The sequence below is a fragment of the Triplophysa dalaica genome, chromosome 4 (assembly GCF_015846415.1).
Source record: "Triplophysa dalaica isolate WHDGS20190420 chromosome 4, ASM1584641v1, whole genome shotgun sequence".
NCBI classification, from domain to species: Eukaryota; Metazoa; Chordata; class Actinopteri; order Cypriniformes; family Nemacheilidae; genus Triplophysa; species Triplophysa dalaica.
Window position 1 is genome coordinate 24,719,254 of NC_079545.1, and position 144,179 is coordinate 24,863,432.

General features: G+C 37.4%; 2 protein-coding genes across 6 annotated transcripts; one reads left to right on the top strand and one right to left on the bottom strand.

Annotated features, from left to right (window-relative positions):
- Positions 1-5,862: 5,862 nt before the first annotated feature.
- On the bottom strand, positions 5,863-69,524 carry arid3c (AT rich interactive domain 3C (BRIGHT-like)). 4 transcript variants are annotated; one of them, XM_056745986.1, is made up of 9 exons: positions 69,271-69,524; positions 68,108-68,731; positions 62,405-62,491; positions 25,796-25,868; positions 14,988-15,171; positions 13,925-14,169; positions 12,312-12,593; positions 10,925-11,014; positions 5,863-9,189 (listed from the first exon to the last, which is right to left on the bottom strand). In XM_056745986.1, exons 1-9 carry the CDS (start codon positions 69,307-69,309, stop codon positions 9,014-9,016), a joined length of 1,800 nt encoding a protein of 599 aa, XP_056601964.1. In that variant the 5' UTR covers positions 69,310-69,524; the 3' UTR covers positions 5,863-9,013. The 4 variants fall into 4 exon arrangements, with proteins under 4 accessions (XP_056601964.1, XP_056601963.1, XP_056601966.1 ...); XM_056745985.1 differs by having other exon boundaries at positions 12,312-12,596; XM_056745988.1 differs by lacking the exon at positions 62,405-62,491.
- Positions 69,525-75,326: 5,802 nt separating this feature from the next.
- On the top strand, positions 75,327-98,655 carry npr3 (natriuretic peptide receptor 3). Of its 2 annotated transcripts, none has more exons than XM_056746172.1 (8): positions 75,327-76,279; positions 81,826-81,948; positions 82,403-82,578; positions 87,140-87,275; positions 89,760-89,854; positions 90,166-90,286; positions 92,243-92,330; positions 94,099-98,655. In XM_056746172.1, exons 1-8 carry the CDS (start codon positions 75,613-75,615, stop codon positions 94,208-94,210), a joined length of 1,518 nt encoding a protein of 505 aa, XP_056602150.1. In that variant the 5' UTR covers positions 75,327-75,612; the 3' UTR covers positions 94,211-98,655. The 2 variants fall into 2 exon arrangements, with proteins under 2 accessions (XP_056602150.1, XP_056602151.1); XM_056746173.1 differs by having other exon boundaries at positions 92,246-92,330.
- Positions 98,656-144,179: the final 45,524 nt, after the last annotated feature.

The following is a 144,179-nucleotide window of genomic DNA, read 5'->3' on the forward strand; positions in this document are numbered from 1 at the left end:
AAAAAAGATACTTAAGTTAAGTAACTTAACTTAAAGTAAATTTACTCCAATACTTTACTCCACTGCACAGAACTCCATTTGTAAGGCAAAACAGAAAAATAAGCAAAAGACTAACGTGAGCCATCTGTGTTTGTTAGAATGTCAGCTTGCTGGTGGCAGCATATTCATCATTGCGCCGCATCGCTTTGGCTTGGCTTTTGTGTGTTTTGGTGAATTTGCATTCTAAATGTTTCAAATTATCTTCACAATGGCAGGTGCAGCCCAGAGTTGGTAGGATTTAAACACCTCGTTTCCCAACAATCATATGGACAAAAGAGACGTTGCCAGGTATTCACGGTTTAATCATTGTTCATTTGGCACCCAGGAATATCTTGATATTCATTGGCTCATGATGTGAAGCGTAACAATTCTGATGACGTAAAATGGAAAGCAGAGTTATACATCCAAATGTCCACATTGCCAAGATCAACAGGGTTTTCCCTGCATGCTCAAAAAAATAAACGAATGCAAAACATTCACAGGAAAATATATCAAGGCTCTCCCTACGAACCTTCTTTTTGGTCCAATAAAAAGAAATGTTTATTTATTATTTATTCATCATTGTTGTTTATCAGTCTAACAAAAAATGTGTTCAAAGAGAAAATCAAAACAATTTAATAATATAAGTCCCGGATTTAAAGACAAGGCTTTTAGCTTAAGCCAGGATAGGCCTCAGATAAATTAGTATATTTAAGTCACTTAAAAAAAATAATGCATCAGAAAAAACATTACTAGTGTTCATCATGAAACAAAACAATAGCACTGACATATCTTAAGATATTTCATGGCATGTTCTTTTTATCTAAGACAGCTCAAACATTTAATTTTAGTCGGTGACTACCCTTAAGCCTTTTCTGTGAAACCGGGCCTAAATGTTTTATGTTATTTATTAAATAAGAACACAAAGCAGCAGAGATTTTTATTCAAGAGTAGATTTGGTCAAGTTTGTATATCTGTATAAATTCTACACCACAGACAAATAACTGTGGAGATCAATACATTATTTTGTATTGACTACAGATCCAGTTTCCATAGCTTTTATCACTATGGCAACTACAATTTCCTTTACCATGAAAATACTTCTGATAGCTTTTTTTAAGTGCCTGGCTGTACATAGGTTCCATTTTATAAGGGAGGTCATGGACTGTTACCCAGATCCCAATCCCTTCAAAATCCATTTGTCCTTGACTAAACTCTGCTTCATATAAAGAATGTATGTCCCTTACCCTTTAGATTCATTCATTCTCACCGTGTCAACCTACAACAGAACACCCCATCAATGTTTGTTTGTGCCTTTTGATAGTGCTGTTTTAAGTTAAGAAAGGCTTTAAGTCTTTTAAGTTCAAAATGAAATATGGTAGGGTTTGTGTTTCCTTGTATACTTATATTTTTAAGACAAGCTTACGTAAAATTTTTTGAAACTGAATTCATAAGTTTGATAAAATAATAAAATAAAATAAAATAGATAGATTAGAACAGAATAGTATAGTATAGAATAGAATACAGATGAAGTTAACATAGCCTATTTATTTAAAGAATCTCTGAGAGTTTCGAGATAGTAAATGAAAAGTTCTTCTCAGGTTGCCTTTGAAGTGACACTCCCTTTGAGGCTTTAGGTCTCCCAAATTTATTGCTGACTTCATCCTACCACACCCCTGAGCCATACCTGGCCACAGAGAAATGCCATTTGATCCAGGATCAAGAATAAAATACAATTAACAGCTTTGTTGAAAGGTTTCAACTTTAACGTCCAATAACATTCTTTTCCACAACACAGTTCCTCAATGAAATAGCCAAGTTGTGGTCTGATAGAAGGATGGTGCTTACTGCCATATGCTGTCGGTTGTTTATTTATTGAGGCCGTTTAATTGAGGAACATGAGGCCCTCACATAAACACATACAGCTGAATGAGAGGAAGCAATCAAAACAAGCTTGATCCTTCATGCTCCACTTGCTGAGAGACACTCCCAGTTGTATCAGGCCGTCGCATTTGAATGAACTAGACATCAAGTCTTTACATATCTTCATGGAACTTAGAAAACAAATCTTTCGAATGCAAAACAGACATTTACTTTACACCAACACTGACGTGACAGTCAGGTGCGAGCCTGAAGCTAATTGTTTTATTTATTTACTTTAATTTGTTCAGGAATTAATTAATTAAATAAATAAAACACTTCAATAGAAAATACAAATTGGTGGATGTTTTGTTTTATGAATTCGCCCTTCAAATTGTTCACAATTCCCAAAACCGCCTCTTAAAAATGCATACAGTACTGCATAATGTGTAATATGTTACACATATAAAGCCAAAATATCAGAGTACTCTTCGGCCAAAATGTCGCAATTTTCTATACTTTTGAATTTATTTGACATTTTCATATCACAAATGATCAGTTTCTGGTCATATTACATATCAGAGATGGGTGTAGGCTGTGTCTGCTAATTGGTATTGACAGCACAAAAGCTTTTCCTCTTACATCAGCTGAGCTAATCATCTCTGACAGCCATGAGGTGATTCTAGTGCTGAGTCCTACTGCCGAGGTGAAAGTTCACCACAGAATCAATGATCACCAGGACGACGGTGGATAGAAACAACATTAATTATCTTGTGAGAAAAAATAAATATGGCTTTATTTGATTTAGATGCTCTTTGTAAGGGAGACTTGATGCAGATAAATTAGTTCTGATAATAGGCTAAATATTGTTATTCCACTGTGATGCTCATGAGCGAGAAATCTCAATGTAATTAAACGTATTCATTGAGGTTGATCTCTTGAGCATGCAGGAGCAGAAGCTGCAGAGGGGAAATGAAATTAGACTACAGGTACTTGTAATATGCAATCGGATTAGATGTTCTCGGATGACCCAGGCAGGGGAAATCTAACCCCTTGGACACGTGACAATTTTAATGCCTAAAGGTAATACTGGTCTATATAAAAAACAGACATGAGGAAGGGTCTCGATAACAGCCTGTGTCTGATTCAGCGGTTCTTAAACCTTTCCAGGTGACGAACCACAGACCACAAAACTCATCCTTATCTTGTTGTATACCACTGAATTATTTGAGATTATTTAATAGAATTTGTATCTAAATAACCATGTTCTCTACCTACAGTACTTGACATAATGTTAACATTTACATTTAGGCATTTTTCAGATGCTTTTTGTTCTAAGTAACAGATCTGGGAATATGGAGTTGCTAGCCATGATCCAAAAAAAGTATGTTCTGTTCTTTTGGAAGAATGTTTAATTGTTATCAACAGTTCTGGGGCATTACTGAAAACTATATATTAGGAAAAAATCTACAATCGTGGATGCATTGCTGTCACTTTTCCACGTGAGAATGTCAGGACACGCCCTGGGACAAGATCCCCTGGGTGGCAAAACACCCAGCAAATTGGCTGAGGAGAATAGGAGAAACAAAGAAACCGGGACTAAAACACGCAATTGTTTGCTGAAATAACAGCTGGAGGTCGATGGTGTTCCTTACGTCTCTACGACTTACATAGGAGTCAGGTGTTCCTGGACACTGAAATGTTCACATGGTAGTAAAGACAGGTCCATAACCTGTATAGTAGTCAATGGTGCTAAAAACTAGTTTCCCACATTTTTTTATTTCTTGTTTTGTGTTCAACAGAACAAATACATTTGTAAAGGTTTGGAACAACTCGAGAGTAAGTAAATGTTGACTTAAAATATCACATTTAATGTTTGTAGTAAGAATACAGTTCAAATCCTTTACAAAAAATGGATATGTAATTAAAAAAAAGTAAAGTCAAGTAGTTTTTTAGGAGATGTCCAATTAAACATTTTTTATACTTGAAGTAATAAGACAGTGTTGTTTTACAAGTGAATTTAGATAGTCCCATTTCATAACCATTGATGTTGTAATTTTAGAGTTTTTTTCTCTGGGGTTCAGGAACAGGGGACATTTAATTGTTCAAGAAAGAGTATTGAAATGAAGTTTTCAGTAAACTAGAGCAATTTGCATTTTGGTGCAAACGCCAGAACAACTTACAAAAACAAGTAAAAGTCTTTGTCTACCTGTCCTCAACGTGGATTGATGGGCTTCCTGACTTTATAGTACCTCTATCGATTGTGAAGGTGCTTGTCAGTGATGCATAAAATTAACACTGTGTTATAGGGCATAGATTTCTGTCAGGGCCTGACAAGATAACCCATTATTGGACGACGCTGCTAATTTGTTTTTGTTTATTCCGAAGTGTAATGTAACACTGCTTGAGTCTCAATGATAACTCTATTCCCTGCAAATCCTGGGCAAGACCATTGACAGACACTAATCTTGGCCGTACTCCTAATTACACCAGGTTCTCGGGCCTTAATGAACCAATCTTTACTCCATTTTAACTGCCTAATGCTGCACACACCCCTGACATCATTAGTTTAATTGCCTGCGTTGGCAGTGCGCTATTTTGACCTTTGTCCTGATCAACTTTTTCTCCGTCTGTATTTCTCTGCCTCTCTTTTTCTCTCAACCTTTGTGATAGCATCAGCTCATTGCTGGTATACTCTTGTAATGCTGAGTACCTGCCTTTAAATTCTGGACCATCTGCTGTTTCCGCTCAGTCTCATTATGTTTTAATATGAACATAATGAGATTGAAATCCACGCCTTGTGTGTGTCTAGTTGTTTAATAAACTCTTGTCGGTCAATTTGCCTATTGAGTGGAGAGTCAACTTAATCCTTTGTCACTAAATACAGGCTGAACAACAATACGGTGACCTATCATAATGTTTCCACTCTGCAGTATTTTAATATTAATGATTGTTTTGTGTGGTTTGGCTCTAGATTAACGAGTGTGGATGTAATCACATTTATTTTAAGATCTTTTTTATTTGGAGAATAGTGCCACTGCTCTGAAAGCAATGAAACACGACAAAACTAAAACGTTTTGTCAAGAATCACATATAATTGGAGTAATACACTTTTAACAATCGTAGATGTTCAGTTAGTACGTCTTATTACTCCAATATATTTAACTGTTTATAATTCACTCAACCCCTCATGATAGAGTCCAGACATCAGAAAAATATCAGTCTAGCACAATTTAAAAAAAGAGAATAATTCATGAGTTTACAAAATCTGGATGTGAGAAAAAAATGGACACATTTTTGAAAGACAGAATACTTTATAGGATTATAAAATGCACAAACAGAAGCAATACCCAACAAATGGAGAAGGGATGGCTCTGATGTCACAGACCACAATTTTTTTTCTTTCATGTTCACATTCATGAGGTATATGAACTATTCTGAATGTGAATGTTCCATTTGTGACTGTTCACTTATAAATATGGTGAAAATCCTTGGTAGATTTTGTTAATCTTCAAGTTGACATTTGCATGGAATTGCCCAGCACACTCTTCTCAATTCCATCAGCTCCGGTCCATTTTAGCATTTTCTACCATGGTGTTCTAACCACAAACAGTGGAGTAAATCAAGAAAAATTGTCTCATTTTACAGAAATCTCTAAACTTAACAATTTGATGATAATTTGAAATGATTCTTTGTTATGTTAGTCCAAGGTGAATATACAGTGATATTCTTGATGCTTGATTTCATTTGATAACTGACTCATCTTTGTTAGTTATATGTGTGATTTAAACAGGAAATTTAATATTATTTGTATGATTCTCACAGGGGGAAGGGGGTTGGTTTAGGCAAGACGAATTCATACCTAATTCATGAATTGAGCATGAATTCAAAATTGATGGGGACAAAACAGATATAAGAAATACAGAATAATTGAAGATTCCGATGTTTGACCGCACCGGTCGTTCGAAAGAAAAACCCAAGTGCTCGTTGAAGTGGAAAGCAGTACTTTATTACTAATTATGCTACAAGTCAATGGCAAAACAAACAAACAAAACAAAATCTTTCACCTGTTTTTTTTTCCTTTTTAACCCCTGAGCACCACAATCCAGCTTTCCCATAATGCACTGGATTTATCCAAAAAGTGAATGAAAGGAAAAGAAGCATTATACACAGCGAATAATAGAATCTAAAATCTACCAGCATAGCATTGTTGACATAGCTAAACAAAGTAAATAACATGTTATTTTTTTAAGCACGAAAGTGAATATTTTTTTCTTAACCTTTATCAAAACGATAGTCTCTATGAACAACTTTCACACATTGTCATCTATTTTGACAGTAAGCCTGCAAGCACGGGTCTGTAGAAGCTTTGGTTATGGAATCATTTTGATTCGTGGTTTTGTTTTACAGTCAATAAGCACACCAGAGTTTGTCCAAGATCTGTTTTGCAGTGAAGTAACATGGACTGAAGAGAGAACAAACAACCACGTGAAGAGCAAAGTCTCTTCACGTGCTGATCAAGAGGTAAATTACATTGGACAACAGGAATCAGACAATTGTGCATTGATTGTGCCCTCTGTTATTCCACATAAATATAGACTATATATTTCTATATATTCATTCTTGCACCTATACAACAACAAAATGATGCTCAGGTTTACTTGTTTCAGTAAGCATTGCATTGTGCTGAACGTCTTGATATTACATTCGTAGATTTCCTTATTTGGACAGAAACAAACTTGGCCTTTTCTTTGAAAACAGTTTGATCCAATTGCTTAATATCAAGTTTTGCCACAGCAGGGAAGGAATAAAAACGTCTCTGCTGCTTGACATTAAAAGTTCGGGTTGACACGGTGACAACGCTAGGGCATATAATGATGAACCCCAAAATATGGTCAACCCAGACCTTTGGTATTTTTAAAAAAGTTCTATCACAAGAGCATGTTTCCACATTCACATTGCGTCTAAGAGAATGTACAAAAGAAGATACATATTTTTTCGTTAGTTTTGGTTTAGGCTATATATTTGGTGAAAACCACATTATGTTGTGAATAGAAATGATGAGTGAATCAAAGACTAGCATCAATAGAACATCCAAAGGCTGCGGACCGTGATGGTAGACGAAACAATTAACTTAAAATGCCAATAGCTGCAGCTTAACTTCGATACATTGCAGAAGATATATTGAGGCGTATTTCAGATCTGATTCATGATCTCATTTACAAAACCTCAAAAATAAATCAATGGGAGCAGTTGTATACATAAAATAGAATCCTTCTGGTATTACCTTTTCCACCAAGCATAACAAAATGCCACAGACAGAAACGAACGAGTGATGCAAATGATGTGTCTACAGCCCTGTGTGGTCCAGCCTCTGGTTTTGCAGCAGAAGTCATGCAAACATAAACGATTTTGGAGGAGAAAGGCTATTATCAAAAAACTGGCTGCTGTGATCGTGTGGTTGGCACAGTCTATAACAAATGAGGTAGATGTGTGTTCATTATATATTCCCTTCTTTGGTAAAACAATACAAAATAGAAAAAAATCCAGTGATCTGTTGAAAAACATCCATTTTCAAGTGGCTTCATCATAAAATGATAGAAATGAAATAAATGAGGTATTTCTTGTATTCATAATCTGTTTACAGGAATTCTGAGGTATCGCCTGTAAAGTCTTTTCCTTTCTTTTAAATAAAAGTGATTTTCACTAAACAGTCACTGAAAGCCCAAGAATCAACATGATAGATAGAGAATAAAAGCAATAATAAATACAACTTGAAATCGTCTACAGAAGTCTAAACAAATGACACAATAATATCCTCCCATTTTCCTCACAAGAGAAGTAAAGGAGATGCACAACAAGAGCGTGAGCGAAATGGAGAATGGAATAAAGTACGAGAGATCAGCTCTCGAATGCAAGTGCGCTGCTGTAACTTGTCAAAAACTGGATTCTATTCACAACAAAGATGGTTGGATCTGTCGGTTTACAGCATGTAATCTTCTCTCAAGATCCTCTTTTCTGGTTCAACTCTTTTAAACTCTTTTTTAAACCCCCGCCGACTTCTAAAATACCTGTATTAACCAGCTTGACCCGTTTTTCCTGTCTACTAAACCATTTAATAAACGTTTTAAAATCGTTGCTAAAAACATGAGCTCAGGCGGTGGGAAATCGTTGAACATTCTCGACAAGTGTTCCCCAAATAACTCCGTAATCAATGGAATATATTTGGTCGCGGCCTGGGGCCAAAATCAGACACGAGAGAACATAGCAGAAATAATCTGGCTGCTTTCTTCAACAGCGAGCTACATGGCTGGTTTGCATATCTGACTTAATTTTATGATATTCCCATATTTTATTTAAATTCTGTAGGTGATTTCTCTAATATGACCTGTTACAGCAGAAAATACCCCAAAGTCAAACAGTGGTAAAGTAAATCATTTTCTCATTTGATGCCCTTTGATAAATGGCATGTGCTTTGTTTAAATTCAGAAATATTGACATGAGATAATAGCCTCTCCATCGCATATTTCCGATATTTTGCGATGCCATCATAAGCGTGACGGTGCTAAAAAAGCATCAAAGTACATAATCAAATTAAACCATTAATAAGTTGCTCTTATTCTCTTTGGTTGTAGCTGACAGTAGCTCTTGCTGTTGGATTCAAGAATGCGAAAAGTAAAGTTGATCAACACCGACTCCTATACAAAAACTCCAGCATCTGTGTAGCAAAGTGAAGAATCACGTGTCAATGCATAAGGAACAATTTGTCCTCTGAAATGTCACACCGTTCCTTGTGTTCCTGCCATTGTCACACAGTTGATGTTTTAGTCGCTCCGCACTGAACAACACGTCCTCAGAACAACAAAATAAAAAGCTGCATTTGCTGCATATGTAAATGTAACACACTTCAAATGTGCGGCTATCAGCTGTTGGTGATCAGCTTACCGATAATGTCTTTTTTTATGTGTTTTAATGGTTCGTTTTTTTGGACACTCCTATCCTGATTGCAGATTAGAAAAACAGTAGAAAGTGTACACTGAAGAAGACAGAGGGAAAACTGGTCCGACAGGATGAGACCCTGCCTTATCTGAGGACGAGGGGAGTTGAGTGAGGAGTTGTGGGGCAGATGGAAGGCTCAAGGGGAGGCGGCTGGTCCGTGTGAGGAGGTGCTGGAGGAGGAGGAGGAGGAGGACGGCTGCATCTGGGTGTTGAGGCCCGGGCTGACACTCTTGCCCTGAGAACTGTGTTGGTGATGGATTCGCTGACTGCCAGGGATGAAACCAATGGCTGGTTTACGGGCAAACAGGACCCCTGGAGCAGAAAGGAGCAGAAGCATAATAAAAAACTTGCAATCTCTGGTTCTGCTTAAATCACTGCTACATATCAAAACTTTATTTTTTTTAAACATTTTAATGCAATTGCAGTCACTATGATGATAGGACTGTGAAATCCATTAATCAAATGAATCAATGATTGTTTGTGTTTATATAATATGTGTGTGTCATGTATAAATGCACACACATACATGTGTTTATATTATTATTTAAAATACGAATGTCAAACGATTAAACGTGATTAATCACATCCAGAATAAAAGCTTGTGTTTACATAATACTTGTCTGTGTACTGTGCAATTATATATAATTAAATAAGTTTTTATATTTAACATGTTTCTTAAATATATGCTTACAAATATAAATTAAATACACAGTACACAGACATATATTATGTAAAATATATATCGATTAATTGTTTGACAACATTATGTATAAATACATATAAATCAAGAAAATGTGTATTATTTCTAAGTTTTATGAATTAAACTCCAGTTGGGTTGTTTTGATTGAGTAATACAACAAAAAATACAGCAATCACAACCAATGAAACATGATAACATGATTTTTTTAAGTTATGTTTTTGCAAATGCAAATCTTCAAATAAATATGACACATTATTCATAAATATATACATGTACGTTTGTGCATTTATGAGTACATATAAATATGCACAACACACACACTCATATATTATATAAATATTCTGGTTAAATATTCGATTCATTCACGATTAATTGATTTGATTGCCCTAGCTGATAGATTTAGTCAAATAATCTTTGATTTACTTTTCACATTCATGGTGAAACTATGCTCTTCCACAATACTAACAAAAATATGAGCCACCCCCTCGCCAAACAGTCAATTCATTTTAGTTCCGATTTTTCATTTGTGCAATGCTGGAGACAGAACATCTGTACTTGTAGCAAATATACTAATTCAAATGATTAATATTTAAAAAAAACTGGGCGGTCAAAATTTTCATCAAACTTATTAAATGATTGATTCATGTAATGGCTGAATCAAAATGACTTTACATGTTTATATATATTTTTATATCTGTCCATGTTAAACTGTAGAATAAACTGTATATGTAAATGTGTCTTTGGCCACTGCGTGTCACATTGAAAGTGGGACATAACAACGATTTCACAATTGCATTCTGTTGCAATCCGTCTAGCAATTTAAGTTAAATGTGGTCAGACTGGGTGAACTGCCTGCGGTGGTACACACATCAGGCGTGAAGAAACAAATTCTTAGAATGATATTTTACACAAAAATGAATTGTACTAAATAAGTGTGATAAATGGACAAAAACGTCTCTACGTTGTGTGGCTGTACATTGTTACTGGAAACAGCCCTTCATTGAAAACAGATGCCCCTTCAATTTGATCTCATCCATTGAAACGTTCCCAGCAAGCATATGACCCATCTTCTAGTAATTACTGTCTCTCGTGCATCAGGCAAAGTATCTAGCTAAGGCGCGGGGCCTTTCTCTCGGGCACGAAAGACAATAAGCCGCATCGACCTCTCAGCGCCCGGGCCCAATTTTAAGATATTTAACTTTTTTAACTCTATTGGACTTGCCACTTCATTACGATGGATTTTATAGCAAAGACATCAAATTGCGTGGAGGACTAAGCGAGGGGGTGCTGCTATAACTTATTGAATTTCCTGCCTGCAATTACATCAGCAAACGGCGGTCTATTTACCTGTGTAGACAACCCCATTTATTTCTATTGACATGTTGATGCTGCTAATGCCGTTGGTAGACAGGTTCAATGCAGTCTCTTGTCTATCATCTGTCAAGAGAGGAGCCAGAGAGCGAGAGAGAGAAAAACTCAATATGAGCATTTATAAAAGGAACACAAGAAGCAAGAGAAGCGTGCCACCAACTATCGGTGATAACTCATGAGTGACAGGATAAGGAGGGGTTTATTAAAAGACTTTAAGGAGGGAGGGAGATGACTACTGTCAAAAACACCAGGCTTTCACTTGCGAGGTGTTTGTGCGTCTGTGTCAGAAACATTTCCATTTGTGTCGCTAAAGAACACTGTTAACATTACACACAAAGTTTTGCACAGGAATACGGTAACTTTAAATTTAAAATGAAAAGGGTTCAGCTCCCATAAGGACTGTTTTTAAACTTCTTTCAGTTTTACTCTGTAATTAAAGTGGATATGATGAGGTTACAGAAAATAACATTTTATATAATCTTTAAATTGCACAGTTACATAGAGCTGTGCCCAATATTATAGAATCGTGCAACATTGCCTATATAAAAGGCTTAACCTGTTATATGGGTGGTATAAGAAAAACAGTCATGCAGGACACAACAAAACACATTACTCATGACTAGACGGAACCTACAATCACATCTCAAACACTCTGTCATTACGGTGCACTGAAATCATTAACATTAAACTAACTCCTTGGCATGAATCATTTTTCTTCATTTTGGTTCACCATTCATTTACTGAGTTTTGGTGAGAATGTCTTCCTCCAGCCCTCACTGTATGAATCATGTTTCTCTTATAATAACACTGACACTTTGATAAGGCATTTATTATTTAAGGTCCAGTGTGTCATTTTTTGGAGGATCTATTACAGAATTGCAATATAATACACATAACTACATGTGTTCAGAGGTGTATAAAGACCTCACATAAAGAACCAATGTTTTTATTACTTTACAATGAGCTACTTCTATCTACATACACAGCGTTTCTCCTTGCATTAAATTCGCCATGTTATTTCTACAGTAGCCCAAAACAGACAAACTGCTGTGCAAAGCACGTTTCGTAAATGTTATCTCATTTGGCAAGGAAGCGAAAACGTGACAAAATCTTAGTCATGTTTTCAGCCACCATACTTCTTCGAAAGGGGGGAGTGAGCCATTGGTTGCAATTCGTAACCTCACCACTAGATGCCCTTAGATTTCACACACTGGACCTTTAATGAAGTACTTTTCCATTTCTATATGGAGCAAAAGTCTACAAAATCATGGTGAGAAAGTTTCTTCCTTGCAATAGCTTTCAATTTCATTGAAGTTACACAGTCTATTCAGAATAATGCTAACAAACTCTTCTGTGCGCTCACCTCTGTTGTTCAGTTTGATATTCATGGGTAGTTGGGATGCCATGGCGAAGATATTCTGCTGCAAAGCGTGCTGCATTATTCTCTGCTGCTCCTCTGCCATAAGCATCACCTTCTTTTCGGGTGGTTCTCCAGACTCCAGCTTCTCCCGCAGTTGCTCCAATGCAGCTGCCTGCACTGCTGCGGCTGCAGCCTGGGCCGCGGCGGCTTGGGCTGCACTGTGGTGGCCGACCAAAGACATAGGGATTCCCATCCTGTTAGTCAGGCAGTTGGAGAGCATAGAGTCTTCTGGAGAGCAAGAAAGCATCATGAGGTCTGTGTATGTGACTAAATGCTTTTGTTTTTCTTATTTACATTTTTTAATTTGAAAAGGTTTGAATAATATTTGAAATACTAGTTTAATGTAGTCTCTGTATGTGCTAAATCTGTTTGTAAAATGACAAGTAAGCCGACATAACTTGATTTTTATTTTTACATTTAATGTAACAGCTTTGTATTTTCATCTACAGATTCATATGGTGATGTTGCAACAACATCCTCATGTGGTAGCATGAGTACAAAACACAAGTCATGCAACATGCGACTTGTCTATTTAAAGCTGCATTGTAAACACAATAAATACTGTCAGATTTCAAAGGGTCTTTGATCCCGGCGTGACTTGTCTTTTTCCATGTGGGCACATTACTGAATCTGGAAACAGCCCGTATGCCTTTGTGTTCATTGCTTCTATTGCTTAGATGCGGATACTGGCAGAGTGGGCAGGAGGAAGTCCTGCAAGCTGTTTCCTGTCCGCACTAAAGATCATTCTGGCCACAGTGTGTAATACACGTGAGTAAGATGTGGCAATGTTACTGTGGAGGAGAGATAACTTCTGCTTTGGTAGGTTTCGATGTGCAACAAATTCAATTGACTGACAAAATATTAAAGGTATGTAAGTCTTCCTCTTTGTGTTTGTGTTTCATCTTGTCAGATTAAACACTCAGAGCCAGATGTTTTTCTCTCCGTTTTGGCCTTTCGTTCACACTGAGATGGCATTTTTGTCAACGAAAACAGAGCTTTTTGCAAACGCACTCGAAAGTGGATACATTTGAAAACGCCTCTAAATTTGATAGCATTAATGTCACTTCATGCATACTTTAGTTTAGAATATTCAATTACTCGCAGTTATTGTTTGGCAGCGGAGCGCAAGTTAAGTTTCACTTTTTGCTGCAATTTGTTTTTTGTTGTTGTGTTAAAGCCAAAGTGTCCATTAACCTGATCTGCGCGTCTGCGCATTTACAATAGCCAACTATTGTTTTAATAAGCATGGTGTCTGGTGCTCTTTTGCGGCCCGTCTTTGGAAGGAGGGAAGTACTGGACGCTGTACGGAAGGGGTTAATGAAGCGCGTTTGGCGCTAGATAAAGATATAAGAGGATACAGCGGCAAAAGATAATCTCTCGCAGGCCGGGTAGAACGAAAGAAAGGTCCGTATCCAATTGAGGTTCACTGCTATATGGACTACACTGTACATTAAACTCGGTTAGGGCATTACCATTAAATACAATTAAACTGAATGGAATATTTGTAAGCATTTGTTGAGGCATGTTCACTAATAGAGAGAAAAACATACACACACCTTTCTTTATTATTGGGGTCTGAGTCATGTGCCCACCATTGGGAATGGACATGCTGATGTGGGGCATTTGGAGTTTGGGCGAAGCCATCAATGTAGGGGTGCCAACGGGCGAGTAGTTGAAGAGGGTGGAGCCATAACTCTGTCTCCGCCCTTCACGTCTGTTGCTGTCAATAGCTGCCTGCAGCTCCTCGGGAGAGCTAAGTCCCCGCTTTTCACATTCATAAGGATAGAGGTACTTCATATACCTGAAGAGATAAACATTTTTGTAGTATGTACAATTCAGTATTTGACCTTGTAGTCTGTTCTCTTAAAAAGATGCTACAAAAAGGTCTTCACTTTTTGGTTCCCCAAAGAATGATTCAAACCATTTCTTTCTTTTTTACAATCTTAAGAACCATTTACCACTATAAAACACTTTTTGTGAAACAGTAAAATCCTTTGAATCTTTAAGGTAATTTATGGAACCATTCAGCCAAAATGGTTCTTCTATGGCATTGTGAAGCACTATTATTTTTAAGAGTGTAATATTTATCATTTAATATTAATATTGCAGATTTAATAATTAAAACAACAATTTATTAATAAAAACAACAACAATGTTTTAACATCGCAATGTAATAAATGCATGTTGTACATATTGTTGATTTCAAGAACGACACATTATAATTTTTTTGCTTTGTTCATAGCCGCATGAATATAATTGCACAAATCCTTTCAATAAAATTGAGCGACACTAGAGGGATTTCTTTGAGGATATTGTAATTGTGTGAAATGATATGCAGGTTGAAAACTGCTTTCTGACACAAAATTACCATTAATGTATTCATGGATGAAAGGTTGAAACATTTTGTTAAATTAATTTTCACATTGAATCAATAAGACAAATCATAAAAAAACGTTATTGTATCTTTCTGAATCTAAAACCCCCATCTTCCATCTAGTCGAACCCCGTCAAATATACTCTCCCCTCCATTTTAAAAGCAGATAATTGAATTGGCCGAGATAGTCAAGAATCAACTGGCAGTTATCAACAGGTTCTTCCGCTCTAGGTTATCACACTCACTGCGTTCGGAGGGTGAAAGCCGCACTGGTTATGGAGGTAGGAAGGTTCAGGCCTTTGGTAATCTCCCGCCATATTTTCTTATTGATGACTTCCACTAAGCCGCCTTTTTCTGTGACAAGCTTGTAGAGTGTGTAGAGATCCAACACCTGCTTGGCCATGATAGGAATCCGATTCACAGGAGTCCCTGCAGGAGCGGAGGGGAAAAAGCACAATATCCACAATCAATGCCATTAACTCAAGCTCATCGACGGGTCTCTCTAACGCTTATAAGGCCAATCACTCAGGCATAAGTAAAACGTCCGACAGCTTCCCACTTCACTTAGCAAAAATATCACTTTTTGCCTTCAATCAAAGTTTTTCACTGTCTGTTTCATCAGTACTGAATATTTTGCAGCGAGTTTGTGCTTATCCAAAGAGTAAAGTCTTGTAATAATATTCTTCCTTCATGTGTGTTCCCAGGAAATACTGTGACAAGTCACTTTATATTGTCATTTCACTACATTTAACATATTACTCATTACACATGTATCATATTTAGACATCCTATATAAATATTACACATACCTGGCTAGTTGTAAGTAGATATGTGACTATACATTAAAGTAATATGACTGTACTTACAAAACTGAGAAAAAACGAACAATGAAGATAAATCTCTGTTATACTCTTTTAAATGATTATATAAATACTAATAATATAAAACAATGTAATATTAACAGTTTGTTTTCATAATGTTGCTATGTCACACCATAGGACACATGTAAACATTTTTTTATCAACTACCCATATTTGATAAAAATAGTCATATGACTGTAGGTGTTCGATGTAATGTAATATGAAAATATAAAGCTCAAATGCATTTATTGACGAATGCATAAAAGCAACTGTATCTGATATAAAAAAATCTAATATCTACTCATACTTTAAAAATCTACATGATATCTAATCTGAGCCACAAAGCCCTGTGAAGCAATTCAATACAATAATTTGGACTGTAAAAAGTGCCTTAAAAGAAGTAGCAAAAGTCTCTCAGATACCATATGTCAAACCCCTCCATTTCCTTTTTTTGCCTGTTAACTCGGCAAAAGAAAAAGCCTCGGTGATAATTTGCGCTCACGATTTAATGTTAGGTTGTAATGTGTGAAGAGGATAAGCCCTTTGTGTGCATCTGCGGCCGCCTGACCTCCAGATAATTAACCTGTATTTTGCTGATAGAGTTCTATTGTGCCCAATGGATTTGCCATAATAGCAATCAATAAACCAAGAAATATAGAGCAAACAACAGCAAGCAGAGCCACAGACTGAAAAGAGCAAGAAGAGCAGAGCTATGGTCTATCAAGGCGAAAACACATCAATTAAGTCTTGTAATTACGGCTTCATTTTGCCTCTCTGGCATGTGAACTAAGAGACACTATTAAAACTAAAGATTTATCCGTCCTCCACTCTGAGACAATGCAGCCATTAGATCTTAAGTCGCAACGATGTCTAAAGCAATCGACTGATGTTTCCAACTTTTCCTTAAACTGAGCACACATCATATGTCACTGAAGTGTCTTCATCTGAAAAAATGGTGAAAGTGTTTTCAGAACTAAAAGAGAATGCCGTGTCCTTGGTTACGCAAAGGTTAGCTTAAGAATATTTTCCTACTTGATTTTACCGCTTTGTTAGTGCAACTTAATGTAATCAAATCAAATTGATTTAGTTTGATTTAGTCAAATGAAAAAAAGATGTTTTAACAGTGTATGATACATTCAGCAGATAAAAAAACAAAGACCAGTCGCGATCCGGCCATCTGAAAGGGATACCTTAAAGTATTTAAATAAATAGTCTTGCCAAAAGCCAACAAAACCTTTAGCCTAGCGTGTGTTTTTCTAAATGCAAAAGTACATGCAAATATGGTCCTCCTGGCACACTCCTTACACACAGACCCAATAACGCACAAATAATTATTTATTCCAGTGTACAAAAGGCCAAACCAGCCCGAGGCAATAAATAAAGCCTGACTCCAAAAGCCACCTCTGGACTGAATCTGAACCTGGATAAGAGTCTTTAAAACAAGATTTACGAGCACTCGATTTCCGAGGTGATGTATTCATCTCCTCTAGTTTGTTGAAAGAGATGCAGTGAATAAAGGCCGCCACCGGCTTTTGTCATCCCAAACAATTTGATCTGCTCGTGCATCATTATGACAATGAGGGATTGTGGACTGCAGAGGAACGCGTTTTGTCAAGCTCACATAGTTGCCCGCTGTTAATTGCTCACTGGCTAAAAAGGTTTAATTGAAAATGTACTGAAGGGAATAAGCTCGTGTCCGAGGCCAATCATCTATGTGGCTGCCTTCATCAGCACTCTGTGTTTCCATCATTCACTTCAGGCAGATAATGGAGGGACAGCGAGCCGCCCATTGCTCGCTCTTCCGAAGCATGAAATGAAGCGAACATTTGTAAAGACAAAGCTAGAAAAAACTTGATCCATGTGTATAAAGCTGTCAAATTGTGCTTTTTAGAAGACCAACAGGCTTGAGTAAGTCCACTGCTGTGATGTGTGTCATGGACACAGGTAAGCCAGCCAACCAATTTAAATTGTGAAATGTTTTAAAGCCGCAGTCCTTAACTTTGGCCTCTTTGTCACCATCTCAGTTGGAAAAATGTAGTCATTTTCTTTACGTCTAACCATACAGGGACTTAACAAGTTCTTTATATGGAAACTGTGGTATATAGCACCTCGGTCACCCCAAAGAACCTCTGAAGAACCAATGAAGCACCAAAATATGGTGCTATATAGCACTTAAAGTGGTTCCCCTATGATGACGAGCAACTAACCACTATTAGCGCTTTATAGCACATTTTTCTAGTGTATTATAAATCTTAATTGCTTAAAATCTGTGCATTCAGGTTTGGGCCGTAAAAGTGCCTGACTACAGAAGAGCTTTCATGGAGATTAGAGGCTATCTGAAACCATGGGAGAAACTATGAATCAAAAGACTCATTCATCGAGAAGTCGCTTTACTGGCCTTTCATTCTCCTCATTAGTATTTCAGGTAACTATATGAGCGTCAAATATTGATTCATCGTAAAGAAAGTGCTGATGCTGCCCCAGATTTGATCAATTTATTGTTGCCACCCTGCGGGAATCATGAATCAAAGTGGGAATTTATCAGTTTACAATGGGTAATAACATCGGCATTGTTCCCATCGCTTTAAGATTAGCAGTCGTAAATGAGCCCATCGCTCCGAGTCTCTTCAATGATGGACGTACGTATTCTTCAAGACCGATCAAAGCAGCTTGAAAGAAAGGATACAGCTTAGTGATTTACATCAGTTGTTTAAATCTCATTTCTCTACATTTAATGAGACAAGCATACTAGAGCCAGCGTCAAACAAAGAAGGTCATTGAACTGCCATAAAACAACAGTTTGTGTTTCGAAAACTTCCATGAAATCGAAAGATATTTTCATTCTGACAGAGGTATAATTTCCTCTCTCCAGTCAACGGTACAAGCTTCATTTACAGGTCTTAAACAGCTGGTCATAAATACTTCTCTCTATATAAAGCTCTAGGGGGGAGCAGTGAATATCATCTACATTCCTCCGTCAACTAAGCTTAAACACAGCGCTGTTTGTGTTGAGCTGTGAAATAGAGGTAGCCATTTTGATGTGAAAAAAGATATGGCCATCTCAATACACATGGGGGCCTACGACGAACCGTTTGTATTTGACAGGTTATGATTGATGATGGCAAGGTCCAGGGGACGCTGGCGAGGCCAATGACCTCTGGTCTCAGGCCAGGCCTACAGGGGACAACAGCCCTGGCACAAACAGCGGGGGAGAACCTTTCTTGTATTGACTTTTAATGTGTCCCGGACACGTGGCGAAGCTGAGACCAATGCAGCCAAAGTTTTCATTTTCTAACTATCGTCAAACTGTTATATGATCCTTTGACTAAGTACTGAAAAGTCCTTTTGGGGGAGAGATTTTCCTTGGATATTTTGTTTAATACAATCCATTGGGACTTTTCATTGCTGTACACTGTGAAAACATTTTTGTGGATTTACATCCCTGAATTTGTATCTTATTAGAGCTGTCAAACAATTAATCGCATCCGGAATTGAAGTTTGTGTTTACATAATATATATATATGTCTGTATACTGAGTATATTTATTTTGTATTTATAAACACAAAAACATATATATTTGTATGTATAGATGTATTTATTTATATTGAACAATAATTGAAATTATAAATAAACCTTTTTGCATTTTTATATTGTATGTTTTTCTTAAATATATGCATGTATGTGCATGTGTTTATAAATACAAAGTTAATATGCACAGTACACATATATTATGTTAAAACAATCTTTTATTCTGGATGCGATTAATCACGATTAATCGAGCCCTTATTTTTATAGCTTCATCATAATAGTATAGATTTTTTGTTGCTAAATATTATTTCTGTATCTGTTTTATTTGTATTTAAAATAGGGCCACATTATTAGTGTTATAAACAATTGCAAGTTCTAAACAAAAATCTGTGCAACAGGTTCACGTTAAATATTTTCAGGAAATCTACTCCCTCAGTTTTTCCAAGGTGATATTCATTGTGTCCTAACAATGATAATTACTGACATTAAAATATGATCTCTCGAGAATACGATAAGCTCAACCGACATGTCTTTGTACTTTATTCACATAAACTGATCAAACGAGAAATGATACGGGCGGAGGGTGTGAATCTTTATACACAGATGACACCGAAGTGCCCAACAGCAGTTGCTTAGGATAATGTTTTCCCATAGGGATGGAAAATCTTGACACTTTAATCTGAATGCTCTTTGAGTGGCCTGTAAGGGAGTGAAGAGTGGAAGTCTGTCTGTGCCCCAGGCAGTACAGAAGACAGACCCTAGCCCAATCCCAATGATAGGACACTGGATATGTGCCACTTTACACTGATATATGCCTCACGTTTACCATTAAGACCAGGAATATTCAGTGGAAAGAAAGGGCTGGTCAATTATGAGAGCTGTTTAACATCTTTTGAGATAACTAAAATGCAATTCCTATTTTTATATGATTTATTACATTAGATTGTATTATATTATTTTTATTGACAGATATAAATATTATTTAACATTATATAATACAAAGGTTTTTACTTGCATATTTTAACTTTTCTTCCCACAAGACAAACATTTGTTTCACTCCGACTCAAAATGTTTCTGTGACACGCAAAGAAATATTTTCATATATACCTGAAAGGTCATCATGGACTTCACCCTGCAGTTCCAAATATGTATTGTAATTGCATTCTGAGATTGACCGAGTTGAAGCTCAGATTGCAGTGAGGGCCAATACACGTCAAAGTTTTAAATACAACTTGGTATCATTGATCACTGACCTAGCGCACTGCTTAAATTTACCCGCACTAAAAGGGCAGGTGGATAGTTTGCATCTTGCTCATTTCAACTGTAATCAAAATAAGCCTGTTCACTCAACTAAGACGTTCAGTTAATATGTTAATTTAACAGAGGATTTTAGACAACATGAAGCCTAGGGAAAAATAGAAAGAAAGATCAAAAACAATCTGTTAGTTCCTTTTAAACTGTCAGAAAGCTGCAATTATTAAGTCGCATGTGGTAAAATATTCTCAGCGAGGAAAGCTTTTAATAAGTAGCTGTAACATGATATCATCTGTGTGTTTCCATCTCCGATTGCAACATGGCAATAGCTTAATTCAATCCAAATCTGTGTTGAAATGTCATTTATAATGTGTCATGTCTTTTGTAACCCAATCCTTGACAAGTTTCAAACAAGAAAAACCACTAACCGCATGGCAATGGACAGCATATATAAGTGAGGGCAGCATGATTCTAAATTTCACAACAGGTCTGCAGGTTTATGATCACCTTTCACTGTTTAAGCACACACAGACTGATATCCCTGAGTGCAGGAAATAGACCTGCGGCAACCGTACATTACAAAAACATGAAGTCGCATGTGAGAAATGTAACCAAGACACGTGTCACGGTGAAGACCTTGTGCCGTCACTCACTGTAGTTACATTTTTCTCACTATTAATGTTGCAACTCACAAAGACTTCCAGGTAAATAGACCTCTATAAGCCTCGTGCATTCAAGGGTGAGCTTCTTTAGCTTGGGATCCTAATGTTATTTGTTTTCATTTCTTCAGCACTATGTTGTCATGATGATGTTTTAAAATTCCGTCATTTATTTCCATCATGTCTATTTTTCTGTTGAAAATAAAATATATTTTGAGTCTGGCGACTAATGTTCTTCAAAATATCTTCTGTGTTTCACCGAAGAAAGAGTCATATATAGATTTTCACAAGAGGGTGAGTAAATGATTAATGAATTTTTAAGTGTGAACCATTCCTTAAATTGTATATCAAAAGCTTGTTAAACGTGATACAGACTTTTGGTTCTTCAGTTAATACAGATGTTTTGACATAAAACATTTTTGCTACTTTACGTAATTTTACAGTATAAAATGTTTCAAGGCTTGTTTAGCTCCATTAATAGATATATTCTTGCATATCCGTGCACTAATTTAAAACAATTTGTGCAAGTAATACAGACGGGGTCGTTTCTAGGACAAGTGGACATTTGGGGCTTAGACTATGTATGTCTGGACGTAGTCGCCACCTTTAAAATTATATTGTATGTTACAATTAAAAAATAAACATTTGAATATTACAACTGTGCAGACTCTGCTTGTATGAAGTAAATCGCTTCATGTTATCACACAAAAGTAGTTTTGCTGGTGTAACCCAATTTAATCGGGTGAAACCTATCAAGTCATAATAAATATCCATGACGTAAATAAAGCAAGTTAATTTAGATTACAAAAGAACTAAATGTGGTTAACGAAACATTTTTAACATGTAATGTGATCCACCAGTTTCGGCTGTCACTCGTGAATCACCAACCTGAGAGACAAACTTAATATGGTGGAAATGAAATGGGAGTTTCCATTCTATTCATGCCGCCCGTCACACAGTATGATAACGCAGCTATGAAAACCAGTTGGTTATCTGACACCATAGAGACTTTATTGACAATGCAACAGTCAAACAAGTACTACAGGTTACCTTCATAATGTGGTAAAAGATTGATTTATGACAGGCATATTCATTGAAATCTCGAAATACTTTGTTATAAAATAATGGTAGATTCTTTTGTACAATTGGTAGGCAATTTTATTCAAAACAACTTATGGTGCCTACAAACTAAACGTTTTATCAGCATGTGTATTGCTAAGAATCAAATACAATGATTTACTACAGGAACAAAGATTGATTTCATAATTAAAGTCTATATCACACAACAAGACAACTTAGATTGTCTTTTGTTGATTTATACATCAAGCATCGGACAGATCTGACATGGAACAACATATGTGAGTGGTGCAAATCACTCCCTCTCTAACTGACCAATCCCATTATAGAACGGGAATTAACAGCTGCATCAATATCTATTAAAAACATTTGAATTCATCAATGAGACTGAGGTGTGCACATTAAAAGATTCAACATTTATATACTTAAAAGTCGAACTAAATCACAACCAATGATATTAACTGACATTTGGACTTTCGATCACATCTGCTTCACTGATACCTTTGCAAGTGCGCTGGGACTTCTGATTTCCTGAGCTATCAAGTCAATAGAGATTTAGACATCCGGCAAAGGGATTTAATTATCTTTACTATCATGCCTGAGCTGACTGGAACATCTTCACTTCAGTTCATTCAGCCATTTTTATGCCATGGCATCACTAGACGGGTTGACTCTTCACTGGCTGTCCCGGACGGATTAGCCCATGTCGCAACAACAACAGTGTGAGCAGCGATAAAACCTGCCTTGCATTCTTGTCATCACAAATTTAGGCAGATGAAACAGACCTTAAGGACAAATCACCCCTCCATGACATCTGTTACCTCTCGAGGCAAATAAATCAGATCTCCTGTACCTTTAAACAACCAAAACAAAGGCAAGAAGATCTGTTGCAAACCTGTTTGACTAGTCAAAATGGCCACACTTGATGTATAAGCAAATTCATTAAAAATAATAATGGCACTATAATGGAAATAACGCAACGCAGGTAGGAATTCCAAGAATACAAAAACTAACTCAAACAACAAAAGAACCAATGTTTTTTTAATCAATTTAAAAAACGCTTACAACACTCAATGTTGTTGTAGTGACTTCAAATAAAGTACATGGTACTAAAGTATCTGAACTGCTGAAAAACATGTACTTTTCACAAACAGATCAACAAAAATCTCCTAAAAAACAAATGGATTTAAGTATATTACAGAATTAGATATGAAGAGTTTGGTTCCAAAATGAGATAAATCATATTTTTTATTATGTAATCATGTTTTTATTGTGTTTTATTGTGTTGATTAGCTGTATCTTTCGAGTTATGGCTTAAATCAAAACAAAACAAATGTTGTTTGATTGATATGAATTGGAATGCACAGTAAACAAAAACGAATTTTTGAAAAAGTAATTATTATTTGTAATTAATTATCATGAGAAATCTCATTTTGGAACCAAACTCTTCATATAACAGTGTATTGAAGTGCATGAAGAACTGATCGTTGAGCTGTGCAATGATGCGAGCTTTTCAGTAATATGGTGTAGTTTTGATATTACACATAGATTTGGTTGCCTAGTACCTTCAGCAAAATGTGCGAGGAATGACTTCAACAAAAGAGACAGCCACAAACTGTTAGCGAGGCACATCTGTCATTATCCATGGATTAGCAGAGGGATTTTTGTTCTACTCTTCTTTCTCTGGAAAATCCTCTGGACTTTTTGCTTGATTTTGAGATTAATGTGCATGACATGTTCATAATACAACGACTGAATAAATAATGCTCACGCTATAGTTGAGAGTGAGAAAGGGAAAGCTGGTTGAACATGCTGGTGTTCTATTTGTCATGTTAGTGTCAATCCCAAAAGCGCATATCCCTTGTTGTTAGACAAAACAGGTTACAACAAATGAATCTAGCATAAAAAGCAACTCGTTTTGAAGCGGTGACTGTCCCACTTCCATCAATGAAAAAGATTGTATACAATGTCTTAAATTGTATGTAATATATGCTGAATTGATTTTGAATGTAATGCATATTTAACTGTTTTTAACAACTTGTGCACACCTGATATATAGGCTAATTGTGACAAAAATATTAGTATATTGTGACATATTGCGTCTGAACCAATTTCCTTATTTTTGTGTGGAATGTTAACTAAGTTCATAAAGCTCAAGTTTCACACTCAAATATTGTAAAAATCAAACAAAACATTTTATACATTTTTGGAAAAATCTAAGTGATAAATAATGAATTGTACAATTCTTCGCTCATTATGGCAAATTCATTTTTTGTATTGATTTTTATAGATTTTGATTGTTGTATTTTGATGTTAGTATTCTTTAACTGGAAAATAACAAAATCATAATAAAGAGACGTCACAAAGTTGGCTAAAACTGCCAATATAATAAAAATCAATAGAGAATTAAATAGCATTTACTATTAACTTTACACTTTCAGGTTGATGATGATATTTTTTTGATCTTTAAACACGGTTCACTGATCAATTCAATCATGCATTACAGAAATTAAACCAAATGATCATAACCAAATTTCCCCTCACCAATACTGCAAAACTGAAACACATTCTAATTGTTAATGAAACAATTTTAAATGGCAAATAATAATTTGGGATGTAATCCAAAATTACAGTTCTAAACCCCCTATTTTAACAAACAGTAGCACGAAATAACAAAAGTAGTTGTAATCTGATCATGTCCTGTTGAATTCTTTTTTTCTGAAGGGTTCAAAGGCAGAAAACTTCCTCACATTATTCAAGGCCATTAAAGCTCTTCTATTTCCTCTATAAAATATCTGACGTTTTCCTGAAGCACCATGTGGGACCTGCCTTCTTAATAAAGCAGCAAATTCATTACGCTATGAATGACTAACATAATGCCAGGATGCTGCGTTCCCGACTGTGGCAAGGTCATTCCCTCAGGGGTGTTCTCACATAATCTGAGAGTAATTATAAAACAAACAGCAGAAGCCGTTGTTTCAGATAGCATCACACGCCACCATGGCAGCAAAACTTCAGAGAAATGGACGTTTGAGCAGGAAACCTGACAGGGCCGATCACAATAGTATCTACACATTCTCAGCCTTTACCAAAACAATAAAGCTTGCATTTGTTGTTATAAAGCAGATGTTGTGTTAGACATTTATGGTGTTTTGTTAGAGAACGCTTGTGGATATCATTTAAACGGACATGACTACAAATTAAATTATAAATTAGTTTATTGTTCAATTGAAAAACAACTGCGTTATAGTCAAGTTACAAAACTGATGTGCTCAATAATGTTAGCACGTTTGTTTATTATTTAACAGTAACACATCAAAGTAATTTAACCGATTTAAACTGCATTTCATGAGTTTTACTGAATGCAACTTCATTTTTTAAGTATTCAATTTCAGATTTGTGAAGCCATAAAAAATTAAGTTAGCTTTTAAATTAAACTTTTCAAGTTTCATTTATATGTGTTTTATAAGATGTAACACAAATTCCGATTTACAATTTGACCTGGAAGATTTATGACTAGAATGCTTCTAGCAAGTTCACACATTCCTATAATTACGCACATGAACATTTTTATGGTGGAAACCTAAACTTAAAGTGTAATGTGGGTGTGCGTATTTGACACCTGCAATCTGCGCACACACACATGCACGCACACACACACTCAACAACACTCACCTCTTTTCTGCATGAAACTGAAGAGGTCATCAAGAAACTCTTTTCTTTTCTCGTCATCGTCTAGTTCGTACAGCTGTAAAAAGGATAAAGAGGAGACTCGATTAATGATCTGAGAAGATGGCTCATTCAGACATTCCTAGGTTTTATCGCACATTGTTTATGCTGTACAGCAATACAGCTATTCATTAGAAAGTTGAAGCATCTATCGTTAAAAATATCATATCGAGGCTGGATGCTGATACATTCACATCAGAGTGAAGCCACATGTGTTTTAAGGGAGCTTTTTCCCTTATTGGCATATCCATTATGTTTCCCATCCTGTCTCTCCTGCTGAATGGACATGCTCAAAAGAGCCTTTTAAAAGCTGTCTCGTGAAGAAGAGGACTGCAGCATGATGGAAATATGTTCCTCAACCTTCACTTTCAATAAGTCTTAGGCCACGTTAACAGGCGAGCAGGTCGATACAGGAAGACAGAAGGATGACCTTTGGAAACAGCGGGGCACACGGAACAAGACCTCAGAGATAATAACCGATCATTTAGGAGCGTATTGGCTGTCACCAATATTAAAGGACCAATGCAATCAATGCCTCGGGAAAAAAAGGAACCGTGGGTTTAGTGCGATCGAGACAACGCACCGGCCTTTTAAGCGGCCATATGTGACATTTCAAAGGTGTCGAGCACAAATCAAAAACATGCAAGCAAACACAGAAAATCTGTAATCGGGGAGGAGTGCGGTACAGTCTGTAAAGGCAGCTGCTAAGGTTTTGTCTGAGTCTATATCTGTCAAACTTTATTTACAGAATTTTTTCAAGACAAGCTATTCATGTAAATCAGTGTAATGCTGTGAATGGCTAATGCTCGACGTAACCGCTAAAGCACAAGGCACAGAATGTGCAACAGGATAATGCTGCTTCTCTTGATGTGTAAAAAAAGATTTAAATTCATTTGTTGCGTAAGACGCACAACTTAAATGTTTAGCATATTTTCCAAAATTGCGACATGCAAAAAAGTCTAAGCATAAAAAAGCACATACTCCAACTATTTCATCTGTAGATAATCATTTTTAAACTGTGTAATATTAAAGAAATCTCTTTCATTTGGCTTTTATCTAACCAACACTCTCACAATTCTGTTGAAGTGCCAGGAAACATAACAGTAAATTAGAGATTGATTAAGACTGATGTAATTGTGACACAGTCGGTTTAGGGGTCAACGCTGAGCCGGAGTGACCAGTAAAGGGGTAATTAAGTCAAAAGCGTAATGTCGTCTACAACATTCCATAAAATATTAACAGATGGAAAATACATTAGAGCTGTGCTTCACCTCTGAGTGCTCCATTATGGTCATATAAGTTCTATTACCAACATTATGATTGCAGGAATGTTGAACCCTGAATGCATTTAGACTCACAAGACACACATGAATCTAAATTTTGGTAGATGGACTGTGACTGCGATCATTCAGAGTTTGGTTACTTATTATATGGCATAAATGGTTTTGTTAAATTGCATACTGTACAGTGGGATGCAAAAGTATGAGACATTACTGAAAATCTAGAATTCAAAATCTAATGAAAATGTTTCAAGATATCTAAAACAAATGTTTTATCTCTTTAATTAAGGTCCCTAATAGAGTAATTAACATATATCTTAATTAAGGTCACAAATAGACAAATCTGTAACATTGACCTTAACTCACATTCTGAACATAAATCATCAGGGTTTGCTCAAATACAATTTGTAATAAAATATGATTAACATATTTCATAATTATAAGAAAGCTTTTATGACAAAATAGAAAAGGGATAATAAATCAATTCATTTATGCAGATTTTTATATATCCTTTATTTTAGAGTAAGCGAATAAAACCATGTTTCAATAATAAACTATTTTTAATGTTTCTATATCTATGTCTACGTCATTCAGTGTTTCTTCAACATCTTGGACAGACTAAGGAAAGTTTTATCTTATGTTTTGTTGAATTGTTGAATTTTTATGAATTTAGGAAAGCGTCGAAAGTGGCAAGCGTGTTACGGTTATGTACATGACATGTATAATGTATATGGCATCCTTTTAGATAGAATGCATCTTTTGTTCAGACACTTTAATTTAGCAATTTTACATGTCTAATACATGTATTGGCAACTATAACACCAAAGACACAGAAAAACACGTATTCGCGCCATATGACCCCTTCTTGCTGAACTACATATTAACCGAACACATCTTTATTATTTGAAACTTCTAAACCTTCCAGTTTCAAATAACACCCGTAATTTAATGACACTTTGACTCAATTTTGAATGACTATAGGCTGAGCATGTACAGACAAAAAAGAGGGGAGGATGCCCACTTGGATAGCTGATATATTATTCTCAAAGCTTATTTAATTTGTATTTATTCGCAAATCATAACCTAATTGTCGAAACAAATTCAAACTAGTAAATACAAGGGGAGTATTTCTAAAAAAATCATTGAAGTTTGAGCATAATGAAAAAGTATCCCGGCAGGATTTCAGTAGAGGGAGCTCTTCACAATGGAATAAATGATCATGTACATACGACGGATGTGCTTCCTCTATATCAAAACGTTTGAAACAGTGCTTATAACAGATTCAAGCCTGGGTTGGACAACAAATCAGGGACAGGGAGTAGTAGAACAAACTTTTCTAGTGTTTATACAAACTGTTCATGAAGGGGGTAGGCGTGCTATCCACATTGTTTCACAATCTTTATATCAGGTAGGTGGGCCAGTGACAAAGTGACATTCTTTGTGATTGAAACACACACATCATTCATTTTTTTTGTTTGAAAAGCAATGAAGGCAGTGTATGTGTGTGTGTGGGTTGCTGGGTTATGACTTTGAACTTAGTTCATGTGAAGCTTTAGGCAGTCTAGTGCTTCACTGCTACATCTCGTACTGAAACCTTAAAACCTGGAGGTGCAGCAGAGGGACTGTTGACCTAAAAGTTTGGAAATGCTCTTACTTCTATACCTCCTAACCTCTGTGACCTTGCAAATAATACACACCCGGTGTTAAACTTGCTGGTGTGCTTATTCAACAGTCTGGCTAACACCACAGTTTAAAGATAAAATGTAGGTTAACATATACAATAGGGTAAAAAGTCTAAATCCAGTTGTGAAAGACATTTATTCATTACAAATAATTCTTTAATTACATTAATATTGTTATTTTATATTAGCAAAGGTAAGAACTATGACTCCCTGGAACTTATAAATTTGATATATTATATTATATATTATATTATGGTTACCTAAAATAGTGAAAAAGCTATAATATTATTATAATATGAATATTTGCCATTAAACATACAGTAACACAACAATCATCATGCGCATTTTCAAATTACATTACAACCAATTTTGAATGAGGAGTTTTGAATCCCACTGTATATTATGTAATGTATATACGTCCATAAAAAAGTATTGCCTATAATGACCTCAAAAATATGCATTATATAATGCAGACGGTTGTAATGTATGCTACATATATTTCACTGTTATCTTTGATACACATTGGACTTGTAACACAGCTATCGGTTTAGAGTTTGTTGTGAATGAACTGTCTGTTCCTAAATAAATGGGAGTAATGTTTTTTTCCACATAAATCTCAATGATGGTTACTATCATCACCCTGATAATAAGTACAAAAAGTTTGTAAAATAAATACATTTTAAGGTAACAATCACCATCTGTGCTAACAAACCACTAATTAACAAGCATCTATAATGGGGGGAAAAATCCCATGACAGCAGAATCGATGGGAAGAACCTTCCTTATTGTGCGTGACACTAATAGTGTGTGTGGACACGTGTGTATGAGTGTGTGTGTGTGCACTAAGTCCCAGAACTCTAGGGAAACTGCTGGGCTTAATGTGCCTGTGTGTCCGTGCGTGTGTGTGTAAAGAACAAGCTCAAAGGAACAAGAGTTAATTAGAGAACAGCAAGACTGGTCACACTGGCACTGGTCCAAACTGGCGGACTGCCAGTGCTGCTTCCATTCCCTTACACACACATTGACATCCACACATACGCTCATCCCCACAACAGTGCAGCGGGCTCAGCTGACATAATGAGATGTGTAAGCTAATATGAAGAGCTGATCTTTGTCTTTTCTTGATGGAGTTCCTCCTAATGGGATTTGCCCGGGTGCTTGAGCTGACGGACTGGATTAAGTGGCAGTGAGTTGAGCATGTGCTGCCAGAGCTAAGTGTTATTTTACAGGGGCAGAACTGTGCCCCTTTTACTCCCTTTGTGGGAGGTGTGAGAAAACCCCGCGATGAGTGTGGACATATGTCCAACCCCAATTGATAAGATGTAAGCATAGTAATGTGTCATTTTTCATATCTATGAAAGATTTTCATTATATATGAAATATTTAAAACATATGAATAAGATATTAATTTTTTTTGGAAAATTGTATAGAAGTACTTCATTTTTAATTTACAGCCCTATATATTGTACACGGTTGCATTGGAGGCCTAGGATATGATCATATTAAAACCGATACAAAATTGACCAAAACTGCAAAACAAATTAAAACGATCTGTCTAATGTTACATACTGGATTTACAAACAAAATGTTACCTTACAAAATACTATTTTTTGTTGTTGTTGTTATTTATTATTATTATTATTACACAACTTATTAACTTTAAAGGCAATTTAATGCATTCAATTGATTAACATTAAAAACAACAGCAGATGTAATCCATATAGGGGAAATTCTACACAGATCTCTGAGCTCTCTTATGTACATGAATCATGTTAAACATGACCACCAAAACACTTTCTGAGGCTTGGTTCCTTTATCTTTTAAAGGATCTTTTGATTTAGAGAGGCTGTCTGCTGTCCACGGTTATCTCCATAAAGCCTGCACAGAATTCTAGCATGTGTGGATCAAAGTCAGGAAAGCAGTCATGTGTCCTCACATTTATATCTGGGGATGCTATCGTCTATGAACATTTTGTCATCATTTACTCAACCAGGTGTGATGCCATACCTGTATAAATTACTTTGTTCTGAATAACACCAAGAAATATATTTGGAAGAATGTTAGTTATTTTCAGTTCTGATACATCATTGACTACAATGGTAGGAAAAATATAATGGTAGTCAAAAGTTATTTTCCTAAATTCTTCATAATATCTCATTTTGTGTTCAACAGAAACCAAGAAATTAGTGGTGGGCCGTTAACGGCGTTACAGTGAGACTATTATCGCGCGTTAAAAAAATTGTCGCCGTTAATCTATTCTCAAAGTTGGGTTGGGAGCTGGGTCTATACTACGCAAGCTATGATGACTTAACCTTGATATTTAAGCGCGGATGTATACCAGCTTAACTGCACTGTACGGGGCGAGAACGAGATTTTTCAACTCGCGTGATTCGCGTCATTCGCGGAAGCAGAAGCAGCCTCATCATCTCATGACCAGGGCTTCATTCGCGTCCTTAGCGCAGCCTCATCATCTCATAAGCAGGGCTTCATTCGCGCGATTCGCGCAGCAAGTAGGTCTATTGGCTCTTTTCATTAACATATAAATCACTCGCGCTTGACACGCCATTCGCGTTTGGTCTGAACACAACATAACGTTACTGTGAAATTACCGCATCAAACGTGACGTGCTAACATGGATGCAGCTATGAAGCCGCCTGGTTTGCTTCAGGGAATATTAAATTTTAAGAAGCTTCCCAATAGAAACATCGACAAGACTAAGGTTGTTTGCAACTTGTGCAATGCGGAATTGGTTTAAAAAAAACACTTTCTCTCAACAGGTAGCGGTCTAGCTTTAGTTGAAACCAGTAACTTTGTATTGAGATCTAATGTATTATGGCTCCTGTATGACATATCGCTTGTTGCTCCCTCACTCTTTGTAAGTCGATTTGGATAAAAGCGTCTGCTAAATGACTAAATGTAAATGTACTGTAGGAGCTCTTCCAGTCTCAAGTACCACCTAAATGGAAATCATCCCTTAGCTAATGCGGAATTAAACACAAGTTCATCTTATTGAACATAATTTAATTTTCATCACCAATTATCATAGTAGAACAGCTTTCTCAAGCAGTTTGTGATGCATTTTGGAAACAGTAGATGAGCCCCTGGTCTAATGCGCCACCTGGCTTGAGAAACCCGTTCTCAAAGACTTACTTTTAGTCATTATTTGGGTAGCACACATATTCTGAATGCCTGCGGCAGAATTCAAATGAGCCATTTTAATCTAGATTAATCTAGATTAATTTTGGAATTAATCTAGATTAATCTAGATTAAAAAAATTAATCTATGCCCACCACTACAAGAAATACAATATTTTTATTCCCACTATGGTTGTGGATATCCCAGAACAAAATTGCTAACATTCTACCAAATATCTTTCTGTGTGTTCATCTGAACAAAGAAATTTATACAGGTTTGAAACAATCTGTAAATGATGACAGAACTTTCGTTTGTGGGTGAACTATCCCATTAAGTGTCATTTCTAAATGTATAAATTGTTTAATATTCTTTATTTACCTTCATACTTTATATACTTTCATAAAACGATTTCACGTGTCTTGTTCCATATAAAGTCTTCTTGAAAATAAGTTTGGGTGGGAGAAAGAACAAATATAATGCATTGCTATTAAAATATAAATAATTTTCAATGCTTTATCTTTCAGACTGCTTAAAATATGTCTGTATTTACGCTAGAGAGCGATCATGAGATTTGGAAAAGTAACTGAACGAGGGCTTTCTCTAGTCTTCGCATCAGTTTCTTTACTCACATCTGGTTTTGATAATTTAGCTTCTAACTTTTCAGCTGCATTGAGGTTGAGGTTTGATGTGAATGAAATTCACTGAGCTGGAGCCACAGTTTGACCTCATTCATTTGAAGGCAGAGAAAGAGAAAAGGGAAAAGGGAGATTGTGGGTTGTTTGACAGAATTTAAAGCACTTTAATGGTAAAACCCTGTAGCGTAATTAAGGGATTAGATGGAAAATGCTTGGTGCTCACATTTCTCTTTTTTAGTAACAAGTGAAAAACACAGAAAATCTTCACAGTTACTGAAGCAGAACCCCATATATTATACATCATATGATCAGGAGAATTTCTTTATGCATGTTTTTCATGAATAATTCATTTTAGAAACACCCGTCATTCGTGGTCCCAGATTGCAGTGCGTATCCATATACATAAAAAACTAATATTTAGTTAAAATATGCAAAACAGGCTTTGAGATGAGGGTGAGAAAATGAAACATACTAAACCAGAAAAAAACAAGCTGTGTAACTTCTACATTCTTTTTTAAAAGAGTATCAAAACACAGACCTCCCAAAATTGAAACACAGCATTATGCAGCTCTCAGTGAGAGAAGCCCGAGGCCATTTGCTGAGGATTTAGAGCGATTCATGTCTATTTTCAAACCTGACCTTTCAGGGCATGTATAGAGAACGTTAAGGCCTGAATAGACAGGTGCTACTAGGTAAAGTTTGAAACCTTGACTAACTTTAAATGTTCTGTTTTAGTTGTTTTTACTGAAGCATAAATATATTTTTTGTACTAATAATGCTATATCAGAAGAACAAACACTTGCTTTGACCTGAACTTAGTCCTACGTGATTAAATCATCGTATACATACAGCATCATACGGGGCAATGGTCACCTTCCTTAAAACTATTAAGAGTAAATAGTGCTCTATATTACAAGGCCATAAACCCTATAGCTATGACAGGGGTGCAGCTGATAAATCTTTATTGTCAAATAAAATCACATAATGTATGTAAAATACACCCTCAATATACATTGCATAATCCTGATTACTGATGAACTATCTAAAGCAATAAAGATGCCCTTGAAATGGTGGCAATATCACAATATTTTCACGGGTATTTTTCAGGAGATGAATGTCAATCTTTGCCCGATACTATGTTTAATGGGATGTCTGAGTGGAATTTTGGTTCCGCCAGATGACAAAAAGACCACCTAAATTATCAAAAATGACCACCTAATGCATATTACACAAAAAAATTAACAGCACCTTTTGATCTGCAAAATTCTACTCTGATTGTGTATCTTTATGCCTTTTTTAAAAGTTAGGAGCCATTCACATAATTGTCAGGAAGTGCAGAACGCGAGGGTCTCAAGACAGGCTTTCGTGGAATTTTTTTTAATTGTCAAGCCAACTTGTTACTGTAAACAAAAGCTTAAAACGCTTGCCCTGGCTCTGGGAAAAATATGGAAATTAGAGCAGTGAAATAGAAAAAAACGTTTTTTAGTTCAGTCTGTTTAAAAGTTGCTTTTAATGTGAAAGTTAACCCAAAAATGAAAATTATGTCACAATTTACTCTGTATGACTTTCCTTCTTCTGCAGAACACAAAAGAAGATATTTTAAAGAAAGTTAGTAACCGAACAGCACTGGCCCCCATTCACTTCTACTGTATATACACAAAACCAATGCAAGTGAATGGGGGCTTGTTAAAGGTTTCCTCAGATGAGCACTTCCAACAAGTTCAAAAACACTCAATGGCTGTGTAAACAAAACCCTTCTTGCCTCGTCAAAAACAGCTCTGCTCACAGCAACCCATTTTGGTGCATGTCTCTTTAAATGATATTGAGTTACACCGAACCCTACCCCCTTCCGCCCGGCTTATCAACACAACACACGCATAGTACTGCCATGGCAATGGTTTAGCTAAATTATATTTCCTAAATTCCTCCGTGGTTAGATGTGTCTTAAAAGTCTCTATAGACTAAAAGTCTCGTCCCAACAAACAGCGCTCACGTTGTGCATGTACGTTTGCCTTAAATCCACGATTGCGCACCTGCAGATCTCAGCGGATTTAAACGCTTGTTGTTGATAAGTTATAACGTTACACACATTTTTCAGCCTAAACACAAATTATTTGAGACGTTCAAAATGAAACTAACCTGCAGTGTTCTCATCTGATTATTAGTAAAACAAACAGCTAAACTCCAAGTGTCCATCTGCACTTATATACAGTAAGTTTAACAGTGGTATTGAATGTTTTATTTAGCCCGTGACAGACGGTATCATATACCGTCATACTCCCTACGCTATCATATGCTAACGTTTTCCTCTTATATATATGGTATATTACGTCAATTCAGACTGTTGATAAATATTACTTACATCGGCAGTTTTGCCTCGTTGTTCTCGAACACTTTTGAGGAACAACTTTGAAGCTTATCCTGCTTGTACTGTCCCAGGTTGAAAAAGCACTCCGGCTCGAAGTGATTCGCGCAAACAAGCAGGTTTTTACTTATGGTTTCTAATGGATTTCCTCCATTATAGAATAAGGGGCGGTGACATTATAAGAAAAGCGGCTTTGAACAACACAACCGGAGCTACATCTAAACGGCTCTTTTCTTACATGCTTGCAGGGAAAGGCACACCAAAACAAACTAACTGGGTTCTTATATTCACGTTTTCAGGGTTGCTAGATACACCGGGGACCCGATTATAGCACTTAAACACAGAAAAGGTGGGGTTTTCATATGATGTCACCTTTAACAACATTCTTTAATATATTTTCTTTTGTGCTCTGCGGAAGGAAGAAAGTCATACAGGTTTGAAATGACAAGAGGGTGAATGATGACAGAATTTTTATTTTTGGGTGAACTATCACTTTAGGGTTCTCAGTGTATGTTAATACCAAGTAATGCACAAACAAAAATAAGTTTTCTCTATGAAATAAACAGTAAAGTCACAGTAGTCTGACAAACTATACACACATTTCTATGATGTTTACTGAACAGTTGGCATGTATTGCCAGACAATTATTTAAATAAATTGGCAGATTATTGTTGTGTAATCTGGAATTGTAGGAACTTGCCCCTAAACAGTATGTAAATACAAAACAAGTTCTGGTCACTTTACATGTTGGTAAAAAGCTCTTCCTGTGTAAGTGGTCGGGTCTTACGAGAGCTAGTAGCAGGACATGAGGAGCTGCATTTAGATGCTATTAAAGAATTAGTTCAACCAAAAGTGAAAATTCAGTCATTAATTAGACCCCCCCAAATTGTTCCAAAACTGTTTTTAACAGAATAAAAAAAAGATTATAAAAGATTGTAAGACAAATATTTTCCTACTATGGTAGTCAATGATGTCCCCGGAAATGTCTGTTGCTAACATTTTTCAAAATATCTTTGTGTTTACAAGAACAAAGAAATGTATACATGATGACAGAATTTTAATTTTTGGGTGGAGTACCCCTTTAAGCCTTTGACAGAGTAACTAGACCCCTCCTAAGTCTTGTAATTTGATGCAAATCCATACTATGACCCTACCTCAGTCTCATGCCACAATAAAAAGATGCACAAACACGCATTTATTCACTGAGGGACTCTTTCATACCAAACATAATTAGCAGTTTAACTGTATAAAAGTGCTTTCTGTTTGCGTGCATTTGTGTAAAAGGGGCGTATGAGTTATTCCTAGAAAGGTCAAAAGTTAGCAATGGCTCTCATGATTCTTATTCCAGCGTCGCCTTGAGTTGTTACACAATGACCCAGTCCTATTATTAAAGGCTTTCCCTTCATCGTCGCTTCTTCAAAGCCGCCTGCCCTCCAGCCTTACAATACAGATTCAATCATACAGTGAATCATTCGATCAAATCATATTATTATGTCTTTCACTCTTTTATCATGAATGATATACTGTCTGCTGTTTTCTGTCGTAATTAGCAAAAAACAGGCCTCATTCACGTCAATTCTCGCCTCTCCCTCACTATTAATCGCGACCCACACTAACGTATCGCGTGCTCTTATGAAACCAGGTTTTACAACATCAAATTCTACCTGTCTTCCATTATCTATATTAATGGGACATCTAATCTTGATAGATAAGCCAGCTTCCAGGCATTTAATCCAGCACTGATTTTATTCAATCTTTCCCTTTAGATGGGCTATAGAATGCCTTCTGTACACAATTCATGTGACAAATGTGATGGGTGTGGGTGTTTGATGGATGGCGTTCACTCCCTAAAGTTTTCTTTGCATGAACAAGAAAAGCTGATAATAGTAATGCTTTCAGATGAAATGGCTCATAAAACATCAGGACGTTAGATGAAGAACCAGAAATCACAGTTGTGACATGGTTGGGCAAATAATACAGCGACAAAGAATACTCTATGCACCGTTTGCCAAAAATAATATGAAGACATCTGTATGACTCATAACGCCTAGAATCAAATTCCAATACGAAACAAGTTCTGCAAGTGAAAACAATATAACCACAAATGGAATATCAGTTATATGACATCAAATAAAAGGGTGACATTCAGGTTAAAGGGCTTAGCATACTAAGTTCAAAATCGGAAAACAACCATCTGTGACCTGATTTTGAAAAAAAAAATTTGGTCCACACGACAATTTGTTTCACCAGTTCGCCGCAGCAAACCAAACAGAACTCTCCGGAAAAGTTTGTGTTGGCCGGTAAACACCCACGAGCCACCAACAGTCCATTGCCATTACTTACTAGTTGGGTGTGTTATGTAGCACCACCAGGTCTGTGGGAAATATCCCGTCATTTTATTTAGCTGAGGTGATATCAGATAAGGACTGACATCATGCCCAGAGGCTATTTGCATACGTCATGCAAACCCGGCTTGTACGAAAACACTATACCGTCTCTCAACGTTTTCGAGCTTCGTTTTACCCCAAAACGCAGAACGAAAGCGCATTTCTCTTGGACTATGCCGAGCCCTTTAAAGTGGTACCTCAAAAGCAGCTATTTATTTACACCGTCTTAAATAAGAACAGCTCAGTTACCAACTTCAAACTCTGTTCCACGAGTAAAGCAATAAAACTCATACTGACAATCGCATTTATAACACGTCATACCCATACAGAACAAATGTATAGTAACTTGGGAAAACTAAACGTAGCAGGCCAGGAACCAACAGATGCAAACTCATGAGAAAAGTATAAAATGGATTTGCGTTTAAATGCTAATCAATAATCTCATCATTACGCTGTAGCCATAAGCCACACAGCATAACATAAAGAGGCTGCTGACATACAGACTATACCATTGATATATTGATCCCTCCGTCAATCATTAATTTATGGAAAAATAGACTCACAGTCTTGAAAAATGAAACGATTTTGGTCTGAGATAAGGGCGAACAAACAATTGACGGGAATAGGACGGCCTCTGTTTTGACAATATCAACTAGAAGCTTCATGATCTTCAAGGTCTTTATGGGAAATAAGGGTGAGTCGTGGTTTGTGTGTGAGTGGAGGGGGAGCTTTGTGATCTCTAACGCAGGCATGACACTAGAGGAAGAGAAGCTACATCACTGGCCTTCACCTGTGGCAGAGCCAAGACGAGGGTCAGACGTGATTTATGCAACACATAGTAATGAGGATGCAAGGAGTTCTTCGGCAGTGTGCATCTGGTAGAAGTCAGAGAAATGGTATCACATAGACTATAAATGTAATCTCTTGTTTGAGATTTGTTATTTAATCACATTTTTTATTTAGGAAATATAAGGGCTGCCTGATAAAGGGTAGTATGATTTTCACAATTATTTTGCTATTTTTTTATAACTATTAATAATAGTGATTTATAATCATGATTATTCACTTTTCTATTTAATCTTATTTATTACACTTTACAGAAAATGAATACATGTTATCATCTTGCGCTGTTGAACTTCTGTGACACTGAATTTCGCGCTATCATCCGTAAACTCCGCCCCAAAAATGATGATGATGTTTTGTGGTAAAACAGACAGACATTGTTATCGCAGTTAAATGCAAATAATTACATTAGCCCTAAACAATGTGTTTTTCATAAATATTTTGGTGTCGTTACTATTATTGAAGTAATGTTTAAAAAAAACATGACAACTGGCGGTTGAGCCTCATGTTCATCCAAATTACAATCGATCAATGGTGATCGCCTGACACGAACGGACCACACCCATCTCTATATCCCGTGACACCATCAGAAAACAATGTAGAGAATGTCTGTCTGTAATTTTGCCACAGTGCACATTTAGACACTGATCTTACAACTGATAAGAACATTAAAGAACACTCAAAGAGCCTGAGAAATGTATCTACACAAACACATTACATTTGATTCTGGAGTTTCCGGTGCTGTAAACTCATATGAGCTTGAATCTCTGTGGCAGTTTCCCACACCATCCCGTCATTAAGCGTTTTTCGGCCCCTCATCATTTCTTTCGTCCAGCGACTGGGGCCCCTCCTCCATCCTGTTGTAATTGTGATGTTTACCCTCCAAGCCCAAGGCCACGTCTCTAATTATCCCCACATGAAAACTGGAATGTCCAGCACTGTCATTAAAAATAGAGCTAATGCCCAGAGCCCCGCTAGCAGCAAAAACAGGTGTGATCATAATAAGCAAACCCTTATACTTTTATTTACCTATATACTTTATTAACCAACGCTATCAAACTAACTGCATTCAAATGTACTCTTATACAATTATAACGTTATCAATTTCGTGATGCTGACATGGTAAATATTTAGCTTTGCTGTATGACAGATGAGACTTGGCGGTAGGTCAATCACACATGGCAAGCGTAGGGCTAAAGAAGCGAATGTTTGATCACTGCATATAATACAAATGCCAGAACAAGGCCACATCCACAGAACATTGCAAACGCAACATCAGCAACAACACTCAATGGACAAAACAATGAAGCCATTCGGTCCCGGTCGCATGGAAGCTGCTCCATATTTTAGTTCTGCTGATGCGCAGGGGTCAGGTCTAATTCACATGGGCCCCTCACAGCTAGATCTACCTTTCACTGTATGTCATGGGTTCAATCCTCTGTCACGTGCTTAGATGCACAGACTGTGGATATATCATCCATCTATAAGGCTTCGAGAACCTTTTTGAATTTGTAATGTTGATAGTGTATGTCAAGTGAATGACTAATATAGATTCAGACAGATTTTTGTGATTGAATAGCTAACAAACATACATGGTTTATGATAGGCTTCTAATTTAATTGTACTTCATAAAAGTCTACAAACTTTCATTCGTTATCAATTAAACTTTAAATTACATGTGAAATTTACACGTATTATATAAAAATACTTTAATGGGATAGTTTATCCAAAAGTTAAAATTCTGTCATGAATTACTCACTCGCTTGTGGTGCTAAACCTGAGAAATATATTTGGATGAATGTTTGTAACCAAACATTTCTTGGACCCCCATAGTAGGAAAAATGACAACGGTAGTTAAATACGGTAGTCATTTTTCTTACTCAAAGTAGTCAAAGAAAAGTTCAGAATTTTCATATCTTTGTCCGTATTAATCATAACAAATAAATGTATACAGATTTGGAACAACTGGAGGGTGAGCAAATAATGACAGAATTTTAATTCTTGGTAGAGCTATCCCTTTAACGTTTCATACGTGTTTACAAGACTCACCACTTAAAGAGCGTAAACTGCATTTTAAATGAAACCCTGTTCCGTTACTGTTCCCCCTGAATGACTAACCCAAGCAGGCAAAAAGAACACCATGACCAAATTAAAATGTTAATCAGTGTTCGAGAATCAACAATTAAGCATTTGATATTGTGATGCCATTTCACGCTGGCCGCCTGTAAAGAATGCAGCATGTGCTTAATGTTCTCAGCTAATTCTGCTTCACCCCCCCCTGAAATGCTTCCTGTCCTGAATGACTGTGTTGGGACAAAAGAAAAAAGTTAACGCTAAATGAAAAGCATGTGATGTCCGGACATGTGCGGAAAATGCATAGTTAGTGTTAATGGCTTTGCAAGAACACAGAAGATGTTTAAACACGCTTCGAAAAAAAGAGATCTTTCCGTATTGTACGAAATTTGAAAATCTTTCAACCTTTTGCATTAATGCAAAAACTCTTTCTGCTTTATAAATGGCTCTTAGTTGACACACCGATTCAAAGATGAATTTTAAATGTATTCTTAGTCTTTATACTTAATCTGAGGAGACAGACATACACAAAGATCATCTTCATAAGCAGGAACCAACACTTTGTCGCTGCGGTCTACACTTTTGATTACTCAGTCTCCTTATGTAGCGACTGAGAAGATTAAGTGAGAAACCGCTGTGATATGTTTTTCAACATTTATGTTGACAAGCATTCCAGTCATGTGAAACCATGATAACGGCAATTATAAATAACGGTTGCAAAATGAAGAAGTGGGTTAGGAAGTGTTATTGCAGCAATGGGTACATCATGGTGCTGTTGATAAGGGTGTAGAAGTTATGACCAAATTGGCATTTTTCTTCCGATAGGTGTTAACAGATTGACAATTTTTTTGATCTGTGTTTTCACATGAACGATAACATGGTGCATGATGGGTTTTCTTCATAAACACGACAGAAAGCCAATATTTTTGTCCTTAAGCAGCAGAGATAATTTGAGCGCCGATGCACAAATATTCAATTTGATGCACAATGTTTACAGTAATGTTAACTGTACGTTAGGGCTGCGCGATATTGAGGGAAAATACGATATTCAATATGCGATACGATATTTATTTTTCTAAAATCTTTTTAAATTGTATTAAAATATATTGAGAAAAATTATAGAACCAACATATGTTTCACATTATTTTAGGAAAAAGAAAGCATCACTACAACTTTGCGACACGGATTGTTGATTGATTTGCGTCTGAGTACTTGCACGCTAGCATTCGGACGCATGTATATCCCAACTAACGTCCGCTTGCTAGATAGATACTACTATCCCATGGACCTAAAACTTACAACCATGCATAACTTTTTGAAGAATTAAACAGATCATTTATTGCAAACCCATTGCGGTATGCACATTTGTGATATTTACGCATTTTCGATATATTGCACATCCCTACTGTACGTTACATAATTTATTATGCAATCATGTTTATTACATAATGTTGTGCATCTATGTATATAACATGTAATTTATTGCTAAATAAAACATTAGCTTTAAAAATATATGTCTTGGAATATGGAATGAAGCCTTACATGAAGCCTTACATGACTTCAAATATTTGTGCAAAATTTATGTTTTCTTTCTTCACTTTTCAATGTGATGTGAGTTCGAAATCGATACTTTATAAGTACTAAAATAAAGTAGTAGTACTAAGTCAACCGTGCAAGTCCGTACCATGTACCAGTCCAAGAGCCACCCATCCCCCAACAAAGAGATATAGCACATTATACATCTATATGATACGACAAACAGAGCAGACATAGCAGATTTCAGCTCTGAAACACTTCAACTGGGCCCCTTTCATATAATATAAATACTCCAGGGACAGAGCGCCAGTGAAAACAATGTTCAATGGCCTGCGAGGCCCTACTCCGGGCCCCTGCTTCAGAACTCTGATGAAATGCAGTTGCTTATATTTAATGACCAAAAAAAAACTCCACGCTATGTGTGAAAGGAATGTTGCATGGTGTCAAGCAGAATAACTAAAAAAGTGATTCACACAAATATGAACAGTTGCATTTCCAAAAAGACACTGTCCTCCACTTTACATGCTGCTTCTGTAATCAAAGTGCTTTGATGGCTCATAATCTTTCACATGTCTTTGTAGTGACTATTAGAAGTATTAGTTCAGTATTCTTGATGTGTTAACGTGAGACTCTTATCGTGCGATAAAAAAAATGTCACCGTTAATCTATTCACAAAGTTGGGTTGGGAGCTGGGTCTATACTACGCAAGCTATGATGAGTTTCACCTAGATATTTTAGCGCGGATGTATAACTGGCTGAATTGTTCCGGTGAGAACGAGATTTTTCAACTCGTTTCATTCGCGCAAATCGCATCATTCACGCCGCCTCATCATCTCATGACCAGGGCTTCATTCGCGCGATTCGCGCCGCAAGAAGGTCTATCGCGTCTTTGCATTGACTTAACATGTAAATCACTCACGCTTGACGCGCCATTAGCGTTTGGTTTGAACACAACATAACGTTACTGTAAAATTACCACATCAAACGTGACGTGCTAACATGGATGCAGCTTTGAAGGCGCCGGGTTGCTTCAGGGAAATTTTATTTTTAAGAAGCTTCCCAATGGAAACATGGACAAGACTAAGGTTGTTTGCACCTTGTGCAATGCGGAATTGGTTTAAAAAAAACTTTCTCTCAACAGGTAGCGGTCTAGCTTTAGCTGAAACCAGTAACTTTGTATTGGCACCTAATGTATTATGGCTCCTGTATGACATATCGCTTTTGCTCCCTCACTGCTTTGGATAAAAGCGTCTGCTAAATGACTAAATGTAAATGCACTGTAGGAGCTCTTCCAGTCTCAAGTACCACCATTAGCAAAGCATCCCTTAGCTAATGCAGAAGTAAACACAAGTAAATCTTATTGAACATCATTTATTTTCATCACCAATTATCATAGTAGAACAGCTTTCTCAAGCAGTTTGTGATGCATTTTGGAAAACAGGAGATGAGCCCCTGGTCTAATCCGCCACCTGGCTAGAGACACCCGTTCTCAAAGACTTACTTTTAGTCATTATTTGGGTAGCACACATACTCTGAATGCCTTCGGCAGAATTCAAATGAGCCATTTTAATCTAGATTAATTCCAAGATTAATCTAGATTAATCTAGATAAAAAAAATAATCTATGCCCACCACTAGATAAATACATTGTTGTCATAGTTGACAAGCACTTTTTTATACATTTTATTGGTAAGATATGTGCAACCCAGGGACAAATATAAAGGGCAATAATAAACTTCTAATAATGATTTGTGGCAACAACAAAAAAATTACAGACTATAGAGATACAAGGTTTCAGAATGACAGCAGTGGTATGTTCCATAAACCCTTGTATGTCCAAATTTCGAGAAAGAGGAAAAAACACTGTGCCTTTTCAATGATTAAATACAGTGATGTAAAAGGGTCAAGCACTTTTTTTTATACTTCTTATCGGTTAGATATGTGCAACCCAGTGACAAACATAAAGGGTAATAATAGACTAATAATAATCATTTATGGCAAAGAATAAAAATCACAGACTATCGAGATACGAGGTTTAAGAAGGACAACAGTGATATATTACATAGGCGAATATTATACATTGATAATGTCTGTATTCTGACAAAATGGTGATGTTTGGCCGTGAAGGTCAAAAGTGTATCCAACAAATAAAAGAACTATATCCTAATTTTGACCAAATCTCCCCCACATTTTGCACAAACCATGTTACCACGTCCATAAACTCTAACACCCTGGAAGTGACATAATTTGGAATCTTTTTACAGATGTGGGAAAACAATCTCATTTGCGTTTCTTTCAAATTTAGAAATCAATAATGTAAACAGTCATTCTATCATTGTCACAATAACTGATTATAATACATAATATAAATTACATCAGTTCCTGTGTTTTACCCCAGTCATGAAAATTGCCTTATTTTTTTGACTATTGTAATGACTATTATCTTTTATTATGCTGGATAGAACGCATACCTGAACATTTCCTCAACAGTAGGTCATTCAACATGACTTCAAACATAAATCTGTCACCTGATCAAATATGTAAGAGGTCAGGTTCTGTTCTACTAATACTATTGTATACTAATGAGAGCTCAAGCCATCAAATATCTTTCAATGCTGCTTAAACCCAATGACTCATGTTTAGGGGCATGTTTAGGAAAATCATAGCCTTCCACCAGCTGTACATGTGTTTGAGGCCAATAACATGACAGCACATTAAAAGCATTCATTCACTCACAGGCCTTCCCTTTATTCCTTTACATGTAATTGAATATATTAATTTAATTGTCTAAATATTGTGCTTATTGAGGAAATGATAAAAAATTTAGATTTCTGAGCCAAGCAGCTGTAGAGTTTCCATTTATACTTTAAATATCTACCCAATATAAAAGGCAACAACCCATTGTGAGCGAGTGAGGCAGTTGCATGCTTAGAGTCTGCTTTAAATTGTCTAATGTTTTAACTCTTCAATCCAGAGTCTGGTTTAATGTGTTGTGATAAAATATTCATTCATGTGCTTCATACAGACCATTAAACAAAAAACACTGCATATCTTTATCTGAAGTGCACAGTGACCTCTACTTTACCTAATAGCACCCATAATTTATACTCAAATATTAACCTAGCTGAGCATAATGAAGAAGACTTTCAGCTTGTTATGCGCTTATTAAATGGAAATGTATGCAGAGACAAGCAGAGAGGCTTTCATTTTGTACTAAAGGCTTGACACAAGAATTAGTTCTTCCTGCTTTGTGAATCAGGCCTTTGAATAACAAATGGAAGGTCATTTTTTTCTTATTACAATGACAAGCAAAAGTATCAGGGGCTGGCTAGTTTTAGACAGATTGAGATACATGCACCTTAAAATTTACAGAGATTACCAGTAGTAGTAATACTAATAATAATAATAAAAGATTTTATAATAAACTTCATTCATATAATTATTATTATCAACTTTGCTTAAACAGCATTTGTACAGTATTCAGAGCAAACAAGTAAAGCTCTACAGCGTATTGTGCATTTCACTGACAGATGTTTAAATTTCATAATGCTTGAATTAAGAAACGCATCATTATAAAACATCAGGATCAGTTTCATAGTACACGCTGTGCTCAGGAAAGGCTTACATCATTACCTGATAAGCTCTTTGACAGGAGCACCATTCTTAGAAAATAACAATGTGATGTCTAAATGACTGCAAATTAATAGCAATAGAGAACAACACTGTAGTTGTGCTACTAAACCCGTGTAATAAGCGGGATAATGTACAAGCAGCCGGCTGTTATCGCAATATGAAAGCCCCTTCAGTGTGAGTAATTTCTGCGATAACAACCAGCTGTCTGTACATTATCCCTTACTTTATTAATGTTGGTAGTTTCTCTTCATTACATATCTCTGTTTTTACGAATATTTTAAAGGGGTGATGCATTGGTGTTTCATGCATTCTGACTTATTCACAAAGTTAAACATGATGTCTTTTCATGCTTAACATTGTCACCTTGTCAAAAAACGAGTTGGAGGTATGACGTGGTATTTCTGTTCGGTTTCTGAAAGTTGTATTGGAACATATAAATAAACGGTGGATATAAAACTGGTTTTGGAGATTGTTTGAAACTGATTGATGGAGCGGTCCTAGATCTAAAAGATGCTGGACATGAACCGACATCTTTGAAACTGAGTCATATGTCTGCGTTTTGTTGGCAATGGGTGCGCGTGTGCTTTAATTCCACCTACCCCCTACCCAGTAATTTTTTTTTATTGTAAATGTGACCGCCCTTCAAATCTTTCATTGGCTGTAAATGTTTTATGAGTAACACTTTATTTTAAGATGTTACACATGTTATTTACAATAGTATTAACTATAAAGTATGCATAATTACATGCAACGAATCCTAAACCAGACCCTAACCCTGTAATAAGTACATTTAGTGATTATAATTACTCATTACTTAAATGTATAATTACACTGTAACAAACAGACACAATAAAGTGTAACCATAATCATCATTTGGAAAATGAAATATGGATCTATGAATGTGATCCAAATTTGATTGTTAAAATAGTTCTGATGTGGCCTAACCTATTCTCTTAAAGTTTTTGGTTAACCTTATACCGTGGTTATTTTTTGTGTGCATGGGTTCAACTCCAACATAATTTATTTGGTGAAGGAACTCAAATCACATTCATTACGACTGAGCGGGAATGTTTTGACTTTGTGGTTTATGATCATGGCTCTGTGCATCTAAACTATTTACCATTCATGTCTACACAGGAAAAAACGCTGGACATACGAAATCCTTATCAGCCGCGCAGATAATGTGTTCTATGACTGTGCAGTCAATATCCTTCTGTCAGCACTGGAATGCGAGCAACAGTAATTTACTTCAGTCTATAAGACTATACGTTAGCCATGTTAGCTTGCGCTACAGCGCACCACAAGTGCAAAGTTCCTCAGAGACGTTTACCAAAGCATCCCGCCTCTATGATAATAATAATACAAAACAGCTCTTATATCAGTTATTAAAGATCAACTCGCTCAACAGGCTTTTCACAATTTTCTCGCCTTTGTTTATCTGTTAGCAGATTTGAAGAGATTCTACTTTCTCAAATGAAGCGCAATGGCATCATGCACATGAATGGAGGCTACTGCAAACAGAGGATGTAAGCTGAGACTACAGGATGGCACCATGGCTAATTGAACGGCTGTAAAAAGCCAAAGCAACATTATCCAGCCCCAAGATTTGGTCAAATTTCCCATTCCTCCAAAAGCCACGCCCACACACAGACAAGTCAAATGCCGCCTGCTAGAACCATAAACATTGCCCCACATGCTTGATTGCTTCTCAGTGAATTCTTAACTTAGCAGTGATAATGGAGGTGTCTAGTCTGGATGTGTGGAGCGGGGGGTTGCGTTTGTGTGTGTTGGTGGGGGTTTTCTGAAAGGGAGAAGGAATCCGATGAAACCGTAGACTACCATTGGTTTTTATTTCACGGCTTTGATGTTTACAGCCAGTTTTTCGGATAAACCTAAACGTAATTCCCTTCGTTTGAGCGTCTCCCTTGTTTAATGAAGACTTATGATGCCGGCCGCAAAAATGGCACGCACTCTGACCTATGGCAGACCTTAGATTAAAAAACTACATCTGGATCTTGTAAAAGTGCCCCTGTGTGAATACGAACGATGACTGGACATTACGCTTGATAGTTATAAACGATTGAAAAAAAACAATTGATTCAAATGTTATGAGGCGCATTCTGAAGTTTTCAAAGATACCCGAACACCATCTGAACGCTTAGAAGGCTCCACTCAAAATCCAGAAGCACTCAGGTCTTCTTCCCTGTCTGGCAAATAGCCGGCTTGTTTGAACACGCTCTCACAGCTCCTTATTAGAACACAATAAAAGACAGGAATGGAATGGGAGGCCTCCCCTCACCCAAAAGAACACTCAAAAAGCCTGGAGATGGAGACCAGATAATTAGGTCTTGGTCTTTGATGCTCCACCATCGCAAAAGGTGAGTTACCGGCTCATTTGTAACACAAAAGTTGGCAGGGCAATGCAGGTTAGAGTACAGCAAGGGTAGAACAACAAATTGAACGGTCATTTAACTGCATCCCTTTGAGGGCCTGACACTGAAACTTTGGCATGTAAAGGTTAAAGAAGTCCACTTTTCTGCTATATTAACCGGTTGTGTAACTCAACCAAACCTTCTCTCCAATTGCCTAAACACGTCTTCAGAAGTACAAAAGTAGAACACACAATTTACACCCAAGCGATGCTCGCTGGGAAAACATTCTTAAAGGGATAGTTCACCCAAAAATGAAAATTCTGTCATGTATTTATTTCTTACTTCTGTAGAACACAATGGAAGATATTTTGAAGAATGTTGGTAACCGAACAACGGCGGTACCCATTCACAAAACCAATGCAAGTCAATGGTACGACCCCTTTTCAGTTACCAACATTCTTTAAAATATCTTCCTTTGTGTTCTGCAAAAGAAAGTCATGCAGGTTTGAAATTAAAAGACGGTGAGTAAATAATGGCAGAATTTTCATTTTTGGGTGAACTATCCCTTTAATGAGGGAAATCAGTTGATTCGCTGAGCATGGAACAACACATACAAATAAATCCTGCTAGTCTTGTGTAGAATTAGATTATAAACCCTCACCATCCCATTTAAGGGCCTCCAGAGTGACTTTAAGACCTGTGCAGTTGTGGGGCCTTAAAATTTGTGTGTAAATCCAATAAATGTCAAAGGCATAATTAAGAAAATGTGCAGAGCTTCACCACATCGTAATCCTGTACGGGCCATGTAGTTCTTAATAGTATAGTGCCTGACTTGCTCAAAGTATGCAAACGTATCAGAAAACTCACCCAAATCCAAAAGCAGACAAGCAAATCTGTGAAGCAGGAATGCAAACTGACAGGCATGCAAACAAATCACAAAACACTAAAGCAAATCCGGAAAAAATGCTGACGTGACACTCAGTTCCGGCTTACATGCTTCAGTTTATTGCTCAGATTCCATCAAGCTAAGATATAAATTAACCACATTTTCTAACATTTTACGAATCGTCAGTCTGTTGGTTGTTCATGTTTTTTTTAGAATCGCCAGGTTATTTAATTTGATATTTTTGTATAAAATAGGACATTTCTTTTAAACACTCTAATGTATTTGTGATCAACTGTTTAAATCTGTTCTATGCTTTGCTACATGCTTTTCAGAACTGCATTTCCAAAGCTTTGTTGACACACAACCAGATTAGCATGTGATCTTTCATTTGTTTGCACACTTTGACTATAAACTGAAAATACTACACTGGAACCAAAGAGGCAAAAGGAAAGTACAGGCGTATTACCAAAAATCTAAAGTTTGAACTTTGAAACAATGAAAGAAACATTCTTAGCCACGCCTTTATAGCGCTTCACTCGCCTCAAGACAAAGACCTGCAATCCATAACCCTCCAGTCCCTGTGTGTCTCTGCATGTATTTACTCAGATGAACACCGACGACTCAATGTTTTCCTTTTTTCTGTCTCCGCTGACAGGTCCTTCGACAAAAGGAGCCTGCCACGGTGGGAGGTCTACTGTGGTAAGTGGCTGCCCTCGCCTCTGTGCTGTCAGCCCTAGCGACATGGCCGCTCGCCCCCTGACACCCGGGAATAATGATATTAGTGGAGGGTGAAGGAGACAGGACGTCAATGGGCAGATTTGTTCAATTTAACCCCTCTGACCTCCGTCCGGCCCTTCAATCTGTCAGCTGCACCCTTTCCTCAGCGCTAAGCAGCTACAGGGACAGGAACACAAGAATAGTGAAGACGAGGGAGGGACAAATTACAGTATAAAACAAAAAAGGCCAAACGCAGGCAAGAAAGGAAAAATAAGACACTGAATGAAATGACGCAAGATGCAAAATACAACGGTCATAAGAAGTTAAACTCGCCATCATTATTTAGACACCTTCTAGTCATTTCAAACCTGTCTGACTTTGTTCCGCAGAACACAAAAAAGGTATTTTGAAAAATGTTGGTAACCAAAAACAGTCCTCATTGACTGGTTTTGTGTTCATACAATAGAAGTCAATGGACGATGACAGAATGTTCATTTTGAAGGTGAACTATTCCTTTATCCAATAGTTTGCGTCATATCATATGTGGCAATTAAAATGAGTTTTACAATTCTGCATTATCTTCACCTTAACAAAGTGTTGTAATAAACAAGGCGAACATATTTGCATCCTAAAAATACTTTTACACCTGTCTTTGCTATAAACACAAGAGGATTTGGGGAAACAGAATAGAGATGAAATTTCCTGGAACACACACTATCGATGGATGAATGTGCTCTCTGGCTACTAGGATGAAATATCATTCATTCATCTGGTTCACGGCGCTCCGTTTTTTCTCTCCTTCCTTACTCTTCTCGTTTCTACAGCGTGCATCTTACCCCACGTCTCTAGACATCTGTAAGAGATTGTCTGCGTGTTACAACAGTATTGTCGGCCAGCTGGAGCCGGGCCAACTTAATGCTGCCAGAAAAGTCAGCAGGCCACGCGTGTGAACAAATAGTACGGTAAGAGGTCAGAGAAAGTGTTGTGTGACGCAGACCTTGGAAAAAGAGTGGGATTCAGAAGCGGGAGGGGGGATGACAGAGACTCTCTGCACATGAGCCTGCCTTATTTCCCCCATTATGACGGATGGCTCCTTCATATGCCAGCAGCTGCAACGGCTTTTGGAGAAGCTGAGCAAACATAACACAATTGAAGAGGACTGACAAGATAACAGCCTGATATAACAAGAAGCTCAGAATTACGGTTATCTCGCTAGTCTGGTGGACGCTACTTATGGACCAATCGATAAGGAGATGTACTACAGGAGTCAAGGCTCAACATTAAGTACGGTCGGATGGCCCGGGGCCAGTGTGACAGAGTTTGGGCTCAGATATGACACTCAGAGATGACACTGTGGTGTTACAGCACAATTCGTTTTGTTGAACATGAATGAGCTTCTTTGAAAACTTGATCAATTTCAAGTTGAAAGCATGAGATTGGATGTAACATCATAAGCAAATAACCTTATGCTATAGATTTTCAGTTAAAGTGTGCTCATGCATTTATGCTATGAAGAAACTATATACCGTAGATAGTTTATCGACTTTCTAGGGAACATCCAGCTTGATGGTGGATTTGCAGGAACAGTAAAAATATTGTAGTCTGTCAGTCAATTTTTTAGGAAGTGCTCAAGAAATATGTTGGACCATCAGCACTCTGCGATGTGCAGTGATTTAATACTGTAAAATATGCACTCCTGACATTCAATTATTGATACAATATCTATTTAAGTTATTAACAGAAACTGATTTCATAATTTAGTGAACGGCAGTAGACTGGATTAGCCATTAGGTTTACACTTCCTGAAAAGCATATGGCACTAATACTCTTGGGTCCATGAACAGTTAATCAACATGGTAGTATAACTCAAAGCCCGCAGATGGAAATGCACATATCCGCCTCTAAACCAATATAAAGCCGTGTGAATAAATCATAGGTGACCAAACGTGAGGCAGTTGGAAACAGTTCTCTCTGTACAAATAAATAATGCCAAGGAACATGGCCAGGCGGGTAAAACCAAAGGACTTCAACTTAAATCCAGTCTCCGAGAAGCCTGTTCAGAAGATCAAGTCAGCTCTGCATGGTGACTCCTTCATAAAAAGCAGATGATGGATGATGCCGAGTAGATTAGATCTCCGTCAGGTGCTAACAAGAAGCATCAATACTAACCTACTATATGCAACATTCATGATTTGCTAGTCATTTTAAGAAAAATGCTTTTGTTCAATGGATCATTGTGCAAGATGTTAACAAAAATGGTCCATTTAATTGGATTTTAAATGTTCTGTTGGATGTAAAGTGTTTTAACACTCGTGTAGTGTTAGAAAACTGAAACAAGGAGTGCTTCTTGCAAAAGGGTCTATAATAAAAATCAACAAAGAATATACACATTCTATTCGAGCCACAATGCCACGAATGAATAAGCTTCCCCAGAACTGTAGTGCACACCGAAATGTCTGGTTAAGTCACACAGAGGCTATCAGGGGAGGCCGTTTTAACCTCTGTGACACATGTTCTGATTTACCTAGTCAACGGAGGGGCATGGCTAAACATGTAAATCTTTGTTTCCGTTGAAACATCATCTTTATTCACCCACAAATTCAAGGAAATTACACGATTACCAATGCCAAGTAGTCTATAAGGATGGTGATACTGGCTTTAAACACGCTCCAACAAGCAGTCACATCACCACATCTCTATCATCACCAGCAGTGCGTTCAAATCACTTTTACTCAGTGTAAAGGTGGATTAAAGCCAATGCCAACGCACAAAGAGGGAGCAAGAGCCCTGAATAGATCAGTGATAGATGAGGTCACGTTGACATCTCTGTGCTATAAGAATTGCTGTGTATGTGTGTTATATAGGGAGAGAATGAACATGTGTGTGTGTGCTTTGTGAGTTTGTGAATGTTTTAGGAGGGGCAGGGGTTTCCCACAGCTGTGTGTATGTGTTCCAGTTTGCACTGGAGGCAATGGACTCTATCATATCAACAGTCCGGCTCCTGTGTGTGCTAACCTTTTATGGTCTTTGACAGCTCAAGATGGCCACCATACTGCACAGAGCCGTCTATATTAACCCACGTCTTAAGCAGACTGCTTTACATACCCCAAAAACATTATAAGAAATATGCATTATAGCTCAAAAGCTGTCACTGAACTTTGCCATCGTCTAGAAATTCACACTAAGGGTCTTAGTATGACATGTAGATACTATACACCAAGGTAACGAACCGATTGGAGCCTATCCCACACTATGAAATGTCTAACCTTTAATAACCTGTTTGTTTGGTTTAAAGGATTTGGACTTTCATTTCGGTTTACGCAAAGCATATTGTTTGCATTGTCAGCTCTTACAGACACATTTTTCATGTAGGCTATAGCGTATAACATTAGGTCACGTCTTGTTTGGTTTTGGTAGACCTACTGCGTGGGTGAAATGTGTGCGTGTGGCTGATATTAAATGCATGCTTGCATACAATAATGCTGACGTTAACTTTAGTCTGGTAGAGTAAAATATGACCACGTGATTTTCTACACAGCCAGACTAAAAATGACTATTGCTTCCACAGAGATCTCAGCGAATCAAACAACAAAATCCCAAAATGTGTTCTTAAGTAACTTAATAAATTCACATTTCTTCATAAAAATCTCAAAACAGGCATATTAAATTCGGATTTTTACGCCATATTGTCTGCACATTGCATAATTCCGCAAGCTCCTTCAGAAAGGCACGCTACTCATCTAATTACTATCTAGTTTCCAAATCTGTACCCAACCTGCTTCTGCGATAGTTTAACTTCATTATATTAACCTAATTTATAAAACAGATGATCACGAAGCGGGCCATAAGTCAACAGACATATGGAGCAAGTCTTTAAATGGCAGGAAATCGCTGGATTCATCTCATCAATTCTCCTCACCTGTCACCATCACAAAGAAACTATTGCACTGTCACATCACAGCATGCTGGCGAGGGGGTGGGGCTTAAATGAGCCCATCCATTGTAGGCTCATCGTAACACGTTTCAGCTATAAACGGAGAGTTGGAAGGATAAATAATTGAAGAAACGAGCTCGGTAATCGAGAGAGAAAGGAAGGGGGTTATAAAGGGATGGAAAAAGAGGAGAAAAAAACAAGGGGGGTCAGGCTATTAAATTTATGACTCGAAGTGCCACATCATCAGTGGGGGATGCCATTTCCTGCCAGAGGAGGGGGTCAAACTAGCATTGCGAAAGCAGATGGTGAAGATATCACCACAAATTATACCTTCAAACACAAATTTACAAAAACAAAACAACTAAACTTTTATTTAAACAAAATAACTATTCGTATCAATACAATTCATTTAAAAAGGTTCTCACTCTCACATCTGAACGTTTCTGTATGTTTCTCTTGCAACTCATCAAAATCAAATCTGGTTATTAAACAAATAAGATACTCCTATTAATGCAAATACAGAGGGAAACCCTGCAGATTATAATTTATATACTATAATTCACCTAAGAAGGTCCACACTCAACTGTTTTCCATTAGCTCCTAGCTGTTTAAACATAGGGAAATCAGACCAGGTCATTATTTTATAGTCATTATTTACATAGCAAATCCAGCACTATAAAAGGAAACGACAAATAAAAGGTAAACGTTCAAACGAGATTTTTTTTTAAATGAATTGAAGAAAAACGTGACAGGATTGTTGTGCGACATGTTTGTCTGGTAATAAAATAGTTTTAACTGTTGGTAAATTTCTCCCCACTGTAACTTGATATATTTGTGCATCCTTAGTTTGAATGTCCAAAAGCGAACGTTAACCAAACCCACTTCTCCGACTGAAAATGTGCTGATATCAGTGGAATCATATCACACTCTGAAACTTAAATATTTGTGTTAAAACCAATATTATAACTGTTTTAACAAGTCTTATTCAGGCAAAAAGAAGAAGTGTACTTAACCATAGTCCAAGATACTGATGACTCCATTTATTGCAGGTCTTTAATGGAGTTTATTCTAACAATAGCTGATTTGTAATTACAATACATTTCATTTATCCATATCTTTTATAAAATCTCAAGCACACGAGAAGCTTTCTTGTAAACAACATCTGGATCTGATCCGGTGACCTGTGCTGGCCTGTCAAATTTACTGTTGATCATAAAACATTTGTCTAAGCAGATAATACACACCAGGAGCACAACATATAAGCCATCGAAATGAGACTGACGGAAGAGGCCTTTAAGTAAGAGCTTTACGACGCTGTCTCTGAATTATTAAAGAGAACGAACATGAGTCGCGGTCAGCTCTGAATGCGGCACGTTTCTGCTGCAGTCCTCTAAGGCGTGGAGCACCTCGCAAGCTGGTCAAAAACACATACTGAAGCTACGAGGAGACACGGTGAGGGGTGAGTGATGAGAGGTGAAAGGTGAGCACTATATATACACACATCCATCCACGCACACACACACAACACAACACACCAACGACAGACATCACACCTTCTCTGTAAAAGTATGTTGTTTTATTACTATCCTTTCTAAATACTAATGTTTTTATGTTTTTATTGGCTCTACACAAAACTACTGCGTTAAGCCTTTCAAAACAATAGGGTTGTTATACCGTTCAGCTTTGGCCATGGTAGATCTTTTTTCCAAACTCTTTGATCTGCTTAATGATCAATGACCAAGTGAGGAATCTACGCGCAGCAAGCCTGGTTTTATGGCGATGTGAGGGGGTGAGGTCTACAAATAGGTCAAAGGTCATCAGATTCTGCTTATGCTAAACAGAAACGAGGAGTCAGCAAGCCCATGTTAGATTTCAGAGGCAAATGCTGATTAGAGAAGATCACGTTTCTCAGGGAGTTATCTTAAAGTGACAGCGACATATTTCTCAATCATGTAAAAGAGTACTGACTGTAAGTTTGTGGGTTTATTTTGACACATTGCTAATGACATTTCACTTGGTAAAATGCATGGTGAATTAAATAAAAAAGTTCAACTAACTTTTGTGTCTATACCAATATTGAGTCTATATTGTTCTTCTCGGGGAGTCATCTTAAAGTGACAGCGACAAATTATTTCTCGATTATAAAAGTGTACTGACTGACTATTAGTCTCAGTTTCTTTCAACACATTAATAACGTCATTACAAGTCATTAAAAAAGACATCGTAAATAAAATATAAATGGCTAATTAAAAAAAAGTTAAAGCTGCAAGTCATTTTTGGGTCTATATCTATTGTGTCAATATTGTGTTTCTCAGGGAGTCCTAAAGTGACTGTAACATATTATTCTACAATTATATAAAGAAGTACTGACTATATGTTTAAGTGACTTTTATAACTTTAATAATGACATAATAACTGGTAAAAGCATGGTGAATATAATATAAATTGCTAGTTTAATAAATGTTGAAACTGCATTCGTTAACGTTTGTGTTTATATCGCCATCTCTGTTTGAAACATAAAATTGGAGGTTACTTTACATACTTAATGTACTTAAATTATAAATCATTATTTAAATTAAGGCAACAATATTTGAAGTTACAGAGTGCAGCTTTAAATTAAAAATAATCAAGGCATGAATAAGATTATCGTTCAGATTATCATTCATTATCGTTCATTATTTGACCTCCATCCACATCACATCCACATAGCTTTCCTGTAGCTCAGTGGTAAGAGCATTGGGTTGTGGGTTCGAGCCCAGGGGATTGCAAATACCTATTTAAAATGTATAGGATAAAGCAATGTAAGTCGCTTTGGATAAAAGCGTCTGCCAAATGCCTAAATGTAAATGTAAATGTAAATCACGCAACTTTAAATATACATTTCAGGATTAATGGCTTAATTGTACAAGCTACTTTCCCATTGCTATGTGCTTTACATTTTTATGTGTCATCTATCAACCCCTACGAAGGGGCTAGATCCAGTACACAAGCCTTACGGTTTCTCTGACACCAGAAAGAATTCATCTCCTACACCTAAGTGCTAACCCGGCCCCGAATTATAGCGGCCTTCGCTGGATTTTTCCTTTTTTTTTTATGAAAAGGGTCATTATTGATCCTTCATCCCCCTCGTGAGCAGCCTTGAATAATCCTTTTCCTTCTTGCATCTTTCTACACAGTTTTTCATGAGCGCTGAAGGGGAGAGAATGGAATCAAGGAAGGAAAACAAATCCATTATCTTGTCAAAATTCTATTTAACTTCATTAGGCTCCATCCTAGCAGAAGTGGATAATGTCCTCAGTTGATAGCAGTGGCTGCTTTTTAACAGTGCGGTCAATCATGATTGAACGTCTTCGACCCGGACATATTTATCAATACACTAAAAGTATGCATGGCGGCACTTTTATTGATATACAAAAAATATCCTACAATATCAGCAAATTTCTTCAAGTCATATTTTACTGCTCTAGTTAAAAGCAAAAACAAACACTGAAAAACAAACTAAACATTTGGGATCAACAATTTTATAGTATGAGTCTGATTTTGATTCTGTGTCTTTTGGCAAATTCAATGCGATATTAGGTTGAAGATAGACCGATCATGGTTAAGATGTTGAGATCTCCTGGTCAGTTGTGGATCTATGACATTAGATCTAGTTTGTATTGATTTAGTGAGGACTTCAATCAGAATTTACCGACTGCTTCTATGTATCTATTGCAGTAAGGAAGAAACCAGAATGATATTGAGTACGATATCGGATATAACTTTTATTTCTATTTATGTAATGGTGTCTATCTATATAACCCAAAAATTGTGTAGAAAGTTCACGGCTATTTAAAGAAAAAACACTAAAGAAATCTTTTAGGCCAATATTTCTTTACAAAATGATGTCCATATACTCTACTTCTCCAAAATGTATTCTACATGTTAACACATAGAAAAACTTTGTATGCTGAAACCAAAGGCATTTATCTCTGAAGCAAAATACTTAATATCAGACTCCTGTACACGGGCGGGCACCCGCGGGTACCTGTCGGGTGAACCGCTAATATTTGATGTAAAGGGTGGAATAATTATTCATGTGTCATTTGTGTCGAGAAATAATACGCGAGTAGCCAAGACTATTTCAACTTACCTGATACGAAGCTGCTTTTACACGGTCCTGTGCTTATTTGTGTTCAAGCTCTGTCTGAAGAGCTGGTTTCTAATTGCAGCGCGGTTTGCACCGTTGACCATTGTAGCCAGCCGTGTGCAATTGATGTACACCTAGTGAGGACTCAATACTCTTATCACAATTTAAATAAATGTTTTAGCTCATCATACTCCCGGTCCCTTTTCAGCATTAAGCTTTATTTAGACTTGATGGAAGCTTAGCCTTTAGCGGATTTGGTATAATTTTACAAAAATCTAAGGTTAACTACTGTTAATATCACATGAACAATATAGACTAATCAAATATAGAATAGCTACTTTTGGCGAACAATATTTTTGTGGATTCACTCTTGGTTGTCTCTCCCGAAACTCATGTGTACATGTTTAAAAATGCATTAACCAAGAACTTCCAATATTTTGTTGCGTGAGAAAATAAATGTTTTTGTCTACATCATGTAGATGTATTGCGGGTGCGGATCGGGTCGCAGCATTTTTGACAATGTTTTTTAATTACTGCAGCTGTGGGTTTATCAAACAGGACCCGTGCAGGACTCTGCTTCATATTCATCTACCCAAGCAGGGGTCCCATTTCAAGTTGTCCCTTTAAGCAAACCCCATTTCGAGGGACAAAGCTGGAAAAGCTGTCATTTAACACAGATTAAAAAAATTAATTGAAGTGTGATTTGAAATACAAACATTCAATAGTCCCTATCTGTGGATCCCGATACTCACACATCTTTCTAAAGACTCTTACACAATATTTAAAATGGCGTGGACAAAAGAAACCTGGGCTATTTACTTTATTGTGCACTGAAGGTCAGAGTACACTTTTTCCTATGGCATTTGATTGGTTCACTACAGCTATAATTCACACAAAAGGTAACACAATCCTTAGAATGTCCTGAAACCGATATAGTGAACATTGTCGCTTCCTGCCAAAGCAAACCCATGTCTTTAATGCAGTACAGTAGAAAATATATCTAAATAGCTTTTAAAGCAATTTATTTAAGAACCTTAATTAGAAAATCACTTTTACAGTCTTGCTTTAAATTAGTGGTGGGCCGTCATCGGCGTTAACGTGCTGCGTTAACGTGAGACTCTTATCGGACGATAAAAAAAATGTCGCCGTTAATCTATTTTCAAAGTTGGGTTGGGAGCTGGTTCTATGATGACTTTCACCTTGATATTTTAGCGCAGATACCTACCTTAATTGCACAGTAGGGGACTTGAACGAGATTTTTCAACTCGCGTGATTCACGCAATTCGCGCCGCCTCATTCGCGTCTTTGCATTGACTTAACATGTAAATCCCTCGCGCTCAACGCGCCATTCGCGTTTGGTATGAACACAACATAACGTTACATAACGAACACAAAATTACCACATCAAACGTGACGTGCTAACATGGATGCAGCAATGAAGCCGCCGGGTTTGCTTCAGGGAAAATTTATTTTTAAGAAGTTTCCCAATGGAAACCTCGACAAGACTAAGGCTGTTTGCACCTTGTGCAATGCGGAATTGGTTTACTGTAGGAGTTCTTCCAGTCTCAAGTACCACCTAAACGCAAAGCATCCCTTAGCTAATGCGGAAGTAAACACAAGTACATCTTATTGAACTTAATTTATTTTCATCACTAATTATCATAGTAGAACAGCTTTTTGTGATGCATTTTGGAAACAGGAGATGAGCCCCTGGTCTAATGCGCCAGAGAAACACGTTCTCAAAGACTTAGTTTTAGTCATTATTTGAGTAGGACACATATTCTGAATGCCTTCGGCAGAATTCAAATGAGCCATTTTAATCTAGATTAATCCAAGATTAAAAATCCAGGATTAAAAATTTTTATCTATGCCCACCACTACTTTAAATACAAAGCTACTTATTTAAAGACTAGACTCATTTGTGACACATGAATGTTTTAAAGTAAAAATCGATGTAGTATATCAATTAATACGGTCATTAAGTTTTATTTATTTAATTGAATTAGTATGTCACACTGCAGGATGTGTATTTTTGTATATTTTATTGTAAAGCGACCAGCTTGGATGATATTCTGAATGTTGACTGTAGCCTTTTTACTTCAGTGTAAATATTTCAGGTTACGATATCCTTTTACAACCGAACCAGTAAGACAAAAACTAAAAACCCTCTCAGCAAAACCCAACACAAGCTTGTTTTGTCTTCAAATATTTAATCATTCCCTTCAGACCTGATGAATCATCTTAACAGCAGAAGAAAAGAATTGGGGAGTAGGGCAAAATCTGTAAAACAAACAATTCCTGATTTCCAGAGGGCTCTGATGCTGTTTCAACTATTAATTGTGAGATGCTTCTGTTCCGCCCTGGCACCGGCAAGCAGGGGTCTCACTTTTTCCACCATCTTTTTTTATTGACCTCCGAATCTTTTAGCATAAAGGTGTGAAAGTCAGTGAAAGTCAATGACATCCAGGACGAGAGTGCTGAAATTGCTCTTCTTAAATGAGTGAAATGATTAACAGCTGAAAAACAAAGCTGTCCTGTGGATTATTGTAGAGACTGCCCGCTTTAATTAAGGTGTCTTTCATAAAGGTGGGGAATGTTGTATCACATGCCTGTGGAATTTAGGCTCTAATTGACCCCTGAATTCATTGCTGGCCATTAAAAACAAAGCAGCCCTTCTCTGCTGCATGTGGGTTGTGAAGTATGTAGGGCACAGTACGGTCAGTCGAGTAGCACTTATTCATGAATTCACTACAATGGATTAAACTGGGCCTTGATGTAGCAAACGTTGTAGTTAGGACAGACCATCACATTGTCTAATAACGGCTCACATGTGCGTCTTTTCCAGTTTGTGACGTTTCTTATGTTGAATTAATTCTTAGTAGGTATATAAGATACATTAATCAGGTTATAATAAGTGTTGTTTGTATTCTCTAATTATAGAACAATAAGGATGAAGGCATATTTTTAATTCATGTCATTTACTATTCATGAATTCATGTAGAATTGTCAATTGCACATGTTTCAAATTCAAGATAACTCAGATGAGTTTTTAGATTCTCTTTGATACATCGATTAAATGCTTAATAAGATCAAATAAAATACTATATATTGTCAAATATAAAAAATATATATTGCTATTATTATAAGCTACTTTTGATCTCTGAAAGGCTACTTCTGACAATTTCGACATGTATTTATATTATTAATATTCATCTTTATAATATAAAATAGCATACAAGAGATTTATCTTCCTTGTTATTTTTTTCCATATTTTTGCTGTCACACCATAGGACACATGTGTGTCTGATTTTACAACTAACTCACTCACAAATGTGTTATCCCCAAAAAGTCTTTCAAAGTGTTTTTTGCACATTTTCTCTGTTGAGGCCTGAATTTCTAAATAAACAAGATATTTTTCCTATTCCTAATTTTGAATTATGTATTTAAAACATTTTGTAATTTAAACAATGTTTGCATATATGCAACTTAAACACTGAAATACTGTTTGGCATTTGGATGTTGTTTATTGCATTGCTATTTACTAATAGAAAATGAGTTTATTTAATTATTTAAAAAACAGAAAGTAGCTCATCACTTCATTGCCGCTGTCTTGAAAATTACAACAATTTGTATACATTATTTTCTTTTGCATTCATCATCATTAAGAAAAGCTCTGACAAAGATAACATTATTGCTTCATCTTCCTGAGAAAGGTGCTTTGTTTTTAACTAGTGCTGGGCCGTTAACGGCGTTAACGTGCTGCGTTAACGTGAGACTCTTATCGTGCGATAAAAAAAATGTCGCCGTTAATCTATTATCAAAGTTGGGTTGGGAGCTGGGTCTATACTATGCAAGCTATGATGACTTTCACCTTGATATTTTAGCACGGATGTATACCTAGCTGAACTGCACTGTACCGGGCGAGAACGAGATTTTTCAACTCGCCTGATTCGCGCAATTCGCGTCATTCGCGCCGCCTCATCATCTCATAACCAGGGCTTCATTCGCGCCGCAATAGGTCTATCGCCTCTTTGCATTGACTTAACATGTAAATCACTCGCGCTTGACGCGGCATTTGCGTTTGGTCTGAACACAACATAACGTTACTGTGAAATTACCACATCAAACGTGACGTGCTAACATGCATGCAGCTTTGAAGCCGCCGGGTTGCTTCAGGGAAATTTAATTTTTAAGAAGCTTCCCAATTGAAACATCGACAAGACTAAGGTTGTTTGCACTTTGTGCAATGCAGAATTGGTTTAAAAAAAAAACTTTCTCTCAACAGGTAGTGGTCTAGCTTTAGTTGAAACCAGTAAATTTGTATTGGCACCTAATGTATTATGGCTCCTGTATGACATATCGCTTGTTGCTCCCTAACTCTTTGTAAGTTGCTTTGGATAAATACGTCTGCTAAATGACTAAATGTACTGTTGGTGTTCTTCCAGTCTCAAGTACCACCTAAACCCAAAGCATCCCTTAGCTAATGCGGAAGTAAACACAAGTACATCTTATTGAACATAATTTATTTTCATCACCAATTATCATAGTAGAGCAGCTTTCTCAAGCAGTTTGTGATGCATTTTGGAAACAGGAGATGAGCCCCTGGTCTAATCCGCCACCTGGCTTGAGACACTCGTTCTCAAAGACTTACTTTTAGTCATTATTTGGGTAGCACACATACTCTGAATGCCTTTGGCAGAATTCAAATGAGCCATTTTAATCTAGATTAATTCCAAGATTAATCTAGATTAATCTAGATAAAAAAAAAAAATCTATGCCCACCACTATTTTTAACACGGTCTGTCGTCAAGACAGACTTTCTGGACTGTCACTGTTTGGTTGGAGGGGTTGTTATAGAGGGGGCTTGGGGCCAGAGAAAGGGGGTGTGAGTGCACAAAGCTAAAGGAGAGCAAAAATTAAGAATGGGGGTTGGGGGTTGATTACTGACCTCCTGAATGAGAGACGAAGAGCCACCACCACAGAAAGCAACGCCTGAATCTTTCAGCTTCCTCTCCTGCCCGCTGCTGTGCCCTGACTGAACACATGTCAATGGTACAACTGAAATCATGGGCTGTGACGTACAAAGAACTACATTAGACTCATGCTAATGAAGCCCACAAAAACAGACGCCATTTGTGTTCAACAAGAAAACTTCACAATACACAACACTGTGCTGTTAGTTGCTTACGTCAGTGGAATTTGTTTCAACAAGCACGTTGGATTATCTTTTAATAACTGTATATTTGCATTCACATACTGTACAAAGACTTTCACTTCTGCCCTCCTATAAAGTTTTTTCACGTCTATTCACTTTATATTCATTTTCACCCATTTTTCCACTCCTCCTTTTATTCGTCAATTATGTAAAACTTCTGCACCTGTTGGAATAAGCAAAGAGCTTATGTTACATCTGATCTTTAGACTTTTAAGGGTGTCTCTGGATCAGACAGAATGCGTGAGACTGAGATTACATACAGTTGAAATTATTCAACAGTTGAGATGTGGGTGTTACTAAAAGCCTTACACTTTCAACACAAACAAACAAAACCCAGCAAACACAAAGATCACAGAAGCAGTTCTCTATGTTACCAATGCAATTCAACATGAATCTCAAAATCTCAAAACATGTGAAGCAATATGGCCCGAGACATAATGATCGAATAACATGAAACCTCAGCAGCAACATGTTACTCCCACCCATGTCTGCATGTGTATTTTTCACCCGTAGAAAAATTAAAAACACTTTCAATAGCACCCAAAACTAAATGAGCATATTTAGCCTGGTTATCCTCGTACATGTTGCTGAGATATGCATAAGCACACTGCAAAGGATTAGCAAATTCTTCCATTACAATTCTTCATGGATTAATGGGGAAATGGCTCTGCAAGCCCGTTAATAGCTAGTTTATTTTAAGTACCAAGAGAAACATATGACATCCCGTAAGATGAACCTGCAGTTTAAGAGAGCTGATGACAGTATATCACATGTTACCATTGCAGATGATCATACAGTATATTACATAACTGTACTCAGTATGAAAAACACTACAGTACTTTTAAACCATATACATCCAATGCAAATGGTCAAAGGTTAAGTACTTCTAAAGTATAAGTCATTCTACAGTATAAAGACAACACAGCAGATGTCAACGGAACATTGTTTACTACTAACAATTACGAAATAAATCTACAATGACTCACTACCAATATGCACAATAATACTCCCACAGACAAGAGCAAGAAGTTATTTTTCTGACATGACTGAATAAATAAGGGTGTGTTTTTCTATAAGTGTTAGGATAGTGTGAGGTGTATCTATTCTTTTTTGCTCTTTGTTATTTAACAGATAGCACAAAGAGATGCACAAAAACCTGTTAAAACACATTGTTATTCACTTCAAATCCCCAATTCCTATGAGCTGCCTCATGGCCACATGACAGGATACAGGAAATCGTGTACTGTAGGGCAACCTCACTATAAATTGTGAGTCTAAATGAGACCATGCGGTCAAGCCCTCAACAACTGCTTGACATCACACCTCATTTTTCCAATTAAGGGCAAAGTGTTGAAAAGCAACAGAGACTATTAACAGGGTACGCATAACATTCCCCCGCAAAACAGAGTAAAGGTATGAGAAACGCGGCAGACACTATGGGTTAACGCATCCCTGTTTCTATTTTGCAGATCATTGAAGTAAATGTACTGTACCTTTCCCTGTGGGTCTGTGACCGGTTCTGAATGTTCAGTATGGTTAATGTTATGACAGCGATTATAATGTCTCATCAAATCTTGACATGTTTAACAGATATTGTAGTGGACGTGGCTGAAGCAGACACCTAAACGATCTAAAACGGAGACTGCTGGAACTCTATTAAATAATTCCACTGACAGCATGCACATCCTAAACCAACCCGGCACAGCTGTCGGAAGGCCTGCGATAGCTCATACAACAGACTGCTTACAATAGAGCTGGTGGTCAAAAATCACAAACTCTGCGCCATATGGAGAATTTGTTCCATGCATGTGTTTTAGCTTGAGACTGCATGCTGGGCTCCTTTATGGCTCTCTAGACCCCAAAACATATGAGCAAAGGGGTGCAATCAAACAGAAGGCGATTTACCGTAGAGGTGGAGCAGGCCTATAAAGTTAAGGAATTTCTGGTGTTGACACTGGAGTTACTTGATGTCTAGGCATCAAGCATTTATATGAAGGTATTAATGGGTTAGAAATGAAGTGTGTCACTTGAGAAGACATCAGGACTTTTAAATATATCAACTGCACTGGTGTCATGGGTAAGAACCACTCTTGGCCGAATATAGTCTGTCCGTCTCTCACTTCCACAAAGACACTCGTTTTTCTTCTCCTTCACAAAGGTGTCCAGGAAAACAAACCCCTACCCAAAGACAACGTTTGTTTAACCACAAAGACTACTTTTGCTTCCTGGCTGGGGGGGAACTTTGCCTTCCTTTCAGTGATTTCACAATTGCCTCATTTCCTATTTTCTCCAAGAAATCTTCATCGTGAAGGCTTTTGAATTAGGTCATAGCCGACTGCTTGATACCAAGTAATCTGTTTTTGACCAGCGTTTTTAATATCAAAAAAGGTTTTTTGAGTTTTGAGGGGTCACCTCGAGAAGATTAGGGGGCGCAACAGACACCCCTGAGTTTAGAGAGTGCTAATAGCCCCAGATCCAAAAAAAAACAATAAATTAGAATAATTTTACTAAGCCAAACTGGACAGGAAAGACAAACCTACTTTCCACAAGCTTCTGTAGTGAAATAAAACACCGCAGTCTCAGTGTTTCCTCCACCCCTTTCAGCCCTGCCCAGCCCCCTCTATGGCCCTGTAAAAGCCTTGTTATGGGAAAAAGCCATTCTGTGAGTTTTTCGTGTTTGCAAAACATGGCACAGGGAGAAAAAGAAGGGAGATCAAACACATGCCCTGAAACCAAAGTGGAGGTCAGACTGAGTAATCAAGAGATGAGTGATATTTGCTTAAGGAAAACATATTCTGTTTTTTTGTGAGCATTAGATATGCGCTTCAAATAGGTTACTATTGTGAGATTTAGAACCTGCTACATATGCATCATTTTTCCCACCACATTATTAACCTTCGGTTAGCCCCTTGATAATCGCATGCTGATACAATTTATTTATTTTATTTCAAATGTCATTGCCATAATGATAACAGTTTAAAATTCAGAACATTTATAGTCCAATACAAAAATAAACTATGCAGGTGTACTGTATACATAAAAAATGTCACCTCTATCCTGCTTTAAAGACGATGAATAAAAGTGAATGAAAAAGTAAATATTTTAGTGAACAACAATGTTGGTGCAGGCTGTGTTTCTCTTTGTGGTCGCACACACAAATATGTTTGTCTCACTAAACTGTATTTAAGTATGTAGTTTGTTCCTCTTTCGTAATGGCTTGGCTACGAGCCGACCCATACGCACCCTTAGAGGGATATCCCAGCATTATTGGGAGGGAGCCAGGTTGGAATGCCACAAGGTCTAGTTTCCTGCATTCCTGCCAAAACTTTACGCATCTCTGTGATATTTTCCCCTCACTGTTTCCTTGACAATAAATGGCCATATGGCATGCGGTTTAACTTTGTCTCCTCCTATGCTAACTTGCTAATCCTTTCCATCCTGTCACTTCTGTGTTCTTTTCTCAAAAATACTAAGGATAGTCATTAGATTGTCATTAGAAATAACTACAAAAATTGACACAAAATACTAATGTGCAATTCAAAAATTAACTTAACAATGTAAAGAAATTCATAATAAAGTGCAAGCCCTTTGAGAAATGACACATACTTTTCTTATTTGTGTAGACCTAAAAAAATAATTCTGGCTATTTAAAGATATTGTATAGAAATGAAAATAAAATAGGTTGAAGAGAAAATAAAGATCTGAGTCTTCTCATTTAACAGTACCCTATATTTGCTGTAATTACTTTTACAAATACAGACACCAGGAATTTGGCCACGACTGAGTTGTTTAATGCCTCTGTCTATTTTTACATTCCTCTAAACAGCTTTTATTATTTCAAGAAGGCATTTATTGCGTTTAGATGTTTTTTTAGAATTGAAAACAGGCAGTACACTGGCTCCAGTCAGTCTGCCAAATGCCATCGGCATCCTTTCATTGTTTCTGCATTTGACTTGATTTGTGTAAATAGATCAAGAGTGATTAAATTCACATCCTTGACTTCTCTACAACAACATCAATTTATTTGTTTTTTATAAAGTTAGACTAGATTATTATGATTATAGCAAAATAAAATGTATTAGCTTTAATTAAGCTTTATTTCTTAATAAACACAATAAATAAACAGACAAACAAACGTTTTATAAAGTAAATTATGTTTTGATGTGAAGCAGTAGCAAACTCGCCTTTTCAGAATATGCGGGGCGACCTGGGTTAAATACATCAATGTGAGCTCCATAAAATCAGATCAAGACAATATGAAAGTGGACTTTGTAACAGATCAAAATAGTTCACAACGTAATTATCGATTTAGCTACAGCTAATTTAATCTCCAACTATTATATTATCAAAAAGCATAAAACGTTTGGCTACATAACAGATTAGAAAGTTCTTTTCACGGAAGTTCTTTTTTGTTGAATCTGTTTGAGCTGCTTTTGCAAAACTGAATCCAAATACTGTAAGAATTTGACTAGAAGAGCATCATGACATGTGGGATGACACTGTGGGACATTGTCACAAGAATACAACAATGTCCCACATTATTATGGTGCCGTTGATGACTCTCAATCAAAACGCAGCAGATTCAAACTGATCTGTTCGCCTGTATGTAAATCCAGTGCTTACACTAATGCAGCTGCTAATGTGCATGTCTCATTTTGCCGGTCCTCTGAATGATCTATCATAAATAAGGAATGACGAGTCCATCCAGGCTCATTCTTTATAGATCTGTGTTTGCTTAAGAGCCTCACTTTCAGTCTATCACTTTGAATTATCCCCTGAGAATATCATGGAATATGCTTCTGCAAAATAACTCTGAAAACAATCTTGTGCATAACCCTGAATTTCCTGTGTACTAGACCGCCTTGAATAACAGGAGCATCCAGTTTTCTAACTAAAACAGTTCTAAACAGAATGATCAAAAACAATTGAAGTCACAAGAACGCTTTTTATATATGAATGTGAACGACCACAACAACACCGATGAAATCAATTACGCTTCCAATGTGTTGCACAAACACAACTAAAGTAGTTAGGCTATTAGTTAAATATTTTAAGTAGCCTGTCCATAGGACATGCCACAGACACAACATGCACAATTTGTATGAAAGTATGGTACAGAAATGACACATTACATAAAGCAGCAAGTTATATTGATAAAGGCCCCTTTAATATTTCCATTAAACAGCAATTAACGATGTACAGTAAGGTCTAACCATATAATTACACTGTATTCTATCCAGTTTTATAAACCTTTTTAAAGTAATGTTCAGCAGTGTAAGAAAATGATCCTAAGCTTATAGTTAAAGCAATAAAAAAACTCACTCCATGCTTTAAAACTTTGCACATTAGTAAGAAACATATAGTTAACTGATGCACATTCAGTGGTTACGACAGGACAGTCCTATAATGTACAGAACTTATTATTAATGGACATACCTGTTTGAACTGCTCCTCATAAGTCCATTCGTGGTGCTGCGATTGTGCTTGCGGTGCCAAACCATTCGGCGATTCGGTCCGTCTCGGAGCTGGATACGGAGGCTGGACTCTGGACAGATGTACCGGCGTACTTTTCGGAGATTGTCCCAAACCGGGATAAAGAGCGTGACGTGGTGGGTAATGAGCAAGGGGTCCTTCTAAATCTTCATCCCCACCGCCCTCGTTCATACTGTCCTCCTCTTCCAGATCTCGATCCTCATCATCCATGCCGCGGTCCAGATCTGGGTCATCATCGTCATCTATGTCAGAGTCGGCAATGCGCTCAGCCGGGTGTCCTAAGCTCGCCATGGGCGATTTCGGGGCTCCCCCGGCGAACGCGCCTCTGACAGCTGCTTGATAGTGGCGGAAAGCGAGAGCTTGTTGTTGGATCTGGGACTCCACCATAGACCTGATGTCTTTCTCTTTCTCGGCTTGTCGGAGCTTTTCCTCCAGAGCGAGGCGAGCCGCCTGCTGCCGCTGGAGATTCTCCATGACCGCTTCCAGCTTCATTCCACCGCCGCCGCTCTGAGCGCCGGAGGAGCTGACCAGCAGAGGAAGAGTGTTCGCCGACGAGAAAGCGGCTTGCTGCGGGGAACAAAATGTCAAATGCGTGTTTTAAACGAGTTGTAAGTACTGCAAAAGGATAAGCGTGTTTTGTTAAACATGTCGCCTGAATTACTCCCTCTGACTGTAGTAGCCTACATATTCGGTCACTCAATATGATGCGTATATAATTCGTGGTTTCCTATGGAAATTACTCCACTAGCCAGACTAAAAGCCTGATGGTCAACAAAAAGTTTACAAAATGACTGTGGATAAATGCAGCGTCACACTTCTGATGAAAACACGTGAAAATATTTAGTGGAACAAACATGACAAAATGTATATTTGCTGTTTATGGGTAAGCTATAGGTCGAAGGGCATCGTATCCAGTACTATAACATAACATAACACAACATGAGCTAGTCTATAAACAGGTACAGCAAATATATAATAAGTTGATACACAACACATACACAATACATAACAAGTACACAATAGAGCAACTTGGAAATAAAAACCTTTAAAAAATGACAAAACATGAGAATCTCCATTCGACTGAAAGTGCAGAAGCTCGCGCTTACCAGTGCAGATTTAGTTGCTATGCTCGCGTTGTCAACCATGCTTCTCCCGTCAACTGCGACGAATTTGCTCAAAAGTGACCTTTTCCCCCAAACAAAGTCAGAAGTGGTTGTATTCCCGTCTCAACATCTAGATGTGTGTCGCGCACGCAATGAAATAGTTGCTATGTGAAAACGGTTTCGCGGCGCGTTCGCGGTCTCTGAGCGATTTGGCAACAAGTGGCTGTAACTGTAGCGAGATTGACCTCTGAGGACTAGAGATCAGATCTGTCTCTCTGCCTCCATCTGCTCTCTACACGTCAATAGACAGATGAATACAAGGCAATCAGGGCAGGGTCTGCACTCAGCCAACAGAAATACAGCGGAACGGTGAACAAGACCAACTTCCTGCGCACGGCCACTTTTAACCAATAGTGCGAACTTTATGATAGATCAAATGACTTTTTCATCTGTTTCATTCGTAACTGGACAACGCAATAATTCTATATAAAAAAAAAAGAGTTAGAAACGGACAGAATTAATGACACCTTTTTGTTTTTCTTTCCGTCATGATGACACTGTCTAATGTGGTCCACGTAAAATATTCATCATTTTATCAGCATTTCCTTCTGATCAAGATCTGCTTTTCTTCTAAATTATTTTCTGAAGTGAAGAAAACGCATGTGCACTATAAATTGTTTACTAAGCAATTAAAAATGGGATTGTATTGTTAAAATATTTTAAAATAGTTTTTTGTGCAATTTTTGCGGCAAACTAATGCTCTCTCAACATAGGAAATGAAAAAGCTATTGTATTACACCAGCATTTAGAACGTTTTAAATAGAGATAAATATCACTGAGTGTTGGTCTTCTGTAAATACACCCTATACTGACAGCAGAACGTGTAATTGCCGTTCACCCTTCAATTATCCAAGATTTGTAATTATAGAACCGATAAACAGACTGACTTACTATTGGATTCCATATATTTTAGAATACCACAGGTCTTAAGCTTTTTAAAATATTCTTTGGCAATGAAGCCCAAGGTTTCATCTAATTCTTAACTCTTATCTTTGCAACATCACATAATCATAGTATATATATATATATATATATATATATATATATATATATATATATATACTATATATAGATATCCAAAAATGATATATGGTCATAAATGTATATTTTCCCATGACCCTTTGGTCTCTGATTATGATGAAATAAGATATTATCTCCTGACCCTAATGACTCCTGCAAGTACCCTGTGTTGCTGTCAGTATATGTTGACCAAAATGGATCCTCGTTCAACAGTTATAATCTATTCAAGTTAATGCAAGGTGAGGTCGTGTACTGACAGTGATTAAGCTAGAATGATGGTTAATATGTTTGACAGTGAACTGCCCTCAATGAGATATTGCATTAATAGGACTATATTCACACAAATTATACATGTATTTCTGCGTATCAACAATGACATTTAAGATTATAAATACTACTAAAGAGAACATTGCTGCAAAACATGTTTAAGACCAGATGCAATACTGAAAATTTAACCTTTTATAATAATTTTAAATTATTGTTTCCACAAAGGATTACTTTTGCCAGGTATATGAATAAAATAATAATAAAAATAAAAATAAATTTAAGATAGCAACACGAGTCCTCAGTGGATTAATATTGAATAAATAAACAAACGTGTTAGTCTGTTTGTAGCGCTGGAAAGATATGCGCTGTTAAGCATCGCCACCTGCTGTTTATTACCACTAAACACATCAGCAGGTTTGACCATTATATAAAAGACTTCTTTTTCATGCCACCCACATCTTCTGAAACACTTAGCTAATGAAAACATGCAAAGGTTTCTGTTTGGCATCACCTCTGAGATTTTAAGGGAATTAATTCAAGATACTAATATATTGGCAGACTTAATGGAACAAATGAAGGACAAAGAAGCAATTCACAGAAAAATAGTTATTATGCTGACCTTGTTATCAGAAATTTGCTTACATTTTAAATATTAAATAAACTCAAACTGTTATGTATCAAGATCTAATGGGACATGCACTGCAAGACTAATTATTTGTTTTAAAAAAGAAAAATATACATGTTATTAAAATAAAACATATATATATTTTAGTGGTGAGACTATTATCGCGCGTTAAAAAAAATGTCGCCGTTAATCTATTCTCAAAGTTGGGTTGGCAGCTGGGTCTATACTACGCAAGCTATGATGACTTTCACCTTGATATTTTAGCACGGATGTATACCAGCTTAACTGCACTGTACGGGGCGAGAACGAGATTTTTCAACTCGCGTGATTCGCGGAAGCAGAAGCCGCCTCATCATCTCATAATCAGGGCTTCATTCGCGCGATTCGCGCAGCAAGTAGGTCTATTGGCTCTTTACATTAACATATAAATCACTCGCGCTTGACACGCCATTCGCGTTTGGTCTGAACACAACATAACGTTACAGTGAAATTACCGCATCAAACGTGACGTGCTAACATGCTATGAAGCCGCCAGGTTTGCTTCAGGGAATATTCATTTTTAAGAAGCTCCCCAATGGAAACATCGACAAGACTAAGGTTGTTTGCACCAATTGTGCAATGCGGAATTGGTTTAAAAAAAACACTTTCTCTCAACAGGTAGTGGTCTAGCTTTAGTTGAAACCAGTAACTTTGTATTGAGATCTAATGTATTATGGCTCCTGTATGACATATCGCTTGTTGCTCCCTCACTCTTTGTAAGTCGCTTTGGATAAAAGCGTCTGCTAAATGACTAAATGTAAATGTACTGTAGGAGCTCTTCCAGTCTCAAGTGCCACCTAAACGCAAATCATCCCTTATCTAATGCGGAAGTAAACACAAGTACATCTTATTGAACATAATTTATTTTTCATCACCAATTATCATAGTAGAACAGCTTTCTCAAGCAGTTTGTGATGCATTTTGGAAACAGGAGATGAGCCCCTGGTCTAATGCGCCACCTGGCTAGAGAAACCCGTTCTCAAAGACTTACTTTTAGTCATTATTTGGGTAGCACACATATTCTGAATGCCTTCGGCAGAATTCAAATGAGCCATTTTAATCTAGATTAATCTAGATTAATCTTGGAATTAGATTAATCTAGATTAAAAAAATTAATCTATGCCCACCACTAATATATTTTAAAGGGAGGTTGGTAAAACAGCTGCGTTCTTCATGTGAACCTTTCTCTTGGTAACTACCGCACGAGCTTGACAAAATGATGCTGAATGATAAAGCACCATGGTATCGTAGAGCATTAATGACCAAGTATAAAATGTAATGAAATTTGTTTGTTGTTGTTTTTTCCAACAAATTTAAACACATCACAAAATTTATTTTACTGAATAACTCATTGATCCAAACAAGACATATCATTAGGATTAAAGCACTGTTAAACAAATGTTCAATATTGTTCCATTTTACAGAGCATGATACTATCCTTATAAAACAAAATTTTACAGTTCTATGAAGAAATGAAGTTGAGCACCATGAGTGATTGTAAGACAAATGAGAGAAAATGCCAATAAATATGCGGACCAATACTAACAAAAAGTAATTTGCTGTAAAAGTGATTTATTGAGGAAGAGAAACAGAAAATGGTTAAACAAATACAGATCAGGGATATTGATCACGTCAGTTGGTCATCTGTTTAAATGCACAAAAATACTGTTAATGAAATACTTTAATAAATCAGCATCAAACTGTGCAGTGGTAAAAATAAGCAAGGTGAAAAGCACACTATTTAATGACACAGATGCAATTCCTATCGAAATCCATCCGCTCAAAACTACAGTCACCCCATGGAACTGAGTGATGAGGTTGCACTTCTGCCCGACATCCCTTGGCTGTTGGAAATCATGACTTTGCCGGCCACAAGCTGGAGACATTAATCTAGTATAATCAGGATTAATGCAGAACACAGCCCTCGTACTCGCACTGACAGATGGCTTCAATTACGTGAGCACTTTAATACGTTTAAGAGAGCATAAACTCATCGATTAGATTAGTAAAACAACTACCAGTCTGTTCCTGGAATTTAAACGAATAACTTTATATCTATAAAAGAAACGATATATATATATATATATATATATATATATATATAAGATATGGTTTCAACATCTTATAACATGGCTTGCAAGAATATCATTTGGAAGTAGACGTAAACACGTAAAAATACACACATGCCTATTTAAAGTTTTAATGCTTCAGGATCACTTATGGGCAATTTTGTGATTCGCTAATTGAAGCAACCCCAGAGGAAAACTACACCCAATAGGCAACCATTTAATAAAAGACACTCAGCATTTCACATCTCGGGAAACATAGAGTCTGATGTAGGTTTGCCAGGACTGTTGTTGTACTTCTGGCATTGGATAATTACAGGGACACACTTCATTGCAGTTCTCTGAACGGATCCTTTAGCTGCCGTTATCTTTAGACCGATTTAGTTTATTCAGCCTGGATGTGTTATGCCTATGGGGGCAATTGACTGAAGCCATAGACTCAGTCTACCATTTAGCATTGACGTGAATAAGAAAATTTCCATCTGTCACATTTACCAGTAAATCTGGCCTGCTATAACGACATCTTATTCTCAAATTTTCTTACTTTACCCAGTGCCTTATATAAATAGATTATGCATACGTATAATATAATATAGACTTATTGACATAGCCTACTGTGTTTTCTATTATTCAAATATAAATCCATGATGCGTTGTTTTGTATCGTCCACTAGATGTCACACTCATAGTGTATAAAAAGTGCAAAACTCAAAAAGGTTTCACGTGAAGCTTGACATGCGGATCAAACATATACCATCAAAATACCAGAAATGTGAAAAATAGAAAATTACACGAGATAACCATGATTTACAAATAAGTATAATTGATAGTTCTTATTATGAAACAAAATTACCATTTTCGTTTGAAACATAAATGTACACGGCTTCCACTTTATAACTATAACTATAATGGAGAAGTGAAGAAAGAGGTATTATCTACTGAACAGTGCCCATACAAATCATAATTTTCAATTGCAATTAAATAATGTATTCAGCAGCTTCCCAAATTAATTACATATTAAAAGATCCTATATGAAATTTACCAAGTTCAATATGATATGAATCAGCATGATTCTTTCCCGAGTTAACGTACTGCATTTCCTATTAAAATAGCTTTCCTGTAGCTCAGTGGTAAGAGCATTGCGTTAACAAGGCAAGGTTGTGGGTTCGATCCTAGGGGATTGAGAATACCTATGTAAAATGTATAGGATAAAGCAATGTAAGTCGCTTTGGATAAAAGCGTCTGCCAAATGTAGGTTAGGCTATACTGTACAGTATTGAATACAGTCCCATTTGAGTCAATGGCCTTAGTTTACGTCACAGTCAGAAACCTGGGTGTGCAGATTGCTAGCTTTCACCAAAAGAATTCAAAGTTGCATTTGCCTGTGAGTGAAAGATACACCCTCTCTTTAGGCAACTTAAGGGAAATCAAAACTAACATAAATTCATAGATCTGAAAAAGATACTACGTCACACACAGAGGTCACTACAAAGTGCTCAAAAAGCCATTCTTCATTATAAAATGTGTTTCAAACAGTTGTACCACTACAGGGGGACACTAGTGCATCCTAATGTCTCTTCAGATGTCCACTCTAGAGAAAAAACTGTGCAGAAAGTTTAAATCTAGTTTGCATGCTCTAAAAGTAAAATAAACGAAGGTTATTATAATATATGCATTAAACCGTTTGCACTAGCATATAAAAAAGCGTCAATAGCTGCAACATTGAAGAACAGCCATATTTGAAATCTTTTTCATTTTAAGTTTAAATTGAATAAACAGTTATGGCTATTCTTCGATATCTAATCAGAAAGCAAGCAACGGTGTAATTTGCTGACTTTTTTCCACAACGAACTGGCGGGTCGTAACATATAGCGACGCTGTAGCTTTAAGGGGGAGGCGGTCTGCGCGCAGATGACGTAGGAATAATAATGAAAGGATGCTTCAAAATTCCTGCTCAACTGCAGCGTGTGTGGTGAGCAGCCGCACACTTCACACATCCTAACAAGAGTAATTACACTGGGAAGAGGAGAGTTAGAGACCTAGAGAAGACACGGGAAGAGTGTCCTGGAGAGACTTGCAGGAGCACACACACGACACAACTCACTTCTTCAAAGAAAGAGTGGGATTGAGACATACTAAGTTCAATCAAGGATGCGTCTTAATTGAAATAACCATTTACTTTGGGAGACCGAAAAAAACTTCCAAAAAGCTTTTGACTCACCAAAAAGCTTTGACTCACTTAATACACTGAACACTTTGAAGAGGCGACATGTCATGTTTCGTGTCACTCTGCCTGTCCATTTGGGTAGCCCTCATGATGCCTGGCAGGACAAGTGCACTGAATGAGAGCATCGACGTGCTGGTCATATTGCCTCTCAATGACTCCTACCTGTTCTCAAAGCAGAGAGTTCTCCCGGCTATTGAGTATGCGAGGAAGACCCTTGGCAAAGGAGATCTCTTTGCGGGATTGAACTTCAATGTGCACTATCAGAACTCGGCGTGCGGGATGGACGCTCTGTTCGGGCTGGTGGACAAGCAGAAAGATGAGCGTCCCGACCTGATCCTCGGTCCGGTGTGCGAGTATTCGGCGGCGCCGGTGGTGAGAGTGGCATCGCACTGGAACATCCCGGTGATCTCGGCAGGTGCTCTGGCCACCGGCTTCACCTCCAAAACCAACGAGTACTCGCATCTCACGCGAATCGCTCCAACTTACCTGAAAATGGCGGAGACCTTCCAGGCGATGTTCGGACACTTCGACTGGAGAAGCGCGTATTTGATTTACGATGACGACAAAGATGAGAGGAACTGTTACTTTACGATGGAGGGGGTTTATACGGTGCTGTCCGAGTACCACATTATAGATCACGCCGTTTTGAACTCCCATGAAGAGAGGGTAGACGCCGACGAGATCATAAAGTCAGTCTACGGGAGCGAAGGTACTCGTTTACTCATTTAACGTTAGTACATCCGTATTACATAATCTTTATTACGCGCTGAAACGGTCCCCTATAACTTACGTGCATTGCTAAAAATGAGAGTTTACGCATGGATGGCGAGCTTTCATTTATCTCCAGCCTTTTACCAGGTAGACTATACCACCACAGGTGGTCGTAATAATGTACTCAGAAGTTAAGCGTATGTGTTTTAAGTTATAGTTGCAATCGTAACTCCAGATACGTTTTCCATTGCATTATAATGTCATGGGAACATAAGTGTGGCTGTAGCCTTGGGATCAAGACAGGAGCTTTAACAGATCTGATATGTTTGAAAACAAGTTTATTTCCACACATTTGCTTTGTAAACTCCGATGACATTATAGCTACTGTCTGTCTCTGCACCTTCCAAACACGTTTTGGGTCAATGACGTGATTTTTTTCTTTTACATGGATTGCATCTTGAATTATTCTATACTGGATTTCCGTAAAGTTAACACTGGATTGGAAAGGTTGGTAGACTAACAGAATTAGCAAAAAACAAAATTCTCTTTTGGTTTTGAATATGGTTTCTAATAACTTGCGGAGATGCAAAAACTGATGGTCATTGCCAACATCTCAAATACTGGTTGCTCTAAAGCAGGTGAGACTCAATGTGTTTCGGATAAAATAGGCTTTGAAAGGGCTGATGGTCGACCAATTTTCACTTGTTCTTGTGGAGCTTGTTCTCAGGACCTGAGGTATTTACAGGTCAAATGGATGGATTTCCAAACTTTTCCACTATTCAGCTAATTCTCGGTATGCCATTTAGTCACTTTAGTTGTTTATTAGATTTGAAATCTTTTTGAAATCCTTGTGTTTTTGTAACTGTTGCTCGTATCAATGGGAACATGTTAAATGGTCATGGGATGGTACATCAATCAACATTCATGTGGCAATATATACAATATTGTTTTCTATGCTTGACTGTTTCAAACCTGTCCAGGATCAGCTCGGGCTTCACTACAATAGACAACACCACTTCTGTTTAAGATAGGAAAGTGTTCTGTTGCCCTCCGTAGGGGAGTAAGTGGGAAAAAATGATAACATTTTTGACAGGCAGTCAATACTGAACAAGAACTGTTGGAATTTTTGGGAACATTTGTAAGCTTTAGACATCCTCCATCACTTTTTTAACAGCGTTTCTCATTGCGAGTAAAGTCATGTGCTGTCTGCCTGGCTGATTCCTAATAACTGGAGGGAATACACCCTCATTGAAGCACAGGGCTATTATTAGTCTTGGACACAATATGGCGCTAAAAGATCTGCCTGCTGTCAAAACTATTAACTGTCTGCTGTTTTAGTCTGGTTTCAAACATCATATCGGTCTGCCCCAATGCTGTTTCATAGAAAGTCCGACTTTGCACCTCATTACTTATCCTGTTTCATAAACAGTGCATTTCTCACATTCCCACCAAAGATGTTGTTGATTTCAGAAAATATACAGATATGCCTCAATACAGGGGCCCCGCACAAGGGTATGGTCCCCTGTATCTTTTTTCTAATTGGGTCCCATGCGTTCAGTGTCTTGAAATGAACATCTTGGGTTTCTTAAGCTAAAACATATAACATGAACACTGGTCATTAAAGGAATGTTCCACCAATTCTAAAAATGTCAGCGTGGTATGAGTGAAACAGGGTAGGAGGTTAATGCTGTCTTGGGGCTGTCTTGACACCAACAATGTCGGGGTTACAGCTTTTAAGACATTTTTATAATTCTTCCTTTTTTCACCAGTTTCAGTAATTCAGAGGTCTTTGACATGTTGCAATACGCAAAGCAACTAAAAGGTAAAAGTATGCAATGGTCATGACGTATAAAGACCGCACATAAACAGCCTATTTACTTTAAAACTACAATTTGCAAGCAGAAATATTAAGAATCCTAATTTAAGTTTAGCCAGTTTTTATCAAGTGACAGATGTGTAGAGATAATCACATATACTTTGTGGTCAACATCAAAAGATACAGAAAGCATTTTTATTTTGATATCCCAACTACAAGTATATGATTTGCTGCACAAACCTGCAATCCATATATGGGTCATGACCCACCAGTTGTGAATCACTGACAGCATTGAAAGTGGATTTATTCTGTGTCATTAATTGTCTTAAGTGATGTTACAACAGTGCCAAATCAACCATTGTCTCAAAGCTAGAAGGAAACATCAGATATAAAATTTGACTTTTGAAAGCTTTTACAGGTGACCAGAAAGTGGGCTGTGGTCCTATGGTCATAAAGTTTGCGTTTATATTACAGACATGGCCGCTGTATTAATTTACATATTTTGAATGCTAAATACTGCAGCCTGTTCCATGAGGTAGATTGGCTGCGTTGGCATTAGTATTCCAGGCATGGCAGACACTTCATTTGTTTTGCTTTCAGAGGCTCATGAAAGGTTGATGTACATGTATTCTAGTGAGGAGTATTGATACAGCACGGATATAAAGATGCAGGTAATATATGCAGGTATAAATACATTTGATTTCTGTCAGAGCAGTTTACAAATTTAATATGTATGTATAATTTTCTGTCCACTACCAATTACATTTATGTATTTTTATCAATTGAATTGATTTTGTTTCTTATTTATTTAAGGGGAATGTTACTAAGGCTCTCAAATTCTTTTTTATGGACACTAGAGTGTTTAAGGAGAATGGAAAGCATTAAGGAAAAAAATATTTTATATGGTTACATAGAATAACACTATTCAGCACTATCTTTCTCTAAAGGCTGGAATATACTACAAGACTTTTGCTAAGAAACTGTGTGCTAGTCTTCAGATTTTATCGCGTAGTGCGTGATGCCCCGTTTCAAATTAAACTTTCAAAATGTCAGCAAGTGTGTAGTCAAATCTGTTCAGACTTTAAAAGTCGTGTAGTGTGTTCCAGCATTTACACAGTTTTTCATAATCACAAACCAGAGCCGATTGCCAAATAGTTTCAGGTTGCCTGCAGTCATCTTTAGAAATGAGGTAAAGGACGTCATTGGGACATTCTCCACCACCTCTGACGCCTGATTTAATTCACGAGGCTTTGGAATGCATGTTTCTTTTTTTGTCAGTCTTCTTTTATGGATATTTCCTATAGACGGTTTCATCTTAACAACATCACCGCACATGCACACTTTTGTGAGCCTAGCTTAAAGCGGCTGTGGAGCGGTGTTTCATGCATTCTGACTTCTTTACAATGTTAAAAGTGCTGTCTTCTCATGCTTGACATGGTCAACTTGTCAACTTGTTATTTCTGTGCTTGATACACTTCCCCAGCGATCCTACAGGTTTCACAAAGTTTTTTCTTGAACACATAAAGCTGTTTTGTAACAACTTTTTTAGTCCCTTATTGGTCAATTCTCCTGGAAAAGCATGCCGCACGGCCACACGGCAGCAAGGAGCGCAGGAGAAGAAGCATGCGCAGACGTCACTTTCACTTGTAAGCAGGAGAGAGAGAGAGCATACGTTCGCGAAGTTCGTAGATACAAAGTATGCAATACTACTCTATAGGTACTCAAGATTAATATGAGATTGGGAGAAACCCTGTGTGTTATGCCCGCTTTAACTTCCGCTACACATTAACAAACAGTAGAGTGCCTATAGATTACTTCTGATAACAATTAAAAAATAAACGAAGAACCATAACTTGACTAAACTTGTCCCACCAATATTTAGAATTTAGAATGCGACACCAAGCACAACCGCTAGTTGTCAATGTATCATACGGTTTCTTTAAATGCGTCAAAACTACATTAAACAAATGTTTATTTAATAAAATGAATATACAATAAAATTCAACAAATTGTTTATTCAATACAATGATTATACATTAAAATAATCATATAAATGAATATTAACATAAATTCAATTAAATATAAATAGTTACATTATTAGACATTAGCCAAACACAAAGAGGAAGTTAACTGGTGGTCAGTTGCGCGTGCGTCCGTTGAAACTGTCTTTACTGAAATCTGATTGGATGAGCCACATTCAAAGCCATTGTAAAATGACTATAATATAAGGACGTATTCAGATAAATTGTTAATTCATGTGGGGATTTTAGGCATTCCACTTCACAATGTGCCTTGGACTGCAGCACAAGACTGTGGTATATCAGTTGGTATAGCTAATAGTTGATGGAATTATGAAAAAACTCAATGTTTTAACGAAAAGCAAATGTAAAAGAATCCAGACATGTTGACATAGCCCAGGCTGCACATGTGCTGATTAAACTTTTTTATCTTCTCATGAGAGACAGTGGAGTCTTTGTAATCAATATTAGTTTTTATAGAGATAGTAAATATACTAATACTGTAGCTAATAGGGCTTTGCAAGTTTAAATTTTGCAAGTTTAAATTTTGCAAATTCACATAAAATTGCAAGCTACTGTATGTTTGTTTGCATGTTTTTTTCTCCGCAATTTCAGACTTAAACACGCTTTTAGTAAGTGATATAGTGTTGCAATGTTTTGACAGTGAATGACGTGAGCCCGGCACCACAAACTGGCTTGTTGGAAGCCTGCACACCGGCCCTCGGGCGAAACACACGAGTGAATTTACCAAGCCAGAGATGTGTCATTACTGTAGCTCTGCTTATTTTGCATTCTGTGCCACGATGCCAAAGTCAGACAGAGGGCAAGACAGTAAACCCTTGTACTTGGTAGCGATATAGTTTGCACAGCGTTTTATTTCCACGTGCACATTGACACTATGCTTTTATATAGACCCCTAGGTGCATTAAATGCAGCGCAACCGACGGCAAGCGTGCCATGTGTTGCCCCTTTGCATTCCTCAGCTCATTTGTAACTAGTGTCAGTGGGAAAATCCAAAATTTTGAAATATTGCTGGCTGGAGCCGTACCCCACGGAATCGGCGGAGAGTCAACACAGGGCCTGTAGTGTGCTGCGCGCTCTGTAATTAAAGGGTGCTATAGTGCAGGAATACTGAGGTGAAGTTTGTCCCACTCAGCTGAGGATATTTCAAGCAGCGCATTACACTGACTTAGCTGTGGGGAAAGTTCCAATCCTCTGAATCTTCCTATTTATGGGACACTGCATTTTTTTAAGACCTCTGTTTGATTGCTTGTTTGTTTGTTTATTTTCTACCTCATTGCTCCATGGGAAAATATTTTGTACCCTAGACTGAGGTTCTGTTACACCAGGTGGGCGTTGTTGAATGGTACTGTGAGCCTGGGTTTACATAATTGGAAAAGAAATGCTGGATTCAGTGCCCCGAGATGTCGTAAAGCTGGCGAATAGTATTAAGGACGTATATGATGTTAAATAAACGGCACTTTTCTGAGAATCAACGATAATATCTTAATTCAGATGTTTGATTCGTGTTCTTATGGGATAACAGAGCCTATTTGTCCGTGCCACGAATCAAGTTTTGCAATTGTAAATGTGCACGAGGTGTTGTTGGGTAAGATTATACACTAAGAGCGCTTACATTGGCTGGCAATTATTGCTCTGTGACGTTTCGAATGACAAGCAATTCTCTCTCTCTCTTCATTTCTTGTGCAGTGATTATCATGTGCGCCAAGGCGGACACAGTGCGAGACCTCATGCTGGCTGCTCATCGACGAAAATTAACCAGCGACAGCCACATCTTCTTCAACATCGAGCTCTTCAACTCCTCTTCCTATGGTAAGGCTACAGTGTTGTGATTCCACATACGGCCATTGTAGCATGATTACAAAGCTTATCTCTATTCCCAAGATGTGCTGTAGTCAGACGAGATTGTCCCACTTTGACCCTTGAGCACAATGAAGCTATCTACACTGAACTGAATGAGAGGCACAGCTTTTCTGCTTGAAAGAGATTACATTCAATAGAAGCAGCCACTAAAACATTTGGCTCACCACAATAGTGCCTGGATATTGTCTGGTGGTGTGCACGTCCAGGATGTTCCTGTGATGTTCCTGGGCATATCTGAAAAGCTTTATTGTTGCAGCCATTGTAATTCTGCATTATCAGCAGGCCCATGCAAACATGCTTGTATAATCTTAAACTCCCTTACTTGTCCTATAGCAAATTTTGGGTATGGTCATGTTTAAATAACACATCGAAACCTCAGTTGGGCCATTGTTTTATTTTACAGGAGACGGATCCTGGAAGAGAGGAGACAAACATGACTATGAGGCCAAGGCCGCCTACGGCTTTCTCAACACAGTAACGTTTCTGAGATCCACCAAATCAGAGTTCGAGAAGTTCTCCATAGAAATGAAAAAGTCGCTACAGCAGTCAAACATCCCTGTTTGCGGAGACTGCAATGCTGTACGTGAGTCTTTGCAACAAAATGACTGAATGTTATAATTTAAAAAATGAGTACAGTCATGTTCAAAAACCAAATGTGTGTCAAAATAATGTTTATTAAATTCCATAAGGAATGGTAGGTTCTGCTGGATGTATTCCTGCACATCTGAATTCCCTGCAAACATTTTCTTTGTCTATTACACAATTTATCGATTTTGCTGTGCCGTTTGGAGTAACAGAGGAGGATGTATCTGTAGAATATAAACAGTATAAAGTTATGAGAGAGAACTGTCTCAATGCAACATCAGATAAAATGGTCAAAAATGTACCCATGCTGTCAATGGGGTGGTATTCCTTCTAGAGTTCTTCAAAAGTATATACTGATACCACATCTATACATATATGTACCTAAGTGCATAATAGGAACTGTTTAAAAGCCGTTTTTTTTTTAATAACCCGCTTAAAGTATTTACTGTGGTCTAAATGTATAGTATTTACACATTAGGTGCATTTGAATGGGGTGATTTGGCGCTTTAAACAGGCCCCAAATGAATGCTCGTGCAGGCAGCATATTTCGGTCAGGTTCTTTTGAAAAGCTGTCAAGCTTTTCTAGAGCAGACAGCGGGAGCTGTCTTTCTGAAACAAACAATTGTGGATGAATCGAAGTGCTAAGGTTAATAACCTCAGTGGGGGCCCTGCCACTTTTGACTGGCTCAATTGCTTTATCAACAGGAGCCACAAAAGGCTTGAGTGGGACTTTTGAGGGACACTACCGCCATACACACAAAAGTATTCAGACAAAGCCCATTTTTATTCCCAATATAAACGTCAAGGCATGAGTGTGCCGAGCACAATTATTTCTTTGTGCGAATTCACTTCCCCGAAAAGCCTTACCTGATAGAAGGAGTGTGAGTTTTCATAGACTTGGCTTTTGCCTTGTAGGATCTGCTCAGTTTTTCTATATGAGGTGTTCTTGGTGAATTAATGAGGTGGATGAAGAATTTTTACTTTATTCATTAAGGAAGGTGATACATTTTTGGGAATTGGCTTACATTGAGTGGTGTTCTTATGAACATCCGCACAGGTTTTAGCAATTCACGCGACCTGCCAGGAAATGTATACATACTGTACTTATTTGTGAAGAACTTGACGTGTACGTAAAGCTGCTGGATAAATGACAGCTTCCACGAAATGACAAATTTTTTATCGAACTATAACATCTTTTTTTAACTTTGAGGCTTTAGACCATAAAAACGTATGGTGTAAACACACTGTTAAGCTCATTCTACAATAATACAGTCTTGTGAGGTATTTTTATGCACTGATGACCAGTAGGTGGGTGTGTTGGATTACAGCACACTCATTAGCAACACGTTGAATGCTTTGACATTCAACAGAAAGAGTCCTTTAGACAAGTTTCTTTTATAAGTAGAAATACTCGCGAATCAATCCTTGGAACAGGCAACATTCTTCAGCATCATTAACTCTTGCATTCTGTGAAATAGCTGAGAAACATTATCTCTTCAAAGAAAGCAAGACCTCAAATGAGTCCGACAGACATGTTATTTTATCGTGGTTAGTAATAGTTGTCATCTGTTGGCTCCGAGGTTTATCTGTTACTTATTTGCCTTTAGCTTCCTCACCCTTTATCATGCGTCTCTGCGGATTATCAAGTTTAAGCACTGAGGACAAAACAAATCAAATTCACAGAAATTTAACATTGCTAAAATAACTGTCTGTTCATGTGCGTATAATCCAATCACAGCTTTTCGAGACATGTGATTCATGCTCAATTCCAGCAATTTGTGTTTAATTGCTTTGCTTTTAAGATGATTTCTTTGTGTGTACTTGGGAAAGAATTGCTCGTTAAAAAGAAGCATCAGAAGGAGGATTTGTGAACGCAATGGTGAATATCAAGCTCAGGACACACAAATGAGCTGTAAATTAACATTGCTTGTTTCTATCTCAACAGCCCTTATCTAGAAAAATATATGCAGTCAGCTGCTTTGCTGACCATTAGAGAGAGCTAAAACCAGAGAGACAAACAAAGGAAGTCACAGACATTTCTGTTCTGCTTGAATCATCTCTATTTGATCAGCAATGAAGGGTGTCACTGTGTTCAAAACAGACATACCGCAGAAGAACCCTTAAGGGTTCTGAAAAGTTAGGTGTGCTATGATTGGCCAGTTAACCAGTCTGTAGTGATTGGTCGAATATTGCAAGCGTGTGATGGAAATGTAACGCCTCTTACTATATTTGGAAATCAGGTTCCAATGCGATTTTACTGACAGGTACGCCCACCTTACTTGCATATACATTTGGGTGGTCTCAGCCAAATCATACCACAAACTGATGTAGGCGTGTCGTAAGTTCCAGTGACGAACGTGGCATTTTTTGTTTTGTTCCAATAGGAGATCGTATCCTCTGTGCGGGAGCTTTCGTCGCCCTCATTTGCCCGGAAAACCAAGCCTCTGTTTCACGCGCAGCCGAGGGATAACGGAAGGTAGACCTTACGGTCAATAATGTTGTCAATATGGCTATTTCTCTTAAACAAACGCATCGATTCACTTCAAAAGACCTTTGTTAAGACCATGGAGTCGTGTCGAGCAGTTCTTTGATCGATGGATGCACTTTTTGGTGCTTCAAAAACTAACCCCCCATTTTGGTTTTTACCTAGCAACATTAAAAAAAACGCTGTGCGCTGCTTTTTTCAAAGAATCACCAAAAGAGCATGAACATGAAAAGTGAGTTCTGTGTGATTGCACGCTTATTCTTCAAGGAGAAAGTCATATCCTCTTAGGATGCCTTTAGGGGGAGTATGACGTGAGGACATTTTGTACCTTGGCTGAAGTACAAAATTGAAATGATGTCTTGGATGCCAAAACTCTCTCAAGGGTTATCTCTCAAGGTGTAATACAGCTTGTTAACCACAACAACCACCCGGATAACTACAGATAAACATTTCTCTAAACAACTATATAGGTCATGAGTAAATTGATTGAAAGTGAGAAAACAATTATGAATAAGAATAGAAAGCTATATAAAAGCATAAAATATGCAGGATTTATACTTTTGAAAACACAAACTTGAAAGTTGAAACCCTCCTCCCCCAAAAAGTATGTGTGCAATATAAAGAAAAACATGTTATGAATCACTAAATAAATAAACGTGAACCTTTGAAATCTATACATTCATTTATTTGATATTTTCTCAATTCTATATCTTTTTTTTTCGTTCCTTATTACAATACTGCATAGTCTACTTTAATAAATAGTCTTACTGAATCCTGTACTTTGGCCTTTCTATCATTGCAGCATACCTGGAAGTGACAGTGAGACTGTGTTAGATAATTCTTCACTGGGGTGAGGAAACTGACATGCGGTTGCTCATTTTAGTGCCAGAGCCTGAAGTTAATCAGCCCAAATAAACAGGAACAGGCTTATTGGTTAAAACAGAGTGTCCACTGAACTCTAACTTACATTCACACTTATGAAGCACAACTTTTTCTACTTCATTCATTCGATGATGGCTGAGTGCTGGCATTTGGAGTTATTTCCCATTTAAACACATTGAATAATTCAGTGGTTACAAAAAAAGTCAACATGTATGATTAATGAATTAACGTATAATAACTTTGCTCAACTCTGCTAACTGTGCTGAAAAAAAAACGCCCAAATCACATTGGGGGACAGGTGTTTTAGAGACATGACCTCTCCTTTAACTTCTTGGTAAAAATAATAGAAATGTAATCGAAATCTTTCATGTCACATTCTTGAACCGAGATGGCATAAGTTTCACACTTGTTTCGCAATGAGAAAGCATGACATTTTTTGAAACATGGAATGTCCAGTGCGATACATTGTGTTGCCGAATCGCATGCTGTGCTCTGTATGAAAACACGGTGGGGTTTGTTATGCTCCGAATGCTTGGAGATGTGACCTCTGTTCACGCTTCCAAAAATGAATATGTATATAAACAGTCATATGACTATATCAGCTTTTCCTGCTGTTTCACTCTTATTAGGCAGTTGAGGGTGAATGTAAATATACAGTAATCTTGGCAGCCGGTTATCAAATCTCCCCCGGGCAGCAGACTGGCTAAGCTCCGGGTTTTACTATTGTTTGCCTTGGGCAGTGGACATGCGGCACACAGCTCTGCGGCGGGAACGGATCATTAATCCGTATCATAACATAAGCATCTATCAGTACATGCTTTTCAGTATTCAAGGCTGTTGGGTAGCCTTTATTAGTTTTTAATTGCTTAAAATTTCAGTGAATAACACGGATATATATGGATCCTCACCTTATTCGCTGTTGATGTTAGGAGACAATCTACACCAGCGTTGATTTGTGCGCAACTTGAGAAAGTCTAGCCTAAAATCCTTGAGGGTGAAATACTTTCTCTGAATGTGAAAAGGTCTGATTTGTGATCTGAATATCAGAATTATCAGTGAATAATGCAAATGTAATAATTTTAAATGAACTGTTGTTGAAGAAAGCTGCATCCTTTCAATGTTCCACAGAAAAGAAATCACTGCCATAATCATATGTTGCTCATACCTTGCTCTTTCATTACATTTCAGGTCAACATGTTCATGGAGGGGTTCCATGATGCTCTGCTTCTGTATGCACTCGCCTTGCGTGAAGTGGTGAGTAGCGGTATGACCAAAAAGGATGGATTGGAGATCACGCACAGCATGTGGAACCGGACGTTTGAAGGTAATTCTTGGCAAAAATGCAGTAATGTTGAAGTAGACATTAATCTTCTGCAAAGCGGTATTTTTGACGCACAATGAAATCATACTGAGATCAAATCTGACACAAAGCATTTGGCAGTTTGGTTTCAATAAAAGCTGCTTTTGGAATTCTGGAATTTATGGATGTTTTCATTTGGGCTGTCAAATTTATTCATCTTTACATGTTTGTCAACACAAACTTTTATTCTGGATGCGATTAATCAAGATTAATCGTTTGACAACCCTAGTTTTAATAGTACAAAATCAAGGATCACAGAACTTTCTTTACAGAAACTGCAAAAACACTGTGGCTGATTTCATTTGCATTTTGTAACAAATAATAATACTTCACCTCTACTGCTAAAAAATATATAAGTTTATAGCTCAGTGATGCAGAAAATAAACGGTGACTGCAGGCTTGTCAGTAATGAAGTGAAAGCTCGTGATTAGCATGTCTAGATGATACAGCAGCCAGACGGTGTCAGAATACAGTGATTACATGAAGAAAAACACTACAGTTAAGTATAACCCTTGGGTTAATCATGCAGATTTTGCTTGTGTGCATCTAGAGTTGGGGTGTAGCACTTAAATAAATAACATCAGGCCCTGAATGTGTTTAATGTTTAGCAGCACATGTTCTCTGTGTTTTTGATTACAGGGTCCACAGATTGTTATATTAAATTTGTCTGCATTATCCATATTCATTTTGTTGTATTACAGTTTAAAAACAAAAGGGTGTTTGATCATTTGTGAACAATAAGCTGGGATCCAGGTATATTTAAGCTTTTTTAAACTGGAGCCAACTGGGATATCAACTTGCTGACCAGCCAAACCAGTTAAGCACTTAACTATGTCTTCAGAAGTGTATAAGACCCTACATGATGAAGTTATATGTTTTTATAACCTTAGAATGAGCTATTTATGTTGCATGGAATTGGACATGTTGTTACCACAGTAGCCCTAAACGGACAAACTGCTCTAGCAAAGATGCGAGATCGTGACGACATCTTTGTCCTGTGGGAGCTGCCGTAGTGCTTTGAAAGAAAGGGGTGGAGTAGAGGTCTGCATGCGAACCCGGCTCGTACCCGAGATTGTTTAACGCGACCCGTTACATTTTAAACCCGACCCGAACCGCGTTTAACATATGTTGCCTCCTAAGCAGTGTTCACACAAGAAAAAATTACTAATAGCACAGACTTACCAATGAGAAACTTTGCTGTGGGTTAACAGGTGTAAAAGTCAAAAATCCTTTTTGAACCATCTGGAACTCCAACTTCAAAATCTACTGTTGATGGTTTGAGCGCCGTCCTCCTCTGATTAAAAGTTAGCCCAGCTGCACTGAAGTTCCTCTCGCTGCTGCAGGTATTTGCAGGGATGCTGAGGATACTACGTGCCATTCTTGACAGTAATGAGAAGATCATAATTTTTCCAAAGTCCATCTTTCCCTGCATCATTTGTAACTGTAATAAGTTTTCCCTCGCTAATATTTTGCTTTATCACACTCATCTTATCATCAACTGCTGTGTTGTGACAACGAGGAAAAGAGCGGGAGAACATGTGCAGAACAGTTTATGCGGAAAACTGATTTGTGTGCGTTTTCCCTCGTTTTTTTCAGATCACAATTCAGCAAACACACAAGCATACGCCACGGAACGCAAACTTTGTAATATATTTTTTAGTTTTCAGGCCCCGTCGGGTCACAGAGCTCTGGGTTGGAGTGAGCCTTTGGTTGCAAGTTCACAACCTCACCTCTAGATGCCGCAAAAATCATCACATTGCTTCTTTGAGACTTCATTAGCCATACATTTTATATCTAAAGACTTGAATAAAATGACAATTAATGGATCAACGCTCGGATGTGGAAGGGTGGAAGGTTAATTTAGTTAACTTTGTAAAGGAAGTTTTGGTTTAATGTAGAGTGGGTGATATCGGTAACATTTTTATCCTTCAGCACAAGAGCATTCTTTTCTGTGATGCAGTATTTTGTCTCTAAGATTTTTTAGGTAAATAAAAACATTTAAACTACAGCACACAAAATTTTGCATGGTTCAACACATTTGATTTCCATTATTGTATTTGTGAATAGTAAGCCAGTATTCTTGCCACTGTCATTTATTAAACGGAACAAGAGCTCAGACATGTGTGCAGCCCAGGCTGCTCTCAATGACTACACCAACATAACCAAATGTGAAATAACAATGTTTTGTTCGGCCAGAATGATCAAGAACAGGGTCATGTTTTCCTGTTAAATGAAATAATATTTTAAAAATGTCAAGAATTCAGAAACACAGATGTACAGATGAAATTACCATTTCTCCGGTCAAAGCCAACAAAAACGGCAGGAGGCGGATGAGATTTCCTGTTGTATTGCCCACCCGGAATTTGTCGACCGTTGCTGGTGTTTTCCTTGGAATGTCTGACTCTTCAAACTAATTAATTTTCTCATTCCTCACATTCTGTTGTACAGGCATTGCCAGCCAGGTGTCTATAGATGCCAATGGTGACCGAAATGGGGATTTCTCTGTCATAAGGATGACTGACCTAGAGGCAGGCACCCATGAGGTAAGAGCACACAGACACAGACAAAGTCATTAACGCAGTCACAAACAAAAACATGTTTCTTTTAGATCTTTGGTAAGTCTTGCTGTTTTTCTATCTTGGCCAGTTTGCAGCTGGTTTACATGAGTGACAAACTAATTTCCCAGCATGAAAAACTCTCAAACTAGTCAATAAATCAGGAGTCCAGCTAGATTCAACACATTAATTGAGATAGTTTACACTCTTGTTCTTAAGGGGGGAAGTGCTATTAGGACATCGTTTTAAGCACTCTGAATTGGGTCTCCTAACCATACGGTTTCTTTTTATGGTTTCAGACTATCTTGAACTACTTTGGCACTAACGGAAGTTTCCAGATCATGCCCGGCTTTAAGAGGGAATGGTTCTCCTTGAAAACAATACCAGGTCCCCCAATCCCACCACAGCCGGATCAATCATGTAAATTACCTCTGCTGCTTCAAGACTGATACTAATGCACTCCACATGGACATGACATACGTAAAGATCAAGAAACACTATAAATGATTTAGAATCTGCCTGTAACATAACATCATACTGTTACATGGAAGTTTTTATTTGGTTACTCAACTTCTTGTAAAACAACAAGACTGTGGAGTGCAACGATAGTTTAAAGGAGTGGTTCACACCCAAAAAATCTTCCAAGATTCATTTCAAGATTCAATATTCAATATTTATTTCGTCACATACACAGTTATATAGAGAATATACAACCAGCGGTGAAATGTAGATCAGGTCAGCTCCAAAGACAAGTCAGCTCCAAAAATATAAACACAAAAGTAATAAAAAATAATATAAAGATAAGGTATGTATAGTCTATGTTAGAAGTAAACCGTAAATATTTACATGAGCAGGAATGTGCAAAAGAATGTACAAACAGATAGTAACACAAGGTGGTTACTTGGCAGCAACAAAAAAAGAGAAGTCAATGCTGTGTGCAAGTTGCAATGTCACTAAAAAGGATGTTGAATTTTCTTGTGCAATGAGTGAGGTCAAATAATGTGAAGAGACTGAGTGTAGGAGCCTACTGAAGCGCTTACCAGATAGCAGTGGCTTAAAAAGACAGTTACCAGGGTGGTTGAAGTCTTTTCTGATTTTGCAGCATTTGAGGTAGGTGTCCACCAGGGATGGTAAAGCCGACCCTGAGATGCGCTCACCTAAGCAAACAACTCTCTGCAGGGCAATTTCAGGAAAAATTGGAGAAACCCTTAATTTCCCTGTCGCAGACGGTACAGTCTATGCCTGGCTTTATTCACCAGTGTTTGAATGTGTGAAGTCCATGTCAGGTCCTCAGAGATGTTTACAACGAGGTACTTGTAGCTGCTCGCCCTCTCCACAGGGGTCCCTTTGATCCATAAGAGGAGGATAGGTCCGCTGCTGCCTCTTCTGGAAGTCCACAATCAGCTCTTTGGTTTTGGTCACATTCAGAGAGAGACAGTTATCCTGGCACCAAGATGTTAAATTCTCTACCTAAGTAAGCGGTCTCATAATTTTAAAAATAAGGCCCAGAACCACATCAGAAAACTTGATAATAGTAGTGGAACAGTGAGAAGACACGCAGTCATGTGTGTCGAAAGAGTAGGGGACTCAGGACGTAGCCCTGTGGCACTCCTACGCTCAGTGTGATGGAGTTGTAGGTGAACTGGCCTACTTTCACTACCTGAGGTCTGCCAGTGAGAAAATCTTGGATCCATACGCAGAGTGAAGGATTCATGCAAAGATTCAGGAGTTTGGAAGCTACCTTACTGGGAACTATAGTATGGAACGCTGAGCTGTAGTCAATGAAGAGCAGTCTTACATAGTTCCCATTGTTACTGTCAATGTGCTTGAGGAAGGAGTGCATGACGTGAGAGATGGCATCCTTAGTAGATCTATTGGGGCGGTAGTCATGCAGGCAAGAGGGTTTATGGGCAAAGGGATGATGACATATGATTCCAATGAATTTATACGATGCAAATCAAATACTAAAAAATTATATTGTACAAATTCTAAAGAATTAGCCACATTGTAAAATACTTAAGATTTCCTGTGAGATTGTGTTAAATACATCCCAGATGTATATGACTAATATAAAACTAATAATTTTTTATTAAAATGCTGTCATATTATCTTACAAGGGAGCTTCAAAAATCAAGTCTAACCATCACACAACGATAAATTAGAATCTTATTTGTTCTTGCGTTTCTCATGACGAAATTCTAAAAAACTAGTCTCGAGAAATGAGAAGTCATATACATTTGGGATGACATATAACTGACATTTTCAATTTTGAGGTGAATTTTAAATAATGTATTTTAAACACATTAAAGTACATGTAACTCCTGGTAGTATAGATGTGCAGCTTTTCTTACAAACAATTTCTTTTTCTTTCGTAAGCAGGTGGACTAGGTGTATCGGCAGTGACTGGGATAATAGTGGGAGGAGTTCTGGGAATTTCTCTCCTCTTGGCATTCTACTTCTTTAGGTAAACATTAACATCAGTCGTGTAAAAAAAGATATTGGGCAGTTGATGAATACAATTTATAAAATATGTAATTTATGACATTTAAAGCAATTTTGTTTCATATACCACTTTGCAAAATGTAAATACTGGTCCAGAAGCACTTCCGGTTCATTTTCAATTTTATTTTTTACATAGTTTATGTATCATTAAATCTTACATACATTTATTTAACATTTCGAATCGTTTATAAATGTTCTGTTGTTGTATTTTGTTCAAATTAGGGCTGTCAAACGATTAATCGCATCCAGAGTAAACGTTGTGTTTACATAATATATGTCAGTGTACTGTGCATGTTAATTTAGTGTTTATAAATAAATACACATACATATAAAAATGTATGAACATTTGTATATTATGTCAATTATTAGTAAATATAAATAAAAACATCTAAATATTTCCTATATACATTTATGTTATAAATATAGGTCGCACGCACATGCTATGAAAAAATCGGTCTGTGCTACGAATAAATTGAATAGTGTAGCATGAGTGCGATACAGTTGAGCAGGTGAATTAGACAAGAGCCGCTTGTTTGTGTGAAGTGTGTTTGTCGTTGTGCTTTTTCGTGTGTGAGGTAATGGCGCACTGCTATTCTTTTTTGTTTTCCGGCTGAATCGAATCCATTGATCTAGAGCCCTATGATCTGCGTGATGTGAGGAAACATGCAGGGAATCACGAAAGCGGAATTCTACTATTTATATATGTCCTCCGCTTGTTCTGTGAGTGCATGAGCTGCACTCTTTAACATGTTACAAGCGTGACACTCTTGATTTTGCCTGTATCTTACTTTACAAGGACATGAACACATGAACCTCATCCACAGAGTTTATTTTACGAGCATTTCACTGTTTGAGTGAAGATACTGTCAACCACGCAGAAACTCAAGCGTCTACGAGATGACCCGCCAGGATTAAAGCCAGCTTCATTTGAACCAGATGATAAAATGATTATCTGTAGTTATCACTATAGTATACATAAATATTTACTACAGTAAGGTTCATATATACTATAGAACACAAAAAAGAATTCTGTTTACTGTAGTAATTACAATAGTATAAAAGTATTTTTATGGACTAATGTATTTACTACTATAGTAAAACATTGAAAATTTTTTGACCAGAGTTGTTTACATTTTCCAAAGTGGTCTATATGGATTACCACAGAAAATTATTAAAACTCGACTCTGAATTGATTTGAACAGAATAGAAGTTGTAAAATTTAGGGCTGGACCAGAATATTTGATTATTCAAATATTCGTTCGGTGGGTTGGCATTCGATTTTCAATTTTGAGATTCCAATATTCTTTTTTTTTTGTAACACTTTTCTAACGGTGACAGCTGAAGCTGAATGAGGAATATAAACAGACTCATGCCTGTCATGCGTTTAAATCTCTGCCGCGGTTAGCAATCAAACTGCGTTTATGCCTGAGCAACAAAAAAGAAATACACAAAACATTTTTCTAAACTATCGTAATAAAGAAAGGAAACGATCAAAACTAAACAATTTTAATGGCTGCAAAGGTTTAAACAGTATTTTTCAACCTATGCTAGCACCTGAACCACAAACACTACACAACAAACATTACTCCAAACATTTTTTTCTAAATTGATTTAATACCAAAATGTGGATGTCGAACATGACTTCAAATTAACTTTAGTGTTATATTAATGTAAAAGTAATATGAAAGTTACTCACCCTGATCTTACCTGTCATCTGCGTTGTTCCTCAGGAAGAATTACAGGATAACTATTGAGCGGAGAACACCTCGAGAAGAGTGTGACATCGGGAAGCACCGTCAGCTGCGAGAGGACTCAATCAGATCCAACTTTTCAGCAGCGTAGCCTGCAGCGGAGAGCCGGATAGTGAGGTGTTCCAGTCTGAGGGAAGGTGCATCTCATATGGACCACTGGGTCCATCAAACACCATCCCAGAAAACCTGAAATATTTATAGACATGCTGTAGTGTTTTTTCCTTGTAAATGTCTCTTGCTCTTCAATTCGTAAACTCAGGAAAGTTGAATTTTGAAGGAGAAGTACTTTTAAGGCTTATTGACTCCGCAAAGAAAAAGAGTCTGTTTTATTTAGCTACAGACATTTTTTGAACTTGTCTTGAGAAAGACTTTGAGTCCAGTCAGGTGCTGGGTCGCAGTTCTGAGATATTGAGGGTTATAACATTGATTAGCTAACTTTAAATGCACACCTCCCTATTCATTCAGGAGGTCATGTTCCCTTCTTCTACCTATAGAGAATGTCCAGTAGAACACACTGTTAAAGGGATAGTTCACCCAAAAATGAAAATTCTGTTGCCATTTTCTCATGTCATTCCAAACTCATATACACTCTTAAAATAAATGTACTTAAAAGGTTCTTCACAGCGATGCCATAGAAGAACCATTTTTGGTTCCACAAAGAACCATTCAGTCAAAGGTTCTTTAAAGAAGCATCTCTTTCTTAATTGTTTTAAATCTGAAGAAGGTTGGTTCATGTAGTGTCCAACAACAGGTTTACGTACATACACAGTGTAAAACACTTCCATTTTCTCATAATAGGAAGTTTATTACCTCAATTTGCGACTGATTCTCAAACAGGGGCAGCACCAGGACTTTTTTCTTGGGGGTGCTAGGGGGGCTTAACTTTTTTCAATTTTGCTGTTAAAATACAGAATAGCTTCTTAAAAATATTGTATATTTATAATATTAGCATTAGCCAACACTTCTCCCAGGGCTGCACTTAACGTTATAGTTATTGTTAAATAAAATGTTGCGACCATTTTAGAACAAGATTACATTATATCCGTTTTTGTTGAAAACATTATGCAATGTGATAAGTAGCGTACGAAACAAACGCATTTATGAAAAAAAAGCAGAATGTAACGTACAGTCGGCGCATGGTTTTGTTATTACTTCACAAATTTCTGTCAAGAAAAAATAGCATATCCACAAGCACAAGGTTTGAGTTCTTTCACAAAGGGTCCTTCGCTAGCCTTATTTTTCCTTCTATAACGAAAAGCAAACTATTCGATGCTACAGCCTATTCTTATGTTCTTTTTATTGGAATAGAATTTGCAGTAAAACACGCGTATTTCAGGAAAGACCATGACTTGTTTCTATATAGTGCAGATTTATCGAAACGTTGAATATTTTCACAATAGGCCCAAACTCCAAAGAACTGTTGTAGTTTTACAATACTATATTGCGCTCCACGTACAAAAACAACACAACAATCCGGTCTACGTTCAGCCTAACTCCTCTTGAGCTGCTCGCTGATGTAAAATGGAGAGTTTCTCTTCCAGGTCAATGCGATTCGTTTTAATAGCAGTTTGCTGCTATCTAAAAGTCACATTTTCTTACACTTGAGTACTGGAAAAGTTCGACTGGGCAGCCAACCACAAACTCATAGGCAGTCTTGACAACAGATCAAACATTATCCAAAAATACATTTGATTTCTTTTTTTTTATTGATTTTGAATGTTTTCAGCTTTGTTTGTAATTATCTTAAAATCAATAAAGTAATACTATTTTAATAAATAAAATATTTATATAAAATATCTGTTTAGTCGTTCACCCCAACCCTACCCTAAAACTTTATTATTAAACACTCGTTAGACACTTTCCAATATTTTTCATTGAATCAAGAATACATGGCATTATTATCTGATATGTGATGGGGATAAAAAGGTCATCAGGAGGCTGATTCAAATCTGCCATGATCTGAAGTACTAGACATAGGCTTTCCTCTTTACGCCACTAGAGACAATAGGCAGCTTATTTCATTCTTACAGTTTCTCTATTCCAATCAGATACTGGTGGGCAGAGTTAGTTTATATAGCCTTTGTTTACAAAATGGGCTATTTGCACGGAGTGTAAATAGACACTCAAAGATATTTGGAAATCCTTGGATTTCTGACCGGGCAATAGCCTCCGCAAGCCCCGCCACTGCTCTCAATTGATTCGTTCAGCGATTCATCTGTCTAGTCTCCTCCTTTCTGTCAGCCTACTCTGATCTGATTGGTCAGATGCTCTAGTCTGCTGTGATTGGTCTACCATGTAAAGCGTTGCAGTGTCGCAAATGGAACATACGTAGGCATTACACCAAGAGACCCAAATTCAACCCGGAACTAAAATTAGATGACTCATTCGCGTGATTCAGAGTCGACTCCTTTTTTCTCAAGCCAATAACTTTGTTATTCGTTCACTTTCGGCATTACAACTTGGCAGACTGCTTACATTCACACACAGCAACATTACACACTGCATGAAATGTAATTTGAAGGACTCTTTAAAGGTTCTTTATGTAACCAAATGGTATCTATGGCATCTAAGAAGCTTTTGAAGCTCCTTTTTTAAGAGTTTAATTAACTTTCTTCTGTAGAACACAAAAGGAAACATTTTAAGGAATGTCGACGCTGTTGTTTTCTATACAATGAAAGTGAATGGTGAATGATGTCTGACGTTTCCTTTTGTGTTCCACAGTCAGGCTTAGAACGACATGAGGGTGAGAAAATTATAATTGAATTTTTCAAACCAAAACGTTTAACTTTTTTTCTTGGTTTTGCGTAGAGATGGACAGGAGGAACTGATGAATATGAAATTGATGCGAAATTAAAATTGATGTTCCTCTCTGTCAACATATATCTCAGTAAGTCTTGATGTATCAAATTTGGCCGCATGCTGAAACACTGAACTGTTACATAGTTTTTATTTATTATTATTAATTCAGATTTTCTTTTTGTGAGAGGTGTTACAGTCCCATTAATATATAATTTCAGCTCTCTTGGGTTAGGGTAACATATGGGTAGTTGACGGACTAATATGCAAATTTGTCATATGGTGTCAAGCCAAAAATTTTGAATCTCTCTTATGCTATTTTATGTGAAAAATATAAATATTAAGACTTTAAAACAATGTTATTTTAACAGTTTGTTTTAAAAAAAGTATTTGTCATACCACAGAACACTGATTTATTCGTCAACTACCCATATACAGGATCACATACACGCTGCTGGATGCCTCATAACCATATGTTTTCTAAGTTTACGCTTAGAGCTTCAACATTTAAAGTAATTTCATGAATGCGTCAGATAGTGGCATGAATATTGAACTGGAACTAAATCATCTTCATCCACATATAAATTTCAGATTCCACTATTATAAACCTTCCTACTTCAACATGTCACATGTTTATTATTATTTTGACTCAATAAAGCTCTTTAAAGGGGTTGATTCTACTAAAATCAACAAGATGTTATAACGTTGAAACATGCTTTGTTGCATATCTGCATAGAAATTTACGAAGGAAACCAATTTGGTTTCAAATCTGTAAAACGATGAAAAGAATGTTGATAGGAAATTACATAATAAATAGAAGCCGGTCTACGTGTAAACAAAATGTTTTGAAAAGCTATGTTAATTCGCAGAGTTTATATTGCACATGTACATTTTTTATCTCAATGTTTTTAGATTGACTTTGTTAGGAGGTGGTTATCAATAATCTATCAATTTAGTATCATATAAAGTTTATTTGTAACATTTGTGATGGTTCAGTTGAAGACATATAAATGTGAGACACATCTAAATCCATCTTTATGGTTGTGCGTCAAAATAAATGTAGGGTTTTACTCAAGCTCGATACGATGGCAATTGTATACTGATGTAAGTAAATGTATCAGCATAAGATGTGATGTTATTTATTGATATTTTTGAAGAGGTTTCATGTTTCCTAGTGTTGATTTTAACTTTGTTTCCTGTGATAAATATACAGAATCCTTTTATAAACCGTATATCTGCCTTGTCAGAGCAAATTTTATCTGATAATTATATTAACAAGGCTTTGTAAACACTCGAAAGAAATGTAACTTATTTAGATTAATACATAATGACCAATTAAAAATAAAATGTATGACGTTAAATTGTCTCCCTGTTTTTAACATTAACAGCCCTATTGTTATAGCTTACACAGTATAAAGAGAGCAGAGGTGGATACAGCAGTGTGGATATGTGGTCTTTTAGTACGCAAGTGGACTATCCTGTACGTACGGGAAATGTCATAGCTGTGGTCTGAAATTCCTCATAGATCTCCAAGAAGGTGTGTGCAAATGATCCCAGACTGCAGAGACTATGTGAATGCAGGTCATGTGGCCAAAGCAAACACAACTGTCTTCCTTTGCTGCTCATCGCGACAGGTGTCACATACACATCAAAATGTTCCATTATGTGAATGCAATACAAATAATCCCGTGGTTTAGTAAACAAATGGCTATAACAATTTAATAAAATCTTTTGAAGTAATTTTGTTAATTTTTTTCAGTGGGGCATATAAAAAAATATACTAAATATTTATTATATAAATATTTAAGGTACTAAGATTTACTTAAATTTTAAGCGCATATTTACTCAATTTATATATATTTCATTTTTTACTCAACTTTTTGAAAGTATTTTTTTTCACTTTTTAGAGTGACTTGTATGAGACCTCCTAAGTGACTTTGGAGTTTTTAAAAGAATAATTTAACCAAAATTCTTGGGGAATTCTTTTATTCCTTTGGAACCCAAAGGAGATTTTTAGTAGAATATCCATGTTCTTTCAACCAAACAAAAGTAAACATTTACCAGAGGCTGTCAAGCTTTAAAAGGCCAAACGAATTTAAACTACTACACAAGTAATTCAAATTTACAACGCACATATCTGAGGTTATTCAATGAAAAATAATTGAACAGTGATTGTTCAATTATACAATGTACAATGCTTAACAAATTTGTAATACCACCTATCATAATTAAGAGAAACTGTTTAAGTAATCTGTAAGGCTTCTTTAAAATGAAAGAGTTTTGCCTTATGACAATAAAATATTTATTCACACGTTCCAAATTTGAGCTGGCACATTTAACTTCTCAAAGAAATAAGAAATTAAGTGTAAAATTCAACCATCAAACATATTTCTCCTTTGAGGACTGCTAGTAAATGACTGTTATTGGGCATCTGAAAAAAATAAGTAATAAAGTGCTTTTTTCTGCTTTGTAAAAATGTGTAATTCATAAAATCTTGAATAACATAATAATATTTTAGCTTTAGAAATTCTAGTGTAATTAAACAGCTTAATTAAACAGGCTACACATTATTGCTAATATAATTAAAAATGACGTTCAAGTTTATGAAAATATTGAGCGAGTCACTTTCCTAAACGTCGCCAGGAGCCGCTTTTTGGAAATATGTGCTTTAGGAACACTTAGAATGGCGGACCCCATAGACTCCCATTATATGAAGAAGAGAGGGCTGCGGATTTACCAAACCATGGATTAACTACTACCCAAAAACATATAAAGAGATTTTGGTAATCATCAGTAATGTTAGTTTATTGCAGATGGGGCACAAACCTTACATGTGTATGTAAAAAGAGTCTAATTGAGGCACAAAACAGTTTTTCAATAAAATGCAAGGAAAATAAGATTCAAATTAAGATGATGACTTGAAAGTACAGTATTAGTTCTGTGAATAATGAATGAATGATCCCTTCCACACGCTTTCCACATTGCACTGCGCGTTGTAAACCGTATATACCTGACAGACAGATTGTTTAACTAACCTGCCTGTCAGGGAGTCTGTCTGCATATTTGATTTGTGTATTCCCCAAGCTGAAAGCTACACTCATCAAACAACATTCCAACACATTTTTTGATCAATTCTTCTCAGACTATGGAAAAGTGGTTTCACCCCTTAAGGTTCTCTTGTAATGTTTAACATTGCCAGACACTTCTCAGATTATGTTTTGGTATGTCTGATTGAACGTTCCCAGTATGTAGGCTATTACATTTATTAGCCACTTACCAGCAAAATTATAAACCAACAGGCCATAGCCCAGACACTGCTTCTCTTTTAGAGTACAGTACACGTTCAAAAGAATTTAAAAATATCACAGCTGATACAAAGCCTTTCTTGACCTCACATCTGGCTATGGAAAACCGAATGGAAAAAATTCCTTGAATGCTTCTTAATCAGAAGACTCCAAAGTATGAGGCTGAACCTGTTGACTAGCAAGAGAGAAAATCGCCTTTAATATGCTCATATGTTACTGTGTTATGCAATGCATTTTCTTTTAATGCTTTTTTAATTTCTTCTTACAATGTCCTCGTCTTGGCAAATGCAAAACAGGTTCAGATCAATGAAATGTATTTGACTTTTTCCTGTAATTAAAATCTATGTTACATTTGAGGGGAATATATCATTAAATGGCTCATCTATTAAATGGTTATATTATTATAGAATTACTTGACATTCTACACATGGTGTGAGTCCTGGAAAGTACATTACGTTTTTAAGGATTTGTCAGATAAGCAGCTGAGAAATCCAACATTTGTAAACTTTGCAGACATTTGTAATGATATGAAATGTTTCAGAAGAGGTGTATACTGATTCTTAGTACAGCAGAACCGTTACATAGTCATACAGTAAGTGGATTGTATAATTGCTTGTGATGTTAAGGGATACCCACTCATACAACTGTTTAATATCCCAGACCCTAATCCAGGTCCAAAACAAACATTTTATTCATTCCTGAAAATACATTTCTGTCTCTTGTGAAATCTCAACAGTCCTTTTGTGAAATACATGAGGCTTGAAGAAAATGCCTATATAAATGAATGCACAGACATACACAATAAAACTTTTTGTGCCAAATGGTCTATTTCATTTAATGTGGTTTGAACTATAAAGATGTAGCACACATAACAAAACGGAACAGTTGTGAAAAATTGGAGAATACAGGTTTTTTTCAGGAATGGACTAGGTTCTTTGGATCACAGATTGTTTTAAGTAGATTATTATTGTTGCAATATTGTGGATTATTATCACTCAGAAAGGTCTAAAAGCCATTAAAAAGAGAACTTGTAGCTCAAAGTTATTTTGCAGTCCAGTGTTTGATGTTTCACATTTAATCACAACAAAAGTTTGACAAAAACTTTCTAAGAATAAAACACTGAAGGTAAGCATAATATCTTTAAGAACAATTCAAAAACAAAGGATGTTATTCCATACCGCAAAATGTATTGAAATAATTAAAATTCATTATATGTGTAACACATAATCCGCTTTACTTCTCAACAAGGACTTGTCTTCAATTGATACTTGAAAGAAACACTTTACGAAACCTTTACATAACGTTTCATCAGCGTACCAAACTTCAGCACTCAATGGAATGCCCTTATTGCACAATTGCATGTGATGTTGGATAAATATTATTATCAAGGCGGGATGTTGTGAGGGATGCTTTCATTAAATTTACTCAGTGGTCAGATTAGAATCTGTGTTGTTCCAAACATTACAGCTCTCTGAACCAGTCTCAGTATCAACACTGAGTGATGTGGCCCATTGCTCTTCCAGTCCTCTCCGGCCGCTTATAACCTGTGTGGCCCTAATACGTCCTCTCAGAGACGTCAGAGGTTCCTTATCAGTTATGAGTCTTTGTCCCAGAGCCCCCCTGTTTGAAATTCATACACATTTAAGTCTTGAAGCAATTTCAGTCTTCCTTCCTCCGGGCTTCCTTTTCCATCAGTCGTGTTAAGCTCTGATCAATTTTGCTTTCCTGCCACTCATGTTCAGGCAGAGAAACAAAATGTCATTGCAGTTCTTATGTGTGAATACGACACTTGCTAAGAGTGCGTTTTGCATATGTTTGGTTGAATAACTGGATGTTTTCCCCCTAAATCATCATATTTTCAAGAATGCCAATTTAAATGTTCCAATGCAGAAAGAGAATGTATTTTTTATCTATATAAAACAGATCATTTAACTCTAAATTCTTGCATAAGCCGAGTTTTAATTTAAAGTATAATGCTTGCCACTGTACTGTATATGAATAAACCACATTGTTAAAGCAAATTGCACAGTATCAAACAGGCCAACATAATAACTGTATTACTTGTAGAAAAACAGTTTCATTCAGTATTTTATAATAAATATATATTTTGATTAAAAAATATATAGGCCTACTTAATATTAACATATTTTAATTTTTTTTAGTTTTTATCATAGTGCTTTTTGCTTCTCAATAAGCCACACAATTTAAAAAATGCTGGGTTAGCAATGGATCAAAAAGGGATAAACCCAACTGGGGTTAAATTACCCCAGAAAATGTCTGTATTTGACCCAACAATGGATTAATACAACCCAGCATTTTGGGATAAAACAACCAAGCAAAAATCTATTTATGACATAAGGGTTGCATTTTTTAGAGTGTTCTCTATCAAAGGTAATGTGTAGATGTCCCTTTATAAAATGACTGTAATACATATTGATGTTTGCTTTAATATAATGTACATCAACGGTTTGGCTGTATTAAAGCCAGCCACAGAGCATCAGGTATTATGTAATGCAAGGAAGACATAATACTGGTTTCTGTACTGTTTCCATAGCAATAGAGACAGTCCTGCAATCTGCTTAATCCTTTCATAAAGTTTATTTTGGGAAATACTTGATATGGATTGGCTTCAAAGAAGCAGTGGAACTGTCTCTGGTTTTTCTAACTGGAAACCAGTACATCTGCTGGTTCACAGTCATATTTTTCAGTTGTAGCGCAAATGCATCTTTTGGCATAAAAAGCTACTGTTGGTATTTACTAAAGACGCAGATATGGCGCCTGTGTTTTTAATCTGCGCCTTGTTATCACCTGCAGAAATGTCCTCTGCCCCACAGTGTCATATTAAACTTTATAACATTTAAAACACACGCTATTTAAGTAGTAATAAATATATATAATTAATAAAGTAACATTCTTGAAATCAACTGCTCTTCCGTTAAACAGCAATGTTCCACTAAGACATGCAGTCTGCGTCTGAACAGGGAAACGGTTGGCTAAAAATGTGCAGACTGCAGTGTGATGGTTTACTTTATTAACCGCTTAATTCTCAGTTTGTTTAATTGGTTTTTCTTTTAGTCCGGGTCTAGCTTGACAGAGACTGAAATAATAAAACCTGCATCTCCTATTACACAACCAAAGGAAACGTTTTTACTTGAATTTGGCTTTTGTCCAAAAGATCTGGACGAGCGTCAAACCTCGATGGTTCTCAGCTGTTTTCCCTTCTTCCATTGCCTCTAGGTACTCCCAGCGCAGAATTCAGTAACTGGATAGACTTTGAGAAATACAGGCCACACGAGACGTGTTTGTAGTTCTAAGAATTAGCCCTGTAAGGTTATGGGCAAGAACTGGATTGTATAGTCATAAGACTCGAAAAAAGATCCTGAAGTACATTTTGCAGAGAGTACATACAGCTATCAAAGATAATGTGAATTGTGTCGTTCTCCTTCAATACCCATTAAGTTATAACATACAGTATATAACCATTTTTGTCTGTCTTATTATTGATATATTGCATGACATGCACTATTAATATGATCTACACTTTATTATGAATTTCCTGTATAGCATGCTTAATATTAGTGAGTGAGTTCACTAAACAATTTAAAATTTTACTGCAAAAACTCAAATTTACTAATTGTGTCCAATTCACTAACCACTCACAATCAAATTTAACAAGCTGCTAAATACGTTGCAATATTCTTGTCATTCTTGTCAGGGCAAACATGTTTCCTTTCCTTACCATACAAATTATGTGGCTACATCTTATTCTTAAAGCAACAGCTTACCTCAAAATAAAAATTTACTCACCCTGAAGATGTTCCAAAGATATAAAAAATCTTGGTTCTGTTCGAAGATTGTCGGAAACCAATCAGTTCTGGGGCACTATTGACTACCATAGTAGTTTTTTCCCTCCTTTATTTGTCAATAGTGTTTTGGCTACTGACATTCTTCCAAATATCTTTCTGTGTTCAGCACAACAAGAAAATGGGGTAACACTTTATTTTACAGTACCCCAGTTACATATGTTACATGTATTTACGATAGTATTTACTATAAATTATGCATAATAACATGTAGCTAACCCTGAACCAAACCCTGTAGTATGTACATGTAGCTAATTTTTATTACTCAGTACTTAAATATATTATTACACTGTAACATGGGCACTGTAAAATAAAGTGTAACCGAAAATGGATAGAGGTTTGGAACAATGTCTGAGTGAGTAAATGATGATAGAATTTTTATTTTTGTGTGAACTGTCCGTTTAAAGATGGAACACAAAAGAAGATATTTTGAGAAATGTCTCTGGCATTGTGCCCATACAATATAAGTCAATGGAGGCCCGTATTGTTTGCTTACCAACTATTTTTATATCTTGTTCTGCAGAAAAAATAAAGTCAGATTAAGAATGACATGAGGATGAAGAAATCCTGAAGGAAATGTTAAACTCTTGAATGTCTCTTTAACCTCAGCATTTATCGAGCATGTCACTCGGTCATACAGTAGAAAACAACAAATCTCAAATTTCAAACTGAACGACACAAATGCTCAGTTTTCTCATTTGTTTACAAAAACAAGATGCTCTCTGAAGCCGTCAACATCATCAATGCATTCCAAGTACATGAATAAAAAGAATCAACAGATTAATAAATGTGACTGGTCATTTAACAAGCGGCAGGGATGTGTTTTCATTCGTAAGACACAAAAATTCTCATGGCTTATTTTCTTAAGGAGTTCAGACAAGGAAAAGAAAACATGGGAATTTATATTCATGGCAATGTAATTTGATTTATGCACAAATGTTCCATAGAGAGTCATGCGATTCGTGTCTCCACGCTCAGCTCGGGCTGTTTTCGAGCTTTGAAATGTTCCTTTAAAACATGATCTTAATTCCAAGCAACCAGCACGCAACGCCATCAGACATCTCGTGGGTACAGCAACTCCAATGTCAAACTCTATTTGCCTCAGATCACTTGAGATTTTCATTGAGGAGTGCTCCCTTTCTCCCCTAAAATACTTGAGACCGGAGCCTGGGGGAAACAGACCCAGCCTTAACATCTAAAGCAAATAACATCTGACTTTAAAACTGCATTATGGGATGAAAGTCCACAAAGGCACTCAGACTATAAGAATGTGTCTGATCCGCCCTGTTTTATTGCCAGCCTGTGCTTTTTTGTATTTCTGGATGGTTTACCTGACACATTCCCACTATGGCCGTGGTTTGGATTTTATTAAAAGTGCATTGGAACCGCCTGGGAGTGGTCAAGATGTTTCAATTGAATTACATCCATACCCTTCCTTGTCCCCAATTATTAATATTTATGGCAGGGGGAAAAGGAAACACAACATGGCCCAACCTTAATTGCACGCGATCCAGCATAAACCCAAGTAAAGCGTCTCTGCAGCTTTTGTGCTCGGCTCTGCTTTTGGGAATGTCATTTATATCTTTCCAGATGAATTTGTATACTTTAGTTATGACACTTTTCAATGGTTCTTCCTGTAGATATAAACTATGGACTGGCCTTGAGACATTGTGATTATCACACAGACAATGTAACAAAAACCCATTGATTGTCACATTTTTGTATGATATTTCAGTCCAAGGCCATGGTGTATCATCTTGATTGTTTGCATTCTTCTTTCTTTTAAGGTTTTTAGGCAGAATTTAAATTTTCAGCATTGTATGAATTAAATCTTGACAGTTTTCATCATAGCATAATGCAAGAATTATACTAGATTTCGGTTGTCCACTTTAGCATTTTTAACTAGCCCGTAAGAAACTTTGCAACGACAGATTAATTTTCAAGTAGATTGTTAGGCTGGGTATAGAGTTATGGTTAGGAAGATAAATTAACTTAAAGGGGATGTACAACGGTGTTTCATGCATTCTGACTTATTTACAATGTTGAATGTGCCGTCTTCTCATGCTTGACAGGGTCAACTTGCCCAAAACGAGTTGGACGTATGACATAATATTTCTGTGCTCAATACACTCTTTCAGCGTTCGTATAGGTTCCGGAAAGTTTTTTATAACATGAAAATCCGTTTCGTAACAATTCTTCTTAATCCCTTATTGGACAATTTTCCCAGCGAGAAGTCAACCCGCCAGTGCGAGAAGAAAGAGCACGCCCACGCGTCAACCAGGGAGAGCGGGAGAAGGAGCATGTGCACACGTCAACCAGCTGGAGCAAGAGAGAGAGAGCTGTATCTGTGTTTTATAAATGGGATCAAACTAAAGACTACTCGAAGATACAAGGTATGCAATACTACTCTATGGGTCATAAGTATTTAATTTAGTGGTGCACCAATTGACCGGCCAGACACTTGAGTCAGTCTAACATCTTGCCGATTCCAAGCCGATCTTTTGTTGCAAGTGACGCAGGGAATAACTTCACAGCCTTCAGTACACTCAAAGCCACAAGTAAACATGTACACGTCCGTGCACGATGCATGTCTTTCACGGCTTGTTTATACTCGTGTCTGGGTGGGTTCACCGAACTGCGCGAGTCTCCGCTGACTGACACACATTCCTCCGCAAAGGCATCGTGCACAAAAAGTGAGATGCACAATTTTTGACTGTCTAGTAGTTCATCTTTCGTTGCTCCATCTACGTCGGGTATGAACTACATGCTAACAGTGATGCTAAACTAATTTTGAAGTCGTTCACTCTGTGTTAAAGAAACGTAAATTCCATCCAACCCGATGCTTTTCTTACGTTAAAACTCTGGCAATTTCATCAAGGTAAAATTACAATCAACACGACTTCTATATAAAAATATATAAATCAACCAATATATGTGATATATTTCTGATGGAGTTCTTTACTGACACAAAAAGTGCAAATCCATATACATCTTTGGAGTAGAATTCACTCATAAGATTTTTAACTTGTTATTGAAGTTGCAGCTAAAATCAACCCACTTCTTTTAATACTACAGACCCAAGATAACGACCATGTATTTTACATTTCAGAAAAATGAAATAAAGCATAGTTAGTTTCAAAAACAGAAACAAACAAGAATAAATTTGAAGTATTTTATTGTTGTCTTAGACTTTTGTGAGATGAGTACAAAGATAAAAAAAGGTCAATTAAGAGACATATTTAGATATATTTTATTAGTTATATTAGTTGTATTACTAGATTAGTTTTTTGGGCAAGAGCGGGGAAAGTCTATGCCAGGGTACTGGAGAGGAGAATCCGGCCGATGGTAGAACCTCGGATTCAGGAGGAACAGTGTGGTTTTCTTCCCGGTCGTGGAACACTGGACCAGCTCTATACCCTCTCCAGGGTGCTGGAGGGTTCATGGGAATTTGCCCAACCAATCCACATGTGCTTTGTGGATTTGGAGAAGGCATTCGACTGTGTCCCTCGCGGCATCATGTGGAGGGTGCTCTGGGAGTATGGGATTCGGGACCCTTTGCTAAGGGCTATCCCTGTACGACCGGAGCAGGAGCTTGGTTCGCATTGCCGGCAGTAAGTCAGACTTGTTTCCGGTGCATGTTGGACTCCGGCAGGGCTGCCCTTCGTCGCCGGTTCTGTTCATAATTTTTATGGACAGAATTTCTAGGCGCTGCCAGGGGCCGGAGGGTGTCGGGTTTGGGGACCACACGATTTCATCTCTGCTCTTTGCGGATGATGTTGTCGTGCTGGCCCCATCAGACCAGGACCTTCAGCATGCACTGGGACGGTTTGCAGCCGAGTGTGAAGCGGCTGGGATGAGAATCAGCACCTCCAAATCTGAGGCCATGGTTCTCAGTCGGAAAAGGGTGGCTTGCCCACTTCAGGTTGGTGGAGAGTTCCTGCCTCAAGTGGAGGAGTTCTAGTATCTTGGGGTCGTGTTCACGAGTGAGGGAAGGATGGAACGGGAGATTGACAGACGGATCGGTGCAGCTTCTGCAGTAATGCGGTCGCTGTACCGGTCCGTCGTGGTGAAGAAGGAGCTGAGCCACAAGGCGAAGCTCTCGATTTACCGGTCAATCTACGTTCCTACTCTCACCTATGGTCATGAGCTGTGGGTCCGCAGGGTGGCTGGGCGATCCCTTAGAGATAGGGTGAGAAGCTCGGTCTGTCGGGAGGAGATCAGAGTAGATCCGCTGCTCCTCCACATCGAGAGGGGCCAGCTGAGGTGGCTCGGGCATCTTTTCCGGATGCCCCCTGGACGCCTTCCCGGGAAGGTGTTCCGGGTATGTCCCACCGGGAGGAGACCCCGGGGAAGACTTAGGAAACGCTGGAGGGACTATGTCTCCCGGCTGGCCTGGGAACGCCTCGGTGTCCTCCCGGAAGTGCTGGATGAAGTGTCTAGGGAGAGGGAAGTCTGGGCATCCCTGCTAAGACTGCTGCCCCCGCGACCCGGGCCCGGATGAAGTGGAAGAAAATGGATGGATGGATGGCAAGAGAAAATTCTGTAAATTAAAAGTACAGTTTGTAAAAACTGTGTGATTAAATACAACAACAATGCTGTAGCTTGATGACGCTGTGATGGAGCGTGGAATGATGGGATCTGTTGTCTTCAACTCCACCACTGATGGCCATTAATCAGACGGGAAGGAGAAATCATGTTGGCAGATGAGGTAAAGTTTTTTAATTGTTGCAAATAATTGTGGTCCATAAATAAGTGACTGCTCGAAACAAGTAAGTGGCTTGCTAGACACTAGACACTGTTGTCATGCGGTTTCTACATCAGTAAACGCAGCAACAAAGGGGAACGCGGACATGACGCCATTGACAGGCGACTGCACAGCCCTGTGTCACTGTTTTCTCACAATTTACAATTAGTGGGAAACATTTGAGATATTGTAAGTACTCAGCTGAACAAAATATGTTACCCTGGACGACAAAACCTTATGTGTCAAATTTTTAGATTTGAGATTTTACAACACCTGACAGTTGAATAAACAAGCTTTATTTTAATGTATGGTTTATTAGGATAGGACAATATCTGGCTGAAATACAGCCGTTTAAAACTCAGGAATCTGAGAGTGCAAAAAATCTAAATATTGAGAAAATTGCCTTTGAAGTTGTTAATCAGCTCACTGTGGCAGCCAACTCACAAAAAATAAGTTTCTATATATTAAGGGTAGGAAATGTACCAAATATCTTCATGGAACATGATCTTTACTTATAATTTTGACCCATAGAATGTATTTTTGGCATTTATTTTGTGCTACTTAAGACTAGCTTTGTTTTAATTGGATATTTTACTGCAAAATTGTTACAAACTGCACCTTTAGTGCAGCTTGGAGAACTGCATTAAGGGAAATGTGGGGAAATTGTATGTTCAATAATTTATGTAATGAACAGAAAAATGTGCATTGACGAAAAGTTAATATGGTTTTATATATACTGTTATTTATTTAAAATTATAGTTTGTGGATAGAAAATTGGCAGGTTTCTCTTATAATAAAACCTGAAACACTTTGTTTTTTCTTTTGCTTGTAATCAGAAATAAACTTGCAGGCACCCTATTCTTTGCGAATGTGTACCGGAAGTTATGTTAAGGCCACAAAAGTGAGCATGCACAGCAACGTTTATGTTGTTGCTTTGAAACTGTCTATTAACAAACATTGTAACTAAAGAAAGACGGATGACGTGAGCTACACTGTCTTACTCCTATTGGTATTTTCTCCAAAACATTGCTCATAATTAGCATAAAGTTGAGCATTCAACTTTGACAATACACTAGACATGTCCACTTGTCACCAACGGTCACTGTCGCTTCTGTTGCTTGAGTGGCTATATAGGGTTTCATTGAAATCTATAAGATCATTTCACTCTGTTGCTGCCAGTCGCTTGCGGTGTGAAGGGGCATTAATATTTATAACAGTGATTTTCACTGCTGGTAGCCTGGTTGAAGCATATATACAGTATCTCACAGAAGTGAGTACACCCCTTACATTTTGGTAAATATTTTATTACATCTTTTCATGTGACAACACTGAAGAAATTATACTTTGCTACAATGTAAAGTAGTAAGTGTACAGCTTGTATAACCGTGTAAATTTGCTGTCCCCTCAGAATAACTCAACACACAGCCATTAATGTCTAAACCGCTGGCAACAAAAGTGAGGACACCTCTAAGTGAAAACATCCAAATTGGGCTCAATTATCCCCTTTTCCACCCCGGTGTCATGCGATTCTTTAGTGTGACAAGGTCTCAGGCGTGAATGCAAAGCAGGTGTGTTAAGTTTGATGTTATCGCTCTCACCCTCTCTTACTGGTCACTGGAAGTTCAACATTGCACCTCATGGCATTGAACTCTGAGGATCTGAAAAAGAAAAAAGAATTGTTGCTCTACATAAAGATGGCCTAGGCTGTAAGAAGATTGCCAAGACCCTGTAGCTGTTATATAAGCTATACACTCACTACTTTACATTGTAGCAAAGTATAATTTTTTCAGTGTTGTCACATAAAAGGATGAAATAAATATTTACAAAAATGTCAGGGGTGTACCTGTATATAACTAGATGCCTAATTTAAGCACCATGCATGTAGACGTGTCTGTCATCTTGGAACAGTCCACTGACACCACTCACAGTTTGCTAGAATGCCCCAACACTGCGCAGCCATGGCTGTAAATACCACCGGAATTTAAGTTCCCTGAAAAAAGGGATAACCTTTCGTTGTTGCCATGTGTGAGTGTAGCAGATATAATATTTGATGTTACACAACAATAAATATGTTTCCAAAATAATACATGGTCAGCTTGCCCTCGAGTGTTAATGGCTCAGCTCGGACCGTTCCAATATGGCGAACAACCTACACATAACACCCCATAGAAATGGATGATAAAGCGGCATCTAGTTATTTATATCTATGGGGTAAAGTCTGTTAAAAGCCAGCCAAGCACTTCTTATAAATAACAATTATAAATTTTCATATCGTCACTGTCCTTCCAAAATCTTGAATATCCAAATTCGTTTCAAATTTGTTTTTAATACTTTTTATTTGTTAGATATTGATTAATAATAATGATTTATCGCACAAAAAAACCATAAGGTGTGGTGAGGAAGGTGGGACGAGAGCCGTGGGGTGGGCTGATGGCGTGAGTGATAGTTGGAATCAGCTGTGCGCACACCGGTTCCCGAATATCTCACGGAGGAAATCGGGAGCATGAGAGGACAAGCGACCTGTAACATGGGAAATATATGTGTGTATATATGTATGTATACATAATACGTTTATGCTCAGTTTACACTAAGTCAGCCAATTTTAAATTTAGAATATTTAAGGCTGCACTTTATTCCATTCACGTGATTTTCTTTTTTCCTAATGATAAAAAAATATCCTGTTTGTATTTTGCCACCTGTTTCTCATAATAATAATAACAGGGTAAAAACATCTGTCACCAGTCAGCCCGTGTCATGAACAATCCTGTCTGGACCATTTTGTGGCAGTTTTCAAAAAGCAAACCTTTAGGCATGTTTTGAAACCATTGTTCTTTCATAGTGAAGCGATGATTGTTATGAGATAGTAGCTTACTACCAACAGCATATCAAGTTAACTTTTTATTTATTACCTCATCAGTATGAAAACACATATAAAGAAAATGTGTAATGCTTGCATAAAATGTACTCGTGTGATCTTGGACCCCCCAGTCAACCCAGTCATTATATTTGTATACAAAGACTTTTTCAAATCCTCTGGGTAGGCAACTATCACTCAGCATCCAGTCTACACAGGAAAAGGAGACAACTACTGGGAAATGTAGAACATGAGCACATGTCTTTACATTGATTTTCTAAAAGGCAACATTATGAAACACCAAAATAGTGTTGAAGTTAAAGTGATAGTTCACCCCAAAATGACTATTTTTTCATCATTTACAGTACTCACCCTTATGTCGTTCCAAAACAGTATTACTTTCTTTTGCAGAACACACACAAAAAAGATATTTTGAAGAACGTTGGTCACCAAACAACATTGGTCCCCATTGTTTTCAACTGTATGGATACAAAATCACGGAAATGTTTCTCACATTTCATTTTTGATTTCACATAGAAAGTGTCATATGCAGATTTTGAATGACATTAGGGCGAGTAACCATCTCTTAAAAGACCAGGGTTTGTAACCCAGGGGTCTAAAGTTCAAAACCTTAGGCCTTTGGGTTGCTATGTTTCTCTATACTGTTTTGCCCTTGAGCAAAGGTTCCTACCCATCCTTTTATGTAAAGTACTGTAAGTTGCGTTGCTGAATGACATGTTACTGAAGTGATGACAGGTATGTTGTTTATTGATCTGGGCAGCAAGTAACAAGATGTTTCAATTGCAAATTCAAAACAAAGAATTGAGTTGGAATACTGAGACAGTCCCATCAATAAAGAGAGTGTGAAAAACGTGCACTGACATGACCAAATTTTTCTTCTAGAATGTGATGTCTGAGGTTGTACGAGCAGCCAATAGGAGATAAAAATAAACAAAGAAATAAGTCATAAGGGCAAACCACAGCGTCATTACATGAAACATCAACAAATGAATTGGCACAGATCGAAGTTTAACTGATAGTTAAGTATAGCCATTATTTTATTTACTTAATGTGTAGCAATGAGGAAAGAATAGAAACTAGTTTAGAAATGACTGCACAGTGATAAGGACAGCCAAATACTTTTTGAAGTAGATCTGACTTCTATGTCACAACGTTACAATAATAACAATTTAAAAAATCATCGTGAATTTAATGAAACAAGAAATGAACACTGGAACAGGAAAAGACTCAAATCCCTTTCAAGGACAAATTATGTTACTTTGTAATGTGTAACTTTTACACGTCAGAGTGGAACAGAACACAGGGTCACAAAAAGTTGAAAAACAGAGAGACGTGTCATTAATCGATCCATTTTTAGAGATATGAAAAGAAAAACAAAGAATGTATTGACTTTTGAATCCTCTTTTTTGTCAGTGATGCAATATATTTAAATGAATTCATTTTCACATATTAACATGCACGATTCATTTGATTAACCGATAGGCCTATCAGGTAAATCATTTGATTGACAGCCATACATGTAGTTCTCAAATAATGTCAAATACATATTTCCATTCCACATGGCAAGAAGCCCTCTCATGAGGTTTCAGTTTGCGTGAAATGGTTTATTTTCTATTCCCTTGTATTAGTTTACTTAAATGATTCATTTCTCCCGTCATAAGCCTCTCAGATGCGCATATCTTCGTCCGAGACAGATGTGCCCTAAAGACACCACTGTGTTTTACAAAGCACAGAACAGAGGAGAGTGTCGCTATGCATTAACATTTCCCTGCCTTTTAAATCACACATAAATCTCCACTTGCATGAGCCTTCGTGCAGGCGCTATTGTGCGAACTATCAAAAGACTTTGTTTTTCCATAAATATATCAATTGCCATTCCGTGAGATCTCTGGACGTTTCAAAATTCAAGACAACTGTGCATGTTCAGAAGTGAGTTCAGGACAGCTCGTCATTTCAGTGTTTGAGATGGATTCACAAGAGCAAAGATGGTTTTAGATGCAATGTGGTTCTAATTCACACACAGCCTGGGTTTGGTCGTGTCTGAGAATGGCCTTTATCACACACTGTATTCAAAGTACATGCTCTTCCAAATCTGGGCCAACCATGTATCGGAGGATTGTGGGTAATTGTGATACCTTTAATCAACCACGTTACAGTTTAACCTTGTCTGCTCTCTCTGGAATGATTATATCAGGGTGAGGAATTTGGGCAATCTCAAAATGAGTAGTTTAAAAGATTCCGCACACAACCTTTTTTAAACCTGCCTGTGTTCTTCGGGAGGAAAGCAAAAGCACATGTTTCTCATATTTCATCCGGGACCAATTTCATTTTACAACAAGTGTAAAACACTGTAAATGTGTATGATACTGCATATCATTTGTGTAAAGATATGTTTTAAAGGTGTCATGAATTAAGACATTAATTTTATCTCGAGCTGTTGTTATATAAGAGGTAATCGTTTTCAACCGAACATCCTGTAAGTGCCGTGCAGATCCTACAGTAGACGTTTGGGGGCCCTAAGCAAACCTTTGTGGGGGCTCTTGTTCTAGTTAAATTAAGATAACACACTTAATTAACACACTAACTGAATAAAAACTGAAAGACAAAAAACATTCAAATGACAGTAAGAACAATCTAGATTAAAATTTAATTCACATTTCGATTCACGTGTAAATAAATCTTTACCTAAGGTAACGCGTGGCTCTGGAACCATCTAGCTGTCTAAAAAACTATAACTAACGAAATGAGTGATTAACAAAAATATCAAATGATAAATATAGTTTACTCAAGAAAGCTAAGCATACGAAAACAATAAACACATCAATGCTTCTCTAAATGTAGTGACACAGAAATGACATATTATTATGGGCGAACGAAATACAGTTGATTGCAGTGGTGTCACCCACATCAACACTGTACACATTCCTTTAAATGCAATTGAAATTAGAAACGTTTACATTAATGTGTAGCCTTTGTAACATTGGAGACGGTCCCTAAATTCAGACAATCGAACGTACATCAAGCCCACTTTATGCCAGTGGACAAATACTGAATTAGTAAATCTGTACTTGTGTAAATTGTCTAAAAAAACTAAATAAGACTTTGAAGATAGTACAACACATGTCTTCTTGTTGTTTTGCATCACATTTTTGATGCTCTTTTCACGCTACAGATGTATAGCTTTGTGTTTAGCCACTGTCAGATATATATAAACGTGCATCATCACATCACGTGCATGTCGTCGCCTGATGTCCGAGACCAAGTTTGTCAAGCTAATTAAATAAATAATTATTAAAAAGGACATTTCCAAATGATTCCTGTAAAGTTGAATCCTCATGTCATAAAAATTGCGTATCGTGTTTTGGATTCGGTACTCAAGGGGGCCCAGAGGTGGTGCAGAGGCCTTACGCAACCTGCAACATTTATTACCCTCCCTCTATGAACTAAAGTTAAGGGGCGGCTAGAAGTAACTGAGCTTGGTCACGGGCCACACTTCTTTTCTGGGGCGTACACGGACAGGTTATAGCTCATGTCTTGGATGCTTCTCTGTACTGGTCTCTCCCCCTTCTAGCTCCAGATCTCCTGCTTCTGCTATATTTGGTTCAGTTTATCTCCATTTCTAAAAGGTGGGCAATCGTGGCCTTATGGTTAGAGAGTTGATGATTTCATGCCCCGCACCCGTTCCTTCTTGATTTGGTCCCCTAGTTAATGCCTGTATTTTTTCTGTCCTGTGCTGGTTCGTTGTTGGATTGTTGGATTATTTACCTTTTTGGACTCTTGCCTTGTTATTATCTAGACCTGTCATTTCATTAGTAGGGCCTGTTATTCTGTTTCTTGTTTTGCCCTAACGTGGGAAGTCTTCTGTTCTGAAGTTTTTAGTCTTTAGTTTCGTTTTCCCCATCGTGGGTGCTTTTACATTTACATTTAGTCATTTAGCAGACGTTTTTATCCAAAGGGACTTACAAGTTGGGCAATCAATGGAAGCATTTGGGTCAACATTAGGACAACAAAAAGCATAAGTGCAATACAAACATGTCTCACAAAGCCTACTAGAGTGTACAGAACATTTTTTCTATAGATAGAGTAAAAAAGATATAGAAACCAGAAATGATAAGACAGGTGCTTACAGAAGAGATTCGTTTCAGCCGATTCTTAAAGATGGGGACAGAATCTGCTGATCTTTAGCAGCAGGCAGATCTTTCCACAAATGTGGATACGATCCAGAGAAGGTTTGTGAGAGCGATTTTTACCTTTTTGGGATGGCGCCACAAAATGTTGTCCGTTTGCAGAGCGTAAGGATCTGGTGGGTACATAAGTCTGCATTAGTGAATTGAATTTGATGCAAGAGACTATGGGGAGCCAATGTAACTTAATGAAGAGAGGAGTGACCTGGGCTCTCTTCGGTTCATTGAAGACCACTCTTGCTGCTGCATTTTGGATCATCTGTTGAGGTTTGGTCTTGCAAGCAGGAAGTCCAGCTAGTAGCGCATTGCAATAGTCCAGTCTGGACAGAACAAGAGCATGGACTAGGACCTGCGTAGCATGCTCGGATAAGAAAGGTCTAATTTTCCTGATGTTGTAGTGGATGGATCTACAGGACCGAGTGGTGATGGCAACCTAATCTGTGAAGTTTAGCTGATCATCGATCACCACTCCCACCACTTTCTGGACGTTCTGGAAGATGTAATGGTTGATCAGTCCAGTTGAATGGAGAAGTTGTGATGGATCTTAGGGTTCGGACGGGATTGCAAGCAGTTCTGCTTTTGCAAGGTTCAGCTGCAGGTGATGGTCCTTCACCCAGTGTGAAATGTCGCTCAGGCATGCAGAAATGCGTGCAGAAACAGTTCATCGGTTCATCAGGCTGAAATTCAATTCAATTCAATTCAAGTTTATTTATATAGCACTTTTCACAATGTGCATTGTTCCAAAGCAGCTTTACGGGGCAAACAAGACAAACAAAAAAGGTAAAACTCAGCACAGTGAATGGTGTTTATAGAACAAGCAAGATCATTCTAGTAAATAATATCTAATTATCTAATTAATAAATAAATAAATAAATGCAGTCTCCCACTGAGCAAGCCAACACTGCCCTGCTGTGGCGAGGAACCCAAACTCCAATGATTGATTAATGGAGAAAAAAACCTCGGGAGAAACCAGGCTCAGCCGGGAGAGCCAGATCCCCTCTGACATGTCATAGCTGCACTCAGTGGGACACTCAGCACAAGGAATAGGGAGAGCTCACCATCTCCAATCGAGAAAGTCCCACTCATCGAAAACCGTGCAGGTTCAACCCGGTCCCACTCCATGATCGACACCAGAAAACAGAGGAACAACCAGGGAAAATAGTAATGGCAGGTTGTAGCTTTGTTCCTCTGTTGTCCGACATCGACCACAAAACAAGCGTGTGTAGACAAGATCTAGTTGATTACCAGACTTATGAGTTGCTGATGTGGGAACTCGCTTGAGTTCAAACGATGCAGTCAGGTTGTTGACGTCGGCAGCCTGTGTTTTTTCAAGGTGGATATTGAAGTCTCCAAGTACCACCAGAGGAGTACCATCCTCGGGGAAGGATGACAGCCCCCCTTTAAGAAATGTCCAAGCTGACCTGGGGCACGATAGATAACTACAACATAAGTTTTAACAGGGTGGATGACAGTAACAGCATGAGACTCGAAGGCGACGTTGTCCCATGAGAGTGCCATCTGTTTGAATTCCAGTTGTTGGAATGAGTAGACCAGTTCCTCCACCACTCCCTTATATATGTGGCCTGTTGCAGAAAGTGTAGTTGTTGAAAGGCAGCCAGTGTGGCAGTGTCCTCTGGTTTGATCCAGGTTTCAGTAAGTACTAAAAGAGAAAGAGCAGAATGTTGAGAGCAGTTTAAAGGAGCCAGTCTTTTGCTACTTTTGAGGCTTTGATATTGTGTTTTTTGGATGTTTAACAATGGATGTTCATGTTTCTAAAAAAATTCTAATTAAAAATGCTTTATATTTCACATATTTGAAGTCTATGGTTCTGTGGTTAAGACCGATCTGACTACAATTTTGAAATTATAATATAAAATAACTTATATGACGTTTAAAATGGATCTGTTGATTGACACTGGACCGAATGGCGTCAGCCCTGTTACATTAATTAACACTAATAACAGAAGCGTTAGTTTTGCCTTTTAATATTGGACCTGAGTTGGATAACAAAAACAAGCAAATTGACCAGCAGACATTTGCAAGCAGGACATCAAAAGGTGTTTCATAGAAGTGTTTAAGACACACACACACAACGTCAGTTTATTACACAGAACAGCTTTCACGCTGTTATGTGACCGTTTGTTTTCGTGGAATGTGTGTAGCTGAATTCTTTTTTACCAGATGTTGGACTGTGATGAAAGTCAAATGTTTACAATCTCTGAAAACCAAACACTATTCCAGTGGCTCTTCCTCTTCTCTAAGAAAGGCCTTGCCCTTTTTTGGTGTATTCTATTGGGCCAAGGTTGCTACAAGCACTCGGAATAGTGACATCATGTACCCAGGCAAATAGAGGGCTGTACTCCGATTCACGCCATTTTCTCTAGTCCTTGAAAAGCTAATTCTGTTAAAGACAAATTCTCGCTTGGAACTGAACTTTGAGCTTTATCATTTTGCAGGTATTGTCTATGCTCTAACAGCAACATTACTCACTAACTAAAGGCTTGAAAAAGGGATCGCGAGGAATGTGACCTTTAATATTTCACATGACAGGGTAATATTGGGGCAGGATCTGTTTTGCCACACTGCCAGGATTCTACTCCTTCAAATTTATGCATGAAAGCACATATAGTCAAAAACAAGTAGTTTAATACATGCACTTAAGCCACACTGTATATCTCCTGGAGTATTTCCTCATATTTACATACTGCAACTGACAAATGGAGCATTTCTTCATATTTACATACTGTTACTGACAAATTTTAGTGGTATCAGGCTGAAACTCTGATAACCTACAGAATGTGAATGTAGTTACACAATGAATTTAATTCACAACACATAATGTCTTTCTCCTTCGAGGAATGATTAGAACTTAGACCAGCTGGAAACATACTGTGCCTGCCATCCTTCAGGTTGAGCTCCTCCTCCTGAAGGTGTTAAGAACATCTCTTTGCACGCTGGTCATGGAAATTCATCTATCGGAGATGTGCAAGGCTGTGCCAGGCGCAACTCGAGTATGCTTATTTGTTCCACCTGCTGCTCCATCTCACACATACTTATGGCTTCACTTTGTTTCCAAGTCAATGAGCACAGAGATCTACCTTCTGTTGAAACAGATGCCATGCATGACAAGTTTAGAGGGAAACATGTTCTGGTGCAGTAGGCAGCCCAACAAACAAGCCATATTGTCTGAAACACTGGACTAAAGAACTTGTATATTATTTGGGTTACAGTGACTTTATTTTGGAGTATATTAACTGTAGGCCTACCCTATGAATTAGTCCCATTTTCTCTACAACACTTAAGGTTCAATTTAAATATGCAGTTGTAAACATGGTGTTAGAAACATCGAACTGGCCCTGAGGAGCTCTTTTTATTAAAAATTCCAATAGGGTGGAAGGTTTGTGACTACAGGCAATGTGAGGTTAGGATCACAGTGAAGAAGGACCTGTTCTGAGGGTAGGGAGACATCGTCATCATTCATGTGTTTGAGAGAGGTTTCCTATTCCATTGGCAGCTCAACTTCTCAGGTAAGAATGTGAGACAAAAGTGTGAGTTCACCCTACTGAGCCACAGAAGATATTTTTTGATCTTGTGTAATAAGTCCTTATGAGCACATGGACATTTGTTGCAGAACTTGACATTTGACGGTGTTACATTGGACATTGTTAGGACGTAATGATTACCTCTTAAGAAATACCTGGACCGGACCTTATTCATATTTAATTGATTACTTTAACTGACATATGATCTTTTAGATAAAAAGGGAGTCGAAAAGCTATTTGCAGTATAGGCAGCAATAATTGACTTGACTTTGAGGTTCATTTAAACACATTCCATGCCAAATTTAACCATCTTTATTGTATTATTATAAAATTGTGTTGGACAGACACCAAAATACGATTTTCTTGAAATTGCTCAAAGTTTAACCACATTCTATTTGGATTTTATCTTCTGGAATTAAAACATTCAAGTCTAATGTACATGTTTATGGAGGTGCGCTAATTTGGACCATGTTGGCCAGTCGGTTTCCATTCTCAGTTCAGCTAGATGGCTCGGCTAAAACATAGAAAAACCATAACAGGTGTATTTGTAGAGGCAAATATGCCTATCATCCTATTTCCACTGGGATATATGGCCCAGATTTTTCCAGCCTTCATTATGGTCTGCACGCAAAAGTCAAATCCTGTTATATCTAAACGGATCTTGAGAGCAGTAAAATGAGGGGTCAGACACCCAGCCTTAGATGTGAGAGTTTGCCCAGTGGCTCTCAAGATTAGCCGCCCAGTAACGGGCACATGGTCCCTTTAAGGCCGAATATGTCAGTTCGGATTTTAGTTTTTCCCTTTGACTGTCCTTTAATCTTGGGTTTAAAGCAAACTGCAGCATTTTTAAAAGGACTGGTTGGAAATACCCTGATTTGCACTTTAATATAAAATGCTCCATAAAACATGCCAGAAGATTCTTTTAAAATCATCAACTTTTCACCCCATACTCTGCAAAAATGTAAGTTCTCGTTTACTGTACAGTAGTAGAATGTAACACCTGATGTTATTGTCTCTACATTATCATGAGCTTTAATTTCACATCAGACTGCTTTCAAATTCCCAACTAGTGTCATTAACTATCTTTTAATAGAAAGGAATGCAAAACGTCCTTTGACTGACAGAAATAGGCTTCACATTCTGACCTGAAGTTAAACTATGCCAACCTCAAATTCCCTTTTGATTGCGGACAGATGCCAGGCTCTCCGGCCTGGAAGCCATGCTGCTTTAACAAGATCAGAACCTAAGGATCAAAGATAAAAGATAAAAGAGCCTCTTGGAAGTCCTCTGCACCATTGTAACAAACAATCCCCCCGGTGCCCCTTAAAAACAATCATGCCCTGTGCAGTCAATTACAACTTTTCTACAACATCTCTTTGATTTGACCGCTGAAACTTGTTAAAAGCAGCAGAGTCTGGCATTCAGCGGAGCTGTCAGCTATGATAACTGACAAATTTTCAGTATATCTTGAAGGCCAAGTCTTAGATTAATTAAAGAGAACACGGTGAGACCTATTTAGGTTATTATCAGGATGGTGTTTACCCCCCGCTGAGTCATTTATTGTTTGTTTCAAATCAGGTGCGGTGTGAGGAGGACACCCAAGCGGGGTGTGAGGTTTAAGCGCACATTTGACTGTTAGCATTTGTTGACTGTGTGTTTGCAATGGAAAAAATGCTATTAGAGTATCAGACACAGTCAAAGATTAACGTAAAAGACCATCAGGAGACTGTTTATTTTCAGTCATACATAGTGTAACAATGCACTGTCAAATCTGCAGCTCTAATACGCTCATTTGTTCATTGCAAGCATTGCAATAATTGAGAAATCTGCCTGAGGTTATAAATGTCGAAGTCTGCTAAAACACTGCCAGGTTTCTCACGTGATCTCACTAAAAAACTTTTCCTCTTGACGTGCTAAGCCAAGCATGGATAAAACCTGAATTAACAATATTTCATCCAGTTAATCATTTAAGGCAAGAGCAGGGAAATGAGTAGTATAGAGGGATTAATTGTATGGATTTGCAAGATATAATTGCACCAATTAGAGTTGATCAGATATTCCAGACAGGGAAAATGAAGTTTCTCCTGCCAGCCATCTGAAAGTGACCGCAAACTGCGTAAGTAGACTTGCATATCCTCCGTCTATACCACATTGACCTCACAGTATCGGTTAAATATTTACACAAATTCTTTACAAAGGAACACCCCGAGGGAGACCTGCAGTCAGTATCACATATACACACTTGGAACAACGTATTAATAACCATAGAGTCTGAACAGCGTGGATTTTCTATTTGTATTTCATTGATTTATGCATTCAAAAGGCTGTATTGTAGTTTGTGCGTGTTGATGCTTTATAAAAAATGAATGTGAACTAATGAATGAATATGTGTCACTAAGACTGTTACTCTTAAAATCAGTCTAGTAAAATTAATATATACCATCAACTTAAATCACAAAATTTTTTAGAACATCATGTTGGTTGTGATAAGGTTACAGTTTTATTAATATTGAAAAACTCCCTAAATATTTAATATAAACCAAATGGCAAAATACAACAGAATATTTTTATATAAAACTAAATATTTGTTTAACTAACAAATTAATATATATTTTTTTATCTCTTATTTCATTTTTATTGAGAGATAAGAAGTTTTTGAACGCTACACAATAAATATGCTCTATATTAAAGCGTACGTAACATGACATCATGAAAATGATGTTTCATGCAGTCTGTTATGTTGCCGTGTTTGAAAGTAAGTTGTCTGCCAAGTTGTAAGTCCGAAGGTGAATAAATAACGAAGTTATTTGCTTGTAAAAAGTAGGGCCTAACAAAACATATGTTACCTACTCTTTAACTGCATAATAGTTTAAGTTACATATGAGCGTCTCGGTTACGACTTTAACCTTTGTTCCCTGATGGAGGTGTCGAGAATGAATGGGGTTTGAACTTGAGAACCTATCATCTCTAATTGTACTTTTAAAAGGCCAAAGGCCAGTCTCTGTCTGTGCATACAGGCATAAAAGGAAGATGGTGTGTCCATTCATTCTCCTTTTGTGCTGAGGACCTCAAAGCCATCTCCGGGTCGCTGCAGTGGACAGCAAAGCGTTGTGGCAAGAATGACACAATGTCTCATTCCGTCCATCAGGGAACAAAAGTTACAGTCATGACCAAGATGTTCCCTTTCTGTCGGTCTCTCGACATTGTGTCGAGACAGAAGGGGATCCCTATACGAAAGGCCACAGCACTGAGCCACGTCACAAACTGCAGCGAACCGACAATGATGGGCCTGGACATATTACGAGTAAGTGCTGGCATGAAACAGGCGGTGGCCTTCCTATTCTTAAGACGAGATAGCCGCCCGGCACTATAAGGGACACAAGGAAGTATTACTCCCTCTCTAGTGGGGTTGCACAATGAAGACCCCATTCTGCCGTAGGGAGGTAAAATGAATTACCTGCACGGCCTCACCAGTGGGTAGATCTCATGGGAATAGTTGTGCGGGGCCCCAACCAAGGGCTGCACAGAGGGGAGGTCACAGGTTCAAACAGGGGAATCGAAGAGAAAGTAAAATATCAGAAGAGACGACCCAAGGGGGTAGCACCAACTCACGTATAGGGGTTCACCTCGTAAGGGTTAACTACCTATAGTGGGATTGGTCTACGAGCCACTTCACCTGGCTTGTGAACGAGAAGTACTTAGTGATGGATGGAATCCCTGTGATTCACTCCAGTGAGGGGAAGCAGGTAAGCTAAAATAGTGCACTGACTCACATTGGAGGGGGAGAAGGTGCTTCGCTGGCATACGCCCGGCCGACCGTTGGTCCTACTTGTTGATACTGTGTAGGACATGGGCTGACACCGGCTCTAAACAAAGGTTGTAAAACCTCTATAAAGAGTTGCTCTGCCAATGTCTGCCAGAGAGGCGCCCTCAGCCAGTGCCCACAAGGAGGCTACACCCCGAGTGGAGTGAGCTCTCACTGCAAGTGGGCACAGGAGATCTCTAAATCGACACGACAAGGTGATGACATCCACAATCTAGTGCAGCAATCTCGGTTAGGAGACTGCACTCCCCGTCCTCCAAAACAGACAAAGAGCTGTCCATCAATCCGACACTAAATGCCTCTTCCACACAGCACCCCAGCCAATCATGGAGGCTTCCGTTGTTACCACGATGCATGTTGAAACCTGCCCGAGTGCATCCCCAGCTCGGAGAAAGGAGACATGTGCCGGTGTCCCGCGCTCTCCAAGGAACAAGACTCTGAAGCAAGTGCTGAAGTGGTCTCATATTCATCAACCCAAGCAGAACAACCGCTGCTTAGGATGTCATTTGCCCAAGGGGCCTCTGAAAGTGAAGACACTGGGAGACAGGGCAAGACCAAAGGGCAGGACTTTGTACTATTAAGTTCGGACCTCGAAAGCAAAGACCCCATCCTGGATGGGGTGGCCATCTTGGCCCGAAGTACGGGAGCATTCTTGCCTCAAACCAAGCTAAACATAATGACCCGAAACCTGGGCGGGTGTCTGGCGAATTGGATTGCGTAGCCGAGATGGATCACCCTCACTAACCAACGCGACGGGCTGGGGAGCTGTAACCACATCCCAAGACCCTGCGACAGAGGGACTAAGGGAACGATCTGCGTCACCGTTCCCATGGGGGGAGGTTCTGTGGCTGGCAGAAGGTACCAGGAGTGAAGCTGCCAAAAGCCCGGGCAAGTATGACTGACATCTCTGCATCAGGATGGTTTGAAGCCAGGAGCTCCAGGGAGTCTTCAGAGTTTGATGCCAGCAAATCGCCATTCCATTCCGCAACAAAAACCTTGTCACGCACTCGCTGTGTGGATCCTCAATGAGACGGTCGACTACCAACCATCGGAGACTGGTTTGGTGAGCATGGCGGGGCATGGACGGTCCAAGGGCCTGGCACCGGCGGATTAACGTCTATAGGAGTCCCCATATCACCAACACAACTCGTAGCTGCCCAGGTGCAGAAGATGAGCCAGCATCAAAAAAGGTGATTTTAAGCACAATTTAAGCTTAGCAAACCAAAGTTATCATACAGTTCATGACATGTTTTATTATTGAATGGAAATATGCTGTTTGATTGTGATTTTTGCCAGTGATTTTAACAATACCCCATTCAAGTACATAGGACTGTGGACTTGCTATGACGTAAATAGCTGCCCAGAGGCATTGTAAACATGGCCGCCAAGTGGCAAGACTTCCATAAACGAACATTGACAATTCTCAACTTTGTTGCATAGCTAGACATGCCGGCTTCCTGTCACCAACGATCACTATCACTCCTGCTGGCAGAACGATTCAAGCTCCCCTTGAAATTAATGAGATTGTGTCACTCCACCGCTGCTAGTCGCTGGTGGTCTGAGCGGGACATGAATCATTGAATTACGCGGTCAACGACTGAATTTACGAACATAGATGGGTAACAATGCTTCTGGTAAAATCTGTATCCTTTCTGCATGTGTCATTACAGTCATTACTATTACTATTTTATTTTCTATAATAGGATTGAACTTCAATACCTTTATTATGGAAGATATTCTATCATATAAAAAAATCTGCCGGGTCTTATCGCTGTGATCCACTCTTAATAGAGCATTTAGTGCTGTCAGTTTGTCAACTGATTCCATTTATCACATCTAATTAACTCTTGAAATGCAGTTAAACATCCTTCATAATAGACCTTCAAGACATATTACAATCTGCTGTGTTCCGTCTGCTTTGCAGCAAATCAAGATGACATATTGACTTCTGATGAGTTGTATTGAAATTATAAAGCTACAGATTCATCAAAAGACAAATAATCTTTGAGCTGAGACAAACGCATATATTATATCAAATTCAACAATATATTCAATCTGTTTTAATATAATCATCATGTAATCCTGCTTTTTATCTAGACTGTTTATCAATCAAAAGAAAATATTCACATACAGTACATTATTAACTATACAAAAAGAATATAGTGTAAAGAATCAGTCTAATAAGGTATAGTATCCAAAACTCCCTTTTTAACATTTATTTTAAAGACACAATTAACATATTTTTTAGGAGAATAAATCCAGTTAAATGAAATGTTGTTTATGGCATTCCAAAAAAGTTACAGCATTTTATTATGGATCTACACAGTGCCATTATTTTCTTCCATGATCTCTCAAGCAAGGCTGTGATGGGAAAGCCTGAACAAAAGTAATCGAGCAGTTCCTGCTGCTCCAGCGTCTTCATGAAGGGAAACTCTGTTTTTTTATGCTGAAACAGAAGATTCTGTATACATTGACTCTCTTTGAAAACAATGATGCGGTCAGACATATTTGCTTAAGCATTCGTGACATTTGTACAGATGTGAGAGCAAAAGCAATGGGAAAAAATACAGTATTCCGGCAATTGTCTTGACATAATAAATCCCAGAATATACTCCACCACACCTTTAATGAAAGTTCCATACTGTATACATGAACCTTAAAACAGACAACGGAGAGCTCTAGATCACCTGCATGATTAAATCAATTGGTTCCGTCAATGAAAAAAGAAGAGAAAGTAAAATGTAAATATAAAAGAATTAATCCAAATTGTTTTCTTTCTTTGCACAGGGAGTTATACAAATCTCACAGGAATTCATAAATATTGTAAGTGGCTAATTCATGAAAGATCTTATTCATACGTTTAATATGATTTGCTTTTGCACTTTACAAAGATACCAAACTTAATTGAATAATTTCCAAAGAGCAGGCATAAGCGAGGGAAGTATGTAAGCGTGTTTCCTGCCATTTTTGTTAGCAATTTTGCTGCATCTGTAATACATGTGTTAATTGTTGTGCACTAATTATTAGTAATTTCTCTGGACCAGTAGATTCGACAATGGAGGCGTGAAGAAGAAAACATGGTTAGAAAGGTGAGTAAGCTTGATATTAGAGTATTGGATTGATTTTAGAAAAGTTATCTAACAAAATCAAGAAATAATTTAAATAAAAATGTATGTTTAATAACAATAGAAATGTGATAAATTTCAAATACGGAAATAAGGAACATTTTTGTTGATCTTTTCCTACCCTTACTATTCTATCGCTTTGTTTTGTTCACCCTGTTAGCTATGAATTTACCTTGAATACATTCATAACATCCATATGAACGTAATCAATATTTACACATACACAAATATACACAGTGAATTAAAATAAACAAAAACACTTCAACATATGTTCAACAGATACTCATCAAAATTATATATGAATGAATTCTTACAGTTCAGTGTGATTGTTCAGTTCAATATTGTCCAGTTCAATTATCCTGTTCAAAAGAGTCACTTTCTTTAAACAGTTCAATCAATTCAAACCATACCACTCGGTTTAGTATAATCAGTTCCACTGAATCAGTTCACAGATTCAGTTTCTTTCGTTTCAGTTCGTTAGATTCAGTTCATTAGATTCAATTCGTTAGATTCAATTCGAATCATGGAAAAATGATTAACTTCCACTTACTAAATACATTGGGTGTTGAACTTCAATCTTTCTTTAACCAGATTTTCAATAAACAACCTCCACTTATGCAAGAATTGAAGCAGACAAAATAAACTTTTCTACCCAAACTCCTTGGATATTTCGATCCTGAATTTCACAAGTTCATCTCGGTGGGTTGAATCGCCATCATTATCATCATCATCCCCGTGCTAAACACAGTTCGCTATAGTGCATAGTAAATTTCTTAGCTCTGAATTAAACCAACTAAATACCGAAATCTTCAACAAAATATGAAATATACATTGTATGAACATAACTCCAACCATTGGACATGGTACATGGTTATCCATTAAATTGTTTTACTTGTTACCAAGCATTTTAGCATTTACCAGACAATGTTTAATTAGCATTAGCATTACCTCAAATCGGTTTAGGTCAGTACACAGTCATAAATAACAGATAAAAGAATAGGCCTACAAACTCACCTCAATCTAAAGAAAATAAACATGTAAATGTCTATTTACATGTATGTAATGTAAAACTAAAATGGCTGCTTCCTTCAACACTTACGTGGTCGGGCGGGGCTTAGCTTAGCTTAGCTTAGTTTAGGCCTCGCGTGATTGAACAAAACCAAATGTCAATCAATGGGACATGTTTTTTTATACACTTTTTTCAAGCAATCTATACTTATATAGTATTTGATGAATTTGATCCTACAATGAAGAAATGAATTATCGAAGTTAACAAAATATTATTAAAAGTATACAGGGTTACACATCCACTCACAAAAATTAGGTTTTTATATATTTACGATAGGAAATTTACAAAATATATTCATGGAACATGATCTTTTGTTCTTATTCTAATGAGTTTTGGCAAAAAAGAAAAAACCTATACAATGTATTTTTGCTATTGCCACAAATATACCCGTTCTACTTATGACCCAGGGTCACATTTGGTTGTTGTTTAGAAGTTAAAATGCCTGTAAAAAGTTTTGAAGTTTTAAAGTTCATGGTGTCATACTCATATCTATGTCTTATGCCGTGCAACCAAGCATATGTATATTTTGTACAATGTAATTTTAAACAAAGTCTGAATGCTGAAGTTCAACAGCAAATGTCTCTTTGAATCATTGGAAATTCAGTGAATATGTTGTAACTAGAAAAAAGACCTGGACAGAGAATTTTCTCACATGATGTTCTCACATTCATAATGTCAACACATGCACAGGGCTGTTCATTTCCTTGCACTTAGGCGCAAAGTGCAGGGATGAGGAAACGGAAAAAAGATCTCTATTCAGTGCTCTTATCTCAATTGCTTCCTCAAAACAGGTCAGGGGACCAATCAGTGTAGAGCTGGCCGGTCAGGTTGTTGCTATCTAAATAGGAAGTGCTGTAACATGCCAAGGCACTAAGGACTTGCTACCCTGAGACAGCAAACTTTCAGGCCCACATTTCCTCTATATTCCTGTTTAACAAGCCAACAATCCATCACTTGTATTTGGCTCTCTTCCTTTCGCAAGTTTATGACAGGTCTCTGTGTTTACACACTGCAGAGTCATTTATCAGGGAAATTTCAATCCGAGCAGAAGGTAAACATGAATTGTTTATGTGATGTAAGTATGTGTTGGATCTGTTAAGAAAAGATAATGTGGAAATACATAAACATTGTTATCTAGGATGGTTGTCTGATTACTTCTATTAAAAAAGATGTAAAAGTAAATTGATTTATCTGCCTAAATGTGAATTATGATATTAGGCCATTAGGCCAAGCTATTACTAGTCCATTGAGATGTGTGGTTTAGTAAAGAATGCAGCAGTCATTTAGCCACGCGACACTGTGAAGGACATAAGCAGGCTTCTTGTATCCCGCAGGTTGGACTAAGGCCAGATTAGCAGTGCTTATGTTTAATTTACAACCTCTACCAACTTCTAACATAGACAGCCAGACGGCAAGCACCTGAACTCACCTCCAGAATTAATGCGTCTCTGAGAGCACTCCAACCTTTAGAGCCATAAGCACTTCCAGGAAAAGGTGCTGAAACTCTCTTTCACCTCTTTTACTTGCTTACAGAAAGTGTCACGGCCCTCTAAATCTTCCCATTTATATGCTATAAACCGAAAACATACATAAAAAACTCAAATGGTGACAGATTTATGAAATATGGGTAAGCTACAGGTGTGAAATATTTCTTGACAGTTTCTAGAATCCAAATTTCTGGGATGTTTCTGATTTATGGCACCGTTAATGCACTCTTTAATTAAAAAGCGTGTACAAGACTAAAGCTGTAAGATTAAATGTTGAGAGAATGGAAGTATTTAAAAAAACAAATAACTTCTGTTCTTCAGGAGAAAAATAAATATATATTGAAAGGCAATTTTTTTGTAATTTCTAATCACGTTTTCTGAGCAGCAGTATTTGTTTTATATAAACAGTTAAAACCAAAAAGTGTCATATCTGCAAGGTGCTGAGGCTCCTTCAAAGAAAATGTCCCATTACTTTGGATTTGAGTGTTTACTTATTGGACCATAGATATGTGGGTGTACGATTATAAAAAAATCTTAAAGTGCTTGCATATATCATTTAATAGGTAAACTTTACCTTTATTTTCCTCTATCCATCAAAAAATGCTTGACAAAGAATTGCAGTATCCATGGAAAGCATGCAAATAATCAATAAAAGCATACCCTTTATTGCCACACACTGAGTCCACATACGATTATGCACATAACTATTTACACAGGCTATATTGTCCTCTTTGCCACACTAATTTATATCTTTGGAGCTTTTAGGTGGTCTCCCAATATAATGAAAATCATCCAGAGGAAGAGAGAGCATGTGCAGGGCTGAAAATGCCATCTCCTTCATATCCCAGAGAGGGAGATAAATATCATGCTCTTTTAGCTCTGAGTGGCTTTTTTGCTGCATGAATAAATATATGACACACTTGAGTGGTAAAGCACATAATTTAACAACACTGTATCCGCCACTTGAAAAGCTGACAGATTAAATCGCTGAAAAAAATGACAATGGCAGCATTTGAGGCTCTGGACTGTTTTATTTTGAGCAGCAGAATTATGGTCTCAGCACTCAGCTACAAAGAAATGCAGCATCTTTGACATAAACACATTTAAGAAGCTGTAAAATGTTATGTGGCTGCACATTCGCGGTGTCCAAACAACCAGGTCCAGTCCCATCTGCCTGAAGCCTGTGGCCTCTGTGAATCGGTCAAATATGGTAAAAAAATCGATTTGATTCTCTTTATTGTCTAGCGAATTTTGTAAGAGTCGTTGGTTATATTTGAAATAACAACAAACATTACAAAACAAATAATAAATAACAACATAATGCTGCGTACTTTTCGTTTTTTCCCAGATGAAAATAAAACTAGAAGGATTTACTTATAACGTTTTTTCACGCAGTTTCTTTCAAGTAAATTTCCCCTTAATCTTTTTAGAAAAGTTTAAGTTTTAAGTACAAGTTACTTTTAAATACGGTGTGAAAAAACTTGCACAGAAAACTCAAAATTAAGTAAATCCTACAAGTTAATTTTACAGCAGGGCAAGTCAACTACCTGGCCCACCTTAACATTTCAAATAACTGGTGAGACTTTAAGAATGGTGTGCTTTAAGAAATGCACGTCCAGAGACGCCACATCTTTGTAATGCAAAACACTTTTACATTCAACACGAAGCGATTTGATCGTCTGTCCAAGAAACTAGAAGATGTGATAATAGCGTTCAGTTTCTTGCGCAGACCAGTTGATTGACTTTAAAAGACGCTAGTTTAACATCACAAGGGCCAGAGAATACTTTTGTGCTGAATGTATTTGTTACGGAAACACCGGGCTCTCTCACCACTCACACACCTTCATGCAATCAATCATCACTCTCATCAGCCTCACTACTAAAGACTCACTATCTCCTTCAGTCTTCGTCTGGTCTCAAATTGAAATGGATTCCAATCCTTATATCTACCTGTGTGACTTACCGGCTATCCAGAGTGGATTCTCAAGCCTTCCAAGATTTTTGGAGTTCTCCTGGTGTTCCAAGTTCTCCATCCCTTCCAAGTATTCCGTGTTCTCCATGCCTTCCAAGTATTCCCAGTTCTCCTTGCCTTCCAAGTATTCCCAGATCTCCTTGCCTTCCAAGTATTCCAAGTTCTCCACGCCTTCCAAGTTCTAAGACATTAATGAATATAAGGCATTAATGAATATGAAATACAATTTAAAAAGACGATATCCCTTTAATTAAATGTCATGAAATGGAACAAATACTGGATGCAATATTTGTGTGCATGTTTTAATATATGACATAAATTAACAGCAACAAAAAATTATAAAATAATAGAAATAAAAAATAACAGAAGAAATGATATGGTAAAAAAACTGGCCCGCATCCTATTTATGCTTTTGGAATCTGGCACTCAAAGAAAAGTAGTTTTAGATCCCTGTGGTACTGTATTACATCTGGGAACTTTAACACACTTATTGAAAAATCTGTAATCATGTAGGCCTATTTATCCTCTAGTCATTTCAAACATGTATGACTCTCTTTCTTCGGCAGAACACAAACGATATTTTAAAGAGTGTTTGCACCCATTGACTTCTCAATGGTTTTGTGTCAACAATAGAGGTGGCAACGTTTTTGGGTTACCAACACTCTTCAAAATATCAACATATATAAAATAATGTGTTCTGCGGACAAAAACCAGTCATACAATGACAAGAGGTTGAATAAATGACAGAATTTTCAGGAAATTTCTGACTGAACTAACTCTTTAAAAAAAAAAGTAATCATTCATAAATAATATTGCATTATACATTTGAATTAATCACTTTTAAATAACTGAATATAATATTTCAGGGGTAGAGTTACTGAAAGCAAAGTTGGTAGATCGGAATTGAATGGAACCATTTGTGCACTCCATTAGACAATTATTACCACTTTTTACAGACCCTCCTCTGATATTTTCTCAATCTGCTACCAAGGATACTGTGTAGTATGTTAAAATACTTAGCGCTCCCTTTTTAGGCCGGTTACTTGGACAACAAGAATTCACAATTACTTGTGAACTAACATGAAGACCCCAGTAAGAGTTTAAAGCTGTAAACATTGTGTTCATTTGCACTTCTTACTTCCAGTAAAGTTGACTTACAAGAATGTGCTGCCATCACAAATCAAACAGCTCTCTTCCTGCCCCTGTTTAATTAGTCTTGTCTGAAACCTGCACTAAACTTGTTTCCAGGCAGTATTTCATTATAGTATGTCCTCTGTCACATAAAACCAGAAGGTGAATTGTGTTTTTGAAGTACAAGGTCTCAATAAGGGATATGCCACATTTCCTCTCAATGAAAACCCATTGCAATATATATCAGGTTTATGAAACACTGAAAACCGTCTGTAAATCCTTTCATTTGTGTTTTAAAGTGAGAAAAGAAATGCTTACGAAGCTGTTCATATTGTTGGATATCTAGTCAATATTTAACTAAAAGGCTCAAGAGGAGCATTTCTATACCGTGTGTCTGTCTATCAGAATCATTTCCATTAATTTGGCCATGCAAAATGCAGCTTTTGAAACATGTGCCACTGTTTTGTAAACTTTCTTTCCATAAAACCAGTGACTATCTATTCGAGGTCATTGTCTTGAATGAAGGCAAATGCCTTCAACGGGGCGGAAGTGGGTGACAATGCTTGTTTGTATAAGTGTCGGTTTACAAACACAATCTATATAGACAACCTGTGCCATGCTGGACTACAGGTGGACCAGAATAGAATAAGACTTTGATTATCTCAGGCGAGGACCAGTTCCAGATGTGCACGCTTTGCATTTATAAATGGCCTGCAGACGAAGGCTCTTTATTAAACCGATTAGCTCCACGTGTGATAAATTTGTTTCCGCAATGATTGCCTAGAAATGATCTGTGTTTACAGCAACATGGGTCATGGTAGTGCAGGCTAATGTTTCTGTTGACAATACACTCCATTTGAGAGATGTGCTGGACAGTTAGTCGGGTTCCAGCGTGCTGTGTAGTTACCGCATAGGCCCACATGTGTTGGCTAGAATATGATCCAGAACATCACGTATTCCTAATAAACCGCTGACACTGCCTGAAGCAAAATCACATCATTGTTTCTCACATTATTCTGAATATTCCCTTGGGAGTTATGAAAGTACATATAAGCATGATGCAAATAATTGCCCAATTTCCCTAATTTATTTAAATTAAATGATAAAATAGTCAGTGGTCAAATGTTGCATTACAGAGTTATTCAAATCAAGTTATATTAAATCTACATATTCAGTATTATTAAATAAACATATGAAATCTTGATTTTATACCCATATATGAATCTGTGATCTAAAATTGAGCACATTGGGTTTTCACAATTTTTTTTATAGATTGTGAAATATAAAAAAACAATCAAAACAATCGTGTGATGATGAGATTTAAGTTGTGACCAAAGAAAACATAAAAAAATATTTTTTTGGTGCCTTTAAAGTAAATATTTGACCTGAATTTAGTTTTGTAGCAATTTTCTTTAGTTCTCACACTGAACTCCTTTTCCAACAATATTGAAGTAGTGTTCAAATGCAGGTATGTTGTTGGCTGCCTTTCCTCATTATTTAGTCTAAATCATCCATTTCAAAAAAACTTTTATTAAAAAAAGTCTTCTCATGAAAGAAGTTACATTTTCAAAATAAAAAATTTGTATGCAAACATTTCTGAATTATTGGTCTATGTTCGGATGTGTCTTGTAAATTGACCAGTCTAGCTGTTTAAATTCTAGAAAGGTTTTGTTTGGACATGTAACTGGATTTCTCACAGGTATAGTGTTTTCTTAAGCATTTTCTCTGCGTTGAGTGACAAAACGTAGAACTCACATTTACATTTACATTGAGTCATTTGGCAGACACTTTCATACATAATAGCTTACAAATGAGGTAAACACAATTAAATTTGCATATTACTCTTATCTATCACCATGACTTTCCTGCATCCTGTTCAATCATCACATATTCCTTGAAAAACTTGAGTTTCTTGGTCTAATAAGTGATCTGTAGACTTTGTCCAGCTCAAGGGCCCACGGGTTTTTTGTTCTCATACACTCATACACAAAGGTTCTTCAATGCCATAGAAAGAAAAATTATCATCTTTTTATTAAAACTGTTGTGGCAAATTATTTTGAACTTTCATAAACAATGTAACTGTAATATTTCAGTTGGGTTAACCACCAAAATTATGAAACGCATGAATTGCGTAAAAGCTTATCTGCTTCAAAGTTTAATGGTCACCCAACAGAAGCAACAAATATCACAGGGGTCCAGTTGCCTTACTCTAAAAAAAACAGCCCCTGTATGGTTCTTCAGTGGTTCCATGTAGCACTAAAAATGGTTCACCTATGGTTACGAGCCAAGAACCATTTTTAGTTCTATATAGCACTTTTTTTTTAGAGTGGGGGACTCATACTTTCTTGTAACATACGGAAAGCCTTCAATCTATTTAACAGCATATAGAGGGTTAGATAGTACACCCCATAATAATTTGCCGACATGGCATTCGAATGAGATCAAGACAAAATCAGTGTTGGGTAAGTTACTCTGAAAAAGTAATTAATTACTAGTAACTTATTACTTAGTAACTAGATACACCCAACACTGGTTACAATACAGGTGCTGATGGCTTGGTTGGTCAGAGCGCTTCTAGCGAGCGCCAGCGGTTCATGAGATCATCAGGAAAATAAAGCAAACAGAACAATGAAGGCCCATTTGATGGCAGTACCTGTTTTGAGGGGCACATCTGACTTTTATTAAAAGCACTTTGAGAGGAAATAATAACAATAATCATAATCAGAGCAAGATGTTCGCTGCTCTGTGTTGCGTCACTCACACTAAAAGTTAAGTGAGACAATCTGCTCGCTGCGAGAGTCATGCTATTCGCAGCCTTTCCTCAATCACACTGATACTCTGATCTGATACAAAGATAGCTATGTTATTAAAGGCTAATACTGAGAACCGCTGTGAGTGTCTACAGTATATCAACCATAATGTATGATTATAGTTTTTTCATTTCCTTTTTATATAAGAAAATAATTAAAACTGAGGTTATGGGTTCTCATCGACATTGTTATGTAGCTTTGTTAAACTTAACAGGGAACCATTTAATACAGGCAGTGAAGCTGTTGCATCTAAAGCTTTGGCATGAGCTTAAAGACCAACTGGGCGCGTAAGTGATCACAAGGACAACTTTATTAGATACAACATCCTCTTTAAAGAGAGGTCTATTAAACTGAAATACTACTACTAGGATTAAAAACACATTTGTATGAAATTTGATTCAACACATGATTTTGCCTACATTTTCCAATTAAATATAAAAATGTATCTAGAATTGTTAACCTTTTGTTAAGATTTTATGTTGATTTAATATAATAAAAATATTTAAATATATATATATCTTATCCCTTTATTATTTTGTTCAAAAAAGTAATTTTAGATATGACTCAAGCTTCTCATTTGGCCTTTTCCCATATTGAGGGTTAAAAGCAAAACCGCTCTGCTCTTGGGCTGTTTTATTATTGGTAAATGCTTTCAGTCACTCAACATGTTCAGACTCTTCTGTGGGGGCTGCTGGTACTCCTCTGGGGCTGAGAGCCTTGAGTTTGACATAGAGATTGAGAGCTTATCAGACACATTCCCAGCGTCCACTGCAGCAGACACTGTCCATGGGTTCAGTGTGTTTATTTTCCTTGAGAAAGTTTAGCAATATTGCAAATCACGGAAGCCTGTAATGGCCATTTCTGTTTATTTGTCACATATGTTTGAATCTGACTTTTCCAGAACAGAATCGTCTTATTTGCGTAGATGTTCAAGATGTGTAGATAGCACCTACGACAGTAATTTCATTTAAAAAGTCTGTTCATTTGTAATAATGATAATAATAGTTTGAGTAATATGAGGAATATCAGGCTGTAAAGTTGCATGACGTAATGTTATAAAACAACAAGTGTCACTCCAAAATGTATAAGCAGTGAAAAATAACACTCCTGCCCCCCAATATCCCCCCAAAATTGGGGGTTCCCTTAGAGAATATTGTACTTATGCAGTTAAGAATAAAAATAATGTTGCCAACAGTGTCCCCGCAGGAACAGACCGGTGTAAATTCACAAACGTGCCAAGTTAACAGTAACCATGTGATTATAAGTTTATGCCGTGAATCTCACATACTTTTAAGAATTAAATATTTAGTCGATTGTTATGAATTCTTATAGCAATCGTTGTAAACACGAAAGCTTACTTAGATCAGAAGGCTTCGTGCTGTTTCCAGGCGGACAGTTAAAGAACGCAACACACACGTCTCCGGGAAATCCTTTGATATTCAACCAATCAGATGACGACTTCGAATGTGCTGAAGTGTTTCCAGAAAAGTGTGCCTTATGCATCACACGTTCAGCCAACGGATCGTCTGAGGCTGAGACTATACTTCTGATGTAATTGAGCTGATTACTGTATAATATATTAAACAGTGGAAATGACATTAAAAGTGTAACTTTAAAATGATTGTTTTAATGTATCCTTCTCACATTTGTATATTTTGTTCAGTTAATAAGAATAATCTATGTAGTTATTTATTTATTTAAATTAATTTAATAAGTCGTTTCATGTCTATCCTTGAATCAATTCTAATCAAGGTAGATGGATATAGAAAGTAATAAGTAACAATACTTTTTGGAGAGAGTAATTTATAGAGTAATCTAATTACAGTATTGAATATGTAATTGGTAACTAGAAATTAATTACTTTTTTTTTTTAATTACCCAACACTGGTTGCCAAGACTTCACGTCAATAAATCACACTGTGTTCCATCTTCAGGTAATTATTAGTTCATTATTGAGAAATAGTTATGTTGTCTAGGTCAGGGGTCTTTAACTGTTTTCAGGCCAAGGACCACTTGGTGGTTCAAGATGAAGCAGGGACTCATTGTTAAATTTTGTATAAAAAGAGCACTGCATTTTAGGCCTGACCTGTACAACTTGCGTACAATATGATTGCATTGACAAATGTTTATTACAGAATGGCTGATTCTGTGGCTAGCCCCAAATCTGCTAAAAAGACTCCTGGTCCAAGTGAAAAGCAGTCAAATTTCCCAGCTTTAATAATAATTTCAGGCTTATTTTGTGTATTGTAAATTTAATTATCTATTTCTAAATTAACGTATTATTATATTTTTGTTTTGTTTTTGTAATTATTCTTTTATCAGAAGAACTTAAGCCGGGAAAAACGTTTCGTGATGTTTTTTTTACCTAAAACTAGTCAACTCTTCAACTCTCATAAGACTGCAAAATCAATATCTCAGACAAATATCTCATTTGCAAAAGGAGTCTGCTACAGAGCTGAAGATTTCTTTACACAACATTTTTCTGCAATAAAAGACACGTCTTTCTCTTTCTGCCTTCGCAGAGTACAATGATGTAGTGCAAAGAAAGAAGCAAAGAGGGGAGATAGTGGGGGTTTACATTGTTCACCTCTGAAGATCTAATTTAGTTTTGTCTCCATTTCAGAGACTTTGTTGGACCCACATTGGTGTGCACACAGACACTCACCGCAATGTAAAAGTCTGGGAAAAGTCAACAAACACTAGTCTACTCAATAGTTACTGGAAAGGCCACCGGTACAGAGACATGTCCAAGCATTTGATTCAAGCCGCCATGCGTCATACTTTCAATACGTAGGAACATATACTTTACACAATAACATTCAAACAGTCACATTTCTGATGTAGCTGTTAAAAGAAAATGTTCTTGTTGAAATTCTTACATGGGCCCAGCTGTGCTGTTTGTTAAAATAGGTTTGCAGGTTTTATTCATATTGAAGAGTGTTACGAGATTAAATAATGGCGAACTGAATGTGCAGATGTGTTCTGTTTGAAGTGAACGATGAGAACTCAGAAGGTCATGACGGTAAACAGCACCACTCGCTCGTTCTCATTTAATAGCTCGAATACTTTGGCAATGTAAGATCAAATGACATTGCATGTGAAACAAGAATTTGATTTGTATTTGCTTGGTTAACTCCAATGACGATCTACTTAAAAATGTTTCAGCCAAAGCTGGTAGGATCATTTTCACATATGGGTCAAACAAACAATGGGTTGCCATGATATCTTGACAGCTTCGCTTAAAGCCAAAGAGTTCTGATGACATTTAACATCATTTGGATGCGTCATCCATTCTCACACCCAGTCGCTGTGTCACGAAAAAGCACAATGAAACATTGCAGAGGAAATTGGAAAACAAGAGTGTTCAATAATGTTCATGAAATAATTCATTTTCAAAATCACACATACCCATGTTTTCAGATGTGTTATCATGAACTAACTAAACAGATGTTCTGTTATAGAACATTCTATATCGAGCCTGTTGTTTATGACACTCACACTCAAATAATTTATGAGTATTAGATTGAACCATAACTCAGGGGTTCTCAACCTTTTTGACTTCGAGGCCCCCAATTGTATTCAACAGAATTCAAAGAGGCCCCTCCCACTCAAAGAAAAGTCATAATTTCTACCCAATAAAGTATTTTAGAGCTTTACATTACATGAAAATAATTATTTTTCATAAAAATGGCTACATCTTGAATTTTGTCAAATGTTTTATTATAGGTCATTCTGAGCTTTCTGAAGTAAGAAAGGGGCTCCCCTGTGGGCTCTGGGCCCCCTGTTGAGAACCATTACTTTAACTAGTTGCAGTTCAGGGTGAAAAAATAAAAAAATGAAGCATGTATTTTTTAAGCCCTCATCATTTGAATTTATTCAGTGTAGACCGAGTTGTCTGGAATTGCATTCTCCGGTTCATTTGCGCTTTTGAAAAAGCATAGCAAATCAGAGATGACACATCTGTCACCCGTATTGTTCTAGAGATGGTTACACTCTGACAAGTCAATGGAAAGATCTCTGGTGTATCTAAAATTATTTTTACAACGTCTCTTTTCACTCAATTGAAATGGCTTTTTACCTTGTCATTTCTAATCTAATCAGACAGTGTTGTTGGTAATACTTTGAGTTATAAAAACATTTCAAAATAAACTGCATAGGCCTTCAATAAAATAAAAAGTAACAGTTAATGTGAACAATACATTTACAAGCATTGAAACAACATTTATTCATAATGAAATAGAATTTAAAGAAAGGATGGTGAGCTCATTAAAAAGTTTAAAACTACATTTATGCAGGTGCTCATTACGCATTGGTTTGAAACTATAGAGTCTAAATGAATGTGACAGAAGACTCAAAAAAGTTTTCCATCTCAGTGAGACGTGCAGGGAAAGAACAGTCTCATTTTTTAAGGCTGTGATGAATAGAGTCAGAGGCACCTGTTCCGATTCGATTCGCTGCTACTTTTAGCCATTATTAGATCATATAAATTTATTATGCTCCATAATGTGGAAAAATTCACACCTTTATCTCTAGATCAAGATCAAGTGCATGACACAGCCAAAAGATCCAGTATAAAAGAAACTGCGTGCATAAATTACTTTAAACATCATACTGGTTCCAAAGTGATTTTCAGATCCACAGACAATTTTACACGACATCTCAGCCCTGTGTCAGCCACCGTAGTGCTTTTAAAGGGAGGGGTGAAGTGAGAGGTTGACTACAATTCGCAAACTCACTGCCAGATGCTGCTAAATTTCATACATTGGACCTTTAACTATTCACTTTCTCCATGCTGAGTAGTATATATAGCAAACGGTTTTCACCCAAAGGAGCACATAGTATATGGTATAGTAATTTCAATTCTCTCCAACTAAATTTTTTTCAGTCGGCTCAGTTAAAGTTTAGAACATTCACAAACTCGTTTTGAATTGATACATTTATTAAACCTCAGCTGAGTCGACTGAAAGATGTTACTAGCGACTAGAAACAAATGAATTAGGTTTGTTTAACAGTGAAAACACCTGATGTTATAAATCATGCAGAGGGGTCTGAGTTTAGAATGACCTAATGGCCATGAGTCATTCTTAACCATAAGGTACACGATGCTCCCTGCCAGACCAAAACTACATACTGTATCTTAAACCTTCTCTAAACTTCCCCTGACTTTGAAAAAAATGACATTTGAAACGCCTCCCAAAGCACAATATTTTAAAGAACATTCTACACCTTTCAATGAATAGTTTAGGAAAAATGTTGTCATCATGTATTCCCCCACGTGTCTTATAAAAGCAATATGACTTTCTTTCTCCAGTGGAACACAAAAGGAGGTAATTATAGCAGAACGCCTTTCCATTCTTTCCATACAATGACAAGCAATTGTGTATGCATAAGTGTATGAGTCATACAGATTACTTTAATAATCTGTTTTGGGGGCTTTTTGGCTGGGAGTAGCTTTAATTGTATGGAAGACATCAGCATGAACATTCATTTGTATTTTAGGAAGAAAGAAAGTCATACTGGTTTGGAATGACATTTTTCGTTTCTCGACAAAGTGAGTTAAGTGAACTGCCTTGCGAATCATCAAATACTATCAAGCAACACACCAGAGGTACAACTCCGTGTCATCACAATATTTGAATGTGTATGCAGCAACATTTCACCAACCCTCCCCGATGTGACTGGAATGCAAATATCCAAAGACAGGTACCGGGGGAGAGCATGAGCGATGTTTTAAAGAGTTGAGTTTCGTGTTTTGAAAATATTTAACACATACAGAGTGCATTCTTGGACGTGCCCCCTGACAGCGCTGGATGTTTGGCCTTGTTGTACGGCAGACACCCCCTGTTGTTTTGTACCTCTTCCTCTCAGAGCAATCTACAGTATGGGGTAACACATTTGGCAACATTCTTGCTTCCTTTTAAAAGAGGCCATGGCAGTGAACACATATGCATGTAAAAACAAATTCTCAGGGACAGGTTAATAAGACCCACAGTCCTCATAGGGTCTAGAAGAGGCACCGTGCCCTCAAGTCTGGGAGTCAAGGGAACCCGTAGTCCGCAGTCCAATCTGTATTACAACATTCAATTACAGCTCATACCAGCAGGCTATGACATTTTGGAATAAAGCCGAATATTAGTAAGTAACCCAGAAAGTGTAGGAGATAAGCAATGTTTTAAATTTAGATGGATGAGACTCAATTCAATTATACAGGACGTATAAACCACATTTAGATTTTTATACAAAGCAAGTTGTTTCCCTTCAGCACTCGTAACTTTCAACGTAGGTTCAAGTCCGAGTAGGGCCGAACCAGGAGCCCAGAGAAATGCTTCAGAACTGTTCTACAAGTCCACTTGTGTCCAAATAAAATGAAGAATGTGACATCGTAAAAGTAATGAATTTCGGAACAAAATAATAACGACCCAAGTCCATTACTTCAAATTGCGTTGCAGACATTCCACTAAACTTTCTTTCACCTCCAAAGAGCAGACGCAGCACCATTCCCATGAGAACACATAAAAACAACTCCAAGTGGTTAGGGGTTCAATTTAATCCAAAATAGTCAATTTATTAAGCCTTTTAAAGGACGTGGAAATGTGAAGTGCAGAATAATGTTAGAAATGGGGCTTGTGACTTCATTAGTCTAGTGATACTTGCCTCTGGGCAATGAATAACTTAATGGCACAGCATGAGAGGTTGACTGCCTACATTTCTTCTGACGGAATTGGTCAGCTATTACGATTTAAAAAATGAGGCCATCTCACAGGACGCTCCGACGCAAGTTTTCTCACGTTCAACATCTCACGTCCGCTGCGTCATTCATTTGTCTTCATTATACAAGCAGATTTTGATTCTGGAGCAATAATGCAATGGGAGAGGAAACCGCCCGCTGTTCCACATTTCTAATGATGCATTTGAGAATACACCCATCCAAAAGAAAGGATTCAGAGTTAAGATTCTCCAATATAATGAGGGAGTCGGATCCAAGCGAGCCTAGCTCTGGAATGCCTGCGGTCTGAGCAGCAGATACAGGGCTAAAGCAAAGAGACAAGCAGATCTCTGTTTAAACATCCTTCAAATGGCACGCTACGATGTCCCACGGACGAAGAGAAACACTGCGTGTGCGGTAGACGACTTTACGTCAGAGATTCTCCGGCTCTTTTTGTTCGCATTTTTCTGCAAATCTTTGTTTATTTGAACGGGGTATTACAGCTTTCCATTGTCTGGATCTGTCTACATTCTGTCCCCGTGAGAAATTGTACAAAGATGGCAGACAGGATGGTGTGAGGTCTGACTAACATCAGATTGTTACTGACATTAAATCTGCTGTTAGCTCAGACAAAAGTAGAAATTCGATCAATTACTCACATCATTCTTCACTGGGAATCAAACATAGGCAGTACCCATTCACTTCTTTTGTATGGAAACATAACCAATGCAAGTCAGTGGGTATCACTTTTCTTTCTTTAAAATGTGTTGTGCAGAATAAACAAACTCAAACAGGTTTGAAATGACAGGAGGGTGAGTAAATGATGACAGAATCTTCATTTTTGGTTGAACTATCCCTTTAAACAATTCCAATTGGTGCACATACGTAGTTAATAAGGATGTCTCATGTCTTAAGTAATTCTGAAGTAAGTCTATTCTCAGTCAATTGTGTAATGAGACAATACAGCAGGGAGCACAAAATGTAATGAGGATTTCTTTGTGTCCTTCATGCTCTTAGTCGGAAAAAAAGGGGGAACAGGATTCGAGCAGATCGAGCGGAAAACCCTCTGAAATAATTCTACATTCAACCTGGAACAGCACAAACAAGGAAAACACAACCATGAATATTTAATGGCCGCACTATTCCAAAACCCATATTTCTCATTAATCACTAGGAATTCTTATTTTAATGCTACGCGAATTGTATTTTCCACCATTAATGCAAACTAAGTGGGAGATGTGTGATTCTCCAATGTCTCCACAGTTTGTTTATTAATAATACAATCTGCATATTTATTCCAAGGATTTACCCTCGATAAGAAAATCCGCTGAGGATACACCCAGGCAAATAACAAGATGATTTGCAAAAGAGACCGTGTTGTATACACTAGATAAATGAGACATGACTGCTGACATATTTTTCCCCCTTTGGCAAGACTTTTCTCCGCCTGTAAGAGAGATAGGAGGAACGAGTTTGCACATTTGGACCGCTGCGTCAAAATTACAACCGTGGTTATCTTAATTGTGTTTACGGGGAATCAAAGGAATTAAAGTATGGTTCAAGTTATTTGGAAGGCATAATGGAGTTTATTGCATAATGCTTCACCACACAGCCATTTGTCGAAGCACCCGGGCAGAATCATCCCAGGTTGCCGGGATGTAACTGGCTGTCCTGCTGTGTGGCAAAGGTAAGGGTAATCTGTGTCAATAATGGAAAAATTCCAGTACCCTTAAGCGTACTTGAACACTCATGACTGCCCAAGCATTTCGTCTGCGGGTGAAACAAAAAGGCAGGCAAACAAGTCTCCTCGTGAACAATTGGTGTTGGTTCAGGCCAGGCAGATTTATGAGGCATCATGGACAGTTGAGCAGGTCGCGGGCACCGCTGGCTAACCTCAGGGACGTTCTGCTCAGCGGGGTCCTTCAGCCAACACGAAGGGCTCAACAAGCCCAAGCTGAGAAGGGAGCACTCAATAAGCCCACTGCATTCCTAAGCGTTCTCCAACCAACATGAGCAGCTGTGGGCAGCGACGTCTGCATCTTAGCTCTGTACTAACAGTGAAACCCAAATATAAAAGAGCAGGCAGGGCAATTCAGGCCTTCAGCATGTGTTCCACTCTGATCACAGCCTGAACAGAATCCTGCCAACAGCACTTATTGTGACCGTTCTTGCTAAAGCGATGTTGGATGCTTTGATCAATGCTAGGACACAATAAAAACTCACTGACACTGAAACCCTGATACAGTCAGGTTTTTTTGATTTTACAGTCAACAATACCACACTAAAATCTTATCCTTCTAGTTTTTCTGATGGATTTGCCATTGCCAAACTGTGTGTAATAACAGATAGTAAGTACTTTCAGACCCTTAAATGCATGAGCAATTCATGCAAAGGAAACATATATCTTTACTGTTCGAAGCAACATCAATAATATTCATTTCTGTTTTTTGCTCTTATCTGGTTAATTCAAACTGATTATATAAGAAATGTGTGAATAAGGAGACTTTACGGCATACCACTGAAAACCCATAAAAATGTAGATTAATTTGATAGTAGTTTATTATGTAAATGGGACTCTTATGTTAAGTGTTTGGGTGTAAGGTAAGCTTTAACGGTATGTAGTTCACC

Excerpts from the sequence above, each read along its gene's own strand:
- arid3c (XM_056745985.1), bottom strand. The coding sequence starts at position 69,309 with ATGGTTGACAACGCGAGCATAGCAACTAAATCTGCACTG. Across the intron at positions 62,492-68,107 it reads ATGAGGAGCAGTTCAAACAG|TCAGGGCACAGCAGCGGGCA; the intron begins GTATGTCCATTA and ends ACATGTGTTCAG. Across the intron at positions 25,869-62,404 it reads CTTCGTCTCTCATTCAGGAG|CTGTACGAACTAGACGATGA; the intron begins GTCAGTAATCAA and ends TCCTTTTTACAG.
- npr3 (XM_056746172.1), top strand. The coding sequence starts at position 75,613 with ATGTCATGTTTCGTGTCACTCTGCCTGTCCATTTGGGTAGCCCTCATG. Across the intron at positions 81,949-82,402 it reads CTTCAACTCCTCTTCCTATG|GAGACGGATCCTGGAAGAGA; the intron begins GTAAGGCTACAG and ends TTTATTTTACAG. Across the intron at positions 92,331-94,098 it reads TTGGCATTCTACTTCTTTAG|GAAGAATTACAGGATAACTA; the intron begins GTAAACATTAAC and ends GTTGTTCCTCAG.